This window comes from Zootoca vivipara, chromosome 2, assembly GCF_965207765.1.
Source record: "Zootoca vivipara chromosome 2, rZooViv2.hap1.1, whole genome shotgun sequence".
Lineage (NCBI taxonomy): Eukaryota > Metazoa > Chordata > Lepidosauria > Squamata > Lacertidae > Zootoca > Zootoca vivipara.
In genome coordinates this window covers 58512544-58656722 of record NC_142584.1, presented here as the reverse complement: position 1 = coordinate 58656722, position 144179 = coordinate 58512544, and the positions used below count along the sequence as shown (strand labels likewise).

Below are 144179 nucleotides of genomic sequence, written 5' to 3'. Positions count from 1 at the left end.
TCCAGATATTATGATGCTCTAATTTTATTAGGAAGTTTTGAAAACCGAATGAATATGGTAAAGAGGGAGTATCACATTTCCCCACTTTAGTGCCCCCAAGTGGAGTTCCAGACCCTACTTTGTATAGTGCCTTCTGTTCTCATTTATGAAATACAGCCTTATCATGCATGCACAGGGATTCCCTGCCGTGAGCTCAGCCATAAGGGGGAGCCTCTAGGCTTCTCATGGGGTGCAGATGTCAGACCCTGCCATGACCCATTCAGCATTTCCAAAAAAAAAGGTTTGCTAAGATCGCTTAACCCAAAGCATACCTCCATCTTTTGTCCCCACCCCCCAATTGTGGATATCCTATTAAATGATAAGAAAGGGGCCAGTTGCTCCTGTGTGGGTATCGTTTTTACCTTCTTTCCTGATACTAGCATCAGGAGGCGATGCAGATGACATATGCTCTGCTTCCTCTAGACATTTTGTTTTGCAGCCAAATAATATTTCTGTGGACAGTTTCCCAGCCCAAACAGCAGTCCTAGTTCATCTCGAAATCCAGGCTGCATCAAAAATATTATAGCCAGTGCACCCATGCGTGTGGATGGCTCACAAGAAAGAAACCCCTGCACTTGGTGGTGCACAATCATCAATGTTGGCATTTCCTCTGTCATCAATGTATCCAAGTGTCTCTTGATCACTTTCCAAAGAGCACTGTGACTTAGCTTTATGTAACATACAATGTGCTGCCAGATCTGGATGGGTCAACTAGTATATGCATTGCATGCATTCACCTCCCATTGCTTGACTTCCTTTATTGCGCAACCTGCATGCTCAACAAGGGGGTGGGGGGACAGCCTTATAGGGTTCCCTCCATGTGTAGGCACTGTATCCACATGAGGAAGGATCCTGCTCAATGTTAGATGCACTAACTATTTAGACATACCTTTAGCTCTCCAAACAGTTCTCACAGCAGGCTTAAAGCAGGTAACACTTTTTAAACGTTAAAAATGAATCTGCTGTAAAAGAAATGAGCCTCTCCCTAAGTCGTTTTCATCCCCTAGACCAGGCATCCCCAAACTGCGGCCCTCCAGATGTTTTGGCCTACAACTCCCATGATCCCTAGCTAACAGGACCAGTGGTCAGGGATGATGGGAATTGTAGTCCAAAACATCTGGAGGGCTGAAGTTTGGGGGTGCCTGCCCTAGATAGAGGTTTGTGGATACTCAACTGATGATACAGAAACAGTCTGAGTTGCTTAGCCTTGGGGTGTAGAATGTGAAACCGTGATGATGAAGAGGCAGAGCTTCCAACAAGAATATATCCTTCTTGCTGTCATCACTTTCTTGCCCATTGTTTCTGCTTTATTGCACACATAAGGTCATTTTGAGGAACTGTGTTTACATTTGCAAATTTGCATGGCACAAAACAGATTGCTTTCCTGTGTTGGTTGTATGACCATTGACCAATGCATTCCTTTTATCATGTACTCATAATGAATAAAATGTTTGGACCTAGTTAAAACCAGATCAACTCCTTGGTGGTGTAGTCTTTAGGACACCTGGTAAAAATTTACTGCCCACCCCCAATCCCTGACCCTGATGTGTGTGTGTCTCCTACAGTGAGGACTAAAGCAAAACACAAAACATCTTCCAGCTGGTGTGGTCTATTTTTTCTTTCTTTTATGTGTAAGGATTTCTGGAATGAAAACCACATCTGTGGTGATGTGTATTGTGAACGCTATGTTCCCCTGGCTCTGAATGGAAGATCTCTTCTTTCTTGTGCCTGAACACTGATAATTTTCATTCTTTTGCTGCTCTTCTTTGTGGGCAGTCTACTGTGGTTGAACTGCAAAATTCACCTACACTGATCTACAGTCCAAGCCTGTACTTAATAGTAGGATCCCCTGCGCTGCATAGTTCCAGTATAGTACTGAGCAAAATCCAATACTGGGGTCATTTTTAATCCAGTTTGTTTTTATGCCCTCTGTTCTGCTTAATGGCCATTATTTATTGTTTCCTCTCAATTGTTCTTTAAAGGATGTTGTGTTGCTTTATTATTATAGTAAGTAGGCTTGCTATTATTATTGTATACCAGCCTGGAATTGGGTGGACGAAGGGTAGTTGTTTAGACATTTTATGAATAAATGAATAAATATTCATTTAGTTCAGTATCCATCCAGTGTTATTGGAGGAGGATGTTGGGCACCAGGGAGCTGACTTAAATGGAATGCTGACAGCGCTGATTTAATGATGACTGGCAGATTTTTGACTTCTGGGGTGCAGGCGGGATGGTGGGACATAAATAGTGCTCAAACTTCTCTGTACATTCTGGTATGTAGCACTGGAGTGATTCTGGATCCACTATGGCTTCTAAAGCTTCTGAAAGCCTACATAGCAGTGTACACCATTCTGTTTCCCCTTCTGGCTGACCAGAATCTAGCAACCTTCATTTCTGTCTTCATATTCCAAGGCTAGTCTACTGTAATATGCTCCATTTGCCAACACAACCTTTGCTAACTGAGTGTTCTGTGCATGTAAAAATCAAGAGGTTAACTTATGGTCACGCATCCTTTCATTCTAGTTCCGTACCTTTGATCCATGCAAACAGCTATGGTGTAGTCATCCCGATAACCCTTATTTCTGCAAAACAAAGAAAGGACCTCCATTGGATGGAACCATGTGCGCTCCTGGAAAGGTAAGATATTGTAAGATAGCACCTTGCTGTATGAAGTGAAGGAGTAGGCACAAGAAGAAGGAAAGGAAATGGCAAAACACCATAATCTCTTCTGAGCTTCTGAGAGATTATGTTTGGGATCAAAAACATAGGCCCCCAACTGCACTATAAATTTAAGGTAATATCATATCACTTTAAGCAGGCATGTCTTCTTCCAAAGAATACTGGGAAGTGTAATGTTTTTGCTGAGATCCCTATTCCTCTCACCGAGTTACAGTTCTTAGAATAGTTCACCCATCAGTCTCTCATCCCAGGGAACTCTAGGAATTGTAGCAACAGGGGAATTGTAGCAACAGAAGTCTAATAACTCTAAGCACCCTAAATGAATGACACTTCCCAGGATACTTTGGAGGAAGGCAGCTCTTCGAAGTGGTATGATACTGCTTTAAATGTATAGTGTGGATGGGGTCCCAATGGGAAATGTAACACAGGTGGGAATCCTAGGAAAGGAGTGTGCTGTTTCACTCAGGTCCTACCAATGGGCTTCCCGTGGGCATCTGGTTGGCCACTGTGAGAGCAGACTGTTGGACAAGATTGCCCTTTGGCCCTTCCAGCAGGCTTTCCCTATGTTGTTATGTTCTTAAATAACTGGGAGCACTAGAGAGTGGTGGCATTTTATAATCCGTTTCAGGTTTAAATTCTGATCCAAGTTCAAGTCACATCTCAGGTTCAGTTCATGTTTATATCAAGTTCATTGTTAAAAGAAAACTTTAAAGATCCAGGTTGGGTATTTTTTTTAAAAAAGAAAAGCTGTGTAAAATCAAAAATCCTTGTTACTTATTAAAAGTAAAGGTAAAGCGACCCCTGACAGTTAAGTCCAGTCGCGAATGACTCTGGGGTTGCGGTGCTCATCTCGCTTCACTGGCCAAGGGAGCCGACGTTTGTCCACAGACAGGTTTTCTGGGTCATGTGACCAGCATGACTAAGCCGCTTCTGGCGAAACCAGAGCAGTGCATGGGAACACCGCTTACCTTCCCGCTGGAGTGGTACCTATTTATCTACTTGCACTTTTGGGCGTGCTTTCGAACTGCTAGGTTGGCAGGAACTGGAACCAAGCAACGGGAACTCACCCCATTGCGGGTATTCGAACTGCCTCGCATGCATAATAAAATGCCCATAGACGGGAGCGGACTTCTTTTTTAAACTCCCATTTTTGCTGAATTAGTAAAATTAAATAATCCTCACCCTTGCTGTTGGCTTGGATTTTTTTGGAGAAGTAACCACTGTAGAAGGCTGGCACAGAAGCTTCACTTTGCAGAGTTACGATGTCACCTAACTGACCAGGTTTTTTTGCTCCCCCCCCCACTCCATGCTTTCTAGCACGGAGGCAGAGACTGGAGCTTGCCAAACTGCTATTGCCAGTCGCAGGACTTCTCGAGACCCCAGGTTTCTCCCTGGGGCTTTCTTGGGGATGCGTGTCGCTCTTACGCTTCCCCTGACCCTCTGTGGAGCCGAATCTGACAGCACTCAGCTGGAGCTTTCAAATCCCTGTCCGTCCGCCACCTCGCGTCTACCCAGAGTATATGATTTATACAAAAGTAGTTTACTTCTTTTTGTTTTAACCATGTGCATAATTCTGAAGATAAACAATGAGCAGTTTGAGGAATTTGGGGATCACACAGGCACCAGAAGCATATACCAGAATTTTGTGAAGTGTCACAACAAGTTGTGGAAGAGCAATTTTGAAAAATTAGTGTAAAAGGAGGGGCCCAGGCCAGATTCCCCATGCTGCTACTAATACAGAGGACTGCATAGGTTTGGACACAAACACCCTGATGCTGGAGCCAACCTTGGCTCAGGTAGATGGCCCAAGCTGTGGTGCATTAGTGCCATGCAAGGGATGGGGGGCATGTTTCCATGCTGCTGTTTCTAGGTTTGAATTTACCCTCCAAAGCAGGCATCCCCAAGCTTGGTCCTCCAGATGTTTTGGGACTACAACTCCCATCATCCCTGGCTAATAGGACCAGTGGTGAGGGATGATGGGAATTGTATTCCCAAAACATCTGGAGCGCCGAGTTTGGGGATGCCTGCTCCAAAGCCTTTTCGTTCACTTTAGAGTAACTTTAGAGTATACCTCATCTGTTTTTCTTTCCATCTGAACACCTATTAATTAATGACTTTTGCATTCTCACTGTAAAATGAATCTATACATTTAAACAACCACTTTATCGAGCAAATTAATAAGAAGACGGTGCTTCTGACTTCTAAACCAAAGCTGCTTCTTTTTGCACCTTAAAACAATTAGCACTTATGCAGTTAGTCTAATAAAAAGTCTGATAGTTTACTATAACTCTTGATAAGAACAAATAAATGGAAGTAATGAGCCTAATAAGAACAAAAATAATAATGCAGTGATGAAAATTCACTCTCCCTGGGGATTTCTTCTTCTGTTGCAGTGTAGCACAAAATATGTGTGTTAACAACCACTGAATTATGGCTCCTATAAAATAAAATCTGAAGTTATATGCCTAAGCCAAATATCACAAAATGAAACATAACAAAACTATATTTGAATTGCTAGTGTAACAAGATGGCAGATTTGACCTTGCAGGGAGTCTCTGTTTTTCATTTGTATTATTCTCAACACGCCTGAATGTATACATATTTTATGATGTTATTATGCTGCTGCAGAGGAAGCGGGGGCGGGGGCGGGTAGCATCTTCATCATACCCGTTCCCATTACCTAAAAGTTGAGTTTGTGTGGGGAATCTTATCTTTCAGCTGTTAGATAATTGGAAAGGCGATAACTGTACTGCCTACTGCTAGATAAGCCATGGGTTGGAAACATAGTGATGTGTGAACTCTCATACCACCCACCTCTCCTTGTGTCGGATTGCCTTTCAAATAAATCAAGCTACTTCCCAAAAGATTAGACGAATGCTCAGTCTCATTTTCAAGCCAATTTTAATGGCCTTCCTTGAGTGACCCAACCTTCCCCTATATTCCTAGTTCCTTCTTCCCACAACCTCTAAATTCCCTTCCCGGTGGCAGCCAGCGAGAACATGCTACAGAGAGAAAGCTGCTACCTGGTGCTAGTAACCCTTGGGAAAACTACATTTCTTACATTGCCTTAGTTCATGATGGAGGAGATTGCATAGAGAGGGTGCCCCAGTTGAAAAGCCCCACCACCACCACCACCAGTTGTTTCAAAAGGAATCTCTATAGATTGCAGCATGACCCATCAGTCAGATGATCTTAGTGACCAGAAACTTCTTTTCTTATTGAAGGCTCCTTGGTCCATAGTGGATATGGACGGCCATTTACTTGCACATCTGCATCTGGTGGGAAATAAAATGCCCACTACCTCTTCAGTGGCTTCATACTGACTGTGGTAAATTTTAGGTTGGTAAATGGACATCTGCATCCACCTGCAGACTTGGTGCTCCGAGGAGGAGAGGAGAAAATGAATCCAGCATATTCTGCTCAGTTTTATATCTGCCCGTTGAACAATTCATTTATTTAATCATCTGTTTATTTAACAAAAACGACTTGCTTATTTATTAAGGAGTAAAAAAATTGTATCATTTTTACCACTAATCTTTCATTTTCACATATTTGCTGGTGGGTTTATGATTTCAGTGTCATGGTGCATCTGCAGCAGCAGAAGTGGGTGCTTTCATCTGCCCCAGCTGCAACAAAACATGTCTCTCCCACATCAGTCTCTACAGCCACAGCAGGCACTGTAACTCTCCAATAGTTTGACTTCACCCCCAAAGGCACACTCATCCATTGTCTCCCGAGACAGACGGATGCCAAAAACAACTAGAGACTTTCAAATATAATAAAACACCATGTAGCAATATTTCATCGCTGTTATGCCTAATGTGTCATTTTGGCAAGATTTTTTTTCTGGCTTCCTAAAAGTGATGATGGGTTCCGTATGTTAACTAGATTGCACTGTCTCTCTCTCTCTTGTGTAACAGGAAGAAATTGGAATTTCATGGCATTTTGTACCATCAAGAGATCTTTGTTTTCCTATGATTCCATCTCTCTCTGAAATATTTTTAAGTGGAAGCAGGCATAGAAAAGGCTCTTGCACTTCGTTAAAGTGTGAGACTTGTATGTCCACTATAAATATCTATTATTTTTAATGGGCTGTTCAATATTTCCATTGCACAAGAAGTTATGTAAGTCAGCTGGTAAAATGTTCTTAGCCAACATTGAAATAGGCAACAATTTCCCTAGGCTTTTTGAAAATGCATGTCAGGCAGTGCATATGTATGTTTGTGGTAGATTTCTTAACTAACAAGTTTTTAAAGGTGTTTTTCTCATCTAAGTGGTAATAAGCCAGTTTCTAGACAATGCCATTTCAGATTGCAGGTGGGAGCTTACATAATTTAAATACTCTTCCATACAAAATAATGTATGTCAAAAGCTAGCATGTCTGATAGAAGGGTAGGCTAGAACACTTCTTCCTGATCTGTAGTTTTCTATGTAAGGGACCTGCAGGCTGGCATGGTATAGTCCAGGTGTGGTACAACCCACCTCAGTGAGAACTAGTTAGCAAGATCTGAGTTGATTGCTGGCAAATCAGCATTTATAATCTTCTATGGGGTTCTTCAAACATTTTTAAAATGAAAGGATCACATTCAGGTGATTATGCCAATCCTTCTTTTCACAACAGTATTAGTTATAAGGCTTCCATTCTTACCTGTCTTGACTATTTTCAATTTGCAAAGAAATCATATTCCTTGATGTTCCTCTTTGTGAAAACAGATGACTGAACTCCTTAGTGACTTTCACTGTTTTTGTTTTAATTTTAGTTTGCAATCCTATGCAAACTTACTAAGAATAGGAAGTAAAATAAAAAAGTTCCTTCAGTAGCACCTTAAAGACCAACTAAGTTTTTATTTTGGTATGAGCTTTAAGAATAGGAAGTAAATGACAGACAATGATAAAAAAAGGAGGGTGGTGGTGGTGGTTGTTTTTCTGTTGAAGCTACTAGCCACAGTGGCTATGTTCTGTCACCACATTTGGAGAGAGGAGGCCTCTGAATAGCAGGTACTGGGAATCTCAAATGGGATGAGTGCTGTTGCACTCCAACGCCACTTGTGGACTTCTCATAGGTGTCAAGTTGGCTGTTGTGATGCTGGATGCTGTACTAGATGAGCCTTTGGCTCCCTTACACTCTTAAGCCAAGCAGGACAACCAAGCAGTGCCTGCATGGAACCCTCCTGAAATCCATATGTAAGCTGCTCTGCTCTCAGTAGGGTTCAAGGGTAATCAAGTAACGAATTAATTAATAGCAGATAGGTTTAGCGCATCATGGCTGCAAGACCCAACTATTATATCATTCTTAGTTTTGTTAGTACCAAGTTCCTGCCCCCCCCCTTTGGAAATCAAGTCACACACATTTCCACTTTCCTCTAGCTAAAAAAAAGTGTGTGTTCACGAAGGAAGTAAATAGCTCTCAACTCTCATTTTGTCAGAATATTTTGCTTGGAATAAAGTCAGGGAAACGAGAGAACAGAATTATAACCAATTAAAGATGTTGCTTCAGAGAGATCCATTTCATCCTATTTTAGTAAGATGCCGTTATCATGATTTCATACCACTATTCCCAGTGCCCATTATTAAAATGCAAGCCAATCTAAACATGGTTGGTGTGTCAGGAACATATCCTGGCTTTGCAACAGCTGAGGAATTAAGTGCCAGAAGTGGTTATGATGCTGGTTTTGTTTAGCTAGCTTGCAGAAGTGTTCCCTTATTAGTCTTAACTCTTCCAGGCCACTAATGCTGGTATGGAACAAAAAGATCCCCACCTAACTTTTCAGTGGGGAAATTGTCAGCAATCTAATGCCCTGAATAATTACATATTATACCGTAATTTTCTTAAGGACAAAGGAGAGTTCTTTGGCCTAGCCTGGACAATGAGATCTGAAGGTGTGTGTGGAGGGGGGTAGTTTTATGGAAAGATCAGGAGAAGAATCAAGTGCCTAACTCATTCTGCTATAGTTACAATGAACTTGGAAATGCAGTTGTGTGGATGATGCATTCTGTGGTCGCATTAGCATAACAGGCAGGATGTGTTTACATAGCAGAATGTAAGGAGATGAATGTGCATCCAGTGAAAATTTGATTGTTTGTGGTCCATGTCAGGTTGCTTCTGTTTGTGCTTATCCACTGCCTGATGCTGCCCTTTCACATTACAGGGATTACATGGTAGGAGCTACAGAACCATTAAATGATGTGATCTCTCTCCCCCCCCCTCCCCCAAGTGTTAGTGTTGTGTTTTTAAGGGAAAATCAATGGTGTGTTAGAGGAGGAACATTTAATTGATTTTCATTTAAAATTTGACACTAACCTTGTTAATGCTGAACATTTACTAAGGGGAGAACCAAGTGGGCCTTTTAATTTTAATTCACAGTTCTTCCAACAAAAGAACAGATTACAGGGCTGAGCTTAGTTTCTGTTCTTTTAAGTCCTATCCTATTGAGATGTACAAATGTGTTTTGACAGCTGCGTCAAGCTATAAATCCACTGGCGGTGTCCTTCCTAACCACAATGTTAAGACACATTTGCATCGGCTGAAGTCACTTAGTTTGCCCCTGGAAGCTTATAAAAGCAACCATGCAAGGAAACAGCAAGCTACTGTCCCCCCCTTACCAGCAGTTAAAGATCTTAACGTTTACATCCACTGACATGATCGCTCTGAAAAGCACATGAGAACACTTCTCTTGAACCTGTGTGGGAGGGGTTTGAATTGCATTTATGAACACCCTTGATGCCCATTGGGACTGGTATGGTGGAAGACAGAGAGGCCAAGAGTAGGCCAACAGAGCCAAGGACAGGCAGAGCCAAGTAATTCTAGTTTTGTACTTATCCTCTTCCTTGCTTGGTTCTCAAAGGCAGCACTGAGACTGAGGAGGAGGAAGGTGACAGCCATCGCCAGGTCCTGGACTGGTTGTACGTAAGAAGGCAAGCAAGTGGGTAAGGGTAGACTGCAGTTGGTGTGGCAGTGCCCACTTCTCCTTAATGGACCAGCCTCCATGGAAATGCTTTGAATTGACAGCCACATGCCTCAGACTTGGGACCATTTCACACATTAGGCCTGGGTTTACCACCATGTCTGCACTCGATAGGGAGCTGTAGCAGAGCGTATGGTAACGTATTTGTCACATTCATATGTTACACTTTTGGGTGTAGATTTAGGTATACACCTAAAGTGGAATGTATGAAGAGGAGAAAAACGTTGCCAGAAATCGCCTGCCTGAAGGGACATGGGAAGCAGCTCCTCCACATACTAGTTCTGGTTGTGATCCTACAATAGGACCTAAATACAACTAGCATTAACCCTGGGTCTAACTCAAGGAGCCAGTGAGCAGGATGACTCTGGAGAAGCTGATTCCATTTCCAAGAGCTCTCAAATATGGCGCTGTCGTCTCCAGAGCCCATTAGTTTCCTACCATCTCCTCCCTGTACCCAGTCACTTTGGAGATGGAGGAAGGCTGAGCCCTCCTTCCTGCTCTGAAATAATCTCAGGGTTTCCGAGAATAATTAATCTCAGGGACAGAGCACCTTTGGGGGCATCATCTGTGAAGCCAGTTCCCTCCTTCCAGGTGATTGTTTTTGAGGCAAAGTGGGGACTTGGCCTTTGTTCTTTCCCTTTGACGCAGCCATTTTGGGAAGGGATTAGGCTCAGAGAAAATGTATCCTGAACTAAATCCAGGTTCCCCTCCAACAACTGATTCATTGCAGAAGAGAGGACCAGGGCCCTGAAGCAAAGGAATAAAATTATTCTTCCCCACCCCTCCCCATTGCATTTCTTTGTGGGTTCCCACTAGGCCTTTTGGAGGTTTTTTTCATAATAGCTGGGGAATTAAATAAAAAGATACTGCAAAGGAAATTAGCCAAGGGGGGGAAAGTTCTCCAAAGTCAATCAGTCCAGTCCAGATGATTTCCCACTGAGAAAGCTGACCTCAGCTTCTCCCAGACAGGAGTCAGATGGATAAATATGTGCTGTGTTAGTCACCACAGAGACAGAGAATATTGGACTCTCCAAGAAAATTAATTTGCACTGGCTGCCACAGCCTTTTCTGTTTCTACAGCCTTCACTGGAAACCATTCTTTAGCAGATTAACAGATGCACTGTCCAGTCCTGTCAGTGCATAAGTATGTTGTGGAGGTACAGGGGTCACATTCACACCATAGATTTAAAGCACTATGAAGTAATGGCTGCCCCCCACAAAAGAATTATGGGAGCTGTAGTTTGTTAAGGGCACTAAGAGTTATTAAAGGGTAAAGGGACTCCTGACCATTTGGTCCAGTCGTGGACGACTCTGGGGTTGCAGTGCTCATCTCGCTTTACTGGACGAGGGAGCCGGCGTACAGCTTCTGGGTCATGTGGCCAGCATGACTAAGCCGCTTCTGGTGAAGCAGAGCAGTGCACGGAAACGCCGTTTACCTTCCCGCCGGAGCGGTACCTACTGGTATTTATCTACTTGCACTTTGACGTGCTTTCAAACTGCTAGGTTGGCAGGAGCTGGGACCGAACAATGGGAGTTCACCCCATTGCGGGGATTCGAACTGCCGACCTTCTGATTGGTTTAACCCACAGCGCCACCTGCACCCCCAAGTTATTGGTTATCAGGAGACCCTTAATCATCTCACAGAGCTACAGTTCCCAGAGTTGAGAGTTATTAGGAGACCTTTAATCCTCTCACAGAGCTACAGTTCCCAGAGTTCTCTGTGAAGAGGGCAACACTCAGCACCCTTAACAAAGTACAACTCCCAGAATTCTACCTGTACCACTGGTACTTCTTGCATTTCATTTCCCTCTGCTGAGAACTCTTTTCTTCACACCCGCTACCACAGCCCCTGTCGCAACATATGATACTGCAGGCAGCAGCGTCTGGTGCCCAATGGAACTGGAGGAGCAGAAGACAGGGTGACCCAACAGTAGGCAGAACCAAAGCCAATGATGGGTAGAGCCAGAACCAGTGACAAGCAGAGCTGCCCCCTAATTGGTTGTAAGTAAGAAGACAAACTGAAGTGGGCAGGGCATTCTCCACTGCCTGCAACTCAATAACAACACTTCACACATATGATGAACTAGACCCAAGTCCATGAAAGTTTACGCCATAATAAAATGTGGTAGTCTTTAAGGTGCCACAAGATTTTTCCATTTTTTAAAATAGTTTCTTACTGCAAAAAATCTGCAAAAAAACTGCAAAAGAAAAGGATGAACTATGAGACTAATAATAATAATAATAATAATAATAAGGTTCTTAGAATCATTGTGTCTGCTTACTGTGTCTCTTATAATGGTCAGCCACTAAGAACCAAATTTGTTTCTATCAGCATATGCCTTCCCCATGGTTCCCCTCCTCCTTCTAATTTCAAATCCTGGGTTACTCCTTTCATCGACTCCCATGACTTGATACTTCTGGAACTGGTTGATCATTGGAATTTCTCTCATTGCCACTGGCAATCTCTGTTCCGGATCACAAGAAAATCGAGGGAGTAAACAGTATGCATGAAACATTCCCACAAGATGTTTCTTCATCTTTCAAGTCTTGGGGGTGACCAAAAGAAGTTATCTCATTTCTGGAAATAACGTTGTGTGAATTGGCAATGGATCTTGTGTGAACATCTCCTGGGAGACCAAATATTAGTATTTTAAAAAACGATTCCAACGTGAGATGCAGCTTTCACTTAATTATATTTTGACCTGGAATATCTTACTGGAACACTGAAGGGCTACTCTGAACACCCTGTGCCTCCTTTATTTATTTTTTTAATCAATTACTGACCCCTCATGTCACAGACAGTTTTTTCATTGTCACAGTTCTACCAACTGTAGCCTTTCTCTCCCTTTACGGGTTAATATTTGGCAGCATTCCCACTATTTCTCTGTTACACTAGTCACCATTTTATGCTTAAGGGAGATTTTACTTTATAATCCTTTCTCCTTTGTTTTCGTTGGCAGTGGGTGTTTAGCCATATGCTTTGCATACAGTGCCTGCCAAATGCCTAGATCTGAAGGCTGGTTAAGCTGAATAACATTTGTTGTGGAGTTCATTACTAGGAAGAGCAAGTGAATGATTGCACTTGTTGCTCTGGCCATCTGTCTGTCATGTGCATGCCCAGCTCCCCATGCTGACAGGAACCATTAAGACCCATGAACTGGAATTGTATTTTTTTATTATTATTGGTAAATGCAATACTCACAAACACAAAACAAAACACAAAATGAACTTATTATACACACAACTCCTTAATTCCTACAGAAGAAAACAATTAAACATACATTGACCAAAAGAAGGTAAAGGTAAAGGGACTCCTGACCATTAGGTCCAGTTGTGACCGACTCTGGGGTTGCGTGCTCATCTCGCATTATTGGCTGAGGGAGCCGGCGTATAGCTTCCAGGTCATGTGGCCAGCATGACAAAGCCGCTTCTGGCGAACCAGATCAGTGCACGGAAACGCCGTTTACCTTCCCGCTGTAGCGGTTCCTATTTATCTACTTGCATTTTGACGTGCTTTCGAACTGCTAGGTTGGCAGGAGCTGGGACTGAGCAACGGGAGCTCACCCCGTCACGGGGATTTGAACCGCCGATCTTCTGATTGGCAAGCCCTAGGCTCTGTGGTTTAACCCACAGCACCACCCGCGTCCCCTTACCCAAAAAGAAGTATCAACTTAAATTACAAAAGAAACTAAACATAAAAAATATAAGTCTTGACTTCCTTCCACCCATGTGTGACTTCCTTTATTTCTTTTCCTCTTTTCGCTGTGTTATCAATATTATTTTTAACTGTCTCACATTTTATACCCGTTTCTTTTTAGTCTTTTACTCTATAAATTTCAGTCATTGCATATTTATACCAGAACAATGTTTTTTCATGTATTCCTTCAGGCAAGTCCACTCCTCTATCAGTTTTGAACTGGAATTGTAGATCAGCATAAGGCAACAGTATTGCATTGAAAATATTTCCAATTCTGTGGTGGGGTTTCTAGCTTAGAGTTTCTAGCTTCCTATAATTGGAAACACAACCATCTAAAACTGTGATCCTCTCTAGCCTTTTGCTGGGCCGTTGCATGCTCCCACTTGCAATATCTATTGATAAGTTCTTTCAAGTAAGAACTTTGAAGTAAATTAAACACTGTGTAAAATAACGTCCCCGTTTCATTTGTTTTGCATTGTACGGCATGAAAATTATGTGGGCAGACATTTCCTAGGCTTTTGCAAAGTTTAAGGCTTGGTAGCTGCATAGCTCAGTTGGTTCGAGTGTGGTGCTAACAACGGCAAGGTTGCAGGTTCAACCCCCCGGAAGGGACAGCTGCATATTCCTGCATTGCAGGGGTTTGGTGCAGATGATTCCCAGGGTTCCTTCCAACTACTAGGATAACTTCTATGATAACTTGCATTGATATCCAATGGGTGCCAGTCTGTGGGACCAGGAGGCAAACTAGGACACGGTATAAGAATGTGAGAATGATCATGCTCGCCCACCACTTTCCACAGGTGTTGGAAAGTAGGAGCCTTTTAAAAAATCTCCCTTAGTGATCCGTTTGTCAGTAACTGAAATCAGAATGATTTGGGTTAGCACTCCCCCCCCCCCCCCGTTTATTCCTCTTCATAGGATGAAATAGTAGACATTGTTTATAGATAACATTAGAATGAAGGGTTTTTTGTGCTCCATTTTTATTTTGAAGGACTGTTTTTAGATTAAACTTGCATTGTATTAAAAAAAAAACCTACCACAGCTTGTTTACAAATACGTCTCAGAGGTGTCATAATAATTATTAGCTATAATGTCCTGTGAATGCCCAAAGGGCTATGAAATATAAGAAATACTAAAGGTTCCACTGCAGGTTCCTGTAAACTGGGGGGGGGGCAGGGACCTTTTCTCTCTTGTTGTTGTGTACAATCTTTTTCTCACCACTGCAGTTATATTGTTCAGAAGAAATCATAGCTAAGCAACTTTGGAAGAGAAAGCCTAAATTTTACTTCTTGAAACATACATTGGCATGAATTAAATTAAAATCCAAATGAATTTTGGTGATATTATTGCTTCAGCTGGAACATAACAAGAGCCCTGCTGGGTCAGGCCAATGGCCCATTGAAGCCATGATCTTGTTCTCACAGTGGCCAGTCAGGTGCCTGTTGGAACTAAGTGAAGGGGACCTGAGGGCAATAGCACTTTCCCCACTTGTGGTTTCCCATGCCACTGACATTCAGGGGCATACTGAGCCTGACAACGGGGGTAGAAGAAGCTGACATAACATTGGTGTAAAGGATTCATCAGAAATCTAGTACCTGGTCTTGCTTTTCATCACATCAAATATAATGGGGCAGATTGATACTATTCCACTGATCTAGCCCATTGTGTGGATTGTAGGATGAACTCACCTGCCCCCCCTTTCTGGCATATCTGCCCCTCCTGCAGTGTCCCCCACACAGAGGAAGCAACATGGCCAGGCATGTGTGCCCAAACTTGCACCTCCTAGGCTGTATTGAAACTTGCAATCTCTCTGTGGATGTGAAAGGGCATCAGAGGAAGGACAGATAGGTCATGTATATTTGGGGAAAGCAGGTGTGTTCTCCATTCCATGGGCCAGTTTGGGCAAGAAGAATCATCCAATCTGCCCCAGTATTTTTCAGTTGAAACTGTTCACATGTATAGCTGAGTGGTGTTTTGCCCAGTGAGTTACATGCATGTGTGAGAAGCCTATCATTTCTTCTAGGCAGGTAGAGAATCGTTTATTCTAAAGCTGTGAATGGGGATATTGCATCATTTCCCAGTGTTCGCAATAGTATGTAGACCGAGGAGCTTTCAGTCTGTGTCCAAAAAAGTAAGACAACTTTACTATGCAGTGTGACTCATTGTGAAAATATGCATCCACGTATGCTTTTTCTCTTTTTAGCATTGTTTTAAAGGTCACTGTATCTGGTTGACTCCAGATATCTTGAAGCAAGATGGAAACTGGGGGGCATGGAGTAAATTTGGTTCCTGTTCTCGAACCTGTGGAACGGGAGTGAAATTCAGAACACGGCAATGTGACAACCCACAGTAAGTTGGACCTAAGCAAGCTGAAGACCAGGAGCAGGTGGCATGGGGTGGGGTTGGCTTCCTATGTTGTCGCTCTCCCAACAGCAATGCCTGTGGCCCTTGTCAGAATGGGCAGAGGTGAGGTGTGGGCTGTGCAGCCACACTGGGGAGTCAAGCGCAGCAAGTGGCAGCAATTTTGTTGTTGGGACCACGGCGGTGCAGAACTGCCCTACGATGCTTGCCACCTCTGCCAAAGACTAATAAACATTTGTGAGAGAGACACTGTTAAATTACTATCAGAAAAGCACAGAAATAATTGCTTGAGACTATGTTTCATCCTCAGGTGGGTGAAATAATGCAGACCATTGACTGTATACTGGTTTAGGAATTCACCATGGCCCTCATGCAGGGTTCTCCTGCTATACACACAGCCATAGCTTGCCTTTTTTTGGCTGTTGCTCAAAGAGGCAGTCTGTACCCACACATAAAATAGCTGGAATAGGATTACAAATTGTCAGGGACTGGGCAGAGGAGGAATGGTGGAGACCTGCCTGACCCTTCCAGAGAAGAAGACTTCAATTTAATTTTATTTACGGTCACAGGCCAGCTCAAGAGAAGAAGACAGTTCAGAATTATAACTGGTTTGAGGGAGGTCTCAGCTCAGAGGCAGATGAGGCGGAAAGCTGGGGAATAATGGGAGAGGAGGAGGAGGAAGAAGGACCAGGGGAGCGGAAGCTGACGGACTCAGTGTCTTTAGAAAGCATTCCAGACCCCCCCCCCTCCCAGAACATGGCAGGCCTTGAAAGTAGGAGAGCAAAGAGCTCAAAGGCAGAGGGCACTTTTCAGCGCCCGTAATGATGACTCATGAGGAAGTGGGAGAGACAGAGGGGATGGAGATTGACTTGGGGCAATGCCATTATTCTGAAAGGCTGCATTCCCAAGGCTCTCTATGTGAATATTGAATTGAATAAAAGCAGATGGTAAGGTCTGTTCCTGGCAACCTGCCATGGGGGTTGGTTCCTCTGCCGTCTGACACAAATGCAGTTTGTCGCCATTGCTGGTGTAAAAAGAAAAGTACAAACTCTGGTTATGTGCATGCAGGATTAGGTACTTGCTGGACTGAAGCCATTAAGTGAAAGCTTTTCCTGGTATTTGGTCACACTACCAAGGAGAGAGAAGAGAAGAGAAGAGATTAAGGGTGGCATTTACCTATCCAGCAGCAGCAGCAGCAGCACTGTGCAAGGACCTCTGCTTGCACAACAGGGCGTTTCCCACTCACATCCCTTGACATGACCCTTTGCTTGGGATGTGTGTGAGGAGAACCCCCAAAACAGCTTACAGGGGAGGGGAAGTCTTGCAATGCTTGTGCAGATGGAACAATTGGAAGAGGGTGATGCTGAATTCCACCCTAAGTATTTTTTTTACTGCCACTGAAATCTGTGGGACCAGGTATATATAGGTCCCATTAATTTCAACACTGTTGTGATTCAAGATCTCTACATGTAGCTTGCTTTTGTAGAGTTGTCTCTGTTAATTTCAGTGGAAGGAGCCAGTCTACTGCTGCAGTTGTTCTCTCAGGCTCCAAATATAAATTCATTAGTAATAAGATAATTTTATAAGTGTCGCTGACATACTTATTAATCTGGTTTTGCTCTTATTCCTAGCCCAGCTAATGGAGGTCGTACATGTTTTGGACCAAGCTATGAGTTCCAGCTTTGCAGCACTAACGACTGTCCTAAAGATAATGAAGATTTCAGAGAGGAGCAATGCAAACAGTGGGATCCTTATTTTGAATATCAGAACAAGAAGCACCATTGGCTTGCATATGAGCATAGTGATGGTTAGTATATCACTCCTCCTCCTCCTCCTCCTTTGTGTTATTGCTTTGTTAATGGCCTTGGTTCCAGTCTGCCATATTTGAAGTATATAGAAAATATTACCACCCATTGGTTATTCTGCCAAAAGTCTCAGCTTCATTTGGAGAGGGTGGGTACATCGTCAACTCCTGTGTTCATACATTAAAGGGACCCCTGACCATTAGGTCCAGTCGTGACCGACTCTGGGGTTGCGCGCTCATCTCGCATTATTGGCCGAGGGAGCCGGCGTATAGCTTCCAGGTCATGTGGCCAGCATGACAAAGCCGCTTCTGGCAAACCAGAGCAGCACATGGAAATGCCGTTTACCTTCCCGCTGTAGCGGTTCCTATTTATCTACTTGCATTTTGACGTGCTTTCGAACTGCTAGGTTGGCAGGAGCTAGGACCAAGCAACGGGAGCTCACCCCGTCACAGGGATTCGAACCGCCGACCTTCTGATCAGCAAGCCCTAGGCTCAGTGGTTTAACCACAGCGCCACCTGGGTCCCATACATTACTTGGCACCTACTTTGAATTTTGTATATAAAGTATGCATAAGCATACACTACTACAATGGCACGTCAGAAAAGTGGATATGAATTTGCTTTAGTGGGTTGCCAGATTGATCAGGTACCCTATAAACAGCCATATAGTACACATATTTATGATCTTGAGTGTGGTCCACTTCTGCTGAACTTAGTGGGAACTTAGATCCTTCTACATGGATCTAAATTCTACTGCTAGTGGGTTGATTGGAATCTTTGGAAATTTGCACATTTTTATTCAAAGATCATGATTTTAAGTGAATTGCCTTCTGCAGTCTGATTAGATAAGAACCATCAGTTGAAGAGATAAATCACAGGACTCTTTTCCCTTTGTAGCCAAAGAAAGGTGCCATCTCTACTGTGAGTCCAAGGAAACTAATGATGTTGTGTATATGAAAAGACTGGTGCATGATGGGACACGGTGCTCATATAAGGATTCTCATAGTATCTGTGTGCGAGGGGAGTGCCTGGTAAGTGGTGGCATCAATTCCTTTTTCCAGTTTATTATTTGCAAGAATGAGTATAATATTAACATTTCAATGGGACGCTTTTATCCATGACGGATCTACAAATAAGTAGTCGTCACTGAAGTTTACTAAAAATCAATCCTGCCATGGTTCATTGTTTTACTAGAGTCACTGAAAAGTTACCTGCCTAAGCAGGATGGAGTTGGGTTTGGACTTAGGCTGAGAACCGTTCAGCCATGCCTAGTACCTTTGCAAAGTGAATTCAATATCTAATTTGAGAAGGCTCTTGAGCATACAACTAAATTGGTTTCTGTTCAGGAAAACACAGTGATTGCAAGCCACAGTCAAAAGTGCATGAGAATGTCACAGACATGCAAGATTTTATTAGCTTCTCTATCCATCTGCTAGACCTCCATATGGCTTCTTAATCTCTCCTTAGCTATTGGGAAAGAAACACCAAAACATTCTGTTGTCTGTTGCCTGGAGGTCTTTGTACTGGGGCTCTTTGCCATAGTGCAGGGGTGGCCAACTCCCAAGAGACTGCGATCTACTTACAGAGTTAAAAACTGGCAGTGATCTACCCCCCTTTTTGGGGTTCAGGTCAAAGTTGTTGAGCTTTTTTGGGGAGGAGGAAGGCAGGGCAAAAAACTGAGCTTTTTTAGGGGAGCCAAAGTTGTTGAGCTTTTTGGGGGGGAGCCAGTGATCTATCATTGATCTTCCAAAGGCATCCAGTGATCTACCGGTAGATCACGATCTACCTGTTGGACGTGTCTGCCATAGTGTACGACTAGAGGCCCCATTCATTTCTGGAGTACCATTTCTTCATGTGGGGGGAGAGAAATGTGTACTGTGGTCTTCAGTGTTATTTTCTGAGCATGAATTGCCAAATATTTATGTGAATTGGATTAAATGCCTGCAATATGCTCAAATCCCGAATAGCAACATGAATTTGAAATCCTTTGATAATGAAATAATATCAGAGTTCAGTTAAGCAAGCAGTTAGAAACCAATTTATCAGGGTGAAATGTCATTATAAAAACTCATGCGGATATCAGTGTGCCCTTTTAGGAAGAGACAAATGTGCTGTTTATTATATCTTTGTCTGGTGAAAAGAAAACCCAGAGGAAAATGCAGGCTCTTACAAGCAGGAGTAATTGCTTTTCATTCTTTGCAGAAAGTTGGCTGTGACAAGGTGATTGGCTCATCAAAGCAAGAGGACAAGTGTGGCGTGTGTGGTGGAGACAACGCCCATTGCAAAGTGGTGAAAGGCACATTCTCCAGGGCACCAAAGAAGCAAGGTCAGTCCGTTTTCAGTATAGCGCTCCTGCCCCAGAGAAGCATGCAAGAAGATTTCAGAAGGACATAGTAACTTTGTTTTTAACATCTCTTTTCCGGTGCTGCAACAAAGCATTGTGTTTGAACAGCTTCTGGTGCAGAACAGCAGGGGTGCTTTCCTGGAAGTACTATGGCCTTTACCAATAGGGCCTATGGTGTGTGTGTGTGTGTGTGTGTGTGTGTGTGTGTGTGTGTGTGTGTGTACCCATTTGTGGACTTTAAAAGGCTCAATGGGTTGGGGGCTTATAGTTAAATCCTAGATATGTCTACTCAGTGGGCCTTACTTCCAGGTAAGTAGAGGCAGGGTTGTTCTTCCTTCTTGGTCTAAACACCTTCTATGGGGCCACATTTGTGCATGTCTGTATTCACCTTTCTAGGCTTTGATCTGCTTAGTTTTCAAGTCAGCCAATGGGCAATTTAAATATACTTTGTTTGTTTGTTTGTTTGTTTAAATGAATTTAAATGCATTTGTTTTACCTCAGATATATACATATGCTTTCATTTTTGAGGAAATTATCTACAAAAAGGCTTTTGATACTTTAGAGTACTAATCCGTGTCATAAAATCTCATAAAACACATAGTCAACAACAGGGGTGCCAGCTGGAGTGGAGCCTGAGGGACCTTGCCCCCCAAAGGATGGCTCAGCAATCTAGTCTTCTTTTCCTTTCTCTATAATATTAACAACCTGCACTGGTTTAATGTGTCCCTACAGGTTACATCAAGATGTTTGAAATCCCAGCAGGTGCGCGGCACTTGCTAATACAAGAATCGGATGCCTCCATTCATAATCTTGGTGAGTGTTACATTATCAGCATTGTTCTATCACCATCTTTTTCTGTACATTTGCTTTTACTGACAATGTGAAAGAGAAGAATTTCTCCTTATGAGAAAACTAATGTTATAACAATGATATTGCTGAATACCACCCCAATCTCCAAGCGGTTTGAGATTCCAGAGGTTCCAGGCAGTTACGCAGGGTTTGGTTTCCTTGGAATGAGGGGCAGTGGAGACTGTGGTGTCTTTAGGATATATGGTTTATTTACATTTTGTCACACACACCCTCAGTGATGACCCCCGGGGTGGCCCGCACCCCACCCCCTTCCTCCGCCCCTGCATGCAGTTTCCATATTCATTTGTTACAGGGAATGTGCTTCCTCGTCAATGGGCTCACTGGTTCTGCTTTTGCATGTGCCTTTATAGCATCCTGGTGCATTCCGTTTCAGATTCAGAGCCATCCATCGCAAGGATGCTCAATCAATCACAAAGCTTAAACAGTAATTGAAATCCTCTGCTTCCAATTCAGCGGATCAATAATAGACAATGTCTTGCAGAGTGTTATTAATTAGAAGTGGATTCACAACAAATAGCCTCGTAACTGCCATGAATCACCCCTCCCCCCCCCAAGTTTTACTTTAGTAAATGCTTCCCCTGCACTGATGTTCCGTAGAGCCTCATGGGACTCATAGCATTCTTTGTACAAACCTATTCCTTATGCTCGGCAAACTGTTTCTGATGAAGCACAGGCAATATATAAACCTTCGGCTTTTAAAGCCTGGTATCGACCCTGACAGCACTTTAGGAAACGATCGCAAGAGACATGAGGGTTGGTTCCCCCCCCCGCCCCCCAGAGCAACAGAGAAGGCAAGGCAACAAGTGTATGAAACTGCCGCATTTGGAATTATGATTTTGACAGTCAAAGTAGGAAGGAAGATGAAAGGAGACTTAATTATTTTTAGAGATTGGCCAGGAAATTTGGCTGTAGCAAGGTTCAGTAGTAAAGGCTGCAGCAACATTTGAAGTGCAGAAAAGAGATAGAATGAGACAGTAGACCCCTCAAGTTCAAAGGGGCCTCATCTAATCCAGTCACCTTCACAGAGGAATGATTTGCTGTACTTAACATCTCAGCCAGCTGATTCAGCCGAAGCGATTTCCTTAGGTAATTGATTCCATTTGCTAAGTTCTTTCTGAAGATTAATAAAACTCAGATACAGCATACGCAGTTTCAGCCTGCACACATATAACCCATTTGCAGTCTGCTAGCCGTGTAGAGCTTATAACCAGGAAGTCATTAACCTCTTGTTTTTGCCATCTACCTGGGGAAGCTAAAACAGGGAGCCGTCAAACACCTCTCAGGCCAGAAGTTACCTTCTTGCAACGTTAAGCCATTGATCCAAATTCAAGCACAGGGATATATCCTTAAATGGGGTGCATATGGAAAACTGCTCCCTTTTTTGAAGTCAGTAGGGAAGCCCACCCAGGCACAAACTGAGCATCTGAAAGCACATGGAGCTGTGCAACACAAACATTTACCTAGAACAGCATGTGTTGGCGTGTCTTGCTGATTCAGTTTCAGTTTCTCATCCAGTATAAGACCTTCTCAGTGATGGTGTTGGGTAGTCCTGTGCATTTGTTTGTTTGTTTCCTATGTGTGAAATTTTCAGATTGCAATCTTATATAGATTTACCACTATGGGGCTTAGTTCTGAGTAGACACATGTAAAATTGCACTGTAGAATTTTTTTTAACGAGGGATCAAAGGAAATATACATAGGACTAAGCTCCATTCAGGTGTGTAGCTGAAATAGTTACACACTCCACCTGAAAAGAAATGGAAGCACTGAGGAAGCAGTGGGTGTGGAAAGAGGTGTAGCAGAGGGATGATGGATCCACACACCCCAAAAGCAGTGAAACATCCAGGTGGAGAGGTTTGGAGCCCAATTTCTCTCAACTCATTTGATTATCCCCATGTTGTTGAAACCTGAATTTATAGAAGGGAAACATCAAGATTGGTGTTATTCAAGTATGCACTACACAAACTAAATGGGAATGCCAACAGCTACAAACACACACTGAACTCTGGTGTGGAAAAGCTCTGAGTGTAATAAATTGTTAGTCAGACTCAGAGTAGACCCACTGTAGTAGTAGTAATGATAACAATAACAATAATAATAATAATACAGTGGTGCCTCCTTAACGAATGCCCTGCTTAACGAAATTTCCACTTAACGAAAGGATTTTTCAAACGGAGGTTGCCTCGCTAGACAAATTCGTTTTATGAAAAATTCGTCTAGCGAATCGTGGTTTCCCATAGGAATGCATTGAAATTCAATTAATGCGTTCCTATGGGCAAAAAAATAAAAAAAATTCAATGCATTCCTATGGGATTCACTAGACGAATTTTTCGTTATAAGAAAAGACCCGTGGAACGAATTAAATTCGTCTAGCGAGGCACCACTGTAATAATAATAATAATAAATATGTTCTACTTTGAGAATGACTAACATGGTATATTTCTCAGTAAAGAGATGGTGCCCCTGAGCCGGTGCAGAGTGAATTTTCTAAACCACTTTCTAATTATAGAGGGACCCCCACAAACCAGCAAAGAACAGGTGGGTTTGTTTCCAAACACACTAAAGCCCCAATATGTGTGTGTATTATATAGTGAAAATCACTGCACATACTCTGTGGCATTCTTATCTTGTTACTTCATGAAGAAAACAAGATTCTAGGGCAGGGATCCAAAGGGACAGGGGCAGGAGACTTGTAATGCAACAGGCAGGGCAATGCTAACAGAAATTCATCTGCTTGATCTGGAAACATAATGCATGATTAGCTCTGTTTTTCATCTCAGAGCTGATGTAAGACACCATTGAAGCAGGTGAAAAAGACCAGGTAGCTGAAAAGATACTGGGGATGAAGAGGCAGGACGAGTATTTGTTTTGGTCTGTTAGAACAGAATTCACAATAGACGCCAGTTGTTCCTTGTGAATGTCTTTCTTCACAGCTCTGTTATCAGATAAGTCCAGCTGGTTCTCCAATTCCAGGTCTGCAATGCAAAATCAAATGAATGGCATAACATAGGCTCAGCCCCAAACAATTTATCAACTCTTAGATAAAACAGCTGGCTGCACTGAGGGCTTCCTTCCAAGGGAGAGGGCTGTGACAGGGTGTGAGAGTCAGCAGTGTCTGTTGCCTGATGACAGAGTCACTCCCTGTCGAGTCTGCAGTGCCAACATATTTTCCTTCAAATGTTGGGGAGGCGGCGTCTCCATCTCTGCACACCATACAGAACAGCAGCAGCAGCTCCTTGTGGTGAACTTTGCTGAGACTCAGATCCTTATAAGGAGAGGGCGAAGTAGGCTGTATGCCTGAGACCCTTCTAATTTCTGGATCCAGCAAGGATTTAATTCCTGGCTCTGGGGCCCCTTCCTCAACTCCTGGTAGTTAGAAAGATAAAGTCCAAATTTGAGAGTAGAGTTGTTGTTGTTGTTGTTTTATTAATTAATTTCTATACCGCCCTATACCCAAAGGTTTATGCGAGCTAGAAGCTGGCAGGTTGCAGGCTGGGCAGCTGGGAGACAGAGCTATGCCTGTTTTTTGTTGGAATCTAAGGCTGTGACTATGGGGTGATAATGCTCTGAACCCCTCCATCGTAGGCTCAGGTTGTCTATAGTATGTGTAAATAAGCCATATATCATAAAGACGCCACCTTCCAAAGGAAACACATACCCTGGGTAAGTGCCCAGAACCCTGGAATCTTGCACTGCTTGGAGTTTGGGGTGGAGTACAATCTCTACATTTTCCTTCTGGTCAGTCAAGATAGCACCACCTACAGATGAAACGGTGGACAGGGTTTGCCTTGCAGGCAACTTGGGTCCCTGGGTACCTAAAGGAAGGTTAGCTCCATATCAACCAACAGATGCTGAGATCACCTGACAGTGTTCTTCCTTGGATCCACCCATCATCCAAGATGAGGGGGGATGGTCATCAGAGAAAGGGCATTTTTGCTTGCGGAGTCCTCTCCCTAAAGAGGCCTGCTTGGCACCTGCTCTGTTGTCCTTTTGGCAAAGCGCCCCTGCCCCCCCCCTTTTAGGGAGTTTTTAGATCCTAGTCTGCTGTCTTATTAGGTGTTTTTGTTCTCTTTTGCTTTTATGGCAATTGTCCTTTACATTTTTACTTACATTTTTATATAAACCACATTGGGATCTTCTCTTTTTTTGTGAAAGGCAGTATATAAGTTCTATCTAATAAATAAAGCAAGCAGACAGACCTCTTCCTGAAGACTTCCAGTCTCAGAAAAAGAGGGAGGTTAGAGAAAGAGAGAGTGAACTGAAGTCTCTAGAAGATGTTATATTTGTCCTGTTATTTCTAGCCATCAAGAACCGAGAAACAGGGAAATTTATTTTGAACGAAGAGAACTACGTGCCAGACTCCAAAGTGTTTGTCAACATGGGCGTGGAATGGGAGTATCGGAACGATGAGGATAGGGAAATGGTGCAAACTATGGGCCCCTTACGTAATGGAATCACCGTTCTGGTAAGTAACTTGAAGATGAGAGTGTCTAGATTAGACTGAGTCATACGTACAGTATTTTATGGATTGCATCTGTTAGGACATCTGTTTTAAGAATCAAGGATATATTTAATGGTAACAACTTTATATATTGCTACATCTGTGTGTAGGGGTTTCAGATGTAGATGTCCCAAAAAAACAGACAAGCCATGGAACTATATTAAGACCTGGAAGGACAATACCTCCTCTTCTTTCTCTACTCCAAGAGGTTTGCCTTGTACCTACCTCATTGTCCTTTTAGTGCCAGGAAACAATCTTTTATTTCCCCAAGCTGTCTTTAATTTGGGTGTGTGGGTGGGTGTTGTTGTTATTGCATTTACTTTTAAATTGTTTAATTGTACCCGCAGTAAATAAACAAATTCTCTACAGCTGTGGTAGCCGATGTGGTGCCTTTTGGATGTTGTTGGGCTACAGCTTCCATCAGGCCAAGGCAGCAAGGCCAAAGGTATTTGGAGTTGTGATCCAACATCTGGAAGGCACCCCACTGGCTACCCTGGCTCTACAGTTTTGAGTGTCTCCCCACAAGGAACAGTAGTGGACAGTCTCTTGGTCCTAATCCTGCCCATCTTTGTAGTAAGCCCTACTTGCAAATTCTATGAGAAAGAGAGACATGAGTGTTGTCATTAAAAGTAGTATATATCATAAGAATACAGGACCCTGAAGGCCAATCCCACACCTGGACTGGGAGAAAAGTTGCCCTCTATCTCAAAAATGTGTTCTGAAGCTTAAATTTAAACAAGGGGGAAAAAACCTGCCCTACTTTTCATGCTTTTCATCTGTTTTCAAAATGCCTCTGTGATATTCCAAATGACCTTGCTGAAAATGTATGCCTTATTTGTCTGACCAGGCAATTCCTCATGGTAACGTCAAGATTACATTGACATACAAGTACATGATCCATGAAGACTCTTTGAATGTTGACAACAACAATGTTTTGGAAGATTCAGTAACATTTGAGTGGGCTTTGAAAAAGTGGTCACAGTGCTCAAAACCCTGTGGAGGAGGTAAATAAAGGGTGCTAAACTGATGAATATGCATAGCTTTCTGAGGGTTACTTAGGAGGCAGTCCTATGCACACTTACCTGGAAGAAAGTCCCACTGAACTCAATAGGACTGTTTTCCAGGTATACATGCATAGGATTGTACTATGTAATTATTTGTGTTCAGACATGCAGGTGTAAATCAACAGCAGAACATAGGAAAGGCCTTCACTGAAAAGCCCCATGTTTGAGGTGATACCTGTAATGAATTATCCACCCATTAGCGATTGAGTCACTAATGACAAATTTGTACATGTAAACTAAATCAAAGAGTAAATGTACCTGAACGTCCTCAGTTGTGACTTAATGGGTGGGTAAATGAATGAATAGCATGAAAATGCAGGTCTAGAAACATTCTCTAGACAGGCTATTTATTGCTGCTCATTATTCATAGTGTATTGCACATTTAGAAAGCAGATAGCAGGTTGAATGCATGAGGACAGCTCCATTCAGTAACTGAGAGAATATAAATGAATGAGTGCTGGCAACATGTTTTAATGTATAAGCATTTCAGAAGAGAATGTACATTGTAGCCCATAGAAGATTGAGCCATGGATAACTGCTAGTGGGTTCTGCTACCTGCTTCTGGAAGATGTATACATCTAAATCAGGGCCTGTTCATTCATTTCCTGGCTCTCAAAATTCTATCTGTTGTGCAATTTAGGACCTGCCTCAAGCTCTCTCATTCCACTCTTACCAGGGCTGCCCCATCTATTAGGAAAGGGGAAGCAGCTGCCTCAGGCAGCAGGATCCACAGGGGCAGCAGATCCGCCCTTCAAGCAATACATTGCCTTTTTTTGAGGTGCCAGCAGCAGCTGCAATGTGATCTTCACTCCCCTATTTTCCCCTTGGGGGTGGGGCAGCATTTTGTAATTCACCTCAGGTGCCAAAATGTATTGGGCCAGCCCTGACTCTACCCAACCGTAACGTTTTACCACATGCCAGGTAGAAGGTAGCAAGTACACTGGAAGATCCCACATCTTTGTAAGTGTGGGATCTCTGGCACAGTTCAGACACTTTGTCCCCCCCCACTCCCCCCAGGATTGTGCGTGGGAGCCCTAGAAGCTGCCGTTAGGCTTGGGGTTACATGAAAATGCTTGTTGTATGAACTGATGCAGGAAGTGAAACAGACCAATAGAGTACATAACATTGGTTTGTCCACAGGATTCCAGCCAGGTGATCTCTGAGGGTGGTAAATAAGCATCTGAATCAGGCCTCCCTGCAAAACAGAGAAACTCGCATTTTACCCCTCGCTTAATAGGTCTCATAGCAGGCTTCAGGGCATTCTGAGTTGTGTGGAATGCTGAAGATAACAGAAAGTCTCTTTCCTAAGGTCATCAGTTTACAAAATATGGTTGTCGGAGGAAGACTGACCACAAGATGGTTCATCGCAGTTACTGTGACTCCATCCAGAAACCAAAGCCCATTCGCAGAGTGTGTAATCTCCAGGAATGTTCCCAGCCAATGTAAGCATTTCTCTCTACTGGAATAACTCATCACTGTTGCATAATAATCAAGAAGTGCCTGAAACTAGCCTCAAATGACCTCTCCACTCCCTTCCTTTGTGGCTGCTTTAGGTTAGAACTGCTTTCTAGCCATGGTGTGTAGAATATTGCCCAAACAGAGTTATGCAATGATGTAATGTAATTCCCAGAATTTAGTTTGTTGCGGGGGGAAATTTCCAAAAATGAATGATTCCCCAATTCCAAAGTAGATTTTGATTTGGCGGCGGCGGCGGCAGCAGCAGGGGGTAATTTCTGTTTTATGGATTGCATACCCATTATGGGCTGTTATTGCAGAAAATGTCAAAGACTAGTCCTAATCGAAACACCAATAAAACTCGCAGCCTAGCTTTTAAAGATGTGGGTTTGTTGGGGAGTGGGTGGAAAGTAGGAAGTAGGAATTCTTGGCTTGCAGAAATAACTGTTTAAGCAATTAGGATATTTTCCAATTTCATGCTTTATTCTTATTACAGGGTTTGGTTTTTTGGGGGGAAAGATATCAATTTTTAATGGCTTGGATTAGGATGGATGATATACTGTTTGGCCCCATCCACCTAAAGAAATGCAATTTAAGGATGTATAAACAGTATTATGGATCATTATCACTTGTTGGATAGAGAACAATGAACATAATTCCATCACACTCTCAGATGCGCATCCAAGGGCACACCCAACTGTGAATGCAGTAATTCTGCACTTTGTTGCTTTAAATAGGGAGCAGATTCCAATGTGCTTTCATATTTGCATCCCCATTCATGTCTCACACAACTAATCATGTCATTATTGTGTTTACGCACAAATAGAGAGGGAGCCTGTTCATCCTTTAGCCGTTAGAAAACTGTATAATTATTTTGTGGGCATCACAACAAAGGAGGACACTGATCAAGAGCTTTATTTTTGTTATTGTTGCGGGATTTTGAAAGTGAGTAGCCAAATTAACAGGAAATGGATGGGCAAAGATAGCTCCAACCTGCATTCTGGCAATTCTGTCCCAAATCACTAGGCTGCAAGGAGTTGGAACCTTATTTTATTTCTCTGTTTAAGTTTCTAATGCATCCATAATGCACAGCTTGTAGCAAGTAACAACAGAATATAAATAAAATTAATTAATATTGTCACATGCTCTTTGGCTGGCCCTCAAATGCCAACTCAGACAAGGGAGTCTTTACAGTGCTTCTAAAAATGACTCTGACTTTGGTAAGTAAGCAAAGGACAGGAGTTCCTCTGTAGTGATAAAAAGCATTGATAAATATTTCTATGGGTGGTATTCAGTTAAATTTTTACTCAGAGTAGATCCATTGTGAGGAATTCAATGTAGTGATATAGCCACTGCTTTTTTTCTGGGGGAATGAATACCCCTAAACATTTTGTGAATCAAAGTTTGGCCACATTGAGGGGCAGTATTTCAATATGAGTAGGAAAATGAGAGATACCCCTAAACATTTTTTGAGGGAAAAAAGCACTGGTTACAACAGCAGTCACTTTGCCAACCCAAGCCTTTTAGCTTGCCAGGTGGAACAATCCCCCCTCTCCTCTGCTGGTGCACTGCTCTGTGTATGGTTCTCCCAACCCCTGCCCAAGCCAATTTTGGGGGGTGCATGGGGAGGAGTGTGGGGGAAAGCCCCCTTGCACTAGCAGGATTCTTTGGGTTGGCTTCTGCTAGTGGCGGCACTTGTTAGTTGAATGCGGACAATGAAATCAATGGACCTAACTAAGGTCAGTGGGTCTACTGTGAATAAAATGTGGCTGAATGTCCCCCTATATGTGCTTGTGCTATGGTCCAGAATTTTCAGGCGCTATAGATGTTCCTGGTTGAACTTAAAGAACATGAGTAGGCAGGCTAAGGCTTCAAAAACCCTTGCTGGGAGTAAGTCCCATGGAATGTGGTGGGACCTACTTCTGAGTCAACATACCTAATACTGTTCCCACGATGTAAATAATATCCAAGTCATTTTACATTTCAAAAAAATGACCTTCAGTTTTGCCCAGAAGGCAGCAGGAAGCCAGTGCAAGTTCTGGAACAATCTGTGCAACGTCCTCTGTCGTTTTGCACACCAGTGGGAGCTCACAAGCAGTCATCAAGGACAGGGCTATGTGGCCAGGGTCCTAGGAGAAAAGAGGTAGGAAAGGTAGTAGGAAAGAGGCCCCAAACCATGGACATTCATTTGAAGGTCTTTAAAGGAGCATGTGTACATTGGGGGTGGCACCTCCACTGCGACCCCAGACCCTCCCTACAACATGTTCATTGTACCTAAATTTAAGGTCTGAGAGAGCACCTTCTAGGCCAGGCATCCCCAAACTGCGGCCCTCCAGATGTTTTGGCCTACAACTCCCATGATCCCTAGGTAACAGGACCAGTGGTCAGGGATGATGGGAGTGTAGTCCAAAACATCTGGAGGGCCGAAGTTTGGGGATGCCTGTTCTAGGCATTCCCAGGGAGACAAAAGTGGCCATTAGCTAGTTTGGCCCTAAATGATCAGGAGGGGTGTGAGCACCATCTACAGTGGGTGCTCCTGTTCACCCAGACCCCAGTCTGTTTTTGAACTGTGTTTGCTCTTAGACTTTTTCGGGTACAGGAAACTGGGCTAGATGGAGCCTGAGCCTGACTCTCTAATGCACTTTGTTACATTTTCCACTATTTCCTTGGCAAAGCTTCGGGGTCAGAGGTTTGCAATGCTGGAGTTTTTATTGTTTGCATTTTTAGGACATAATTGCCATCCTCTGTGTCACCAAGGCTGGCTCTCAGCAACAGCGGGGTGATGAATGAAACTCCTTTTAACCCTACTGGGAGTTGCAAGCAGGCATCCCTGTCAGACTTAAAACTCCCTTTGCATCATGGTGTCTACTGAATTTTGAAAAATCCAGAAAGTACAGAGGTTAATATTCTATTCATTAGCATTGTACAGTAAAGATTTAGAAGGACTTTAGCGCTGCTCCTGAGAGAAACACATAAGATTGCTCTGAAAGCTTTATAATGGCAGGACAAACTGCATTACTGTGGCCCTCATTCTTTTTCATGCGGTTCCTTGGTTGATTGCTGAATTGCCAGCGTATCCAAAGCAGCAAATTCATCTCTAAGAATTATGCTGCTCCTATGCCAGCATCTACCAGCAACACTTGTTTTAGTGGTTTATTCCCCCTGCTGGTTTCCACATGAATTATTTAGAACATTACAAATAGCTGTTGTTACGGAGCCTAGAAGGAAATTCTTTTCCTGTAAATCCAGCGAAGCTGCCACAGACAAAAAAACAAACAAACATTTCTTGGAGAGGGATCTAGCACAATAATTCAGATCACTGTTAGGGTGCATAATGAGATCTCGTATCTTTTGTGCTTATGTAATAATATCTGTCGGTTTAATGGCTCAGTTTTTTTGTGGCCGTGTGAAGTTTCCATGATGAGCATTAGAATCCTTACGTTTAATTTTAATTTGGGGCAAAAGTTTAAAGATGTCAAACTAGGAAGAGGGAGGGCCATCAAAATGGTTTCTAACCTACAGGTTGTTTTTTTTTTTTTTTTTAAACCTACAAAGAGGATCAGTGAAGCTCCTAGCGTAGAATGTTTTGTTTCCTTCAACTGTCATAATTCAAGAATGGAACAAAATTAATAACTTGGAAAGATAATAATAAATTCAGTGACAGAAAACAATTAATTATTCAAATTAAAACAACAACATTACACAGATATAATGCCATGATTAAGCATTCTTAGAGACGTCCCACTAGGTTTTTCTTCCTTTTCAGCTTGAGCAGCTCCATGCCGTATCAATCATTCCATCATAGCATGCCTTCAGCTTGCCAGACAGAACAATGCAACCCCCGTGTAATCTCCCTGGAACCAAGCCAATTTAGGGGAGGGGGGAAGCTGTATTGTGCAAGTGGAAAGCCTTGCACACTGCTTCCACTGACAGAACTCACGGGTTGAATCCTGCCCCAGGTGGTTCACTTGCCTCCTAGACAAGAAAGCAGCTTCATTTGACCCTTCTGTTTCCTTGCCAGGAGTTTGAATTCCTTCCTGCTTAGAGGAAGACTGAGTGAAATCAATGGGGCTTATGTTGGTCATGACTAAATTGTCCCATTGATTTCAACTGGTCCACTCTAAGCATGACCAAGGCTCAACCCAACTCCATGTGCCCTACATCAGTTGTGAAAAACTCTCACCAGTAGGTGGGGAATTAGGGCCTATAGGTTTCCCAGCTGGTGTAATGCGATTTGCACATGTGCATCCTACCTGATTGCCACACCATGGATATGTGTACAAGATGTGATGAGAGAAGCTGCCCTGAAACCTTGACATAAAGAAATATCAATCATCAAATTATTATTGTGTGACTTAAACATGTGCAATATAAACTCACCAGCCCGGACTTCTTTTTTCATTGAACCAGATGGGTTACAGGAGATTGGGAACCTTGCAGCAAAAGTTGTGGGAAGACAGGATATCAGGTACGTTCTGTCCGCTGCATCCAACCGCTGCACGATAACACAAACCGCTCTGTCCATGCCAAATACTGCAACAGCGATCGCCCAGAGGGCAGGAGGGTTTGCAACCGGGAGCTTTGCCCTGCGCAGTGGCGGATAGGACCCTGGTCACAGGTAAGCAGGATTTTGTTCTGTTGTTCAAATTACATTTGGAAGTGCCTATATTAATAAGGGCGGTGTCAAATTCGCATTAGTGAATTGGTTGTGAGCCTTAGTGTTTCACATCATGGGGGCGGGGGGGAAACATCAAATGTCAAGATTGCACAAGATGCATGTTTGTTGGTTAACTTCCATAATTGTGCAGTAATATAACCATACTGTTAAAAATAAAGAATCTTTGCCTGTCCCTATACTATATTTGCACTCATCTGACATAATGCTGACAAACAGGTAGGGGGGTGGGGTGGGCAGAGTAAGCAGGCAGGCAGGTGGGCACCCCAGACAGGTCCTCCCATGTTCTTCCTGTTGCCACTGCCAGCTGACCCAGGTGGGTAGAAGAAAGCAGGACAGTGGTGCAGGCAGGCAATGCAGGTAAGCCGACAGGTGGAGCAAGCAAGAATGCTGGCAGCCCAGGCAAGCCTTGCTGCACTTCCTCTGTTGTTGCCAGCGCTTCTGCCACTGGTGGGGGAAGGGGGATAAGGGGGACTTCCCCCATCAGTGGCTGCCACACCAACACCAAAAGGAAGCCCACAAAGGCTTGGCTGTGGTGGGAGGATAAGGATGGGGACTAAGGTGGGAAATACTTTCTCCCCTTCTTTGCCCTCCCACCTGTGGGTAGTGGCAGGGTGGAAGGGTACCCACCCACCTGGGATGGCAGCAACAGGGAGCATGGGGATGTCGGGTGAGCTATGGCAGAAGGGTTTGAGAACAAGCTGTGAGATGGAGGAGGAAGGACAGGCAAGCTGTGAAATGATGGGGAGGGGTTTGAGGTGAGTAAAGAGAGGGAGAGGCACTAGCCAGTTTTAAAGGCAGCAGCCTCTAGTGCAGTTATAGGAATTGTGTTTGGCTGACACCCGGAATGTTAGGTAACTGGGTCACAGGTGAGGGGCAGAAACCTTTCGGGATATTCCTAGTACTACTTTGTACCATGTCAGGCTCCAGGGAGGCTTCATAGTCCCAAAATCCTGGGAGCGACTGTGCGGGCAAGAACTGGACCATGCGACCTGCCATCAAATCACAAGAATGCAAAACTGATCCCAGGACCAGAAGTCACTGCAAGAGAGCAGAGACTACAAACCCATCACTGAGACCAGGGGTGGTATTCAACCAAATTTTACTTAGAGTTGGGTCCATCAATTTCAGGGGATCTGCTCTGAGTAAAAAAAATTGAATACCACTCTGTGAGTGGAAGCACACGCCAGGAGCTAGAACAAACAGTCAAATGTTTGTCATCAGTTCAATGAATGAAGAATCTGAAGAGGAGAGGCATGTGAAGGCTAAGCTGTGAGGAGGATCACATCAAGTTATGGGGGTCAGGGAAGCAATCTGGAACAATGAACCACCCTGAGGGCAGTAGCCTACATAGCAGGGGATGCATGGACCAGCAATTCAGGATGCTAACTTACTGCAGAGTTCTGCATTTGCTGTACTCATTTGCTATTATTATTACAAACACTTCAGACAGGCAAACACCCCAAGTCAGAGCCCCTTGTGGGTTGCATTATGCACATAGAACACAAATACGCATGCAGCTTACCTCTTTATTTCAATGGACATAGTAGATCCACAGCAGAAAAGAAGCTCTCTGTGGTCATTGGAGCTCCTTTGCTCCAAAGAAATACAAGGCTGGCTTGTTGTAATCTAACATCTAACATTACCATATATAGCAGTTAGAGTCCACTTTGGTTTAGGGTTCTTGGTTGTACTGATGACGACAATGAACAGTGGTAAGTAACGATAAATAATCGTTTTCATATAAATCATGTTACCTGTGACAAATGCCAACTGCCGATAAATTAGCAAAAGCCAAGTTGACTCCTAGTTTCTGTTTTCTCTCCAGTGCTCTGTAACCTGTGGTAATGGTACCCAAGACAGACAAGTTCTGTGCAGGACAAGAGAAAACGTTATTGGCTTCTGTAAAGAAGACAAGCCAGAGACAAGAAGGTTATGCATTCTACCTTTGTGTCCCGGTGAGTGTTGATCTCCCTTTTCTGTTTATTTGGGGTGGATGCTTTGTGACAATTGTCCCAGTGATACAATTAAATTTTGTAATGATTTTTTAGAATACAGTAAGCCTGCAACTTACACACATTTAACTTCTGTGTGTTCAGCTTAGCAAAAGAAATAAAAAGGGGGCAGGTGTCCATTTTGGTTCTCTGATGACACTACCTTTCTACTGGTGTGGTACATATGTTTTCAAACAGGTCCAGGCTGCAACATTTTTAGGCATACATGTTGCAGACTGGACCTGTTTGAAAACGTGTACCACACCAGTAGAGAGGTAGAGTCATCAGAGAACCAAAATCGTATGTGTGACAAATCCTTGAAATGGTAGGAAGCCTGCATGAAAAAGCATGTGTGTGATACACAAATTTGTTCTGTTTTGTCTTGACTTTTCTGCAGACATTTCACCAATGTGATGAATTTGAGTAGAGGTGCCCCAACTTACATTCTTTAAAACTAATAATGTACTGCTGTAGCTTTTCAAAAGTTATTTTCTTTCTTAGAATAGTAGCTACTGATTCTGTTTAGTCAACCAAAATGGTGCATTAAGAAGCTTACAAATGTGCTAATATTTTTTTCCTTCACTTTCAGGAAATTCATCTGATACATCAAAGAAAACTTACATGATACAATGGCTGTCAAGACCGGACCCAGATTATCCCAGCCAGAAAATATCTTCAAGTAAAAGACCCATTTATAACTCTGCCTTTGCCCTTAAATGCATGCCACATCAAATGTGGACTTTGCCTTCTGCTCTATTCTTCTTCCTATATGGAAAATTTCCTTGAATCTGCCAAGTCTTACCTTGGGCTGAATCTTTTTTCCCCTACGCTGGGCCTTGGCGCACAGTGTCTTTCTTCTCTGGAGATTGAGTAGCACTTGCTGCAGTGGCGATCGTGAAGGTGTTGGATGTGTGAAGTTGGATCTCTTCGGTGTGTTGGAAGTCCTCTAAAAAGTGAGCTGGTATCAGTTTGCTTGTTGATTGGTGATGGTGAAAAAAGGCTCCTAACTGGCTCATGATTTCAGTTTGATGGTGAAACCGAGAACTTATTGTGAATGTGATCACATCACAATAATGACACCTTGTAGTGCTAAAAGTTCTCCTTTTGTCTAAAGGTCCTCTGTCTCACAACAAGTTAGCTTCAGTGTTTTTGCAGGGTAGTCAAATGAAAGTGCTCATTCCATCATGGTTCTTAATAGTCTCATTGCTTCTTAAATCATGCGTCACAATTTTTTTAATCCCTGGCTTTAACATTTTCATTTGTTTCCATGAAAGAAGTTTATTACTACAGGTAAATGAAACCCTTGATATTCCTGTCAAATGCTGCTACTGTACTATGCTTTTATTGAAGCTCTTCTACCTATATTTTTTTCTTTCCAAAACCAGCAAGGGAATCTTCACACAATTTTGCCAGAAAGTTCCTTATGTTATTATAATTAATATTTTTAAATACATATAATGCAAATAGAAAAACAATATGGCAAAACATGTGGTCTATGCTACAGGTTGTGGTGTGCAGTATTTTAATATCATGGAGACAATATGACATTGTCGTGCTGTGCAATGTCAAGAATTGTTCAGCAGTGAACTCTTTATACATCATTGCATCCATCAGTCTTTTTTCACCATTTGCATGTTTGACTTGACTGGTTCAGTTGTGTGTGTGTGTGTGTGCGTGTGCGCACGTGTATGTTTGTGATCTATAGATGTGTCAACTGGCAAACATAACAGCGTGAACAATGACAGAATTACCTCAATTTTTATTGCTTTGTTTCATTTTGCTTAGGGAGAAAGAAACTACATTTAGAAAAATGCCTTAAACTTTAACTGCATTGGCATTAACCACCAGTTCCAGCTTTAAATATACAAATAGTGCACTGGTACCATGAATTGATATTCATGTATGGTGTTTTTACTTGAATGCTAAAACACTGGACGGACATTTGCACAGTCGGTGTATGAGAAAGGAAAGGATCACTACCCACCTAAAAAAAAGGGGGGCCATTGCCCAACTTACCCTGTTTTAACTGGTAGATATTGCTTCGGCATGTGTTTGTGCTGAAGATCTATAACTCACTGTTCATAAAACCACTTATATAAACATCAAATAACAGGCGCATATCAGTACCTGGGGATCATGGCAACTTGCTTGCTACCTTTCTCCACCAAATCATATCCCTTAGGAAGGTGGTCCTGTGGATCTTCTAACAATGTAGCACTTCAAAATTGTCATTATCATGTGATCACATATTTAAATTTTGCTGTTACTATGATGATTGCCTGCAACCTGTTAGTAATTTTACATGGCAACTTAAATGGCAAAGACGCGTTATCTGGCACTAAATACTGTTATGTAAAATAATTGGTGTTTAACTGTTATCAACTTATTCATGACTGTTAGTTACCTTTAAATAGACAACTGTTGAGTGTTGTTTCAAGCTATGGATGGCTATAGAGAATGGTGCAATAAGGTATCTGGGCATTGTGCACTAGATCTATATGCACTTTGGTTTATCAGGGATATTTTATTAGTGTTTTGTATGTATTTAACATATTATTAAAGATGTGCCAATTCAGTTTGCTTTTCAATATTTTTTTATGAGGCCAGTTGAAATGTGTACCAAAGTGACTGTGCAAATGACTATTTTTTTCTTACTGCTCAGTTGAAGACATACTTCCAGTCTGTCATGCATACTGCAAAATAAAATAAGATGAAAGTTCAGCAGGTCTGGCAGTTTTGCTTTAGGAAAACAAAATAAACTTACTCTGACATATATGCAAGAGAAACATCCAAGAGTGCACCTTAAAGACTAAGGTTTATTGTGGCATAAACTTTTGAGTGTGCAACTGGGTTGCAGCAGACAGGCATTTATGCCCACCAAAAATATGTTTAAGACTCTGATTCTGTTGTTTTTGCTGCAACAGACTAACATGGCTATCCTTCTGTAGATTTCTTTATATAAAATGTAATTATGAATGGGAAGTATATTGACTGTATCGCAAAAGTCAATTATTTCATGTGACTCTGATCTGCATGTTTTGGGGGAATGTTTCACTGTTGTTGAAATAAGGCATTTTTCTAAAGATGCTTTAAGAGGTTCTTTGAACAGCCAACAAACTTAAGTTTGAAATACTTGCTATGATTTACTCATTTTATAAATTTGGTAATATTCTAATCCTATTTCTTAGAATGAGTTTATATATAAAGAATATATGTTTTTACAGAAGTCTAGGGAAGTTCCTTTTCTCCCTTATTAATTTAACCCAATGGGATTTGAGTTCATAATGAACTGCCTAGTTAACACAATATCACCTTTTTTATTGTTCTCTAGCCCTCAAAACAAAAGAACTGTTAGTTCATGTAGAAAGGGGCTAATGTAAAGTTGTCTTCATTAATCAATTCTAAATTTCCTAGACTGATATGTTTGCCAACTAAACACACTCATACCCTAATTTACTTAAGTAGAGGATGCGTGAAGAGACGCTGTGTATCCTTTCTAAAATCAGTGAATGTGTCTGCATTTGATCAGGTGATGCTTTATGTTGCAATGTGGTTGAGAGCCTGACACACATGCTGCTGCTATACCTGCCTGCAGTGCTTGTGACGTTGCGATGACATCATGGTTACTTGCACCCTTCTCCTTAGAACACTTGAAAATGTGCATTTGGAACCTCATGGGGGACCGATGCTGCTGGGAGGGTGGATTTCAAGGAGAGAAATAGAAGATGGGGTTAAGCCCTCCTCCACAAACACCACTCATTGCTTCTCTGCTCCTTGTTGCCCACATTGGAAGAAATAGCTCCTGCTCTAAAAGGGCCATTGAGCTTTACAAATGGATTTTTACCATTTGAGCCCTAGTTTTACCAGGGCAGGCCAAATACGTTCTGGTGCTTGAAGCACTCCTCCCACTAATTAAGAAAAGGTGAACTATCATCCTGGTGAACTCCATGGAGGCTTCATTGAAATGGACAAGAGCAATACAAGGTTCATTTCAGTGAGGCTTGCACTGGAAAGTTTCTCAGTGGATTGTAAATCATGACGGCACATCCGACAGTTCAAAATCTGCTTCCTCATGCATCTGCTTCACTCAGGCTTACCTTATGTTAAGGCGGCATGGGTGTCCTCCAGAAGTAAACACATAAAGGGATGAGTGACAGGAACATATTCTTGAGCAGTATTGTGCATGCCCCAGGGACCCTGGATTTGATCTCGCTGTCAATTCCTTGTCCGTACAAAGGTGTTTGGAAGAACCTGCCTCCTGTTCATCCTGTATATAAAGGTGCAGGAAACGTTGGTGTTAGACCAGTAGAACAGCAGCAAAATGGCACCATCTACAGCTGTGAGAGCGGTGTCTGCAGGTTCAGGAGAACCTCAAGGTTTGAAAAAGCACTGAAAAAACCTCAGGGGGGAACACCTAACAGGGAAACTGAGCATGGGGGTCAGAAACCCACGTGGGAAGGAGAATGGAATGGCGTGTGTTGAATAGGAAGCATTGTACATTACAACTGCAACATGTGCTGCCATGGGTAAAGTGCTTTCTTTCTTTCTTTCTTTCTTTCTTTCTTTCTTTCTTTCTTTCTTTCTTTCTTTCTTTCTTTCTTTCTTTCTTTCTGTATAGTATTTTTTCCCTGCTTTGAGAGTTCACATTGACCTTCAATTTTTCATCATTGGCCACCCATTCCGTATAACCCAATGCCACTGCTAAATTCTTTTAATCTGTATTTTAGAATTTCTGTTTTGTTGGAAGCCGCCCAGAGTGGCTGGGGGAACCCGGCCAGATGGGCGGGGTATAAATAATAAATTATTATTATTATTATTATTATTATTATTATTATTATTATTATTATTAATCCTAGGAGGCCATGAAGCAGAAATCCTTCTTTTTTGGGCAGCTTACCAAACCTGCTAGCTGGATGTCAATATACTAATGTAAAACAAATCCTTGCTGTAATCAAAACAACAACAGGGATGCAATTAAAAAAAAAAACAACGTCATCTGAGCTTCTAAAAAGTTACCTGAAGTTTCCATTGCAGCCCCTGGCTAAGGAAAATCAGAGCCTAGTGGCCAGCAATATAGATTGATTGACTGCCCCTGGAGTTCTTCAACTTAATGAACCAGGAGTCCGTTTCCAGTGGCACAAGCTAAAGCTGGTTGATCAGGGCCAGGGGTGTGATGTTATGGATACCATGTGAGAGAAGCTATTGGAAGTGCTTCAGCATTAGGGTGGGTCATAAAAAACTTTTTTTGGAAAATGTTTCCTCCCTTGATCTCATATTATTTGTTCAAAACCATTGGTTTTTCATGTAAATTATCAACATGTTTTATCTTAAATAAATAAATATTGCAGAAAATAATATTATGCAACTATTATTGCTCTACATAAAAACTAAAATATATGTTTATTAGTTCACAATTTAACATACTGAGAATAAATGAGTCAAATTCCCATGTTTTCATCACTCGTAGTGAGGCAAAATTTCAATCTGTAGGAGCAGGGTCTAAATATTAACCGATTTGTCCCAAATTTGAAATTTGACTATGTTTATACCATACGCCTGATATGAGATCAAGGGAGGAAACATTTTCAAAAAAAAGTTTTTTATGACCCACCCTATTCAGCATGGTGACAGCAACATGCAACCCCTCCAGTGTGTCAGAGATGTTCATGAATTTCCACACTCAATGCCAGCTGCGGATACAAGTGTAAGGAAATTCTCCATGTGATTAAGGTAATCCATCTGGTGAGCGGTCCCTCCCAGACACCATATGGATCCATTGCTACACAATTGCATCCCATTAAGCAGCCATAATGTGTGTGAGTCTGAGGCAAGAGCATCTTGAAACCACAACATTCAGGAATGTAAGTGGGTCCCCTTCTAATTTGTCATCACATATCATAAAGCTTGGAGCAGTGTGTAAAATTCTGATGTGAAATTTTAGATCACTGCAAGAAACGTGAGAATGCTTCAGTCAAGGCCCAGTATCAGGTCTTAGTAATATTGTATACATGAGCCTCTAAGTTCAAGTTTGCTTGATTCTGACTCTGGTTTTATAGTATACACATAATTCCTGTTTTTCTCTTCCAGAAGAACGTTGCCAAGGAGACAAGTCAATGTTTTGTCGCATGGAAGTTCTCTCTCGGTACTGTACAATTCCTGGTTACAATAAACTATGTTGCAAGTCTTGTAAAATGTACAGTAACAAAACAGGAAGTGTAAACTCAACAGAATCCAACCATAGCAAGGTTAATGATATCGAAGAGGCTACCTCTCCAACACTTACAACACCTGTTGACGTGCACATCTCACATACCACTTCAGGCCCACCCATTGTTCCCAAGATAACCCTCACCGGTTCCAATGCAACTGAAGATCGGCCAGAAGGCAACACACTGGATGTTCCGTATAAAATTCACGGACTGGAAAATGAAGTGCCACACCACAACATCATCTTGCGGAGGAGACCACCTTACGAACGGACAAGGAACCAAAGGATTCAAGAGCTGATGGCTGAAAAAAGGAAACAAGAAATGCTCAGGAAATTGCATTAAAATGGAAAGATAACACAAAGTTGTTTTCCTCTCTTATAGAGAGATGTTACCAACTCTGCAGCAAAGCCCATGTCATCATAGAGACTTAGATACAAATAGTGGTGCTATGGCAGAAATGCCAAATGCTATAGCCTGCAATAAAAAAGAAATTTAGGATTATTTAAGTTAATATAAATATTATAATGGCTAGGGTTACAAGGTGCCACAGATACTAGTGCAATATCCTCATAAGTTCCACTGCTACTTAGTGGTGGTGCCTCGCTAAGGTCAACAGGATTCTTTTGTGGGCTCTCTTGTGCCCTCAGTGTATGTTCTTGAGTCCAACAGAATGTTTCTGGGGTGCACTCTGTAGAATTAAGAAGAGATTCTAATAGCTTGATCCAAATCCCTCAGCAATGTTTAGAGGCCTATTGATAGAACCTCAGCTTCAGGGAAGCACATGTCTGTTTGTTTGTTTTTTTAAAAAAGGGGGGGGGGAATCAAGTCCTAAATATACTTATTTGGAAATAGGTTCTATTTATTTCAGTGGAACTTATGTCAAAGTCAGTGTGCTGGAATCTGGTGCGCCATTTTTGCCTGTCTTTCCATTGAATTAAATGGCGGTGCTACCATACTCAGACGGCAGCAAAAAAAAGGGGGGCTACCATGATATAAAGGACCTAACTCAGATCCTGTTTCAGGAATCAAGCATAAATCAAGCTTTCTGTTAACCACTTGAAAAACAAAGTAGGTCAGAAGTGATGCTACGTAATGTACAAAATCTGGTTGGGAAGGGAGGGTTCTTCAGAGGTTGCATAAGAAAGCAAAAACAACAACAGAATGATGATTACTACATGCAGCACAAGTCAGACCAAAGTAGCTTTTAACACTGTTGTCCTTGTAGAAGGAACATTTTGCATGCTAGTGTTGGGGGTTGCTCCAGTAAAAGGCATCATCACTGTATCTGCTTTTTCTCACACTTAAGGACCAATGCATTCTTAACATTAATCAATATACTAGCCCCAATCAACTTCAGCTAGAGGAGTAGCACACTAAACTTTAGCACCATGTTCTAAAATAATAGCATTCAGGAAAATAGGTTTTAAATTATTAATATATTCACTCACCGGATCGAGCTGCATTGCCCCCAGTCACCTCTGGTCTGAATGTCATCATCTTAAATTCCTGCAATGCAATTACTACAGAGTTTTAACGGTGTAGATCATTTCCCCCCAACTTTTACCAATACTCCGATTCATTTAAATGACTGGATTGCCCTTTGATTTCATTTGGTGCTTTTCGTGTGTGGAGAAAATGTAGCTTTTGCTTATTCCGTTTTTTGTTTTTGTTTTACAGTGCAATGTTATGTAACTGTGATGGTGAACAACTTGGGTTTTCAGCCATTCATTAGGACAACTGTACTGTAGCAGAAGCAAACGCATGTCATTATGCATATATATGTATACACAGTACTGAATCGCTTAGCAATGTATAGTTTGACAGCCCTTTGAGTACTGGTTTCATCCCACATAGCACTTTCAGGAAGCTTGCAGCATCATAGTCGGTTATCATCCATATTAATTCCTGACTAGGTATGGTCTTAAAGCTTGAGCCAGCTCTGAAAACAAAGTTTTCCCATCAATTTAACTTGATAGTGAAATAGATCACACTCCCAGGGATATCTGCTATTTTTACACATCTAGTGGCTGCTGGGGAAAATGGCTGAGCAAAGGGAAATATTGTGGGTGCTATTGCTAGTAGTTCAATGGCTGCATGGACTAATAAGCCTGTGTGTGTGTGTGTGTGTGTGTGTGTGTGTGTGTGTGTGTGTGTTAAAAAAATCTTCCTGCCCTGACTACCATGTTTATCTGAGCTTCTTAATGCTTACCAGTTAATGTGAGATTCTGGATGCTGTTGCTGTCTTCATAATCTAACTGAACAGCAGCTCATTAGTACAAGTTAAACCACAGATTTCAGAGGCAAATTATTAAGCAATCCAAAATTTTCATTGGCATACCTTGTAAGTGGCAAATAGATGGTGGTTGTTCAAAATCATCCATGTTAATTAATGAGTAGATTCTATTTCAACCAGATCTAATGAGACCAATATCTGGATATATTATAATTAGCCACATCACTCTTTTACGTTCACAGGGAATAAAATTTGGCATGCTATTATGATCATGGCATACAATATAGGATGGGTTTTATATTCAAGCAGCGCGAGTTCCCCTTTTAAAATGTATTGCTCCTGATCTCATTCTAGCCACATGCAACAACTCCTGGCATAATCCCAGCAGTGTTAGTCTGCTTCTACACAGATATCTTTATCGGGATCAGGATGGTTGTTCCATGAGTGAGAGTTCCAACGTACAGTACTATTGACATAGCAGAACATTCTGGAAACAGTAAACATCTCAAGACTACTACCAGGGCCGGCCCATTCATGAGGCAAAGTGAGGTGAATGCCTCAGGTGACAGGATTCACTGGGGCAGCAGAGCCTGATGTTCCTTAGCACCATTTTGGAGCCAAAATGTCCTGGGCTGGCCCTGGCTGGTCTTCCTCTGAAATTGTAGAACTCATCTGAAAGACATAGGTTTGCTTTTTTGCCAAACAGTCTGATTCCACTTTCTCTCGCTCTTTGTCCCCTTTCTTATTAATGTACTTCCATGAACACCTATGGTGGAAAATATTTCCCAAATGACAGCCTATTTAGTGGGAGAGGTCTTTCCAGTGTAAGGCCTGATATAATCTTAATCTTGGCTTAATTCAGAAGTTAGTTTCTCCGCCCTACCCCCTCAAAAAAAGGGGGCAATTGCATGTTCTGTTCTGTTCACTGTATATGTAGCATAATAATGTGGTCTGAAGAAATAATTCCCATGACAGCTAATTAATTTTATTGGAACTTGCTAATGATATTGGAAGCAATTAGGGGCATGTGTTAGTAATTAGGGACATAGAATTGCTCAGTTTTTCTGGAAAGGCAGCCACCCAGCAGAATGCTTTGTAGCACAATATTATGCCATCACTTCGTGGAAATGAGGACAATTTCATACATATTTTTTTTTGTTCCAAACAAATGGATAAAAGTGGCTTTTGGTCTGTTTAGGCCATTATCTAGAGGTGCATTTGAATAAGAGCTTCACATGGCCAGTGGGTCTTTCACCTCGTATCATACTAAACCCCCCCCCTTGATGTATTGTAAGCAGCTTTTAAAATGTTGGGGGCTTCAGTGAGGCAAAGAAATGGGGGAGGAAGCCCAGCAGGGCACACTTGAGCTCTCCCTTACAGACTGAAAATGGTACACTGTGCCTATAGCCTTCATTAATGTGGAAGTCAAGTGGCAATGGGAGATATGTATTAAAGTAGCTCCACTATCCTTGGTATTTCTCCCCTCAAAAATGGTTTCCCCGTAATCCTGCTATGATGGGGGAAAGGGCATCACTGCAGATCTTCTTGCTGTCCCATATTTATTTTATCACCTCAAGTTTTCCCATCCCATTGCTTCCACAAGACTCTTTGATACAGTGATAGGGCTTCTGTGCCTTTAAAACTCATATGGGTAGAAGTCTGAGAGGCACAGCTTACCTTATAACTGAAACTCGGTGCTGGGAAGAACTTCAGCTGCTAGATTCGTGCCTATTGTCCTGCTGTTCAGGGCATATGAGACCTACAAGAAAGAAAAAGAAACTGTTTACAAGTCCTACAGTGGTGCTGCCCAGTAACGTTGGAGCACATTGCCAGCTAAATAATGAGAGAAGTACTTATTGTTTAACTGTTAATGGAGAAGAATTTCTATATTTACAAAATTTAAAATGTGGGCTTATTTTTTTTTCTTTAGAACATATACAGATCTTTTCCTTCCTCGCTGCTTCCTCTCTTTCTGCTGCATCTGTAGTTTTGTATTAGAAGATAACTTTACCCTGACCAAGGCACACTTTGTGACAGTACTTTCTGCTACGGAATACTGTCACCTTTTAATTTCTTTTTGTATTTCCACCCTACAAAAAACAAACAAACCACAAAAGCACTGCCAAACAAAATCCCCTTTCTTTGTAGCTGTTTCCTAGTTGCTTTTTAGCGACAGAGGTGGCTGCCAGCATGTTGACAGAATAGGCTATTTACTTACTGCATGTCTAAGCATACATACTAGATATGGAAGTGGAATGCAAAAAGGGAAATCACAGGGGGAAATCAACTGTCTCATGCCTGACCCAGGCTGGATCTACACACATCAAAGAAGCGTTTCAGTTAAACATGTTGTAAACTTTGTATGAGAAATCAAGTTAGCAAAAGCAGGACTCCACGGTGCCATCTGGTGGCACAGGGTTATATCGCATATGCAACGCATATAAATCACTTTTTCTTTACCAATCTAGCTGAGTCCTAGACTATTATAGTACTTGATTTCTCTTGTGCTGGAATAACTGGGTTAATTTTTGTTTGACGAAGCTTTCATAAGTTGCTGACTCTATTGTGGAGCATGCAATGTCTTCTTTTCCATTGTATACCTAGCACTCTACACAGTAGCCTAATGCTACTTGTTCATTTTAAAGCATAGCTACGCCTCTGGTGCACCACAGTAGAGTGACACAGCTCTTCTATCTACTGCTGCCCTGAGTTTTTAGAAGAGGCTGGCAGGGTCCTTGGCACAATCCACAAATGAAAGATAGTAAAAGACCCTATTCTTAAATGTGATAGTTTTGGTCCTGAAAACACTTGGAAGGATGTAACATTCAATTGGAATTGGCAACTCCCACCCACCTTTTCTTCTTCTTCTTTAATAGCTGCTTGATCTGCAAACCTGAGCAGATGATTATGTTTCTTTTCAGGCTGTGAAAGGCTTCAGTGGCTGGTTCCTGCAGCTCAAGGTGTTGCAAAGGATATTTTTCTAGTTCATTGAAACCCTTAAGTTCAACTGCCTCAGTAAGCGTGTTTCATGTAAATTACTGCTGCCCCCCCCATTATTTTATTTTTTTACCCCTGTTAAAATCTGGCTGTGGCTGCATTGCCTTTAGCACCACACTGTTACTGTTTTAATCTATCCCCATATATCAAAGCCCTATGTTTTAATGTACAAGAGTTTTCAGAACTAAGTTATTCATCTGAATGCAGAATTTTCTCTCCTCAGTTAACACTGCCATTCAAAAGCTGTGCACCCACGGAGACCAAATTGGGGCCTTTAAACATGAGCATCCGACATGTGTTAGGCCCTTGACAATCCTGTGCCTACTGGCTCATTGTCCGAGGCCAGCTGTACAAATGGACCCACATCCAAGTGCAAGATTCAAAATGCATTTGGAATTGCAAGGAAAATGCTTCTTGTTGCCAGACATGGGTCCTGCTGGCGGTGGGTACAGGGAGTTGCCAGCACATGCCAGATTTTCAAGCCTTTTCCAACAAGTGCCCTATGTCATGTGAACTGACCCTTAGAATGCCTTGCTTGAAATATCTCCAAATGGTGCTTCACCCAGTACTCAAAGGGTTTTTGTGATTTACTTTTACTATGTAACGCATTTACTACTACTATATTTACTCACCTACAATGCACAGTATTACCTATGTTCGTATGGCACAGCCATTCACATACAATGCATATGCCTTATCGTCAGCTGCAACGAATAGCCATGAATTGTATATTAAAATGTATATACAAATCAGAACCTTTAATTTTATAATTTATTAAAGTCCAGATGTCTGGGTTCTTTTGCAAAGGAGTTTGACTTTTTAACTTTGATTAATCAATCCGTGCTCCTAGTGCCGTTCGGTAGGCAGGGGGCTTAACCTTTTTCAAACCGCAACACTATAAAGCCTGTTGTCTCTTCAGACTCCATTCCTCACCTCTGCACCCTCTATGCAGTGGTCCTCAACCTTGGGCCTCCAGATGTTTTGAGACTACAATTCCCATCATCCCTGACCACTGGTCCTGCTAGCTAGGGATCATGGGAGTTGTAGGCCAAAAACATCTGGAGGCCCAAGGTTGAGGACCACTGCTCTATGGCATGTCTTCAGTGTCCCACCACCATAGAATCATAGAATCGGAAGGGACACAAGGGTCATCTAGTCCAGGCATCCCCAAACTTGGCCCTCCAGATGTTTTGGGACTACAATTCCAATCATCCCTGACCACTGGTCCTGTTAGCTAGGGATGATGGAAGCTGTAGTCTCAAAACTTCTGGAGGCCCGAGTTTGGGGATGCCTGATTTAGTCCAACCCCCTGGCTCTGAGACTTCTTCCTCTGGGACTTCTCTATGGGGTTCCCCAGCTAGTGCCTTCCACCACTCCTCTTCATCCAGCCAGTCCCTGACAGATACTTCATTGTGGCAAGCAGTTATGAGGGTGAGCAGGAGAACTGGTGGGGGAATAGGACAGGTGGTGCAGAGCATTTAAATAACTGGCACATTATCTGGGGCAGGACTTGACAACTTTAAAAAAAACAAAAAAAACAAAAAAAACTGTGCATTGCTTTGCAATAAGATATGTGGAGGCCCTGTTTATTTGAAAGGATGCTATGCTAGTGGCACAACACTTCAAAGCAGCTTCCACTTCAGCACTCTGCTTGACAATAAGCTCTGAAACCTTGAAAGCCTGTCTGTCCTCTAACAAAATAAAATATGCAACCGTCTCCCATGAAAGCACAAGAGTCCAATGATATATGGTGAACATCAGGGGTGAGATGTGTCTCGTCCCCCAGAAGTCAGTAGACTACAACTCCCATCATCCCTGACTATTGGCCGTGCTAGCTGAGGATGACTTTCCTACCCAGTCCACCCTTCCTCCCACAGGAGGCCAAGGTGGCAAGCAACTGCTGGTCAGTGGGGGTTGGGTAGAACAGACAGGGACCCTTTGGCTCCACTTTATGGCAGGGGAGGGCTGAAAGATACGTGTCAGTGGATATTTTATCCACAGCCTAGGTATTGTCCAGCAGGAGGCTGCAGGATCTCTCTGCCCCCACCGTGCCCCAATTTCCTCAAGTGAGAGGGGGTCCACACTTTGACCTTGTGCTTCTGCTCATTTTAGGTCCTACTTCAGGAATCCCCAAACTTCGGCCCTCCAGATGTTTTGGACTACAATTCCTACCTTCCCCGACCACTGGTCCTGTTAGCTAGGGATCATGGGAGTTGTAGGCCAAAACATCTGGAGGGCCGCAGGTTGGGGGTGCCTGTCCTACTTGTTATAGTTAACAAAACTGCGACTCTTAAACCACTTACTGCCTCTTCAGTGTTCATCTGAAAGTTAGGGGGAGGGGGAGAATATCCATTACTTCCAGAGTTATCATCTAATTCAGTACAACAACAGCTCTATGCTCTCAGATCGGGAAGAGATTCAACTACGGTACCGTATATCATTTTCTCACTTCCACAGCACTTCGGTTGCCTGACATAAGCACTGTGCAGTGCACCTGGAAATAAAACCTTTCTTTCTCCCTGTCTCAGAGGCATTAGTTCAATCTTCCTTGAACACCTCCTCTGGTGACAATAAAAACAGAAGATCTGCCTTCTTCAACGCTTTGCCCCTTCAGTAAATCTACTTCCCTCATCAAAGTTCTTACCGGTACCTGAAATTGGTCTTGTGTCAAGTTGGCCTTCAGTCCATACATATGCAAAGCTCTTCCCCTCAGGAGAGTGCTCCAATTGGCTCCATGGGATGATGCTTACACTGCTACTTATGCTTTTGCTTATGGACAAGCTCTCAAAGGGGTCGAAATCGGACAAGCTCTCAAAGGGGTAGAAACCACTGCTTGAAGGCACCAGAGAAAGACAGAAGCAGGCAGGCAGTGTCTCCAGGCCAGTAGCAAGAAAAAGTCTCCTAAGGAAAAACTGGGCAGTGTAGAATGTAGTTGCCCACAGTCCATTTTTATACCCTGGCAGAAACCCAGCTGGTGTGACATGCATCTGTGTGGCACATCAGAAAAGAGATGTGGCTCTGGGGCATAAATAAAATGTGCTGCCTCCCTATGAGACCGATAGTTCATTGAAGAGTCTCGCACATGCAAATGGCCCTCGCTCAGACAAACCTGCATGAAGCTCATGATTAACTGTGACTTAGCACTAGCTGAAAAGGTTAATCTACTAAAGATGATCATAGCTGTCCTTTTGCAACAGCCAACTGACTCATTAGGCCTCATTTTGCTTAAGCCCATAACCTTCAGTTATGCCACACTTTTGCAGTTATGCCATCCTTGGCATTTAATTAGCATTATATCCATCTGACATAGATGGACTGCCTTATGAAAGTGCTTTTAATTCTATACGTTGTTAGCTAACATCTCCGCGTACCCAACTTGCATGCGTCAGCAACACATGGAAGCAAATGCTGAGGTAAAGGTAAAGGGACCCCTGACCATTAGGTCCAGTCGTGACCGACTCTGGGGTTGCAGCGCTCATCTCACGTTATTGACTGAGGGAGCTGGAGAACAGCTTCCAGGTCATGTGGCCAGCATGACAAAGCTGCTTCTGGCGAACCAGAGTAGCGCATGGAAACGCCGTTTACCTTCCCGCTGTAGCGGTACCTATTTATGTACTTGCACTTTGACGTGCTTTCAAACTGCTAGGTTGGCAGGAAAATGCTGAGGTACTTGCAGGCAATTCCTAGCTACAACCAGAAGTTAAGTTTCCTGCAGAATGCATTTTTTGCATTCTGTTGTCCTACCTTCTGGCAGTAGGAACATTATGAAAGAAAAATAGGTTCTATTTTTGACAGCAGAAACAAAGGAGGCATTAACATAAAACATTAGCGCCAAAGAGGACACATCCTGCCTTTTCTTCGTATTGTCATATTGTATCCTGCAGTCACCGCAAATTGTGAGTGTTTCATGGAGGGCATATCGGCAAACAATAAGCAAACTTTGTTCCTTCTGACCGCCTTGGCTCCATAAATTAAACCTACAGCTTCACCACTACTGTTTCACAAAAACTGCTGAGCTAGGGAAAGCTAGAAACCCCGTTTTTAAAGTATAAAGCTGTTTTGCTGTACTAAGCTTGTTCCTTGAGTTCCGCACCTGATCCTTTGAAGGGCAGAGTAGGTACCTGATGGCAACAAGTCAAAACTTCTTCTTATTCATTTTTAAGCTGACAGTAAAAGTAATCTGACAGTAAGAGATGGGTCCTATCTAGTTATGCAAAGGGACTCTGGACTAAGCCCATTAAAGAAGGTTGCCCAAGCTAAGGACCCGAGGCTGGTTGGCACATGATATAGTTGGCATGTGGCACTGCTGAAATAACATCACAACAGCTCCCATTCTGTGGGGGTACAGGTAACAGCATGTACATTCCCATTGCCTGTATGCCAAGTATACATTGTCTTGGCAGTGGCCAATCCAAAACATTGGGAATATCCTGTTATAAACTGCTGCTCCTACCTACGTCACACAGATATGGAGACCAGTCATACTATTAAGCCAGTTTTGGATACAATCACAGAGCAAATAAATGAAAATAAAATAAACTATCTGATATTATTCTATTTTGGATGTCCTGCTTCAGAAACAGCCAGATGCCTAAGAGAAGCCCAGAAACAGGATATGAGGGCAATCACCCTCTGATGCTGTTTGTTTTTCAGCGATTGGTATTCAGAAGCATCTCTGATCCTGGAGGTAGCGTGACTAACAGATGCTGATAGCCTTATCATGCATGCCGGAAGCACAACACAGACTGTTCCTATCTCTGCCCAGCTGTCCTGTTCTGTAACTTGACCAAGTGGAGGAAGAGGGCATGCCCTCAGATAGCCCACTGCATTGCCTGTGTACATGCACAGAAAATGGAGTGGAGAAGCAGCACTGCCTTGCACCCTGTGAGGACCCTTCCACAGGTTTTTTCCCCCCCAACCTGTGAGATTAAAGGTCTTGCCCCAAATGCCTTGGGCATCTGCTGGAAAAGAGTTTGGATTTGATATCCCACTTTATCACTACCCGAAGGAGTCTCAAAGCGGCTAACATTCTCCTTTCCCTTCCTCCCCCACAACAAACACTGTGAGGTGAGTGGGGCTGAGAGACTTCAGAGAAGTGTGACTAGCCCAAGGTCACCCAGCAGCTGCATGTGGAGGAGCGAAGACGCGAACCCGGTTCCCCAGATTATGAGTCTACGGCTCTTAACCACTACACCACACTGGTACACACCAGCACACCACACTACACACCAGCAGATAATCAGCCCATAGCATGTACATTAATATATTTATTCATATATAGTGTCTGTAACCGCTAGGTGCTGAATGAAAATTAAACATAACATAGGCCCCGCCCTTAAATTTATAATATTATAAAGGAACTATGGGCCGTGGCTCAGTGGGATAGTATCTGCTTTGCATGCTGACAGTTCCAGGTTCAATTCCTGGCACCTGAAGGTTCTACTTTGTCTGAAATCCAGTCCTGGAGAGTCGCAGCTACTCAGTGCAGACAATATTGCACAAGACGGACTGTTGGGCTAACAAGCAGCTCCCTATGTTCCTATGAGGGTCAATCAATAAAAAGGAAAAGGGGGTGAACGTGAATGAAACCTGAATGTAATCGGCTCATTCCACAACGACAAAGTTATTCAGCAACACAAAGCCACTAAATAATATTGATTACAAATCAGACAAGTCATTAAATACCAGTTGCCAAGCCGCGTGACTGCAGACAAGTGTGAGTGAGAGGAGCAGTAGCCACACAGAGCAGGCTCCTGGGGCATTCAGATTATTATTATTATCAGTGCTTTTTTTCTTTTAAAAAAATGTTTAGGGGCACTCCCATTTTCCTACTCATATTGAAATACTGTCCCTCAATGAGGCCAAACTTAGATTCACAAAATGTTTAGGGGTATGCGTACCCCTGTGTACCCCCAGAAAAAAAGCACTGATTATTATTATTTATTGAATTTATATACCACCCTATACCCAGAGGTCTCAGGCCGGTTCACAAGACGAAATCAAAATATAAAACCACAAAAAATACAATCAAAATATAAACAACAACCCAATAACACCCCCTAATGTATGGATCAGGCTACAAACCTGCCGGCAGCCAGGGAGGCAACTTAAACAGCCTAGATAGGCACATAGCTACAGTCTCAAACTCTAAGCCCTGTAGGCAAAGAACACGTCTCTCTACCCAGCTTGGTTCAAATGAAGGCTTGCAGTTCACCAGGTTATCCTTCTAGACTTTTCCACACAGAGAACTATAAACTGGACATACCAAAATCACTGGGGGGGAAACCAAAACACGCAGACGTTGATCTGTAAAAACAACGCCACCGTGGGCATCAGTTCTGCAGCATAAGAAAGAGCTTCAGATAATGGACACATTGTAGGCCATCAGCCACTAGATGTCGGCACATGAAAGCAAATGAGGGAATAGATGGAAAAGAATTGCTTTATTATTAGACTCCTGTGGCTTTTGAAGGGGGCTGGGTTTCTTGAGCACAAGGAGATAATATTGGCTTAACCCCCTTTTAAAAAAAAACTAAAGAGGAGCTACTGACTCTTAGCTTGAGTCCCACTCACTCCAACACATTTATAAAGGCTGGCACAGATAGCTGAGAGAGAGAAAAGCAGTAGGAGCAGCTTGCCCCTTTGTGCTACAGCCACACTAAGGGGTCTCTGTCTGCTTTTTTCTTTAACAGCAAGAGCTGTACGGGGTGAGGGTGTTAGATCTGGACTGCAGCACACAAGGATGGTGGGTTTAACCCTCTCCTGTGCACTTTAGTCCTGCCACACCTACACAACCTGGTATTGGCCCCAGGAGAGAAGTTTCTATTGATAGGAATAAGAGCTTGCCTCCTGTATCATGCACCAGATTTGGAGGTTACAGGTAGGTAGCCGTGTTGGTCTGCCGTAGTCGAAACAAACAAACAAAAATCCTTCCAGTAGCATCTTAGAGACCAACTAGGTTTGCCATTGGTATGAGCTTCCGTGTTCATGCACACTTCTTCATGCATGCACATGAAGGCTCATACCAATGACAAACTTAGTTGGTCTCTAAGGTGCTACTGGAAGGAATTTATTTTGTTCAGATTTGGAGGGTGAGACTAGTGGGACCACAAGGGAAGAACACTAAACTCAAGAAAAAGGAGGAAACAGAAACATTTAGATCATATGTGTGTGCATGCCTTGGACATTTTTATGGAAAGGTCTGCAAAAATAAAAGTTGTAGTTTCTGAAATGGCAAAGCAATACTGCAAGGGAGCTCGCTCCTATTTTTGACTCATGTTTACTAAAAGACGCATGATTTAAATAATCAACACATGGAAATTCAAAGTCAACCTGCAAGATTACCCCTGTTGCCTCAATCTCTCATTAATTCCCCCCCCCCCCACTAACAAGAGACCTCACAGTTCCAGCTAAACATGAGCTCTTGAAACAACATTTTCCATTGTGCTTCTTTAAAAAGAATGACCTTTCTGTTATTTTCCTCCAGGTTATCTATCTGGGCCCCTGGTGACTTTACAGGTGTGCTACTTCAGTAATTAGCAGAGAGCTCTGAATGAGTCCTGGATGATGGCTGGCAAAACCAGCCCTGTCTAGCTACATAATACCCACCCGCTCATTAACGCTTCCCAGCAATTGTCTTTGGTACATACCAGAGTATCTATCACTCATAAAGCACAACTGGCTAATTGGCTATGTAAATATAATTAGATAAGGCAAATGCTATCCACCAGCTCTGTCTCCTTTTAATATGTGGTGTAAATGTGAAGGCTGTCCATGATCTCATCAGTTGTTTGGTTTTTAAATATATGTTTAAAATATATATATCTCAGCAACTGCTTGGTTTGTTTAAACTTATGTATGCACAACAAAAATTGCATTAGCAATGTGATCTGATGACTCAGAAAGCCATTCAATGTGGCTTACTCCTAGCTAAGTGGGTACAGGATTGCTGTCCACAAAGATTTTTAGATAAACAGAAGGAACAGGCCAAGTTTTAAATTTTCATCGCTCCTCTCCTCCCACCACTAGGTGAAAGTTAAGTCTTTGCTAATTAGTTAAGTGATAGCCTCCTTTGAATACAGTACCTGTATCTCCCTGAATCGGAAATTTTACCATGGTCCATTCCATTCTCCTGTTCAGGACATACCTGGGAGATTCAAGGAGCAGATGGAAATGCTGTGCTAGCATCCTGGAACGACAGCTGCCTTCAGTAGATTAAGTGAAGATGTCGACCCAATGTGTGGCAGCCATGAAAAAGGCAGATTCTAGGGAGCCTTTGGAACAGAATTGAGAATGAAACTGCTAATTATTACAATGCGTTGAACAAATCTATGGCGAGGCTGCATTTGGAATATTGTGTACAGTTCTGGTCGCCTTACCTCAAAAAGGATATTGTTGAATGGCAAAAAAATTCAGAAAAGGGCAGTCAAAACAATCAAGGGCATGGCGGGACTCCCTGATGACGGAAGGTTGCAACGTTTGGGGTTTTTTTTTGGTTTGGAGAAAAGGTGAGTTAGAGGGGGCATGATAGAAGTCTATAAAATTATGCACGGCATGGAGAAAGTGGATAGAGAAAAGTTTTTTTCTCCCTCTCTCATGACACTAGTACTCATGGACATCCAACGAAGCTGAATATTGGAAGATTTAGGACAGATTAACCATACACTGGGGGCAGCAATGCTTTTGACGCCAGTTAATGGAAACCACAGGAGGCGAGAGTGCTCTCGTACTTGGGTCCTGCTTGCCATTTCCCCACAGGCATCTCGTTGGGCACTATCAGAACAGGATGCTGGACCAGATGGACCACTGGCCTGATACAACACACTACAGTCATAACTTGGATCTTGAACGTCTTGGCTCCCAAACAAATCGGCTCCCGAATGATCGAAACCCGGAAGTGAGTGTTCCGGTTTTCGAACGTTCTTTTGGAAGCCAAACGTCCAACAGGGCTTCCGCAGCTTCCGATTGGCTGCAGGAGCTTCCTGCAGCCAATCGGAAGCCACGCTTTGGTTTCTGAACATTATGGAAGTCAAATGGACTTCTGGAAAGGATTCCATTCAACTTCCAAGGTACAACTGTATTCTTTTTTTCTTATGTATTGTGTGGGTGGGGTGCCCACCATACTGCGGCCTGTTGGAACTGCCTACCAGAAGAGGCGTATCCCATTTGCCAAGCATAGGGTGTGTTGCTACTCCTTAAAGAGGCTGCTGCCACTAGCAGTTTGGCTTCCTCCCTCTGGTTCTGCTTCCAAACGCAATTCAATTAATTTAGCTAGGTGCCCCTAGGTGGCAGAACAGCAAGCATGGTGTTTTGATTTAAGGACTGAGCTAGTATAGGCACTGGAAGCTCATGTCACATGGACCCATCCTTCCTTGCCCCTTCATGGTTGTCTACCTTAGCTGCTGCTGCTTCTTTGGGTGGAGCAAGCATGAGAGTTAGAGAAGGGCTTCTCGCTTTCACTCTGCCCTATGCCCATCTCATGCTTCCGGCTTGACTTCTCTGCCTCTTCCCTTAGCAAGAGGGATTGGTGTGACCTGTGTAGGTGTATTCAACAGCTCTTGGTTTTGGAGGGCTCTGGATCCTTTCCCCTCCTATCTGCTTCCTGCAATACAACCTCAGAGCAATGGCCTCATGGCGAGTGGACAAGGAACACCCAGTTAAAATGTCTCTGAAAATGTCTTAGTAACAACCACACAGGGTTTCTCGACCTCCCACCCTCAGATTAAAGAATGCCACTTGAAGAAATTGCGCATTCTGAGCTTTCAGCCAAGCTTGGAATAACAGACCAGAGAAGCAGCACACACATTAACTCCCAACATTTTTTGAGTTGGGCGATAGTTCAGCATGCCCCAACCTGCATTTGTGTGGGATGCGAAGCTATCAGTGTCTTAGCAACGTTTCCATTAAATGCTCTGGCAGGATCATGTAATCTGGAGCAACTTTTTTTTGGGGGGGGGGCAGTCAGACCAGTGTGGCCTCTCAAGCTTATATATAGTTCACCTTAGAACATCCGCCTCCTCTTTGGGACACCGTTGTGCACATGCATCCATCCATCTAAAAGATTTATTGCATTACCTCCACCATGAAGTCCAAAAGCAGGTTACCACAATACTGCCTAACCATGCAATTAAAAACAAGTGAGACGGTTAATGCAATTGTAAAAAAGCAACAGGAAGAAGTAAATTCCCACCGAAAGCAGCAAGTCTAGGTGAAATGAAATAGAAACGCTGTATCCCACAATAAGTACTTTAACCTCAAAACACCATAGAAGTTGAAATGCCCCTGCTGGCTGACAGGGCTGTAGCTTTCAAGCCTCAAATTTTGGAGCTTCTGGCTGAGTATCTGGAATGTTGCACCCAACAAACTATTTCAACCACGCCTGATAAGAATCCAGGTCAGGTTTGGGAAATGCTTGGCTGGGGAGAAACTGTTTTCAAACTGGTGCAGGGGGTTATTGGACTTCAACCCAAGACAGCCAGGTGGCCCAGGATGGTGTGGGTGGGGTGGTGGGGGGGCATGGGGTGCAAAGCAGGGTTGGCTCAGGGAGGGTGGCATGAGAAGTTCAATAACATCTGGAGGGCAGAGGTTAATCTCTCCTAATCTACGCCTTCCTCCGTTAGATTCCACCCTTGAGCTCCAAAATGCTCTTGCACCTCAAGGTTATGTACACAGTGATTTTTCCTGGCTCCAGCATGCTCCAACCACTGGTATAGAAAGGTAGAGTACTAAAGGCCCACAAAAATATCTTGCCCACTTGGATATTGTTGTTCTTAATTGTTTTGCTGCTGCTGCTGCTGCTTTTAACATTGCTGTCAACCATTTTGGATCAACTTGTCCTTTTGTTATTGTTCATTGCTATTTGTTCATTGCCTAAATGGCTTCGGTCCAGTATACCTGAAGGAGCATCTCCACCTCCATCGCTCTGCCCGGACACTGAGGTCCAGCACCGAGGGCCTTCTGGCGGTTCCCTCGTTGCGAGAAGCCAAGTTGCAGGGAACTAGGCAGAGGGCCTTCTCGGTGGTGGCGCCTGCCCTGTGGAACGCCCTCCCAACAGATGTCAAAGAGGAAAACAACTACCAGACTTTTAGAAGACCTCTGAAGGCAGCCCTGTTCAGGGAGGCTTTTAATGTTTAATATATTATTGTGTTTTATTTTTCTGTTGGAAGCAGCACAGAGTGGCTGGGGAAACCCAGCCAGATGGGCGGGGTATAAATAATAAATTATTATTATTATTATTATTATTATTATTATTATTATTATTATTATTTCACAGAATCATAGAATCGTAAAGTTGGAAGGGATTCCTACCCCCATGGTTATACTCATTATCCTGCTTCATTAGCAAGGTGGGAAAGGCTAGAGATGTCAGAAAGAAAGGAGTAAAAGAAATATCAGTGGGATATCTTAAGTGCTTTTCAGCAACGCACAAGTTTTCTCTAGTCCATAGGATATGTTGGGCACTTTCAAGACTGTGTTCTTCTCCTGCACTGCTGGGCTCAGAGGAGCAAATACCCAGAAAGCTACAAGTTAAAGGGCAGCCCCATGGTTTCAGTCTGTTAACTAGTTATCTGTTTGTCTGAGCCAGCACTGCCCTGCCACCCTCTTCCCTCCACACCCCTACTGATTTATGACATTCCTTTAAAGGTATAAATACTGAAACATTCTTCAGCTTAAGGCACTATAAAAACAAGGGATTCTTCAAAGGTTCCATCTCTGATTTTGACAACCAACTGAAGAAACACCAGAAGAAAGACAGTGGCTTAAGAGGTAAATAAAAGGCTCTTTTATGCTATATTAAAGGAATGCTTTGGACACAGAATGAGTGCCTTTTGAAATATGCATGTGACACTAAAGACATTTAAAAATGCTTTTAGGTCATCAATAATTAAAAGCAGCGGAGCCATATAGAGAAAATGCTTCATTCTGCTTGATGTAATGCATTATTAACATACTTCTGTATGTGGATCAATAAAACCTATAACTAGAGCTGTCAAATCATCCTGTCTTCTTATAAAATAAATGTACACAAATTTGCATATTAACAAAACCTCTGTAAATTTGTCCTTTTAAGAATATTAGAGGAAATGCATTGTTCCTCTTAGATGTGAAAAAGGACCTCTTTAAATGTTTTTATTTTTTTGGAAAAAAGGATCTCTTTAAATGTTTTTAATTTAGTTTGGAAATCTTGAAAATGCAGTAAAACACCACAGCCAAAACAAGTTCAAAAAGGCACAAGCTGAAACCTCCTCTATATTATGGAAGGTCCATGTGAAAAGATGTTCAGTCATATATTAGAGTACAGTTCATAGCAGCTTAAGAAGGGCCCGACTGAACCAAGGCCCATCTGGTCCGGCATTCTGGAATTAATTCTGACTGAAATTATGTACATTGCAATGTATTATCTGAAAAGCATGAAGGGAATTTTTTCGTCTAAACAGACAGCATCTCTAAATGGGGGGGGGGCATTCTCTCTCTCTCTGTGTGTGTGTGTGTGTGTGTGTGTGTGTGTGTGAGAGAGAGAGAGAGAGAGAGAGAGAGAGAGAGAGAGAGAGAGAGAGAGAGAGATGACAGAGAGAGGCAGGCAGGCAGACACTGTTTTCTATTTTCTGTGGGGAACCTGACCCTCCATATATTGCTAGACTGCAATTCCTGGTCATTGGAGCTGGGATAGCTCAGTCAGTAGAGCACGAGACTCTTAATCTCAGGGTCATGGGTTCAATCCCCATGTTGGGCCAAAGATTCCTGTGTTGTCCTTCCAACTCTACAATTCTATGATTGGCCCTGCCACGGCTATCTACCTGCTGGCTAGGAGTTAGCTGGCTAGGAGTTAGCTAGCCAATATCTGGGGGTGGGGGTGGGGGTGGGCGTGGGCACAGGTTTCATATCCCTGCTTTGGAATACAGAGATGAATTTGGTCACCCCAGATTATTTGAAAGCAGAAAGAGAATTCCTGTTAACCATAGCCTCCACATGCATTTTTAAAATATATATATATATAAATTCCACTTCCCACACCAAAAGAAGAGCCAGCAGCTTGGAATTTGGTTCGCTCTGCTAACTGCTTCCTACGGATGCAAATGCACAACACATATAGATACTCCTTTTCCAGTGCCCTGGGCCTATTGAATAATTCAGAAAATAAAGCACAAGTTGGTGCTCTGCTATTTGCTATGGAGATCATCTCTGAACTGTTGTGCTCCCCGTCCCCGCCCCGCCCCGATTCCCTGCTTTCTACCCTTCCAGTAAGACAAGGCACTTATCATATTAGAATGCTTGGGAAACAGAGTGGCATCTACCAGTCTATATTTAGCAGCGGCAGCCAAAAAGCAGCTGAATCAGCTGACTGGAAGCTGCTACCCTGATGTGCAGCCTTGGTTTAGACAGCAACACACTCAGTGCTGGAAATCAAGGAGAACAGACAGCGCAGAAGAGAGACGCTGAGCCTGGAGATTTCGAAAGAGTCCAGCCGTAGCTGCCACAAACAGCAATCAGGTAAGAAAGGAGCAAGAGCGTCCTAACAGAAAATGTGGTCGGTCATAATAAATGTTGTGGTGAGAATTTAGAGCTCAAAGGAGGCAAGGCTGGGGGAATAAATATACAAGTATGGATTAGGCCACTGTTGCCAGCTTAGTGCTTGCCATTTTTGTGGCCAAGGAAGCAGGAAAAACCAGAGGAAGCCTGGAATAGCGGTGGAGGAAGGGAGCCGCATTGTGGACCTCTGTTCGTAATGACCGCGGGAGCAGTAATGCCAGGGAGATTGTTATTTGGTGTGTTTGCCAATCCTACTGATGTAAGCAAGGCTTACTACCAGTGTACTACTATGCTGTGCCAAGGACCTGAGGTGAAAAGGTCAGTTACATCGGGTTTTGATGCATCGTGGGGCTACAACATCAAGCCTAATTCTAGGACTTTCTCCCCTGTTCCCGCCTCATTTCCCCAACACCCACTCGGTGCAGTATCTTGCCTGATGAAGACTTCAAAAGAAATCAGCAGCTTAGTAATTTGTGACATTTTGGATAGTCCTAATAAAAGCACTGCACAACTGTGGGAGTTAATAAAGGGAAGAGAAACGCAGAGAGAGAGAGAGAGATTAAGATGCTACAATCGCTTTTAAAGCAAGCTTTCCCTGCCCCAGCCAGTAAATACTGAATTCTATTGCCTTTTTTTCTTATCAAGTTGCCACTGTTACATTTTGCATTTCTTCATCGACTCCTTGGGGCTGGTTCGCACCATCTTCGTGTCATCTGGCCACCTCCCTCTTTCTTCAACCTGGAGCCCTCCATGGTAGGCACCAGGTTGGCAAAGGTTGGCAAAGGAAACCTGACCACCGCAGCAGGTGAGGGAGAGGGCCGGAGGAAAGGGCCAAGGGGAGAATGAGCAGAAAGAGACAGGCCTCCATTTTCTCTTCATTCAACTAGAGATTTAAATGGCAAGAGTCCACTGCCTGGGGCAGTCCTCTAAGGACTACCAAAGTGAAAGCGCCTGGAAAGCTTAAAAGAAAGTAAGCTTTCCTTTTAAGCGACTAGGCATAGCAGTTTGAGAAGAGCAATGAAGCTCTCACACGGGGGTTTCCCGGGGAATACGGGAGAATTGGCAGCTATGGACAGGATGGTTTGAGCATACAACACCAAACCTGACCCGACTGCACTTGCTACCGAATAGTTCCTGGCTCCAATTGAAAGTGCCTGCTTTGACCTGTAAAACCTTAAATGGCTTAGGACCACAATGCATCAAGGACCAACTCTCCCCATATGAATGGACCCAGACCCTGCAATCATCCTCTTGAGATCCTCTCTGTGCGCCTCCTCCACAAGGTGTCCAGAGGGTGGCAACACAAGAAAGGGACTTTTCTGTGGTGGCTCCCCATTTGTGGAATGCTCCCTCCAAGGAGGCTTCATTCATATTGCTAGGTACCTCTTCAACCAGGCCTTGGGCTGATTAAACAATCTGTAGTATTTTAAATGTGTTGGGAGTATTGATGATGGCAGTGTTAATGTGTTTTATGTTGTAAACCACCCTGTGATCTTCAGGTGAAGGGTGGCATATAAATCTAATAAATAATAACAATAATTGCAGGCTTGGGGAAACTCAAAGTTTGGCAGAGGTACAAACTGCTTTAGAAAGAAAATACTAACCCAGGGAAATGGATCTAAAGGCAACTCAGTGAGGTCTGAGTACAGTCATACCTCGGTTTAAGTACGCATCGGTTTGAGTATTTTCAGTTTAAGTACTCTGTGGACCCGTCTGGAACGGATTAATCCACTTTCCATTACTTTCAATGGGAAAGTTCGCTTCAGGTTAAGTACGCTTCAGGTTAAGTACAGACTTCCGAAACCAATTGTGTTTGTAAACCGAGGTACCACTGTATGGCTGTTAGGTGGGACAGGGTAGGGAGCATGGTCTGAATAGAGATTGCTCACTTAAAAACGAGGGATTTCAACTCACGGGTGACGTGATTTAGTTTATTACTAATATTTGGTTAACAACATTTGTATATTGTTTTTCAACCATAATGGTTCTCTTGCTCTCTTTTAAAAATGTGGTGGGAGGTGCAGTGCGAGGGATATGATTTGTGTGTTTCCCTTTCTATGGGTGGAAAGGCCCACTACCATTGCTCCTTCACTGTGCAGAAGGAGATCTGGATCCACTGGAGTATGGATCCCCACCCTGCAGAGCCCATGGGGAGAGCATATTCTCAAATAAACACCACAGAAAGGGGAAGAGGAAAAAGAAAAACACCGCCAGCTTGTCCCAGTCCAGATCTTCTGAATTTAGTAATTCCTCCACCTCAAATTTTCCTCATCTGATGGAATCGCTTTGCCCTATCTGGTTCTTTATCAAATTGCTATCCTACTCTCCCTCACACCCATAGGAGCCGAGGGTGGCACCCAAACAAGTAACAAAACAGTGAAAAATAAAATGAAAACTTATTTAAAATATCAAGTATGTCTATTTAAAAATATAATATATATGAAACACTCCACAAGCATAAAACACTTATATATCAGGAAATTTATGTTCAGTCCAAGGGTTAAGCAGCATTTCCAAACTTGGGTCTCCTGCTGTTGTTGCGACTACAATTCCCACCATCCCTGACCACTGCTTCTGGTAGCTAGAGATGATGGGAGTTGGAGTCCAAAAACAGCCAGAGACCCAAGTTTGGAAAACTCTGGGTTAAATTATCAGGGCTGCCTACAACTAACCAGCCCTGCTAGGAGAAGCCCACGAAGACTTCCATGCAACAGGGCTTTCATCCCTCTCCTCTTTCCATGCTCCCTTTCAGTTGCCTCGTGGGGCTGAAGAGAACCCTCACAACAGTGCAGAGGGTGAGGAGAGGGGAGAGATTGTTCCATCAGGCAAGCAGAAGTGCTTGTACCAACAGAGTGATAACCTTAGAACTATACTGAACTCCTCCCATAGAGAACTTCAACATCTACCAATAAAATTTCTCCTGTCCCACTCTCATCCACAAACACCTATCATTTCATAGAAGATCCTTTCACCTAACATGCATGTTGCCAGCTACAACACACACACAGCAAAGGCAAACCCAACTTTCACAAACGTATCAGAACCTACAGCTTCTGCTTCAGCAGAAACTTTCCATTTATTGAGCTATGGTGCTTGCTTATAGAGTGTGGCCATGACAGCAACATCTTTGTAGTGTGTTCCCATTGGCTAATTATATCCTGCATATTCTTTACAGTAATGGCTCCCCGGATAAGACTGAACATAGCAAAGCCTCTTCCCACCATAAGTGAAGCCCTTGAGGATATTCTAGATGACATAACAAGCAACACAAAAGGTTTTGGAAATGCTTGCACGAGCCCAGATTCTTCTTCTGGTGAAGACTACCTTCAGTCTATCTGCCAGCTGGCAAGACCTACCTTCCCAGTCCTACCTGAGAGTCAGCGTAAAGTCCAAGACACAGAGAAACTGGGAATGCTGCATAATAGTCACAGAGTCTTCAGCTTGTCTGAGACACCAAAAATGGTCTCCGGGTTTAAAATAACTGACATTCTGCCTAATGTGAGGAGATTTGAAAGAAATAGCTCCATTCTAGATTGTATCAAAACCTACTCGAGCTTTAAAGTCGACCCGCTAGAAGAGTTGTACACGGAAGCTGAGAGGACTCATCGGTGGAGATGTCCCAATGGAAGTGAGAACACTGACCATTCACAACATAATTTCCAAGGCATTAGTGTATCTGAACCTCGAGAAAAAGCTATGGAGAAACCCAATGCTCTCGGCTTCCCCACACTTCCTTCCCCAAGACCAATGCAGAGAGAAAACAGCTGCCCAGAGCTTAAAGGTCAGAGAAACCAAGGCAAGATGCCAACTCTGGAAAGTCCCCCATATCAGAAAGAGATTGACCCTCTCATTGTTAATGGTAAATCGATCTGGCTGCGCCCACCCAGAGAAACTCCACCAGACACCAAGATTTTGAGATATTCACAAAGGGGGCAGCAGACTCTGAAGGCGGCAGCCTTCGCTCAAAGAGAGCAGCAGCCAAAGCCTTCCATTTATAATCAAAATGTGAAAGGAGAGGTGAGCAACCGAGTGGGATGTGGGGGATACTTCCATAAAAGAAACACAAGCTGTGACTGGATTTCAGAATACCAAAGTGCTTGGAAAGAAGCAAAGGTGAGAGCTTGCCTGTTGCCTGCCATTGCAGAATCATGAATGGCTACTTTATGCGAAGAAAATACGGAGTGTTTATATGCAGCCACTGTCTGCTGCAAAGTGCATTGTCCAGATGACCTGGAGAACATTCAGAGCTTCAGAGTATCAAGGGTGGAGGAGAAATGGCAGCGCCGAAAGGAGAATGCATTGCAGACTCGGTTATTTTAGCTATTCAGATATTGAGTTGTAATGATTATACATTGTATCTTTGGCTCTGTGAAAATAGATGGTCCCCCCTATCCTAATTAAGTTCCTCTCTTAAGTGTCCTCAGAGTTCATCTATACAGTTCTGTAGAAGCATTTCTTGATAACAGAATTTTATAATTCTGCATGTGCAGATCCTGCACAGAAATATTAGCTGTGCAAACCTTTTTTTTAAAAAAAAAATTAATATAGAAAATAGAGTGGAAATACATAGGCTTCATCTACCCACCCAAAGAGCAACTTCAGTCTTGCTGGATTTTTAGTACCATCGCTACCAATGCAAAATAGAAAACTAGTCCAGAAGGGCCTAGAAGCAAAGGCCTAAGTTAATAAGGGCAATCAGACCAAAAGGTCTGTTTAGTCCAGCATCCTGTTTCCCACAGTGATGCACCTGGGGAGCCCCCAAGCAAGGCACAAAGTCCATAGCTCAGTGGCTGGGCATCTGCCTTACATGCATTGAACCTTACAAGTCCCAGGTTAATCCCCAGCATCTCCAGGCAAAGTTGGAAGGACCCCTACCTGAAACCCTGGAGAGTGTCAGTAAGTGTAGACAACCCTGAATGGGATGCACCAATCACCTGGCTCAGTATAATACAGGCTCCACCCTGTTGGTGCCACACTATTCATACAACATGCTGCCTCTCAAAATGGAGGCTTGATATAGCCATCATGACTAATGGCCACTGACAAACCTTTATCCTCCATGAATTTGTCTAACCCCGCCTTAGAGCCATTTAACGACAATCGCATATTGTATCTTCAAGTCCCACAACTTAATTAATCTGCCATGTGAAAATGTTGTCTTCCTTGAGCATCAGGTTCCCAGGTAGATTATATACTCATACGTAGAAGTTGCAGTGGCAGCTACTCAACATTCCCTGTTGCCTGTTCCTCTTAGCCTTTGTCATTTCTCCCCCCCCCCCCCCCATCGTCCTTTTTGCGTGTTTAGACCTTTAAACCTCCCCCTTACATAAATTCAAACAAGACTCAAATTATGGTTTGGTTTTTTGCAGAATTTAGGCCACAACTTTATTGATTACAGCAAGTGAGTAATCAATAGGCTCTGGTTCGACTAGCTCCCTGCACCGTTGCAGGTAGCGCTGACCCAGGGCACTACCATAGGTCAGCCTAGGGTGAACACCTGGAATGGCGGAAAGCTGGGGACATGCTATGTCCACCACCCAGATGTCCCCCTGGACTCAGGCATGGGCACAACCCCTCACAGGGTTGACCAAACCATTGAGTCCCTAGATTACTTTAACGGCATGAGAGCGCTCCCCCATCCCTATCACCTGAACCAGAGCCTGTCCCAACAACAGATGATACACAACACACGGCGCACAAGCCCTAAATATAGGGAGAGGTGGGCGGGTGTTCCGATGCACTGACCAAGAGAGAAAGTTCAGGGTCACATGCATAGGCATATATAGGTCCCTTGATCCATTTTGGCTAGCTTCCCATTGGTCAGATTGAACCCAGCATCAAGGGACCTACCAATAGGGTGTTGTGGCTATCCATTCGTACCCACCCACAACACAAGGGTTTGGTTGCCAGGTCTCACCACAACACGTGCCCTCTTTGAGGGAGGACATGATTTATAGGGCTTAGGCCCCACCCCTCAGCTGCCACTTCCTTAGAGGAAGTCGGGTCCCAGCTGCTTCCTGAGCAATGGTCCAACAACCCTGTAGCCAGCTCCTTTTCACCTCTGCCAAGTTACACCTGCTAAGTTGTATAAAGAAATACTTTTGTTGTTCTGCAAACATAATAATGAAGCAACTTTTGGGGGGCTTTTGGTTACTCTAGAACAGGCACCCCCAAACGTGGCCCTCCAGATGATTTGGGACTACAATTCCCATCATCCCTGACCACTGGGGTCCTGTTAGCTAGGGGTGATGGGAGTTGTAGTCCCAAAACATCTGGAGGGCCTAGTTTGGGAATGCCTGCTCTAGAATAAGCAGTAAGGGAACACAGTACTTTCTTCACTGCATTGAAGCAGAAGTGCAAAGTTCCTGTTTCTCTTAGAAAGGAGGAGGAGGAGGAGGCCTGTCATTTGGTCCAAGGGAGAGAAACAAGCTGGTGCTTGACCCCTTTTGGTGTCTAGCTATAAGTGGCTCCCAGAACCTATTCCTCTTTTTTTACACGTACATGTAAAGTGATGTTTTAATGCGGCTTATGTCTATTGATATAAAATTCGTAAACAGAAGGCTGGTGACTCTGTTTCGCTCTATTTTAGAGGGACCAAGCAAAACTTGCCTGGAGGTTACTGCTCATTTTCTCTGGCATCAACTGAACAGGGAAATCAGGCTGCCAGTACCTATCTGGAATTCTCTTGCTACTTGTCTAGTGTTGTTATTTAGGTGGTTTTTTTTTAAAGAATCAAACCCATTTTGCATTTGCAAGCCAGCTGGCATTGTGGCATCCACCCCTCCCCCCGCCTCCCAAGCATGTTGCACTACTACTTTCTGCATCAACATTATTAGCAATTAATTTTATATTATGTCCGGTATCCAGCTATTACTGTACAAAGGGCTGCTTCTCATGCTATCACATTGGCAAGTATGGGATATGGAACAACAAACCAACACTACCAGAACAGGCTTATGAATATAAAGGACAATTTTACTAGAATAAGTGTATAAACTCATAAACCTACTAAACAATGAGCAAACTAAAGTGCAATGTACATAACCAAGCCAGGAGATACTCATAAACATAGAATGAACCAGTGTCTCTCTCATTGCTATACCAGTTATGTATGCGGTAAGTATGTCATTACACGGCTGGAACAAACAAACCATTCTTCAAATAGTTGTTCACTGGAAGCACAAAGCCATATGTGATGTGGGCCTTTGGTTACATCTAACTGGGATACATATTTCTTTCTGTCTCTTCCTAGTATGTACATGTAATGTGGACTCAGAACTAGCATGTGAAGTGTACGTAAGCCAAGAACTGTGTCTGGCTTTGATTTGTTGCTAACTTTGTAATGTTTGAAGTGGACCAAAGAGAAACCCTGCAGTTGCCATGTTGTGTAGTTGGCTGTTGTAAAGCGTGGCCCAAAGAGGCCATTTGTTTGGTGTGCTGTTCCGAGAAACATTGATTTTTAAACATTGTACATATGAGGGGTATCAACATTTACAAACCCATCCCTCCTTGTGTTGAAAGAGGTGATATGAACATTCATGTCATGTCAGCCTTGATTGATAAGGAAGCCTCTGTTCTGAATGGGATGAGTGGGAATCTCGTCTCCAGTATTAGTGCAAAATCATGCTGTCAGCCGGAGAAAAAGCCTCACTTCAGTCCAAGAACAAAGCTGTCAATATATTCAGTGGTATAGTCTGCAATCCTGGAGTCACTTACTGTAACTAGGAGTAAACCCAGTGGAAGAACTCAATAGCACTTACATTATAGGATTGCTGTGTTAGCTGCCCTCTTTATACTTATGGTACAATGGGCACTAAATCACTTCAGACTTCAGATGCGGGAAAATATTTTTAAGGCTCCCTTGTGTTTTTAATCTCTCTGCAAATAGAAACCCAGCACAGCAAGGAAATAGCTGGCAATTAAACTTTTCTCCCTGATGTGATAGGGTGGGGTGTTTTTTTGTTCAACTAGAGGGAGCATTTGAAAGTAGTATCCACTTGTGTGTGCCTATACACATTCACATACTTACAAATATCATGTAGGTTGATTCTCTTTCCAGCTTAGCTACTGGCAAACATCTTGATTTCAGTAAGCCCTGTAATTCCATGGCCCAGTTGCTAATGAGGCTACTCATGACAACTCATTCCTGTTTAAATGTGCAGTGAATCATACATGATTTGTATATTTTTGCCATGTGCCATCTACAGCGACCCAAGTAACATACCGGTATATAGATTTCTGTTATCGTCAAACTCCTAAGAGCATAGCACATTGCAAGCTAACTGTATTGTGCGTTTCAGGAGCTTAAAAGAGACATCTCATTAAATGTGCAATTTACTATATTGTCATTATTGAAATGCGCTTACCAAAAATGTTCTAACTAGAATCAGTGCTCATTCATGCTTTTGGTTCAATCAATAGCTGAAATGAAAAAGCACAGACATTTTCATGGTGTTTACTGCTAATCAAGCTTGTGCAGCCCTTGGGGGAACGAAAACTGATAACAAAATCAGTTACATGGTCCAAAAATGCAAATTGCTATAAGCATACGTGGGACGAAGCTCGTAAGTCACTCTCTGCAGTGTCCTATGTCTTTGTGGATTCTGTCGTGAGCAGAGGCAGCGTAAAAATAAAATTAATGTTATGCTCTAAAGCTTCAACCTACACAAAGCTAATTAGGAGTATGGAAATTGGTATGACGCACTTCCAAGTAAACATGCATTACTGGGAAGTAAGCTCCATCGCACTCCCTGAGGTTTCTAAGTAAACATGATTTTAGAGCTGGGATGTAAACCCTCCTGGAAGAAAAATGCTTTAGAAAACAAAACCATCAGGAAAAAGCAGTTAAGTGTATATGGGAGAAATTGACAGCTAGATCACTATGGTACTTTTTTTTTTAAAAAAAAGTACAGCTTGACTGATTTGACTATTCCCTTATATTTTTCTGCTTTATCATGATGTCAAAAACTGTGGGACAAATTGCCACCTTAATTTCCGCCCCACAGCTATGATTCTTGCACACTTACTTAGAAGTAGCTTTCTGTGGGGCAGTTTGTGTGTGCAGGAGTGCCACATCAAACACTTGTTACTGCACGTGTGCTAGTATGGGCATACCCACAAACAGAGGTTCCCAACATCTCACGCACACACTGCTTTACCATGCCATGAGTTCGCACATTCAGCAGCCAGAAACAGAGCACAGAGAAAGCATTTGTAAATCAGGGCAGGAATCTAAAAATCTTGCACAAGAAGGTCACAGCCAAAGTGATAATCTAAGATGGCCTTTAAGCTTCCTGGAATTGTCTGAAAACAAAGAAAAGCAGAGTCCTCTAGCCATCCAAGCTTTTAAACAGAGGTGCTTCTATAAGTATGCTTTACTCTTTTTTTAAGCACCTCTCTCTTCTCCCACTTAAAAAAAAAGGGGGGGGAAGCACCTCTCTCTTCTCCCACGAGGACCCAGGTGGCGCTGTGGTTAAACCACTGAGCCTAGGGCTTGCTGATCAGAAGGTCGGTGGTTCGAATCCCTGTGACGGGGTGAGCTCCCGTTACTTGGTCCCAGCTCCTGCCAACCTAGCAGTTCGAAAGCACGTCAAAATGCAAGTAGATAAATAGGAACCGCTACAGCGGGAAGGTGAACGGCGTTTCCATGTGCTGCTCTGGTTTGCCAGAAGCAGCTTTGTCATGCTGGCCACATGACCTGGAAGCTGTACGCCGGCTCCCTCGGCCAATAATGCGAGATGAGTGCGCAACCCCAGAGTCGGTCACGACTGGACCTAATGGTCAGGGGTCCCTTTATCTTTACTCTTCTCCCACATATCTTAATCTGATTCTGAATATCCCTTCAATGTCAAAAGTGATTTGCAAGTGAAATGAAATGCATGGCCAGCATCCCCGGCCTAGACCTTGCTGAAAGGTTTTTTTTGTATCTTTCAGATTGGATTTAAGACACTTAAGAGCAGGATTCAACTAACTGGTTCCACTAGTGCAGGCATGTCCGAAGTCCATTCTGGGGGCCTTATCCAGCCCGCCGGTCAGTTTAATCTGGCCCCTGTGGCAGTTTATTTCCTGGTGCAAAATCCTAAAAAAAGCTCAACAACTTTGGTTGGCCCCCACGGCCCTTCACTTCATCAGATCTGGCCCCCTTTGAAAGTTTGGACACCACTGCACTAGTGGAAGCTAGTGAAATGAGTTCCTGCATTGCTTATCGTGTGGCAGTGGCTTACAGCGTGATCTCCGAGATCTCGTGGAACTCTTCGTGAGATCTTGCTAGAAGTCACCACCGCATGCCCTGGTTGTGTGATGTTGAATTCCACTTGCAGTCTTTGCGTTTGATATTCTTTCCCCATCTACGGTAGTTCTCAAGTTTTTGCTCTGCAGAACACCCAAGCTCTTCAGTCTAGAAGTATATTGTTTGGAGATTACAGCCCTTATATGAATGGATTCCAATAGGCCAGCCTTGGTCAACCTGAACCTCAGTCTCTGGCAGCTTGGCCATGCCAACTGGGCCTGATGGAAGTTGTAGTCCCAAACATCTGGAAGGCACCAGATTGGCCATGACCTCTTCTGCATTGAAGTATATCCTCCCCCCAGTTTACCATCTATCAAAGGATTTGTGAAAAGTCAGTGCCTAGCTAGCAAATCTGCTGTGCTATATGTAGGATTTTGATCCTGATAATGATGTGTGCGCTTTGAGAATTTATGCAAATAAACATGTAAAAGCTCTCCTTGCTGTGGTGATTAAAATCACATTTCTCTTATTGTCACAAAGCACAGAATGAAAAAGGGAAATGGGGAAAGGCAATCTCATGGAACCAGCTGGACTCCCAAGACAGAGAAAATTGCTTCTACTGTTGTTACAACTAAATTCAAATCCAGTTTGTTCTCATAGAATCAATGTGTTGGAAGGAACCCTGAGGATCATCTAATCCAATCCAGCGCAAGAATAAGCAGCTGTCCCTTATCGGGATTGAACCTTCGGCCTTGACATTGTCAGCACCACACGCTAACCGAGCTATCCAGTTTCATTGTTATACATGAACTCCAGGGGTGTGTGTGTGTGTGTGTGAGAGGGGGGATATATATGGGTAGGGTAGAAATAAATTATTATTATTACAGTAATTATTATTATTATTCCGCCTCCCTCCCTCCCTCTCTCTCTCTCACACACAGTGTAGTTTCTGCTCTAAGTACAAAGGAAAGTTATTCATGCAACTACGTATATAAGAAGCTAGGCCAGTGCTTTCACATTCGAAAAAGATTGTGCCATCCTTGCAGCAGAGGTATACAAGACACTGAGGATTAGTATTCCATGTTTGAGAGCTGCATCACTATGTTCAGGAAAGCATTTTTGTTACTAATTTAAATCAGTGCTTTCTCACACCACCCTCCTCTTCATCAGTACAGGTTTCTTCACCCACAGATCTCCTTACATTCTCACATTTCAGACAGCCTTCTCTTCCCTTTCCTTACCTGACAAGTTGCTCTGCACCATTACCTCCACATTGCTCTTTCCCCACAATACCCACTACCGCTTGTGAATCTGTACTTTCACATACTTACACACGCTTCCTTCCTTTTTTTGGAGGGGGTGTCTGTTCTAGCTAAGCTTCTGTAACTCCACCATACAACCAATGAACTTCCTCACTAAGGCTCTCCCCAGCAATGTAGCACACCAAGGGAGAATAGGGGTGCCCCCCACAGCCCCTCTCCTTTCATGTCATTGTCGCCTCTTCCACAGCCCTCCATATCATGCACTGGGGCTGTACCATTTCAGCAAGGAGCCGTTTCTCTTTGCATAGGCTCCATGTGTCATTTAGAACCCTGATCTTTCAGGCTTTCTAACTTGTGCTGGGACCCTGCACAAGTATATAAAAAGCCCCCCCTGCTCCAGGGGCTTGGTCCCTAACAACAGGCAAAAAGCTGTGGGAATGGCGATGGTGACACAAGGGGCTTGCCACAATGTGGGATAGAATGCCTGGGTAATGCTAAAAGGTTAGCGCTAACCTGGTGCCCTCCTGAATTTGTGGGACTATAGTTTGCATTATCCATGTTGGCTGGGGCTGGTGGGAATTGGAGTGCCACAACTTTTGGAGGGCATAATTTTGGCTGCACCTTTTGGTCTGGGGAATGGGCACACAGGTGCAAAACTAGAAATGGATTAAGAATCTTAAGAGGTAAGGGTGCCTGAAGCAGTCAGTGAAAAGTATTATCAACAGTAAACATCCATATTACATGTAGGTCCTGCTATCTGCCCACTCTTTATGCAAAAATTCAGTTATCCGAACATAAAGAATTATATGCCCAAACCTTGCTATACATACCACATATTCAGGTATCTGAAAAGCTGGAGTTGGCCCACTCCCTTCTTCCTGCTTTGTTGGTCAGCAGCAGCCATCCTTGGGAAGAAATCATGCAGGGAGGGAAATTGGAAAAAACAGTTTTCTTTTTCTGCTAGTTGGCTACAACCATTTCAGGAAGAATCCATGGAGACAGAGAGATTAGACAAATCACTGATTAGAAATGTTCCCATGGGAATCAATGTACATTGTGGACTTCTTATGCACCTCCCTAACATGATTTCCAGGGAACACATTGTGCTTGTTAAGCAGGACCTCACCTCTTCTCCTTGCTCTGCACACTGTCAGCTGCATCCTTCCACAAAGATCTGAATGTTTGGGTGATCTCAGACATCAGCTGTGATTGATTCTAATAAATTTCTTTCCTAATTGCCAGCTAAGAGTGAAGCACAGCAGAAATGCAACACAGCTGCAAAATGTTAACAGAAGTGAGATTTCAGCAGGGTTGGGGAACCTGTAGTTCTTCAGCTGGTGTTGGGACTCCAGCTCCAATCAGCTCCAGCAAGCAGAAAAATGTGCAAGATACTCCATATAACCCTGAACCCTTCTGAGGGCCAGGCACATAAGGCAGGATAAAGAACCTGTAGCTTCTGAGATGTTCCTGGACCACAACTCCCAGCATCTCTAACCATTGGTCATGCTGGTGGGAGTTGATGGGTGTTGGTACCCAATGACATTTGGAGGTCCATAGATTCCCCACTCTTGGGACAAGAGACATGCAAACACCATTTTCTGCCACTGGACTATTTTCACTTCTTCATTCTTCTGTCCTAGAGCTTAGCTACCAGGAACCATTTCAGGTATTGTAGCTGACCTGCAGAAGCTGTTTGTAGTCATCTCTTGCAGAAGTTGGCTTGTCAACTAGCAAGGGTTTCCAGTCTAAGGAACCCTCTTTTGCCAATGCCAAACCTGGGAACTGAGGTTGGAAGTAAATTGTGATTCTGTTGCACCCAAAAGTGCCCATATCTTTGGGATGGCTCATGATACAGGAGTCCCGAGAGTGCTTCACCGCATGGCTAACACAACAACATACTTAGTGTGCAGTTGCCAAACCATTTTCAGAAGGTTCACATTGGCACACAGATGTTTCTTTTAGTAAAGTAATGTATGATAAAATGGGCAATAGATCTAGGGCACAATATTGAGTTTGACGATTGGACAAAATTATGGAAGGAAAACCTTAAATTTACAGCATGCACAACCCTAAAAGAGAATGTAATGAAAATGGTATACCATTGGTATATGACGCCAGTAAAACTGGCTAGAATGTATAGAAAGGAGGAGAAAGTTTTCTGGAAATGCAAGGCAGCAGAAGGCCATTTCTACCACATGTAGTGAACATGTGACAAAGTTAAAAGTTTTGGGGAACAAGTCTATAATGAATTTTAAAAATTATTTAAATATACGTTCCCAAAAATCCTGAGGCCTTCTTGTTAGGGCTGATGGGAAATGAAATTCGGAAAGTAGACCAAAGACTGTTCATGTACGCCACAGTGGCAGCGAGAGTACTATTAGCCCAGAGATGGAAAACGATGGAATTACCCACAATTGCAGAATGGCGAGTAAAGATGTTGGAATACCTAGAGTTGGCGAACCTGACTTGCAGAATCCAGGACCAGGAGGACACGAAATTCAAAGAAGAATGGAGTAAATTTTTGGACTATGCTAAAGAGAATTATAAGACTTTAAAGACTCTGGCGGGTATAAACTAGATCCTACAAGGTTGATGTATTATAGATACAATCTTTGTTAGAGAGTTAACATTTATTTCTGGGAAGTGATGAAATTCTAAAATGCACGAGTAAAGTGAATTATACTACGGTACCTACCTAAGGGGGGAGGGAAGTCTGAGCTCGACGGAGCTAGATACTGTATAAAGATGAAATTTATATGCTGATGTAAAGAGTTTTGTGAAAATCAATAAAAAAATATTTTTTAAAAAAGAGAGATGTTTCTTTTAAATTAACTTCTTTTGGGCGTTTTTTTTCTGTTAAATGTCTAAAGCAGGTATACAAAAAATATTTTGAAAAAGTCCATGTCACTTATACACTGAAGTAGTGATTGAAAAAAGAACAACCATTTTCACAGATTTAAACAACCTAGTCCTTTAAAGAAAGTTCCGCAAAAGAAAAGACTCAGCTGCTAAAGCAATAGGGATCCCAAGCCACTGAGAGATGGATGTGGGCAGGAAAAGTCTTAAGTAAAATATGAAGTTATGGCTTCATTTGAAACTGAAGAACCTGTCTGCAGGAAACACAAACACAAAATATCCAGATCCTAAACATACTCGGTACTTGATTTGCTTTATTTGGTACTGAGGAAATGTCAGGTCTTCCTCCCAAATGTTTCAACACTTGCCCTGCTCTTTCACAACAGGTACTATTGCACCCATAAAAAACTGGGGGTTCCTTTTCTACACACTAGTTTCTGGAAATGCATGCATGCACTTGTTGCTCCACCCACTTTTGCTTCTGGCCCCGCCCACCCCAATGGTGCAGCCCTTAGAAGGTTGCATATGAGGGAATGTGGCCTTCGGGTTGAAAAAAAGGTTTTCCACCTCTGCATTAGATTACGTCAGCAGCGCTGGTATTTGGTTCTGGATTGTGAAACCTAGTTTTGTAAAAGGATAAAGTGGTCGAGACTGCATTCTGACAATTATTGGAATGCTAGAATAGGTTTCACCGAGGTATGCATGCCAGTTACTTTCCAGTAGCTGCCTTTCCTTATTGTAACACATTCATTAAATAGTACACCTGACTGTTAGTGGCATACCTGTAGGTCCTACTATCAGGACGAGTGTTATCCAAAATGTTAATTTTATACCCAAACCTCACTACACGAATGGCTGACTCCGATATCTGAACAGATGGGAGTTTACCCGCTTCCTTGCTTGTGTTTTGCTGGCCGGTGGCAGTCATTTTGGGTGGAAACCATGAAGAGAAGGAGCAAGATCAGACAAATCACAGATTAGAAATGTTCTCATGGGAAATTATGGAAAACCATCAGCTTATGTGAAAGCTCGCCTAATGAACAATTCCCTGGGAACACATTGTGTTCTGATAGTGGAACCTGCACGTCCTGCCCATCGGCTTTACCCGGGATCCTGAGAAAGCTTTCAATTCTCTTCGAGACAGAAAAGGAAAGCCTAGAGGCCAAGAAACTGGACAGGCCTGCACAGATATCTCTGCTTCAGGACTGGACATGTGCTGCTTTCCATCTGAAGCCTTATTCTTTTTGTAGTTAGGACCGAGAATTAAACGCTTAATGTAACAGCAATCCCAGCGGTCCTGTCTGTTTTACAGGCGGAGGTGAAAAAGGTAAATTATTAGACTTCAAAAGAAATTTGAAACAGATATTGAATTTATTGGTCAGCTATGAGTAGGAAAATACATTGGTAAAGGAAAAAAAGACAACCCTGTATATAAATATAATACTAGCTAGTTAAAATTTGACCAAGAAGAAAGTTCCACTGAAGAGAACAGTAAAAGCCCTTGTTTACCATCAGACCATTTTCAATTTCCCATTTATCTTATTGAAGAGCTGCCTATAGACAAATGCAACATTCTTTGAGCTTAGTGCAGATGATGTGCTGGTTTTTGTTTTTGTTTTGTTACACATATGGTAAACAAGAGTTAGTCCAGTGCATTACACGTTATACAGAAGTACTGTGAATAAAGACTAGGGATTCTAATTTTTAGATACTACTTAAGCATACCAAGATACCTACATTTTAAAAAAGCTTAGACAACCAAAAAGTATAGCAGGAGTTAACATATACTAAAACACTGAGTCAGGCTGGATGGGGAAAAACAGAGTCACTACATAAGCAGTAGTAAATTTGACTTGAAAAATCTTGCAGTGCGATTAATTCTGCTGAAAATGTTAGTGCAATTATTTTGGCTTTGAGTTCTTTGCCCCATAGATAAAGTGGGAACTTGACATCTGAAACTACTTTTAGACATTTAAGTCACAGCAGAATTCAAATAACTTTATCAGAGTTTTCAGATGCAAGTTTGCATCCTGAATGGTTAACTTTACAATTGAGGCTTGAGCCCACAAATAAAAAAGGGACAGAATAATTACACACATTTCCTAGAGCTTTTTCTGTCACTGTCTTTAAAATAGAAAATCCCATATATTTTATATTTCCTGCTTAAATTCCACCATAATTGATTTTATCGCCTTAAGATCACTTTTATCCAGAAATGGGCAGGTTGTAGGTATTAGGTTTTTCAATATGTGACCATCCCTAGTCAGACATCTAGTTTGATTAAACTGGGGAATGGGGCAAGGGATCCTCAGGCCCTCCAATGCTCTACGTCCTTAAATAATAATAATAATAATGTGATTACATTAAGAAACACTGAACATTTGTTATGGCAACATCCAAAGCCACCTTAAATTAAGTGTTAGGATTATTGGAAATTAGCATTTTGTGAACACATATAGTTTATTGCATTCATTTATGAAATGTATGAATTTGTTTGATGCAGAAAACTGTATTAAAAGTATGACTATTCTGATATTGACTGCCAGACACATTAGGTGCAACTTCTTATTCTGCAGAGTATTTCTTCAGTGTGAGCGTCACTTTGGTACTGTGGGATCTGACCAAAGGCTCACTGAAGTCAAGGGGGATCAGGTTTCTTATTTTTCTGAGCTCTCATACTTCAATAATCTTATTATGCCAAACATGGAAAAGGAATTTCAAGTGCCCATAGATTGCAACATGTCCAGGCAAGAACAGAGTCCTTGAGTACATGAACGGGCTGTAACCTTTTAATGTGCTGCCATAAATTCATATAGATATATATTTAAGATTGAACAAAGAAATGTGAAAATGCATGTGTAAAGCTTAAACCTTTAGGATTTACCAAGTGCACTCAAGCTCCAGCTTAAAAGGAAAAATTAATCCCTTCTAAGGAATATAAAATGAATAAGTGCTTCCCTTCCATAAAGCTTTCTGGACATACAATTAAATAATCCAGATAATCAGGAAACAAAATAGGTTGCTGAGTATGAAAAGCTAAATTGGCTCCATTGCCACTGAAAATTGTCATGATGCACATTACCAACACATTGTTAAGGAAACATGAGTAAAACGCCTTTTATTCACACTTGTACAAAATAACCCCCAAACCCAAAAAACAAGAACAGAAAAAGCAACATTACTAATTGAATCTACTACATCAATTATTACCAGCATTCCGATGTACTGATTATAAACTGGACATGTTTGGTGTTTGCACAACTAAAAAAACATGTAACAAAAGAAAAATCAGGTCCTAGACAAGGATTCAAGATCTGGACTTTTCCTACTAAATTTTTTTCAAATGCTTGTTTGCTAAACATGAACTTGTTGCAATTTTATTGTATTCTTTAAAACAAAATGGTGGCGCACTTCTAAGTGCCTATAGTTTCTTCTTTATAAAATTTTCAATCATTATTGCCCTTTTTTATTCATTATATTCAGAATTTCTCAATTCAAGAAAGAGCTTTTGTTTCTCTGCCTGCAGTTGAAACAAAAGCAGTTTGACCAAGTTCTCTCTCTAAATAAGAAACAGACTTATTAATGAAGGTATGTTTGCTAAGGATTAGATAGAATTTCCCTTTTATGGACAGATTTTATATATATATATCTATTTATATATACCGTATATATACTTGGCTTTCAAACACTAATGGCACTATGAGGGCATACTACAACCTTGGTTTTGTTGACACTTTGTAGAATAGGACTTGGTCACTTTAATGCTCGATCTGAAATGTTGTCTAGGGAACCTGTACTGAAAATGCATCTCTAGTTACACTGCTTCATAGAACAGAAGACTGTATACTTTTAGCTTCAAGGAATGACGACCGAGGAATGACTGGGGAGGAATATGCTTAAACTGAAAGGGACTTCACATGATAGTATTACGTGGAGAGGGGAGAACAAACCAAACAAACAGCATTGTGCAAGGACACTGAAAGAAGCAGTGCATGGGGATCAGAAGCTTAGGATTTGTGTACCCACCATCTGAACGTGTTCAAAAAGTGATATTCAACGCTTTGCAAAGGAAAAAAAATAGATGCCACAGCTTATACAAAAGTATCTTCATAAAATTTTCACAAAATGTTAACATTATTTTAAAAAAAAATAAAAGAGGATGCACAGGTTCTCTCTGCATGCACAGGCAGTGCTAATTGAGAACAAAATGAAGCAGGCACAGTGGAGATAGGAAATGAGTGACTTAACACAGAAACTAAAAAGCTTTCACACAATATTCTGCCATTCCACTTCTGGCAGAAAAATGTTAGAATGTAGATATCGATAAGGGCTATCAATCCACAAAGCCTAATCAGTCACTGCTTAGCTTATCTGTTCCAAGAACGTTTGCGCTGTTGCTTTAAGTTAAAAGAAAGAAAGAAATGAATGTATGTATGTATGTTAACTAGCTTGAAGAAATTTGCTGTCATTTAACCAAATTTAGATTTAAAAGCAGTGTTCTCAATTTTAAAAAATGAAGTAGTACATAAGGGCTAAAAACCCTAACAGTGCAAATCATTAGCAGAGAAAGCCTGCTGCAACTTCTTTTACAAGCTGGCCTTTATAACACATGAAACAGATAAAAATTTAGCCTTAGTTTACAATACAATCATTTTCCAAATCTGGTTTTTTTTAAAGTACAAAATCTCATAAATCAGGTTTTCTGTTGTTCATATACAATCAATAAAGGCTAAATTCAAATTCTATATTTTACAAACAAACAAGTCTGAAAAAGAAGGGAGTGAAGTATGGAAGAATGGTCTTTTGATGTTTTACTACTGGCCTCAAAAAAGTAGTGCTACAGATATCTGTGCAAAGAGAATTTATTATAGTAATTCCCCATTTTCAAGGCATGAAATATTACATTGGATAGAACAGATTACTTGTAACAAATCTAAGAGAGGTGCCAACGCACCAGTCCCTGTCTAACAGTAAATAAAGCATGTTGGGCTCAGAATTGTGTGTCTGATAGCACCTGGCTTTTACTATTTCTTTATGAAATAATTAGATTTAAAATTAAGATCATTAAGAAAGATCCCTGTTGGCCATACCTCACTCCTCTATATTCAGATTTTACAATTTTACAAATTAGACTGAGGTTGCCCTCTAAAATGTACTTGACTACCTCCTGCTAGGCAGATGGATTCCATTTACCGGCGGCAGGAAAGGCAGCACCAGCTCCAGTTGTGCAAAAAGTGAGAAGTGGTCAGAAGGAATGAGCGGGTGTGGACAGCCACTTATATTGTTCTCTATTAGCCAATGGTGATCCAAAGGTCCCAGGATGCCAAGAATATTCAGCTGAGGTTTTGAGTAGAAGATGTAGTCAATAATACCCTTTTGAAAAGAGAGAAAATGGAGTGAATATTTTCAAAAATGGAAGACACACAACTGGAAGCAATTTCAACTGATATCAGGTATGGACTTCAGTAACCACATTACTCTAGTGCTGAAGCACCTACCCTGACTACGGTCACGGTCCCAAGGCAAATTCAGGTGCCTAAATGGTATGGATCCCAGACACACTGAGGACCACTTGTTCTCATATGATTCTACCCTACTTTTAAAAGACATCTGAAGGCAGCCCTCTTTAGGGAAGTTTTTAATGTTTAATGCTGTATTGTGTTTTTAAAATTCGATTGGGAGCCATCCAGAGTGGCTAGGGAAACCTAGCCAGATGGGCGGGGTATAAATAATAAATAACAGCCCAAACAAAAGTTCCAGAAAGATTGGGGAAAGTGTAGAGAATATTTTAAAAAGCAGTGCCCCCAAATAAATACCTGGTCTTGTTTCAATTAACTTGGAAAAATAGTAAAAATAATTCAAAAAAGAGACAGTTTAGAAGGAGAAAATAGAAAACCGTGTACAGGATGAAGGAAGTCGAGACAGAAGAATTTGGAATGAAAATATAGTATATACTAGCTGGCCCTGCACGCGTTGCTGTGCGTTAGTCTGTGAAATGGAGGGTAATAGCCCCCCTTCAGATCCCCCTGAGCCTCAGAGTCCCCCTGAGTCGAGGCGAGACTCTGTGGAGAGGGCAGGTTTCATCCCTGTGTCTCCCTCCCCCCGTTCTGACCCATTACGTATCCCTGCCCTCTATTGCCCCCCACCTCCACTTGGCCTGGTCTGGAAAGCGGCCTAGTCTGCAAAGCCGAGGGGAGATATTGTAAATGGGGTGGGGTGGGGGTGGCCACTGCAAATATCTGAGGACTTAAACTGGGGAGAGAAAGTGCATGGTTGTTTTTTTTTATAAAAAAAAAGACACAGAGGCTTACAATCAGTTGTTTCTCCTAAAATAAGACATACCCATAAAATAAGCCATAGCAGGATTTCTAAGCATTACACAACGACCACTAAATTATAAAGCGAAAACCCCTCGTTGTGCCCCCAAGTGTGTGTTAGGAGACATGATGAATGACTGCCTAATGCTGCCAGGCGTTTATTAATGCAGCCGCCGGGAGAGGCTTTGGGCTTGGGGTGGAATGGCTGTTTCGGTGGCTGTTGGACAGTTGCTCCCCCCAACCTACGTCAGCCCATGTCCTATTTGGGCTTCTCCTCCCCCCACCTCCCACCCAGGGCTCCATTCGGGATAGTATTTAAAGGGCTGTAGAGCTGAGGCCTAGTCTGTAAAATGGAGCCAAGGCCTCCTGTTTTACAGGATCTCGTGGCGGAGGCGGGGTTTGTGGGTTATCTTACCCCCCCAGGCCTAGTGGAGGCCTAGCAGCCTGGCAGGGCCTAGGGGTTTGATAATGGGCGACTTTCAGTTGCTTGGTTGATGATGTCATTTGATTTGTGGGTGTGGCTTAGATTTCACAGGAAGGGAGGGGGTGTACTGTGGGAGGAATTCCACTTGAGGGCGCTGTTTGACTTGGTGGAAAAGCGGGTCAAATCCTGCCAAGGTGTGTGATTTGAGGTTTTTCATGTCCCCTACAACCCTCGGGGAGTGGCCTGGATCGCTGTGTCAAAATTTCAGGACGATCGGTCAAGCGGTTACGGAGAACATAGCGGCCGTCAATTTCAAGATTTTTACATTTTTATATATATAGATTATGGGTGACAATTTTTTCTTTTATTTTTTTGTTTTCTTGTTTGGTTCTGTTTTACTGTCTTGTTTGTTTTGCTTTGGGGGTCAATGGTAGTGGTTTGTTCCGTTTTTGTTGTCAGTGTAATTGATTTATGTTCTAAATAAAATAATAAGAAGTATTTGCGGCGTGCTTGCTTTGCGCATGCGCAAACGGCGGTTTCGGGTTATGAACTTTTCGGGTTACGAACTGCAACCCGAGGTACCACTGTAATAAGATTTATGTTCTAAATAATAATAATAATGATAATAATAATAATTCACAGAGTTTGAAGAAATGCAATGTCCTGCTTCAGATTCCATCATGCTCAAAGCAAGTCCATCTCTACTGCTGCCCCAGAACTGTGAAATGCTCCTTTTCATGCTGTAGGTTTAGTATTACCCCTTCTAGTGTTCTGGGGGCAGCTTAAGATAGTCTTGTTGCAACATGAGCTCTTTTCGTGGTCATTTATGCTTTGCCTTCCCCTTGATTTCACGTTCTTGTTTCTTTGTTTTATTTAGATGCTAACGCGCTTATTGTAACATACTTTATGACAACTTGCCTTAGAAAGCTGTATGTAAATAAATGATTTTAAAAAATGTTTTATTTGTTTTGTCAACTGCTATAAAATCATTGAATGATAGGAGAGAAACTTTTGAGATAATTCTTAAACAGTTAGTCATCATAAGGTGTTCACATGCTATGCTACTGAGATTCACATATATTTCTTGTTAATATCTCTGAAGAGGCAATATTACCCCTAGGAATTATTGTGTAAAGTTAGGCAACTTTTTGGTCACGACCTTCCCATGGCCATGGGCCTCTTAAGCACAAGCAATGGCTACTGCTGTTGAGCTGTTTCCTGTGATTGGGAGAGCATCCTTTTCAATTATCAGCCTGCTTTATTCTCTTCAAATGTGCTTCCAAAACCTGACAATTAATTTGTCACTAACCCTTCCAATTTTGTTTTAATAGTTCATCTAACTTCTTGCACACCTATGCTGAATAAGCAATAAAACAGTAATAGTGCAATGGGAATTTATTTCAACTCTCACCTTGAAATCAAATGTGTAATTCGTATAAGGCATTAGTCCATTCTCATAGGCACTCTTCAACTTGAAACCATGAGTAATCCTTCCATTGGTGGTTCCATTTTTCCCATTACAATTGAAGTTAGTGAGACTTTCATTGTATCTCAGTTCCTTAAAATCTTTATGGTTTGTTTCCACTCCACCGGTACTCAAATATTCAACCACACCTATGGCGAAGGAAATATTTTTTTATAAAAAACACACCGAACAAGCGGTCCCTCTTAAATAGTATTACATTCATGATGGATGATCCATCTCAATAGCCCAAGCAGAATGTACAATCCACCCCCACCCCCACCCCATTACACACACAATCTCTCTCTCGGCTGGAATTTAGGGACCATAAAATTTGATTAAGGGTGAAGTGTTAGACTAGATGTCTCTGATTTAGTGGTGGTAAACTTCCAACTCACAGGGGTCCTAATTTGTCCTGTGAAGCTGTTTCCCCAAAATCATGCTCACCTGCCATTATACGTGGACAAATAAAGACATGGCTGCAATGGAACAATTGAGAGCTTGAAGTGGGCATGCAACTGTTTCTCGGCAAGCAGACTCTCTCTCTCAGCACACACAGGGAACTTTACCAGGGAGTCTGAGCTGGGGAGCCCTTCATGAGGAACTCACTAGTGCAGCCAAGAGGGCTTTCAGTGTCTTATCAGCTGGTGAGCTCTGAGAGCCGCCCCTCAAGTTCATTTCTGCACAGCCTTCGAAAGGGCTCTGGGAGCCCCTTTCACTATCAAGTTTTATTCAACTTCCAGCAGTTTCAGTAAAATGCAGTGTTACAACACTTCAGCAAGTGGAATATGATTGCACTTACCTGAATCTGGCAGAGAATTCAGATCTGCACACAATACAAGTGGAATTGTTGCGTGTTCCCCCGAAATACCAGGCTTGAGACTCCGAGAGGCTTTGTCAATTATGTTCTTTACCTCAGAAAGGAACATCATGGTCTGAACCAGCTTTACATCAGAATACTCTGGGTCCCAGTGCATGTGTGCATTTGCTACAAGGACCAGCTGTTTATCCATTCCTGGGTGTGGCTTGCCTGCTAAAATGGAAAATAAAAAACCCTTCAGAAAACAGCAGTGATACTGCATAGATTGCATTGGTGAAAAGGGCTTTAAAAATACTGCTAAAGAGATATATAAAACTAATCGGCAGTAATTAAGTGGGACTTTACAAATACAGGATTCCTTATCTCAACCAGCCATTTTATGAGTTTAAAACAAAAAAGGGCTCTGTGCTCCCTCTGCTGGCTTTATTGCATTATCGACATGATAACGAACAGCCACTGTGATGGACTGCAAATAAGTTGTAAGCTACTATATATACAATTTTCTAGCAAACATAATATGCATTTTAACTGCAGTATTTGTCAGTCATTGCCCTTTCCCCATACAGCAATAAAGACAAATACCATGCAAAAGAATTCTGCAATCTAGACAGATACTGTTTGCAGTGACAAAGGGTATTAGTATCTACTTAACTGAAAATACAGGCTACATTAATCACCTGCAAATACAGTTTGTCATCCATACTAAGCTAAGCAGCATCTTTACCGCAGATGTGTGCAAATACTAGGGCAGTCAAAGGAACAAATCATGGCCAATAGGGAAGCACAGACACAGAGTTGAGAAAATAGTGATGACATAGAAATCTTTTTCTAGCCTCAAGAATCTTCCCATCTTCCCATTCCACTTTGATCCCATTTCACTTCCCTTTTAAACTAAAACATTTTTTAAAAAAGTTTTTGTTTTTTTACAGTAAATTTTAAAAGTTGTATTGACAGGTAGATGCATGAAAAACCATTCTCCAGTTTGGGGCAGCATGACTACTCCATACACCTTAAACAGTATGCAAAAAATTAAGTTGGTGGTGGTGGGCAAAAACAAATTTTGTGGTTAAGCAACTGTCTTCATCTCCTTGGAAGGTTTTTCATTTCACACTAAGTTCTGAAAGTTAGAAGTAGAGACTTCTCCTATCCAGAACTGGTCGATAAACCTGTTCTCAACTCTTTTCTAAAGCAGAAAAGGGTTTGTGTGTACATGAGGAAGATAGCTGCAGAGTCCAGTCGAAAACTGGATTTGCATTTACTGTACTTACATGACATTTCTATTAACTCCTTTCGTAGCTCTAGCAACACAGCAACTCCAATGTTGTCTTTTGTCATTACTCTGTTCAGCATTGCTTCTGATCCTTCTGAGTTTGCCATAGCCAGCTGATTAAATTCAACAGTATGCTTCTGAACCAAGGTGAACCTGAAAGCAATAAAATCAATTTAAAGCAAGATCTGCACAGAACACCGTATTTTTCATTTTATCACAATATGATTCACATATATTCTATTTGCACAGCTGTCAGAAATTAGTTAAATAGACTTCTCAATGTGAATATAATGGCTGTGAAAACTTACCACAACTGTGGCCATCATAAATGCTTGAACACATACAAGCAGACATGCAGACATTTTCTTAAATAAAAATAACCATCACTATTCACCATTCCACCAAAAGCTGTGAACTATTATGAGAATTCATAGAAGGCCACTACTTTATTCATATTTAATGAGTGAACAATTTTACTACTCAAGTTACCTAGTCCTAAACAGCCAAAGTATTGATAGGCTCCCCAAATTACTGAAATAATCTTTTTGGAACAAGAATTTATAGTATAATGACATGAAAGACATTGAAACAAAGCTATAGGACTGCCTCTGGTTTCATAGAGGATTAAAAACTGATGTTGCTGTGCAACCTCATTCACTGTAGCCAGAGAACAAGATAAATTTTTTATCTTACTTTTCTGTCTTGAAAAATATTGCACAACCATCAACATGTTTCCTCTCGTGTTCTGACATTGTCCTAGCTCTGGATTTCGGACTGAAGAATCCGTTGTATCCACGCTCTTTCAATTCTGCTAGGAAAAAACTGTAGTACTGCTCAGTTTCAACCTCCTAAAATGTAAGACAGCGCAAGAATTAGGTGAGCTATCAAATGCATCACAATGCAACTTTTAAAAAGAAAATGAATTCAAGTCTCCAACAAAGATCAAGTCTCTTTTGGATACCCCTTTAAAGCAGGCCTCTGAAGAACTAGTGTTACATTTTATTTTACTGATATGTATGTATACATATGCCTTTCTGTAGAACAGCTTATGTGGGACTCTGACTTGTCTGCCAACCATATACAATACAATAGGAACAAAGCAGCAGCAGGAATCCATCATCAGTGTACCTCCCTTCAGGATAGAAAGCCTAACACAGGAATAGCTAACATTTTTGACCAGAGGGCTTTGAGGCTCACATGCCATCAATGGGTGTAACCAGTGCTACACATGCACCATACATACACCACAAATACACACACCTTCCTGTTTCCTGAGCCTCTAAGAGCTTCTAACAATACTGTTGCACCCAAGGGAGAAGCGGTGCTTTTCAAAGATAAAAACATGCACCTGATTTCGAAAAACAGTTGCAGATTACTAAAAACAGCATTGTGAGCCAGGTTCAACCTATAGCATAGCTAACAGTCTGGGATGACCTGATGCTAGAAGATTGTTCAAGCTAGTTGACATACTGTCAAAACACCTAGGAAACAGATCACTGGTGGGTCATGTAAGCTGCTCTGAGCTTTCTAAGGAAGAATGGGATACCTCCATCTGGAGATTGGGGACACAAGGAGCTGCAGTGGGAAGGAGGAGTCTGTGAAACTCAACTACCCCCTTCTGCCGGCAGAAGTGTCACAATTCAAACTCCACTCAGCGGATGCTCCAAGTCAATATAAGAAGCAGTCAGTCATCAGACATCAGTCATTTTACATTACTGTGAAATGGATTAAGCCACAATGCTAGTCCAGAATAAAATGTGCCATTTTAGCATGCTTGCCAAGCATGTAGCTCAGGATGAATGAAATAGTAAGAATAGTCATAGAAACACTGTCAGCTGATCTGGCAGTTTCCCCTCCCCTCCATCTAAATAGTGACTGATGGTAACAGTCTAAAATTCAAAGGGCACCACATATCAGAGGACACAATGGAGTAAGCAATTAAATTAAATATAAAAGTAGAACAGTGGGGCGTTTATAGGGTATAAAAAGGACCCAATGCAGAAGACTGTTGAGAATAGTAATAGTACAAAGTCACAAAAATATTTGTTTGAAAAATCCCAATTAAACTTTATCCCTGCCAAGCTATTAAATCTGGAGCTCACAGAAAATCAGATGCCATGGTCATTGAACTCCTTTCCACAAAATCATCATCTTGAGTCATACATTAAGTGAACCCCAGCCATTGTATTAAAGAATTCAGAGTACATTAACAACTGCAAAAACTATCTTGCAGTTACTTAATACTAGTAGCAATACTGAGTTTTTCTGTGACCAAAATGGGCAGCTTTAAGAACTCAGTGAGCAAAAATATAAGGCTTCCACATGCAACTATCTTCAACAGCTGGAGAACCTGCAATTAGTAGAAAGCCCTCCACAAACTTGGATGCAGCAACCAACAGCTTGGAGAGAACACTACAAATATATTAAACACCAAAATTCTCTGCTATGCACAAAATTCTCTGTTACACTCTGCTACACACAATAAAAATGGTGTGTAGCAGAGTCCTTCAGAAAAGGTCATCAGAATAATGCAAACAGAAGATACACACTAGACTAGTTCAGAGAAAGAAGTATGTCCGCAACACTAGGAAAAACAACCAGGCCAGAATGCAATAAACTGCTTATTTTAAGCAACAATGGAAGGGAGGAAAAGACAATGGAAGGAGGGGAACACACAGAAGGGAGGAAAGGGGGAAATACCTGGACAGAGTTGTGACCCATTTTAACAGCAATTTACATATTTTATATATATTTTTGATCGACTGCTGCCCACCTCAAGCTCTTAAAGACAGTACAGGCTATGATCTTTAATAAACAGAACAGAATTTCCCTGGCTTGGTGAAATGTCTATTGGCCAGCAGGGTTGACCCTAATTCCTGTTTTCTGCTTCAAGGCCCATGTAATCCCTGGCAGAAAAGCTCTGCAACCCTTTTCACTGCATCTGCTAGTTTGGCACATCATCTGCAGCCACATAACCCAGCCTCCTAACAGATGGGAGGGCAAATGAATCTCGACACAGGGATGATAAATCAGGAAGAGACTCTCACTGGGCTGGGGAGTAAAGGCAACAACAAATATTTAAGCTTCATAGGCATCCTTTACTAGTCCCCTATTCATTTTACTGTATTATTGGAATTTCATCCAAATAGTTCTCAGAGCATGCTTAAGAGCATATTGTATGGTTCTTGTAATGATTCACATCTTATATGTAGAAAGAAAATTGCTTAAGTTAAAAACATTTAAAAATGGATGCATACATAAACAAAAAAGAACAAAGTCATTTCTCACCTGAAGACTAATGATGTCTGCATTACAGCTTAAGATTTCCTGCATAATAGCCTTTTTTCTGTATTCCCAGTTCAATGCCCATGATGGGCAGTAGCCATATAGCTGCCGAGTAGCATATTTATCACAGAGGACATTGTAACACATGACAGAAAACAGGGCTGCAGTATAAGAGAGTTTTACTTAGACAGAGAAATTGTCTGATTTAAACATACATTTTTCACTTTCCCTTTAAATAAGTTGATCAGCTTTAGGCTTTGCTTACTTTAACTCCAAGATAAATTTGAGCAGCTGACCTATAATAATGCAGTATTATTTAGATTTTCTCTCTCCAGAAACTAGGTTGGTAGTTCCACCATTCACCAAATAGCCAGACAATACAATATAATGTACTGGTTCAATCTGTGTTGGAATAAGCACAAAACCTCCCCTACAAGGTCAATAGCTGTTACCGTAGCCAGCATAAAGCCAGCTTATATAAATAACTTTTTCCAAGATGAGGGTAACCCTTAAACTACTTAGGAGCTCTTATTGAATTTCAGGTCTAAATCAATTGAAGCTTTGTTTCGTAACTAAGCTACAATACTATGCACAGGACATAAGCCCCACTAAACTCAGCACTTAACTGGTGAGTAAACATGATACATAGGATTGGGTTGCCATTATGACGAAATGGATCTACACAGTTTGAGGCCATACTTAATTCTGATTTTAACATCCACTCACGTTCTTTAATAATTTACTTCTATAGATGCCACCAATGGCTGTGCCATCGTTTGGACAGCATTCGGTTTTGGTGATGGTGTTTTTATTCAGAAAGCTTTACAGATTTCCAAACAGTACAGTGGATATACATATGGGAAAATGCCTTTTTAAAAAAAGTGTATTTCTGCCATGTTAATAATGTAGTATATAGAAAATTTTCAAAAGAATGAGAAACACAAGATGTTTCAATTTCTAAATATATATGACTTCCCTTTTAAAAATGTCTATACTACTTGCTATAAAAAATAAAGCAAAATGGAACGAAGATGCACAGGCAAGGTAATACAAAATTTCACTGATTGGAAAGAAAGCAGATTTATTCAGTTCTACCTGTTGGTCTTGTTCGATCTGGTTCTTGCAACATAATCCAAGATCTGGGAGGTGGCTGTTCTGTTGAAACTATTTGCAGAAGACAAAATAATAATAAGGATGTAATGATATTTATTTTACATGCCACAAATAGGTGTTCTAGGAAGTCACTACTTACTTCTTTTTGCAGTACCTGCCAGGTTATCAAGCAAATAATTCAGTAGCCTTCTTGTTCCATCTGGTTCTTGATAGAGATTCAGTATATCCTGTGTAAGTGGGTTTCCTGTAGAAGTGTTTGGGGAAGAGGGTGAGAAAATGAGACCTCAAGAACATTGAGAGTTTTTTATTTCAAGTGTCTAGTTCAGGAAACTGTTTTTTGCTGAAAATCTCAGACTCTCACTCTATAGAAATATCACCAAACTGGAGTGGTGGGGGAGGAGGGGGGAGAGAAGAAAGAAGCAGATACATACATACACTATATAATATGGACTCTAAGGTTGTACAGGCAAGAAGAAACAGTAAAATTAGCTCAACTTCTTATAAAGGTGGGAAATGATCTTCAAAACAAATGCAGTTTAGAGAAATTTGTAAAAATCATGATTTCAAAGTGCCTGAATCTTAGTATGCCATTTCCAGTTTAGGTAGCAATTTTATTTCTTAAAATATCAGCTGGTTGAGGAATGAGATCAACTGAAAATTGCAAGCAATGGGCAAGGGGGAAATAGTTAAAATTCATACCTTTCAAACCCAATGTCTGTAACTGAAAGAGTTTTCCCAGCTCAAATGGTAGGACTCGTAACAGGTTGTTATTTAAATGGAGTTCCCTAAGTCACATGAAGACAAAAGTAGTAAGATATATACAGTTAATTGTTTTAAATGAAAATTGTCTCACTACAAAAGAGAAACTGCGCTAACGTAGCACATTTCAAAAGCAATGGAAAACTGAACAGCAAAGATTATTGATCTTGCAGTAGTTAAAGACAATGATAAATTAAAGCAAACTGACTAACACATCTTCTAAACGTAAACTTGTTAAACCATTAATGAAGTAAAACCATGGAGAAAGTACTTCTACAGTCAAAATTACTAAACAAAATAATGTAAGGTAGTTACTATAAGAAATAGGCTAACTATAAGAAAGCTACTGGGGCTCTTTACCACTCCCCCCCCCACCTTAATTCATTGCTCAGTTCACTGAAATCACAATTTCCTGAGCTTCTTTTCATCACAAGCAGTTAGAAAGTTGAGCTATTTTATAGTTTTAGCCTTCTGATATACTATTGAGGTTTTTGTTTTTTTAAAAAGAAAACCTGCTAGGTAAGAGAAGATTGTTTACCAGGCAGTCAGCAACCCACCTCTTGAAGAAGAGATAAAAGTGAAATCGGGTAGCTTTGCTCAATAAGAACATCTATAAAAGGACTCCAACTCGTATTTTATTAGTCATAGTCACACTCCTACGACCATTTGAAAACTCGGCTATTAGGTAGGACCGGAGGCTTCTGCCAACTGCAGAGACGTTCTACCTTCTTTTTAAAATTGCTTAGTTAAGCACAAAAGGGAGCACAAAAGGGAGTGTACTATGGATGAATGTTCCCTCATGCCTCCAAGAAATATATCCAACCCTCGGCCTTTTGAAGCACACAGGTATCCTATACCCTAGTGTGGTACCCTTCAGATGTTGTTGAGCTCCTAAGCAGCAAGAATAATGACCAGGGCTGATGGGAGCTAGAGTCCAACAGCATCTAGAGGACACCTTTGCCCTTGTGCCATCCTCTCAGGGACTGGATTAGGAGCCTAGATCAACTAGGCACTTTCAACTACCTTGGCCCCTGAACTAATAACTGAGGGTCTGCTTGGTCCTCTGTAGAAACACACCCTGAAGCGCTCCTCCACTGAGCAAAATTTCCCCACCCCCACAATAATTTTTATCCCCCCCCCAATGTGAAGAAGGCATAGGAACAGGAGATGAGACACAAGGTGGGAGAGAGGAGGGTGAGGTGGAACAAGACTTTTCTTCCTTCTTTGATCCTCTCTTCTCCTCACCATTCATTCAGCATTTCATGCAGTGGAAACGTTTAGCAGACTGCCAGACATCTCCTTGCAGCAAAATGAAAAATACACTGGCACAAGGCAATCCAACACACTCCCTGGGGCCTTTTTTGGTGGCCCTCAGCAATATGGATGCTCCCTGCTGCAGTCCTCTCGCACCTGCCTTCCCAAAGCTGGGTAAGAAAGATGCTGGGCTTTAGGAAGGAGGCATGAAGACTCTGACAGGGTCCTAGAGTCCTCCATCCTCCTTCCCAAAGCCTAGTTTGTGCTTTTCCAGCTTTCGGAAGGTGATGGGAGGGCTCTAGGACCCTGTCAGAGCCTTACACCTCCTTCCCCAAGCCCAGCACCTTTGTTGGCCAGTTTGGGGAAGGCAGCGCAAGGGCTGGGCTGGGCTGGTGGTCAAATTTTGCCCCCCCCTTCCCACCTCCCATATTACAAGGCAGTGTGTGGCCCATGGGTTCTGTGTCAAAGTACCCTTGCAGACCACTTAGTATGAAAAGTTGGACTGTCCTGCACTGGCAACTTTTTCCAATACCAGATGCATGCAAGAATGATATGATAACACGTAACGGAATAGTTTCAGAAAGCTGTTAGGAGCAACTTTGAGAAAGTATCACAATAATGACACACAAATTAAAATAGTAGGCTTTATGAAATTTATGTGACTGTACTTATTATGACCACTATGATACCACTCCTTTATGTATTGCATTGAATACCAAAGTGGATGCTGCTTTTATCCTTGTTTAGAAATGTTTTAACCTTGCCATGGGGATTACCAATAAGCCAGCAGGGAAAAGAACCATTAAAGTAAGTGGATTTATCATTTTTTTCAGGGGAGCACATTACACACAAGATTACAGGATTTCATGAAGAGACAACTCTGGATGGCAAATTTGGTATTTAGGAAATGTAACACTTCAAATAAGCAACAAAAATATGAACAGCTGTTTATTTCCATAAAGTACAAATATTTTTAGAAAAACTTTGGAGTTTTAAACCAGTCATCCAGGTTCAAATTGACTCCTTATCTGAGCAGCCATAAAGCAAGCTAAGAGCCTAAAATTGAACTTTAACCTCTTTCTGAATAGCTGGGCAATATACTCCTGAAATTGGAGCATGTTCAGAAGCGAACATGAATATATTTCAACCTTCCCCAAACACCAGTAGGCAGAAAGATTGCAATACAAATTGGAAATAAATCAGCCAAGAAGCAGCTAATGTGGGATAGCTTTCTGCTTAATACTACTACTACTACTACTAATAATAATAATAATAATAAACTGCAATATAAAACAATACAGAAACCTGAAGTGACATCATACTGGCCTCACAGATGCATTTTGTTTACCTGAGTGACACCATGTTTCCGAGCTCTGCTGGTAAACTGCGGATTTTATTAGATGACAGGTCCAAATATACCAGATTGTGAAGCTTGGCAATGTCTGAAGGAATACGGGATAAGGAGTTGTCACTGAGATGCAAAGCTGTTAAGTGGGTCAGTGACCACAAGGATGAACTTAGGCTTCTTACTTTTCCTGAAAGACAAGAGGGAAACATTTTCTGTCTCGTCTCACATTTGTGCAAGTACTTCTGCAAATGAATCAAAACAGTTTCTGCAACTATCTACTTCCCCTTCTTGTGTTAGGTACTTTTCAATTCAACCACCAAAACACCAACTAATTTGCCTTTTATTTTAAAATGTATTTCAACGGATACATTTGAAATATATGCCCAAAAATTTAACTCCTCACAGTTTTTGTTTAGTTTTGTGATGCACTATGGAAATGGGAATTCAAGGCTTTTGTGCTTCAAAAGTGATCAAATGCTTCTTCATAATAAAGTAGAAATCAGAGGTAGGGGAAGCAAGATCAACAGGTTCCCAAACACCCCTCCCCCAAGATCACCTGAAAATCGTTGAGGGTCTTGATGGACCACTTAATGATTTTTCTGCCTGTTGTAACAACTGTAATGTGTTATATTATATACTCTATGATATTTAATTGTATTTACAGATTTGCTGCAGACCATTTGAGTGAAGCTTGTGCATCACCACCATTTTGGAACCCCTGATCTAGACAGTAGCTACTAATTCATCAGCAAAATAGAAAGATATTTATTTTGAAATGCTAAGAAATCTCCCAACTGAATCAGATTTTTTAAAGAAAATTCCAAGGTTCCAGAATCTTTTTTTTAAAGGATCAGGCATCACATTTTGGTAGAACAACCTCTGTACTGAGTTCCATAAATATCACTCAACTAATTGATACCAGAATAAAATACCTGCATGCATGGACAACTTGCTGCCTTTGAGATTTATAGATCTTTACACGAGTACCTACAGAATACTCAACTAATAGGCTAATGGCCATAGCATAGTACATCAGCATGCATCATTTATTACGTTTCTAATCAGAAACTAAAGATCAGGGGTAAATGGCTGATTCTCAACATCAAAAAGGTTGCAAAGCAGTTTTTAAGCTGATTTCTGAGGGGAAGACAACAGGAGCTGGTGAACATCTGGCTCAGGATGATTCACCTTTTAGGAACTCTCAGGTGGCTAAACTAGGGGATATGGAGAGCTTAGAAAATATCAGGACAAAAATAACAGTGATTTTTAGAGACAAAAAGGAATTGTAGGAAAAACTGCATACAAAAAGGAGATTTGAAAATGTATCTATATATAGCCTTTTATATTCTAATGCTAGAGGCTTTTAAGCTAAGGCGGGGGAGAAAAACCTGGGTGTATAGTACTAAAACAGAATGTAGCTGTTGCAACATTAAGAGAACCTAGTAGGAAGATGAGAATCATTGGGATATAGGTATCCTTTTATATACAGAAAGAACAGGGAAGGCCATGTTGGGGTAGTGTTAATTAGAATGTCAAAAAGCAGAATAGATCATGTCACATTATGTAAATATGAATTTGATTGCAGCCCTGATGCAGGGAGCATGTCCCTCCCCTGACCAAAAGTGATGGAGAATGAAATCAGATAAAGGAGAAAGTGTAATAACCAATGGCTACAATTACCCTAACGTGGACTACATTCAAAATTGCAACACATAACATGTCTAGATGTAATAGATGGCTGTCCTTTGAATTGACTAGGAGGGAAGAGACCTTGGACTTGAATGGAAAGAGGTACAGTATCCACAATTGGCTGAGAGATGGGAGTTTTGTTGAATCAATTGGAAAACACTGAACACAGTGCTATCAAATTCAACATATATATTAATGGTAAGTTGCCTGTAAAGAGTGTGTGAAGGTTTTTTTAAATCTACAAGTAAAATAAAAAGAGAATAAGAGATTTACCAGTTAAAACCTTGGTCTGGATGGCATATACCTGAAAGCTCTTAAAGAACTTAAGTATGCAAAATTCTGACCTTATGAGAGGCTGGAATTGGGAAGACAAAAAACATACCACAATTTGAAAAAGGGAATCAGGAAATAACAGACTATTCAGCCTAGTATTGGGTAAACTGATACGAAGCATTACCATATCCACAACCATTAAAATGAAGGTTGCTCAAGAGAATGTGGTTTCTGCAAAGTGAAGTTCTCAGTCATCAAGGTTTGAGATTTATTTTTTTGCTTGTCAGCAAGCATGTAGACTGGAAAGATTCAGAAGACATTGTGAGCAGGATCCAGATTGGAAGAAAACTCAAAACAGAAGAGAGAAAGAATTCTTCATCTATTTAACTTACAGCATTCATTTCCACAAGTATTTCAGCAATTTACAATGCAATCCTCTGCATGTCTATTCAGAAGTAAGTGTCATCAAGTTCAATAAAACTTACTTCTAGGTAAGTGTCTACTGGACTGCAGTTTTGGATGTTTTTAAAAGCTAGGCTTTCACACTGTGTTTGACAAAGGGTGACAAATTTAATTAAGATACCGAAAGTTTAAAAATTAACATGCTTTAAATTTTAAACCACATTGCTGTGCTGGAACATTTAATAAAACTAAGTAAAATACTTTTTTTATATAAAAAAAGACTATTTGCCATGCTACTCTCGTGCATCCAATATCTCTCCACTTACCACTTATTTCCAACTCCGCCCAGTGTGACTTTTTTCCATTGGCTGCTTCCTCTGAGGACATAATTGTGTACATCCTCCGTGGGTCAGGTGGCTCGTACTTCTCTTTGGGCATTCCTGTCAGAAATAACAGAAAAACACGTGGTTCCAGGAAACATCGCCAAAACAAAATTCTTAAAGAAGCACCTCCGTATAGACTAGAATACTAGAATAATGCCAATTATTGATGAAGGCAATAATTACTATTACAGTGGTACCTCAGTTTAAGAACAGCCCTGTTTATGAACTATTCGGTTTACAAACTCCGCAAAACCAGAAGTAGTGTCCAAGTTGCGAACCTCGGTCTAAGAACGGAAGCTGAATGGTGGAAGGGCACCGGCGGGGGGGAGGCCTCATTAGGGAAATCAGTTTAAGAACTGATTTGGTTTAAGAACAGATTTCCGGAACGGATTAAGTTCGTAAACCGAGGTACCACTGTACTTCCTAACAAGAAAAAGCGGCAACCTCACTCCTATGCTAATGTCATATCATCCACACATTTGATGGCTTGTAAAAACTCAAGTCACTTTAAGTGTGCATTTAAAAAATGAAATTGGCTTGGTATGAATAACTCCAAAACCTCCAGACCCATATCAATCAAGAACACATACAGAATGGCTACATTCTGATTAATTGTCTGGCATTTCCACACTTTGTTTTAGGTATGAGCACTAGAGAGCAGGGGAGGGAGGATGGACCTGAGGTTCTGGGTAAAATGTTCCACACACACCAACCTCACTATCTGGCCCTCAAGACTCTTTCCCTGGTGCCTGCTCCGTGCCGTCCTGGCTTGCTTCTGCCTGAATGTCCCTTTAAACTATGATAATGCCTCTTCCATGCCTGTATGGAAGATGGCAGATGGAGATGTGCTTGTGTGTAGCAATGCCTGAACTTTGCATGGCTGGACTACTGTTCCAAGACTAGAGTTACACCTGTTGCGCTACCCAGTTTTGTCACATCCATTTTGCCCCTGTCCCCAAGCACTACTAGCATAAGGCTAAGCATGAAGGAATGAGGCACTCAGGCTGAAAAGATTCCCCACTGCTGCATGTGCCCAAGTTTCACTGCTACTTATTCCCAATCCTCCAAACCATGGTTTGAGCATTCCCTGAATATGAACTCTACGTTGCTACGTTCCGCACAATGTCTAATCTGCCAGTGACATTTAATACATGCTAATTGGAAGTACTTTCCTGAATCATTAAAAAGAAAAAAACAGAGTTTGGATTATTCTGATCCACCCATTCTGATCCATGTTATTGCCACTGCTTGCCATTTTATCAGCTAACCCCATGTGCACTACGTTTTCTGATAAACAGGATTCCCTAATGCTTGATTATTTCTGTTGTTCTGCAAGTGGAAGATGGGAGTTAATTTGAGGTGTAAACTCCTTTGTGCAGAGGAATAGCACATATGGTCAATCTCAGCAAAGCACTCCCAGCTTGACTTAAGAAGGGGAAATGTCTGCCATACCCTTTCCTCAGGTCACACACACAAACATTCCTGGCCTTGAGTACAAAAGAACAAGTCTCAATGGCCCCTATGAAGCATGAACAATTGTAATACAAAGTAGGAATTGAGATCTATTAGAGGAAAGTTTTATAACAAATATAAAAATATTTTAAAAAGTACAGTGTAAACATCAACATTCATTGCCTCCAATGAAATCTGCATGATTATCTTCAGTTTGGAAGCAAAATGGAGACTCCATCCTCCTCACACACACTATACAGTCGAACCTCTGTTTATGTAACCCTCTGGTTATGTAAACTTTGGGATGCAGAAGTATTTTACCGGGTTTCACTGTGCGTGCATGCACAGAAGCGGTCCTCAGGTTGCGGAAACCTTGGGATCTGATCGGACCTCCGGAACAGATTCCGTCTGCAACCGGAGGTACCACTGTATACCATTATAGCATTCAGGTTTAAGGCTGACAGCCAGTCTGGATCCTGAGATGCACTCCATAGCTTAAGGGGTGTTAATAAAAATGGTGTCCTAAGCAGTGTGACAAGGTTTCTGTTTCACAACAGAAGCACTCCTCTCAAGCACTGCAATATTTTAAAAACTCAATAGCCTCTAAAATAACAATTTAGCTGGCTACCATTTATTTATGATATTGCGTATATAGATTTATATTCATTCCATTAACTCACTCTGCATCACAGTGTTAAGAGTTCTACATGTAAAAACTGCCCAGCTCAATTTCCTTGCTTGGGGAACTTTTCACTGGCATTCATACTCTTTTCTCCCTCTACTCACGGAAATATCAAAATTAAGGTACACTGATTAGAAACCTGTGTGTTAGTACCACACAGTCCAAACTGTAGTATTTTGGCATTCAACGGGTAAGATTCGGGACATGGAATTCACTTCATAATGAAGGCCAGCCCAGGGCCAGAGAAGGCAAGATACAGGAGATGGAATGTGGACCTCTTAAAACACTATTGCCCTTTCATACATTTCAATTGGGCCTAGACTGAAAAACTTCCCTCTCATCATAGTAGCTAGGAATATGCATGCAATTTGCATTCCAAAGTAAAACCTTTGCCAATCTGATGCCCTCCAGATGCCTTGGACCACACTGGAAAGTTTCAGAGATACAGAAGAAAACAAACCTGTTCCTGCTATCACTTGTGAGCCACTGCATTATCAGTAGCTCTAGCCATACAACCATTGGGGCTTGATGACAGACACAGCATTTGCATGAGTGTGCACAAACTGAAAGAGATATAACCATCTCTGCAGGCATCTTACACTGTGCTGCATTTGGCCAATTTTCCTACAAAGAAGCAGGCTTTTGTGCAATTTGTGCAGACACCATTCCAGTTAAATCAATCAGAAATCCATGCATGGATACACGTTATCTGGGTGAGGGTCACATATTTTAAGATTAATTTTATAAATACAGTGCCAAAATACCACACAACACTGGCATTACTAGAAAGCTCCCTAAAAGTGAAGCAAGAATTGTTTTTTAACAAAACTTACTGATGCAAGCAGTTTAAAAAGGAGATGAAAAGAGAATATAGACCATTCTGATTGATTTAACTGGAATGGAGTCCGACAGGCTGTAATCCATTGCTTCATTGAGTTGTAAGCATGTGCACTTGTGCTAAGACTGGAACCAATTTGGTACATAGCAAAATCTTAACACACAACCATTTTTTAAAGATTTTACTGTTCAATTTACATGTTTACTGCTAGAATACACTACTAAGAGTTAAAGATTAAGCAATGTAATAGTCAGTGCAATGTAAGAAAATTTCTTTGTGCCTTATTTCAAGTTTAGGCACCTCTTTTGGTAGTTCCCACAGTTCTCTCACTCTGTCCCATTCCAATAGGGGTTGGAACAGCATCACCCAGTTCAGATGCAGGTTTTGCCTAATACAAGCAAAATTATATTAGTAGGGCAAGTGACATAACTGTTGTATGCCCCTCCCTTGGGAGCTGAATAATACTGAAAATCTATGAATGTACAATGAAGCTCTTTTTTCCATTTCTTCAGCCCCAGGAGCTAGGGAAAACCAAAGAGAAAGGAGTGCATTTCAGACTTTTGGCTTTTAAAGTCCCCACTAGCTACTAAAACAGAAGTAGTGACAGCCATTTTACACAGCCTATAAACCAATGTTCTGTGACAGGAAAGTGTGTTGAACTAGATGCTTGCTATCCTGTGGGAGCAGGCAAGGCAACAGAGAAAAAATTCCCTTGTTCTTTGTACACCAAACATTATAAGTCTGTATGCATACTGCAAGTATGATTTAAAAGGACTAAAGTACTTCAACCAATTCTCCTTAAAAGCATGATTAAGACAATAGGGACATAGCATATAAACAAGTTGTGTTTATAAAAAATGCAATACTTGTCATTTTTGTAGATTGGAAATTTACAGGCCCTATAGAGGACTGGTCTATTAATTGGGCAGGTAGCCAGAATTTATCTATTAATTAGATAGGTAGCCAAGAAAGCTCATTTCCTGGCTAAAAGCAATCCCTTTTCTCCATTTATTTCATTTCTTAACCTATTGGGTGGCTATAGACAATCATTTACAAAATGTAAGGAACGTTCAGAGAAAGTTGGCAACCAGTAAACTTTACATCATCACCGGGCCCCCTTTCTTACAAAGCGTGCAGTAAGCTTCACTTTATCATGACTATATGTCATGGATGGCCAATTCCTGTTATAGCTGCATACTCAAAGCAAGCCTCTAGTAAACAACTTCTGCAATCTGCTGATCTTTAAAACTTTAGGTTCTTAATGAAGAGAATTTTTAATCTTCAGAGATCTCTCAAACACAATAAAAATGTGTTTATTTACCTGCCTTATTTACCTGTCTGCATTTGCATAGCAATAGTTTTAATCTCTGCATTACAAAAAACAATTGCTATTTGTCTGTTCTGGACCTGACAGGTTGTTTTAGAAGTTTTTGCTGCTATCATACTCCGCCCCTCATAGTTTTTTTTCATGAAAGGAAAAAAAAAACAGAAAATGCAAGTTCTGACTGTGTAAATAAATTTTACTGCTAAAAAAAAGAAAGTCTGATCTTTCAAGGAGTCCTGTCGCACCATAAGGACTAAACTTTTTTGTAGCTAGCTGACTGCAGCCCTATGCATGGTTTCCTGGAAGTAAGCTTCACTGAACTTATTGGTGCTTACTTTTGACTGCATAGGTTTAAAACTTCCTAAACAAAGCGAACTTTAAGAAAAGGTCTTTAGTAATATGAATGCACCCATTAGGGTTTAGTTATAAATGCAAACAGTATTTCAAATAAGTGCTACTGTTTAAATTACTAAGATGAAGTAGAAATCCCAATCAAAAAAAAATTTTTTTAAAGCCTCGTTACCACCTCATTCATTTGCCAGAGCAAAAAGGAACTGTCTGTCACCCTGGCACTCCAGATGATGATGCCATCACTCCTTCTCTAACCCCATCTCCCCCCCCCCCCCGCCCCTGTTCTGATGCCCTGTTCCCCCCTCCAATAAATCACTGTTTGTGTGAACCAAGAGTCTAGAATTCAACCCTGCCAGACCATGTTTCTGAAGCAAAATCCTTTCAACTCTAGGAATAAATATGCTTGTAAAGAACTCACAGTATTTTTAAAACGATCTTTTGGATAAAAATATTGAATCAGCAGAAGTCACATTTTAGATTACAGAGTTCAAAATTCCACACTGTAGCCACAGACTACCATCTAATCTAACCAAAACAAGCATATTGATAAAACCAGCCTTGCAAAGGCAAGTTCATTCAAAACAGCTCAGCAAACCTCCAACTATCACCAGGTTTGAAAAATAGGTGTCAACTGGTTGGGACAGACATCCCTAATGCTTAATATCCATTAGGTTTTCATGGATGTGATTCCCAGGTGCTCCTACAATGTACCCATGTACCCCTCTTATCTGTCTGTTTCTATGAACTATAAGAGTCAAAAGCTCCCTGCAAAAACAAAATCTCACATGACACCAATACTGGAAAACCTATCAATTCAAATACTTAGTCCAGAATTAATGCTATTAAGTATGTTTTGCATAATTGCCATATTTTAACTTATACTGGAACTGAATAAGAAAGAAGAGCATCTGGATACAGTATATGCATATTCATCATTCTTGTTAATTTGCAAAAAAACCTAGCATCTCAATAGCTATTGTACACTTACTAAGTACATCAAACAAGCAAGAGTTTCTCCCTTGAAGTCTAATTCCCTATCAGTTGACTATTTAAGGCTGCTAAATTTACACAATATTTACCGGTATGAATGTGGCAGGAAAATAAGGAAATTTCACGCTGCTCTGGATTTTGTACTCCCTGCCATCAGATTTGCAGTACTCCCAGTCAAATCCACATTGGAAGCCACATATGGCTGACCACTAGGAGAGCTGCAAAACAGATTAAGAAAAAGAAGAGGAAATCCAGTTAGGCTAACGGTCCTATTTTTGGTAAAAGGAATTGTAGCAAATAAGCTAAAAACTGGAAGACTTAAAAGCTTATTTGCATTGTTTTAATTTATCAAGACAGAAAATCTGTAACACCTGCTATTGACACCCCCTAAGGAACTTGACAGTACTTTAACATTTTGGTGAAGCAAGTTAGGCTTGGTGTTGTTGATTTTTAAAGAGATGCAAGGAGACACTCAAATACCTGAAAGTCAAGGTCACTGCCTCCCACATTTTCAAACTGTGAGAGATGAAGCTCTATGCTGAGCTAGTGTCAAAAGAAGCAAAACACACTATGGCTGGTGCAAAGTTCTTCATTTTTTGTCTCATTTTCAGTTATTTCATCAGATACAAAGTAGAGTTAAATGTAATGAACCCTACAATCCAACTGCTTAACACACACTGACATTGCATCTCCAAGGAGAAGGATGCATTAGTGATAAAAGATTACCACAGCACGGGCATACCGTGTTTCCCCTTTTTTAATACGTAGTCATAAAGTAAGCCATGGGAGGGTTTTTCTAGAAGCAAGATAAGTAAGACGTACCCCGAAAGCCACCATTGTTCCTGTCACCTCCTCAGCCCCTCCTGTGTGCTCAGGGAGCCAGCGAACCAGCGACAGGCGTGGGGGAAAAACGCGCCTCTCAGCTGATTTCTCCACCGCCTGCTGAGCGCACAGGGAGAGGGGTGGGGGGGGGAAGCCTCTTCCTGCCCCTCTGGAGCAGGCCTGTCTTTCCTATTGGGGCTACTGGTGCTTTCCTTTTCGACCCTGGGAGGCAGCGAATACATCCAACGGTCAGGGCGCTTTGGGGCGCCCATCTCTCCCCGTCTGTACCTTTTCTCCTCCTTCTGGGCCAGCATGCACCCTATTTTGCTCGCTCCCTGCCTCTCCCGTGACAATAGGCAGCGGCAGTGGCGGCAGCCACAGCCGGCTGCAAGGCAGAGAAGCTAAGCCCAGCGGAGCCGAGGTGCTGCTGAGCGGCTGCGGGCTCCCTTTGGTCGGCCTTCCTTGTGTGCGCCTGGCCGCGATGCGCCTCCCTCCTCCTCCTCCTCCGGCGTAGCAACGGCAGCGGGAGGCTCCTCCTCCTCCGGCAGCGGCAGTGGCGGCTCCCGCTTGGGTATGCACCCCTCCAGCCAGCAGCCGGCCAGGCGGCTCCCACGAGGGCTGCAGCGGTGGCTGGTGGTGCGGCAGCGGGGAAGGCCGCCTAGCCAAGCAAGTGAGCTATGTGCCCTCTCCACCCGCCTCCCTTTTTCCACCTCCACCACCTCCTCCGCCAGCCAGCCAGCCTCGCCGCCGCTTTTGGAAGCCTGCCTCCGTCCTCCTCCTGCTGCTGCTGCCCGGCTGGGCTCCAGCTGTCACTGCCCAGCCGCCTCTGCGGCCCCCAGGGGCTAGCAGCAGCCTCGCCTCCTCCTCGCCCGACAGCAACAGCAGCAGCAACAGCAGTGGGAGGACGAGGATGACACTGCTGGGTCCCGCTGCCTTGAACCGAGTGGCGCTGCTGCGCGCTTTGTTGGGGCTGCAGCAACCGCTGGTTCCAGGCGCCTGCCTCCTATTGCAGCGGCCAGCGTTGCTCCTGCTGGCTCGGTACTCTCCTTCCGCGTGGAAGGATTGCTTTTTAAAAAAAAAAAACCAAGATTGCTTAATAAAAAATAGATTGCTTAATTAAAAAACCAAGACACCCCCCCAAAATAAGCCATAGGCTTATTTTCTTGAGTAAAATAAATATAAGACGGTGTCTTAAAATGTGGGAAACACGGTAGGTCTTAGCAGTGGATACAGCACAAATAATGTGGTTCTTAGAAATGTGAAAAAGGCAACAGGATTAATGAGCGGGATGCAGGCAAGTGGGATAGGAAAGGGAGAAGACAGATCTGAAACAATGGTAAAATAAGTAAGAAAGAGTGGGTGACTTCAGTAAGAAATGTAAAGCTCCTTTTCTGTCATTTTCAGCTTGACAACTTGCTAGGACACTGAAAAGGAAGGGGACAGGGATTTTGGGGTGGAAGACTACCGTAATTTACAGTCACAAGCATAAATTTGAAGCTGAAGCTAAGACAAAACACATACCAGTAACCACTGTGTGCACAGTAAGAGAGGTAACAGGACAAAGTCTGGATTTTTATGTATCAGTCATGACATATCACTGCTATCACATCTGCAGCATATTCCCATACCTTCTTATTCATCCAAACATAAAATATTCTGTTCAAATCTTTCAGACTGCTCTCCTTTGAAATCATTAATTGAAACCCATCCTTCTTAAAAATGAAGAAACTGAACAATATTCCAAAAGAAGAATCTTCACTTTACAGCTGAATACTGCTCTAGTCATACTGAAACAAACTTAGGTAAAGGTACTGTAAAGGTAAAGGGGCCCCTGACCAGTCGTGTCTGACTCTGGGGTTGCGACGCTCATCTCGCTCTATAGGCCTAGGGAGCCGGCGTTTGTCCGCAGACAGCTTCCGGGTCATGTGGCCAGCATGACAAAGCTGCTTCTGGCAAACCAGAGCAGCGCACGGAAACGCAATTTACCTTCCCACTGGAGCAGTCCCTATTTATCTACCTGCACTTTGATGTGCTTTCAAACTGCTAGGTGGGCAGGAGCTGGGACCGAGCAATGGGAGCTCACCCCGTTGCAGGGATTCGAACTGCCGACCTTCTGATCAGCAAGCCCTAGACTCTGTGGTTTAACCCACAGCGCCACCTGGGTCCCCATGAAACAAACTTAGCATCTGCAAAAACAGTGTTTCCTTCCTTTTAGGCTATTATCATCATCCTGGGATTGCCCATAACCTCAAAGGCCTTTTCCTCCTTAACTGTTTTTAGTGGGTGACCTTCTGTGTAATAATACTGGAAAATAAGCATGTAACTAGCTACTCACGCTGGCACTGTATATTCCCTCCCTTGTCTGAAAATTGTAATGCATAAGCAGAAATGCACTCTTTTCTAAGCAGGACATTATGGGAAGGTTATCTGAGGGAAATTCCCAGAGTATGACATTGCTTTTTTAAATATGAGTATTCACTCAAAATGCATAGGGAATGAATCCTAAACCTGCATTTCCTATGAACTCAAAACAATCTTAACTTTGAAAGACAAAACTATAGCAAGCTATAAGCAGTGTTCAATGAATACTACTCAGCACAGTGTAAACATTTCGAACATGAGCCTCATGGGTAAACTACTATGTTACTCATCCAAATTACAAGTAAGCAAAGAGACATTAACCCCCACCCCATACTGTGAAAGGTGTCATTGCACAGAGTAAGATACGGATTTTAATTCAATGGTGCACACGTTTATTACAGGCATGCACAATACGGGTTGTGTTCAGTCTCTCTATCACAGTAGGGCACTACAACATACTGTTCAATCTTCCAAGCACAATTTATCTAAAAGTAGTTTAAGCCCCAAACAGGTGTGGGGGGTGTATTACTTCTAGTATTTAGTATACACAGTAGATCTAGACAAGGAGGAATATGCATGAACATTTGTATGTACTCTATACAAAAAATCAAGAACTAAGCATCATTTAGCTTAATAATCTAAACATCTAGATGTTTTTCACTGTAATTACGCTACCACAAGCCCCTGGACCTAATTTTACTTCCTCTTTAGCTTTGGTTTCTTATATATTTGGAAGTGTCAATTTACAACACACTTTTATGACTGTATCCTGTAACAGCCTCTTCACATGAGGAATGTAACTTTAATTTTCAAAGTCCATGTTCGCATATCAAACATGTCATAATAAAGACATTGCAGTTTTTCTGCATATATTATGACAATACAATATAGATTACCTAAATAATGTGCTATTTATCTGGGGAATATAGAAACTGTGCAAGTTGGGTGAACAGCTGACAGCCCAACACACTTCCCTATTAACCCTTTTCTCACTGCTCACGTCACTATTTACCTGCAAATGGCAGCCACCACAGTGCTGTGCTGTTTTCCTACCTTGTGGAAATGCAGCCAAGTATAATGGCTGCTTTTGCATGCTCTTGTCCCCTCAGAGCACATGTAAGCTCAGACTTACAGCTTCTATAGTGCTGGAACCCTACAAGGACCACTATGCACATTTTAGGTCAAAGATTAGGGGGTGGGGGATTTCAACAACTTTAAGAGCTGACCACTATAGCAGGAAAACCACTTTGCACAGAAGGAAATCCCCCCTCACTAATACCAACAGACTGTTAATCTCCACAGTCTGCTGCAGGAGATTGCAGTAAAATAGGAGAGGGTTCCCATCCTGCACACTACCTTCCAGCCCTTCATGATGGTATAGCCTGGACAAATCCAAGATGCATACAAAGCCTTTCAGTTACCAGTATTAGCTTTGTGTGGTCATGATTTGTTCTGGTTCGGCCGAGTCAAATCTTAGGCTCTCTCCTTTTTTGAGGTTCAGAGACATTCACATAACTTAGGATCTTTTATCTTCTGCCTTGTCAACTGTTGGTTTGATGCCATGAATTATACAGAACTTTGCACTTAGCCATTTACTAAGGAGCAAATAATTCCTATGCTGCATAAACAAAGAAGAGCTCAATTTTCACCTTGTCACAGATAAACACTTGCATGACCTTACACTATATTGATCCTGCATCCCTTACTCTAACAAACAGGGAAAATACTCAGTGAAAGAATCACAGAACTCCACTATCTATTTCAGTTCTTTAGCTCAAATACTTGAATGCAACTGTATTGATTAGTACAGAGATCATATCCTTCTGACATGGTTCTTGTTTAAAACCTCACATTTTAGGGGAAGCTTACAGGAATCTGATTTTCAATGCACAGCACAATGTGCCCAATAATTATGAAACAGCACATGTTCTTACAAAACTAACATGCTACTTCTTAAACAGAGGTTATGTTTAGACAGGTCAGTGTTTCTCTTACTATCAGTTAATTCTTAGAGACACCATCAGTTCTCAGATACTCCACCAGTGGCCCTTTTTTGGGAATAAAACATAGACATGATGTATCAAGGCTATACTTCACAAATTTATTTCTAAGCTACAGACTTTAGGGGATAATTAATGCTGCTTAGCGATCAGGTTAAACTATATGTTGTCAGTGCCAACAGGTATGTCTAACACACAGGCTACTCAGCTTTAAGGGTAAAGGTTAAGGGACCCCTGACCATTAGGTCCAGTCGTGACAGCCTCTGGGGTTGCGGCGCTCATCTCGCTCTATTCGGTGTACAGCTTCCAGGTCATGTGGCCAGCATGACAAAGCTGCTTCTGGCGAACCAGAGCAGTACACAGAAATGCCGTTTACCTTCCCACTGTAGCGCTACCTATTTATCTACTTGCACTTTGAGGTGCTTTCGAACTGCTAAGTTGGCAGGAGCTGGGACCGAGCAACGGAGCTCTCCCCATCGCGGGGATTTGAACCGTCAACCTTCTGATTGGCAAGCCCTAGGCACTGTGGTTTAACCCACAGCACCACCTGCTTTAAGAGTAACTACATGTAAAAACTACATAAGAAAGGAGTTTGTATGTTAAGTGAAATTTTATGGACTAATTAAAATGTGAGAAATATTAAAAAGACCTTACTACTACACTACTAATGAGCATTTGATTTCTCTTGGCACCACACCTCAGTCTGAAGTAGGTAACAGGGTTCCATGAAGCATTTAAGGTAGATTAGAACAGGGGTAGGCAACCTAAGGCCCGGGGGCCGGATGCGGCCCAATCACCTTCTAAATCCGGCCCTCGGACAGTCCGGGAATCAGCATGTTTTTACGTGAGTAGAATGTGTCCTGTCATTTAAAATGCAACTTTGCGTTATTTGTGGGGCATAGGAATTCGTTCATATATTTCCCCAAAATATAGTCCGGCCCAACACATGGTCTGAGGGACGGTGGACCACAGCTGAAAAAGATTGCTGACCCCTGGATTAGACTGTTGCCACAAGTGAAATCTGAGTTTACCTTGAACTTAAAATAATGACATTTTTAAATGTTAACACACATACACACATCTCAAATGCTTCAGTGTTAACTAGTTTCATAGCCTTGTAAGATAAATTGCAAGTTACCAAATATGGTAGACCTAGTATAGCCTTGTTTTTAACCCATTGCCCAGTTGTCATATGTGATAAGGAATTTAACACAGGTGAGTGAATGAACTGCCCAAAAGGGAGACAACCTATTTGCTCCCCCCACTTCCCCCATTCCATGCAGCGGCTCATTGCATTTCTATAGTGGGTGGGGAGGAGAGTAAGCCCCCTCCTTCCTGTCTAGGACATGAAGCGCTTCATCCTTCCTCTGGCAGACCACTGCATTTCAATATTTGGTGTGTAGGAGGTGAAGCTTCCTCCCCTGCATCCAGCACAGAAACCAAGAAAGCTGGTGGTGGAAGGAAGAAGTACTGCTTCCTGCTGCACGTCTGCAAGAAAGACACATAAACAATCAAATCTCCCACACCTTTATCGTAGAAACACAGCACACTGGTGGTAAAGGGACAGAGTAATCCCCAGCATGCCTCAGTTCTATACTGTACTGGATGCATGGGAAGTGAAGCACAATGCTGCATGTCCTACATGGTATCACAGTGGGCTAGCAGATGGATTCTGAGCATCCAAAGGGTGGTTTTTGTGTTTTATGTACATGCTGGTGGCAAAGTGACAGGGCAATCTGTGACAATGCCACAAGCCTACTAAGCATCTATGCATGGGAGACGTGGCCCCTTCCTGCATGTTTGGCATAGAAACCATGCAGGATAGCTGTAGAGGAGGTAGTGCACTATTAGAGGGACTGGCAAAGAAGGGAAGGAGTGCTCCATTTGTGTTCCATTGTTCCTTGAACAAGTTTTTAAAAGTGCAGGCTTATAATTTTTGGTAGCTAATCCATATACACTTTTGCCTCCTTAGCCAAATACCAATGTTCAAATGCTATACATGGAAGAATCTTCACTCTCCAGCCCCATCCATGCCTAACATTTACAGTACACAGTTGATGCAACTTTTGCCTACAAGCAGATTTCAATGCAGAAAGAACCTATCAGTGTAATATGTACACTGTTAAAATAAGATGTACAGATCACACAAATTTTCTTTCATCCAAACGTTCATAGAAGCATGCTGATGTGATCCCAGTGCTACATTATATGTACAATTTGAATGTGCATAGGGTTATACAGAAATTAAGGTGCAAGTTATTTAACTAATCTGCATCTAAATTCCATACCAAAATAGCCAGATTTAATGTACCATACCCAGGATTTTGGTGGACCATTTTTCTATCAAAAGAATGCAACTTCTTTCTTAAAATAAAGCTGTCATACACTGGGTGGGTTTTTAAAACAAATTTGAGAAATGCAAGGGCTAGCATTACAACATACTTACTAAAAATACACCTTATTAATCCACACAAGCCAATATGTACATCTAAAGATATACATTACCAAAAATAATTACCTGCCCATGCAGTAGTGTAGTTTTATTTATTTTTATATTTAAGTTCTTCCTTAATTACTGAAACACAAATAGCCTGAACTTGTCAAGACTACACTTAGGATTTCATTACAAAATGACACTGAGCAATCTCCCTTAGAAAGAAAAATGAACTGATCCAAGTGCTTCAAGTGAAAAGTGAGTACTGTAATGCATTAATCCATATGTGAATGGTTCCATTTCAACAATATTGTGAATAACCCCCAGAGAAGATTTCATTCCTAGCAGTCCACTCCAGAGTCCAGATGAACCAGCAGGAAGAACACAGGGTGGATCATTCTGTAAAATTACCCCAGTGGAAATGTTGACAAATCCCCAATTACGAGACCTGCTCTAGGATGAAAAGAAATGCAAGAGACAATACAATTACCAGTCAACACTTGCCAATCTTCACATTCATACCAAATAATTACCATAAATATTCCTTAATCCTTTTGAATTTTAAGTCTCTGTTACCAATATGGTAAAATTCAGATAAGAAAATAACCCTGAGTCATACCAGACATTGTGGAAATCCCCACACAATTCAAAAATCTCTGCAGGAAACCCCAACATAATCATATAAATGCTAGATCTTTATTATTTTAGAATATGAGAATAATGGAATTCCCATTATCTATCTTTAAGTTATAGTGAAAAATTGTGAGGTTTTCCTAAAAATCCTTGTCTTGTACTACAGATAATTAAAAGGCTTAACGCAAAACAAAAACTCACCTTAAATAAATTTTAAAACCTTCCAGATTGTTCAACCAGTAAAAGATGAAGGTTTGCCAAAACAGGTGCTATTTTTAATTATCACTTTATTTTTTACTTTTGGGTTATGCCCCTTCACCAATACAAAAGTAAAACTCAACATAAAAATCTACTACTAAAAACACAAAACTCACAAGCAACCTGTACATAAAAACATATTTCCTACCATATATTTTGGATCAAATTCACAATTGTATTCTACCCCTTAGAACAGGCATCCCCAAACTTCGGCCCTCCAGATGTTTTGGACTACAATTCCCATCTTCCCCAACCACTGGACCTGTTAGCTAGGGATCATGGGAGTTGTAGGCCAAAACATCTGGAGGGCCACAGTTTGGGGATGCCTGCCTTAGAATCTCACCCTTATAAGGAACAGCCTGCTGAAGTTTTGCTTTCTTAGCAGCCTAAAACAGAGCTTCATTAGACACCCCACTGACACAAAAACATATAGAACAAACTTGCTGTTGTAGGCAACCCCTGTTGCATTCAAATCCTGTTTACCTCTACAGTGGTACCTCGGTTTACGAACTTAATCCTTTCCAGAAGTCCATTCTTAAACCGAATCCTTTCTTAAACCAAGGCGTGCTTTCACTGAGGCCTCCCACCACTGGTGCCCTTCCACTGTTCAGCTTCCGTCTGTAAACAGAGGTAAAGTTTGCAAACCGGAACACTACTTCTGGCTTTGCGGAGTTCATAAACAGGACTGTTTGTAAACCGAGGTACTGTACCACTGTATATGTGTGTGTGTTCTACAGAATGAGGCCCAGCCAACCTACCTGCGTATAAACACTATTCCTGCCCCCAGCTCATTACATTGGACAGCACAGCTGTCAATCATTCGTGCTAAAGCTCTTTCCTTTCTATTTCAGACACAGGCTGTCTATTGTGGCCTTATTGCAAGCTAGGCCTTTCAGCTACAAGCAAGCTTAAATTTATCCTGAAGTGCAGGTTTTGTTCCCAAGAACCAGGCCTATTTATCCACGGCAAATATGGATCTATAGTTTTTAAATTTATACCTGCCTGTTCTATGTAAATTAATTTTAAGAGGTTATGGAGGTGTGGAGAAGAAAAACAGCTGTGCAATGCAAGCTTTCCATTCTTCGTGCTTATTTTCAGAAGTGTTTACACTTTCAGTTTTTATTAAACTAGCTTTCCCCCCACTACACCTGTACTTTTATCTTAGTTGCTTTTAAATGCAAAATAAATAAAAAAATAAAAAATAGCAGTTTGATGCATTTGTATGGATAGAGCCATGCCAACCCCCCACAAATCCGAATCCTAACACACTTTATTAGACAAATGAGCCCTTCCCCCCTACCCCCACACTACTCCCACCGCCCCACAGCTCTTGTCAACAGGCATTGAGCACGTCACTTCCTCCAGAACCTTCCCACAGCTTCCAGGAAGGCTCAGCCACCCCTTCCAAGTGCAAAACACCAACCCCCGTCTCTACTTTCCCAGACCAAAAACTTTTTTTTCCTCGGGAGAACTCCTCCTCCCTGCCAGCCCCAACAGGGCTCCTTTTGTTTCCTGAAGAGCAATAATGCCCTCCAAATCAATTGTGCCAGCTCCAAAGCACCACCACACACGCCAGTAATTTTTGTTTTGTTTTGTTTCAAAACACCACCTTCACCGCAATAGGCCGCTCGCCTCACCGCCTCGTACACAGTTTTATTTACTACCCCAGCGCCCCCTGAACGCCTCCCCAGCACAACACGCTCGCTTCAAAAGCCCTCGCCCAACAACCACCACCCACCCGCCCCGTCCTCGTCCAGAGATGCATTTCACGCACTCCGGAGGCGCAGGGCCTGGAGACCCCGCTTCGTATCTCGCGACATATTTACATCGCCCGTCTCCCTCCGCGCCCCTTCCCCGAAGAGGAGCCGCGTTCCCCTTCCCCTCCCCGGCTGGATTATTATAAAAATAGTAACACCGACAACCTATCCCCAACAACTCACAGGATCCGAACACAACCCCCGCTCCCCCTCTCTGGTCAGCAGCCCCCCCCCGTTAACCTTGTCAACACGACACCCCCCCCCGACAAACCGACTCACAAACATCTCCTCGAACCCCCCACCCACCCCGGAAAGTCAGCCATCTCTCTCCCCGTCCCACTGGACCTCAAATGCGCCGCCGCCGCTCTCCGCGCCTCCCACCAAAATAATCCCTCGGTTCCCCCCCCCCGCGCCCCCATAATGATTACCCGGGGCAGTTCTAACCGCCCCCATCCCGTCAGAAACCTGCTTTCCTCAGGCCGCGGCCGCGGCTGCCGTCACCCCCGCCCCATAGATTCATTCGACGGGGTAGGGGGGGCGGTTGAGGAAGAGCCGCCTCGACCCCCGCTCCCTCTTCCTCGCCGCCGCCTTTTCCGTCGCCGCGGCCGCCGCCCCCGTACCTGTAGCTGCAGCATCCCCGTCTCTGCGCTGCCTCTGCCTGGCTCTTTGTTTCCTGCCGCGGGCCGGACGGGAGAACGGGCTCCCCCCGCCTTCTCCTCCTCCTCTTCCTCCTCCGCCTCCTTCTCACACTCATTGAAAGCAAACAAGCATCATGGCGGCGGCGGCGGCAGCAGCGGCAGCGCTTAGGCCCGGCCCACATCGCCTCGGCTCACAGGCTCCGGGCGCCGAGGCCGCCCCCTCCTCCCGCCGCCAGGACGCGCGATTGGGTGGCGGGCGCTGGGCGGGCGGTGCTCCGCTGGCCCGGCCGAGGAGCGAGCGCAGGCGGAGAGGGGGCGCCGGGGCGCCGCTGCGCCTTCCCGGGGAGCAAGAGGCGGGCGCCCAGTCCACGCGCGGAGGGCCAGTCCCTGCTGCCCCGTAGGAGGCAGCTCCACTGGACCCACTTACCTCTGAGGAAACGGACACGGGGAGCCGGGCGGTTGGAGGAGGGCTAGGCCTCGACCCTGCGGCGGGGCAGAGTTAGGCGCGCCTCAGGCCGGCATCCGTCGGGGTTTCGCCCGCCCGGCTTGTGCCTGGGACCCGGCTGCAAGAAGTGCACACTCTCGGAAGGAAGTCGCTGGGACTTGCCTCGGAGTAGGAGCGGCCTGCATAAACCCTCCATGGGAGGGAGCGTTGCTGAAGTTGGTTGGGGGGGGTTGCTCCGGAGGAGGCTCGGTGCTCGGTAGTGGGAAGGGGTGCCCGGTAGTTGGAAGGGGTCGAAGTGGAGTGAATGGCCGGAGGATTGAAGGGCAAAAGCGAAGGGGCTCGGGATGTCTGCCACCTTCTGGGCAAGGATTAACAGCGCCGTCTTAATTTTGCATGCGAGCGATTGGTGCATTAACGACATGCAGCCAGTATCGGTTTGATTATGATTATCCTGCCACTGCGGACCCATCTGTTGAATTCCTCCTCCAAAGGCGCGCAGGTCAGCCCTCCGTGGTGAGAAGGAGAAAGACGGTAACTGCTGTTTGGAATTCCAGGGCGGCAGCCAAAAGCTGATGCCATCATAAATTTGTTGGACTCAACGGTGCTACCCGATTCTTTTGTTCTGGTTGTGTTGACGTGGTAAAAAGTTGACTGCTTGTAATGTCACAAACCCAAAATTGAGGCCTTTACTTCACATTGGTTAATAAATACTAACTTCTTCCCCCTGGTTCTCAGTTCTTATATTGAAAGGGTGGTCTTTACCTCTGAAAATTACCATTCAAAAGGGCTGTTGAGAAGATACTCTCCCTGTTTAAAATGTCTCACATGGCAATCCTAACCAAGCCTTAAATTTAGGAAACACATTGCTGGTGTGGGGGCTGAGAGTGCTAGTTTCACCCTTGGTCATTGTTCTGCTCTCCCTCCACAACTTGGAAGGTGATTTTCTGAAGCTGGGAGTCTCCTGTACAGTGGTACCTCGGGTTGCGGACCCAATCCATTCCGGGGTGCCGTTCTCACCCTGAAAAGTCCGCAACCCAAGCGGCGTTTTTGTGCATGCACAAAAGCTCAATAGAGCGCTTCTGCGCATGCGCGCGGGGCGAAACTCAGAAAGTAAGCACTTCCGGGTCCACCGCGTCCGCAACATTAAAAAGTGCAACCCACAGTGGATGCAACACGAGGTATTACAGTACTCTATGTTTAATTTTTTTCAGGGTGAAAGCATGATGGCTATGTACTATCTTTGTTTGACCTCACAGTGTTAACAAATTCTTCACTAGGCTCCAGATGCATAGATGAAGGGCTGCTAACAAAAGTGAACAAGACAGAAACAAAGAAAAAGCCTAGGTGAGATACCACACTCATGGTAAATAAATGTGCAAAAAAAACCCCACATTCAATTGCTTTAAAAGTGGTGTAAGAAATTTATGATACAGGCGAAAATGAATTTTTTCATACCCCATTTTTGAGAAGTTGCTGGAATGGACTGCAGTTATCTTAGGTGATTTGATAGTTTCACTTTCTCATCTTTTCAATAGGGATAAATTGCACCTCTGACAATGGGCTTTGGTGTAAACTGGAGAGGGAAATTGAGGGAGTGGATTGGTTTGGGTAAGGTTGTAGAAAACAGGAATTTGGTACAGATTATTTGTTGAAGATCTGAAAGAAGGAATTAATCAAGTTGAGTGGTAGGGGTATCTGGAAGGTGAGTGCAAGGATTGAAGGTCTTTGCATGGTTTGAGGAGTGGCACTAATGGGGAAAATATCGGTACTATTTGGTTAAGATACAGGATAGGGATTTTGAAGTATGAGAACTCTTGGAGAGTGTGAGGTCATATACAGTATAGAGTTATCAGAGGACAAGCTCTGAACAATATTGGGAGCAGATGGGGTTCCCCAATGCAGAGTGAGCAACCCCAGAAACTTGTAACATATTCTTCACACCATCCAGATTAGGATATTTTAAAGTTACTTGACAGGTGAAATATAAAAATTAACATTATAATACAGAAGAGAGAAGTTTGATGTTAATAATCATTGCATGTTCAGTTATTCATTTAGCTGAGTTATTTTAAAGCCAAACATATGAAATCAACTATTAACAATTTAATTGTTGTAAATGTTCAGGGATTAGTCTTAAAAGACATGAACATTATTCAAAGCAGAACAGCTATAGAAGAAGAAATGGAAATATTTTGAAAAGGAAGTTCGGATTTTACTGTAGACTGGAATACCATTTGGGATGTGGGTCATGCTAGCTTAGAGCATGTTATTTCATAAGCTAGTTATTGGGATCTATCCCAAATGGTATTCAGTCCCCAGTAAAAAAGAGAATTTTAAAAAGTATTTCCAAGCAGCTCACTTTTGTTTACATATGGGACTCAGCCGTTTTAGCAAAACCTTTTTGAACTCCTTGATGCATAAAACAAATACATTATTATCAGAGCTTTATACTTTACATTTTCCAAGGAAATAGTTGCACATAGAGGGCTCAGCATGAAACTGCAATCCCACAAATAGGTTTATTTAACATCTTACAGGTTATACATTTTATTCAGTTTTGAAAGTGGGTTTACTTCAACAAAGCATTCCCTAGCTGGAGCCCTGTGCATTAAGAAGCAGCACAAAGGCATATTGGGGATGGTGTGAGTTGCAGATAGTGTAATGCAAGCATGCCAAGTATACCGTTGCTCATTCATACACTTGCATTTGTTTTGCTGCATATAGCTGTCATCAATACCCTAAGAAGGCATTTTGAGCAGATGGTTAGTGACAGGATTAGCTTTCTCGTCTGGATGTTTAATGGGATCTAAGAATGTAATGTGAGGTTTTCATTTAGTATGTCTTACCCAGCAACTGTACTGTGTTAAGTTTGATCATGTTCCTCAATATTATGCATCCACTCCCCCTGCCCCCCCTGTATTACTCTAAATGTTAACCTGGAAGAATGAAAATTTTACCAAAAAGTCTACCTAGCCTTAGAACAGGCATGTCAAACCTGCGGCCCTCCAGATGTTTTGGACCACAATTCCCATCTTCCCCAACCACTGGTCCTGCTAGCTAGGGATCATGGGAGTTGTAGGCCAAAACATCTGGAGGGCCGCAGGTTTGACATGCCTGCCTTAGAATGTCACTCCCGTCACAACAATACGCTTCAAAACTTTAGGTTTTTGTTTTTTTTTAAATGCAGTTCTAAGTACACTTACAACGGAGTAATTCCTGTTTAATTTGGTAAGATACACTTCCAGGTAAACATGCTTAGACTTGTCCTGCATGAAATATTGCTTGTCAGAAAAGAAAACAGGAACAGGGTGGTGGTGACAGCGTGAAGAAATTAGTTGCCCTATTTGTGTCCCTTTCAACTTCCGGTATGCGGTACTGTAGAAGGGCTGTTCTGTCACCCAGAACAGGAGCACTTGTCTTATACTTTCTAATGGTAAACTCTGTTGGTCAGCAAGCATCTGTTCATAAGCAAAACAGGGTATTATAAAAATAAAAATAAAAAGTAGTGGTGCTACATACCTGAGGGTCTCCTTCAGTACACAGAAATATTAGCAAAGAAGGTATGAGATTAAACCCCCCAAGTTAGCCTGAGAAGGACAGCTTCCAGGATTTATGGACTGTTGAAGGCAACAGCATACAGTATAGGAAAATATTCTAAGTCAACTCACCCCATTATCTATAAATGGAGATTCTGGGTTCTTCTATTTATTTCATAAAATGTGTACACTGCCTAATTGTAACCTGCTCTAATGTGTGTGTGTTTTTAATATGTGAATAATATGTGTGTGTGTTTTTTAATATGTGAATAAAACATTTAAATTATCAATAAAAAAGCTCTGTAAATCATACAAAATAGAAAATAAACAGTAAACTTAAAGAGACAACTTCTCTCCTGAGATGCGAGTGATTCTATGGATGACTTTCAGAAATCCAGAATTTTAGCATAGCTGTGATGGGCCAGAAGCATGAGCTGCCAGAAACATGCAGAGAAGATACAATGTGTGTTATTTTGTGTGGAAAACAAAACAAAACAAAAAACTACTTTTTAAATACAACTTAGGTGTAAGCATGTTCATGGAGCACAAAGCTTCTTCCTGCATTTGAATGCTGGATTTAGATTGGGAGGAAGTCTAAGAAAATATAATTTAAGTAGATTGACCTTTCCAAGTCTAACCTGAGGTACAGTACATTTTATCAGGAAGATTTTTGGCTGAAAATCTAAATCAACCTCAGCCCCACATCTAACCTACACTGTTAACAGAATAGACTATAGGAATGTTGTAAGTTTATCCCTGTCTCAGCCACAGGCCCCTGAACCTACAATATGCTCTAGAACAGGGGTATCCAACCGGTTGACCACGATCAACAGGTCGATCCCCAGATGACCATGGTTGATTGCGGGATCCTTTCCACTCGCATTGTTTAGAATCATGTCTCTGCCCCCTCTGTCTTTCCCTGCGTCTCGTTTAATGGGTGTTCCTTTGTTGTCTGCTGTAGTGCTGCATTCACCTGTTAGCAACTGTGTTTTTGGTGAGCAATTTATTGCAATTCTTCACACTTAACTGTTAAAAAATGAGTTTTTTGAAGCCCCCCCAAAAAAAGCTCAACAACTTTGATTATCTACCCTAAAAAAAGAAAGCTCAACAACTCTGAGCTGCCCCCCCTAACTAAAAAAAGCTCGGCAACTCTGAACACCCTCCCCCCCCAAAATTGGTAGATCACTGCCCGTTTTATTCCCCTAGAAGTAAATCACAGTCTCTTGTGAGTTGGTCGTCCCTCCTCTAGAATATTGCTTAATCGGGAGCTCTTGCCTCTTTGGATAAACAACCCCTAGTTTAACTATTAGTTAAGCAGAATATAGTTAGTTTCATCAGTGATTAACTGAATGAAAATGATACTAATATTCTGCAGTGACTGACTAAGCCTTGTAGCCTGATTCTCAAACGTGTTTTAGCTGGCTTTCATCACACCTAAATCAGTGATGTCCTGTGGGTGAGTGTGTTTTAAAGAACTGAGCAAGTACTGCAGGCTGCTACAATGGGGCTGGCACAGAAATGATGCCTTATGATTCTGGCTCAGGAGACACTTGGATGTGGTGCTGGGCAGAATCAAAGAAAGGCTTGATGTCATGGCATCATCTGAGCCACAGTTTTGTCCTGCTTACTCTATTCTGTTCTGCTATAGGTGTGTTTCTGCCTATTGGCTCGCTGATAAAGTTAATAGCCCTTTTCAGGGACTCAACCTTAAAATATCTTCCATTAACTGAACATGTATTGCTGGATTTTTATAGCTGTTTAAACTGGCAGCTTTAATGTAGCCATGCAGAACTGTAAAAACATTTCAAGCACTCTCTCTGAGACAACGTGGTTTTACTAAAGGCTACAGAGTAATGACTGTAAAAGTAAAAGGAGTCGAGTATCTCTTGTTCCAGAAGGAAAAGGCAAAAGCCAGTTCTATAAAATCAGAGTTTTATCATAAATTCAGCAATCCTTGTTGTAGTAGGGATTGATCCTTTTTGCATCCCCACTGTGGCTGGGCTAAGGTTTTCTGTAGTAGGTCTTATCGCTTAATGCATCAAGCAGCACCACTTTACAAGTGATTATATCAGCTGCCTATTTGGGCAGCATTGCAAATCTTTCAGCCAGCTACTGTAGTTGTGCCTTTAATGTGCAAGCATTAGCACAATGATTGGGAATGTTTTCTGGGTGGCGGCACATGCTACCATGATAGACAGCTTTGGGGGGCTGCATTCCAGAGCCACACACAGTCACACATCCTTAACACACACACAAAACTATTAGCCATGGAAACAAAGGCATATGTTTAAGTCTTAGTAACTCCACTTGAATTTTACATTCCATTTTACCTATAAACTATTTTTTTAAAAAAAAAATAAAGTTCATTAAAAACAACAGCAGCACTCCTACACCCTTTATTGGCCTGACTATTCAAAAGGTAAAAAGAGCTCAGTAATCCTAGCAGAGGAATGCAGATAACATCAATGCACAGCTGAACTGCAGGCCCTGCCTGACAGCTATTCAAAGCCTCAAACTTCAAAATACAATTCCCTCCCAAAAATGATATGCACGCAGATGCAAAATGCAGGGGCTCTTTTTTGTTGTTGCACATTTGGAAGGAACAGATGTCTGTCTCCCTTCTGAGACATTTCCCCCTCTACTTTAATCTTGGAGCAGATCCTTGCAGAGAAAGGAGCTGCAGTTGCACAATTTGCACAGCATCAAAGCCTTTTCCCCACCCAGCTGCTCACTGCAGAACAGCTGATAGGTAGGAGGGGATCCCGAGGGCTTCATGAAATGGCCAGGGGCTCCCCACCCCAGTCTCAGCAGGTGACTGCTTGCAGGTGATTTTGTTTGCTTGTTGTGGTCTGGCCAGTTGGCAATCAGTGCTGAGTGCTGGCTATCTTATCAATAACCCATTCTTATTTCATGGCCATAATGGGCAACTCAACTTGAGGTTTATTTTAGAACAGTAAGAAACAACTCTTGGTCACTTCTGACAATTGAGAGTGTACTCCAAGTGGAGAGGGGCTTAAAAGTGATAAGAAGGGGGACGGTTCACAGATCTGCTTGTTCTGTTATGCTAAATGGTCAGAATAATTTGGAAATGACTTGGCAGCTTAGTTCAGGTAACCAAGTAAGATGATCTATGTTTTCTCCTGTTGACAGTAAGCAGATATACACTAATTAAAGGACCAGTATCAGAGAAGCCTCTTTAAAATAAAGTGGGGGGGGGGAGAGAGGCAGGAATATTTGCTGACTGAACTAAATGAAACTTACTGTATGCATATTTAAGATCCTGCAAGTATTGCAGGACTGTTGTGAGGCACCTAGTGCTATATTTAGTGTCATGCGGAAATCCCATTTTAGTTCCACTTCCAGCTAATTTCAGAAAATCTTCGGTTTTGGTCTCATAAGAAATCTATTTACTCCTAAATCTTTAGCAATCCACAGCTAATCCACATGTCTGAATCTTCACTATACCCAGCAGATTAGTCTGGGATGGTTGCATCAGGCCCATGAAGGGGGAGCATCCAGGTCCCCTTGCCCCAGGCCTTGGAGGGCTAAGCTGGCTGAGGGCCCCACTAGGACTTCCGCTGCCTTGCCAAGAACAAGACCAGGGGTAAGCAACCTCAGGCCCCGTGGGCCGGATGCGGCCCAATCGCCTTCTCAAGCCGGCCCGTGGACAGTCGAGGAATCGGCGTGTTTTTACATGAGTAGACTGTGTCCTTATATTTAAAATGCATCTCTGGGTTATTTGTGGGGCCTGCCTGGTGTTTTTACATGAGTAGAATGTGTGCTTTTATTTAAAATGCAACTTTGGGTTATTTGTGGGGCATAAGAATTCATTCATTTTTTCTCCCAAAATATAGTCCGGCCCACCACATGGTCTGAGGGACGGTGGACCGGCCCATGGTTGAAAAAGGTTGCTGACCCCTGAACAAGACTCTGGTCCAGAGGCTCACAAACTGCATGGCCCAGGGTTGCATGGACAGTTCTTCTAGACCAGGGACGTCCAACTCCCAAGAGACTGCAATCTACTCACAGAATAAAAAACTGGCAGTGATCTACCCCTTTTGGGAGGATTTCAGGTCAAAGTTGTTAAGCTTTTTTTAGAGGGGAATATCCCATTTTTGGGGGGTTCAGGTCAAACTTGTTGAGCTTTTTTAAGGGAGGGGAATTGTTTCCGCTAAGGAAATAATCTACCTCACAGTGAAAACTCTGTCTAATGCCACCGAAAAGGAAAAGGAGCCCGTGGTCGACCAAAGTCAACCAGAACCTCCCGGAATCAACCTGTTGGACATCCCTGTTCTATGCAAATAATTTAGAAATAACTTTATACTGCCTGCGTTTCCTTGCTGCTGTATGCAAAAGCACATGAATCTGACCTTTGAATAGTTTATAAGTAAACCAAATGTGTGGTCTTTTTCTATGCAAAGGGAAGTAGGAACTATGCAAGCAACTTAGAAAGGGGTATTTTAAATGTCTAACAGCCTATATTTCTACGCTTTATCATCTGCTCATTTTGTAGTTTTATATATGTTGGGGTACTTGCCCCAAATCTGGGTTAGCACTGAAAGCTAATCAGATTCCTTTAAAATAAAAAAATTCCTTCAGTAGCACCTTAAAGACCAACTAAGTTTTTATTTTGGTATGAGCTTTCGTGTGCATGCACACGAAAGCTCATACCAAAATAAAAACTTAGTTGGTCTTTAAGGTGCTACTGAAGGAATTTTTTTATTTTACTTCGATCCAGACCAACACGGCTACCTACCTGTAACCAGATTCCTTTAAAATCTGCTTTAAATATCTTTCACATCGTGCTAAAGTTCTCTCAACCCAAACCCAGATGTGAGTCTCTCATGTCAAAATTGGTGTGGCCAAAATTTCAGAGTAGGCATGACCCAAGTGTAAAAGTGGATGTGGCCAATTTATGTTGGGTAGGGGTTGAGAATGTAGCATATTGCTTGCATTTTTAAAGGGCTCTGTAAGTGTTCCCACATACTAACATAGAAGATGCACTGGATTTTGAAAAGGATGCAGTTCTGGGAATAAAGATCCCTAAATTTACAATTTGAGTACTGTGATTTCCCTGCAATACGTGCTAGCTTGAGGAAATATATTTGGGGTTGCATGTAACACTATGCAATTAACAGTGCACCGGGAAACGGCATTTGGAAAGTCCAGCTATCCTGACAGTTAAGTGCTAAAGCCCTCCATGAGCTAAAAGCATATTTAAAATAGTTTCTGAAAACTCTTGCTAATATTGGCTTGGCCGTGTTATTTGATGTGTCATAGGGTGTGTTGGATGTTTTGCTCAATGTTACTCACATAATGTTAGCTGAATCCAAAGTGATTGTGAAATGTTTTGGCTTCCCCATTTCACGTCATAGGAGAAAGATTATGATCAGCGTGGCTGTTAAAGATGGTTCAGCGGAAGGCCTGGTCTTGGAAATGGCTAGAAAATATGGATCCGCATGTGACAGTCAATGCTAACAAGCCAATTCCAAATATGGTTACTCCAAAGTAAGTGCTGCTGGGCTCAGTGCATCTCCTTTGTGTGGCTAGAACTGAAGCCATTTTGCTAGCTGTGTTAAGATTTGGTTAGCAGCCAGGTCTAGCTGAGGGATGGGGAACCTTTGTCTTCCTACGGTAGATGTTGTCAGGCTTTAGCTCTCTTCATCCTTGACCACCGGCCATGCTGGCTGCAACTAAAGGGATCTGGAGTCCAAAAACATTTGCTGCAACAAAGGTTGCCCATTCCTGTGCTAGCTGATAGGCTGAAACCGGAAGCATGGCAACTCTGTTTCTAAGGATCCCCAAGAGTTGCAGGCAGGATTCACCTAATAAACACCGTTAGCAGAAAGCCCTGCACAAGGATTTCCACTTGTGCAATGGGGCTTGGCCTCCTCTCCTCCCCTGTACCCCCCACACACACCTGAAATGGACTGAGAGGGGTGTATCAGGAGAACCCGTAGAACAGTGCACCGAATGAGGAGTGGGGAGGGGATATTTCCAAACTGAAATGCTTGCATGGACAGAAGGTTCATCATAGTGTGACGCTGAATTCCATCCTGCGTCTCTGAATTTGTGTGGGTTCCTCCTTGTCTCTTAATGAGCACAAAAAGCTATTTATTTTATTTCTTATGTTGTATTTTATTGAATTACAAGATAAGAAATAAAAGAAGCAACACAGTGTGACTATTTAATGCCATGGGTGCGCCATCTCCTGTCTCCAACTACAAATCCACAGATGCCACAGACCACCTGAATGAAGCTTGCAGACCACAGTTTGAGGACCCCCTGAAGTATTAAAGTACTGTATTGTTAAGTGCCCCCTAGTTCTTCAACTGGTTGGTTTGGATCAGCAACTACGTTGCAACCTGAGCCTAGAGAGTGTGGCAGAAGCACTACCACCATACAGACATATGGTAATAAAAACTGAGAAGGTGGATCCTGGGTCTAAAAAGGTTGAAGACTACTGTCCTAGGCTTTAGAGAGCTTTGTCAGTTTGATATCTGGAATGAATGAATGTAATTAATTAAATACTGCTATTCACAAAGCAAAGACACTGGTTTCCTTGAACAAATTACTATGTCTTCTTAGGGCTGCATGCCTTCCCTCAAAACAGGGCTGCAAACCTGTATGGATCACTGAAGAGAAGGGGCGGGGAGGCTTTTTTATTTTTATGAAAAAAGCTTCACCACAAAGTATTTAATTGCAATGGCAACTGTTCACCACTAGAGGCTACTGTGTGTTCCTTTTAACAAAACAAAATGCTTCAAGTTTTTTGGGCATTGTGGTTTGTTGCTATTTGTTAGGACACAGAGAAACCTTAATATATTTTTTCACACAGATGGGAGCTTTGAATTTAAGCCTTCAAACTATATGTGGATTTAACAACGTAAATGGAAAAACCAACTAAATCATTTCGGCATCATTGCTGGGGGAAGCCCACCAAGAGCAATGATACCTTAGCTCAGTGATCTCTTCCAAAGATTATTCATATACATTGTTGAGAACTTGTCTTTTGAACTTGGAACATGTCCCAGTTTTTGTCTTCTTCCACTTGCGATGGTGTGCGAAGGTGTAGAATTATGTGACACAGGGTGGGTGGAAGGCTGTGCTAAGACATTAAAAGTTTTATAGGACTTAAGTGTAAGTGCAAGTGTTCATTCTGCAAGGCCTTTTGTTTTGTGAGAGGTGCGCAAACAAATGAGTTTCAGTTTATCCAGCTGGTGATGTCTTAAAATACCTTTTAGTTGGTTTCAAGTAGATTAGAATCAGAGGACTTCTAAGGGATAGTCTGCAGCTCCATGAGAAAGCACAGGAAGTCTCAGGTTCAAAGATCTCTTACTGGGAAATACTTTTGCCATTTTTACCCTGCAGAGCTATTACTAATCATTGTAGGCCACAAGGGAGCAGACTTCAAGGTCTCAGGATCTACCTTTTTTTTTACCAGAACCCAGTGATCCATCAACTAGAGCCAGCTACAAAATACATACAGTTGTACCTTGGATCCCAAATGCCTTGGCACCCAAACATTTTGGCTCCCGAATGCCGCAAACCTGGAAGTTAGTGTCCCGGTTTGCGAATGTTTTTGGGAAGTCGAACGTCCGACGGGGCTTTCGTGGCTTCTGATTGGCTACAGGAGCTTCCTGCAGCCAATCAGAAGCTGCGCTTTGGTTTCTGAATGTTTAGGAAGTCGAACGGACTTCTGAAATGGATTCTGTTCGACTTCCAAGGTACAACTGTACACTTAGAATTAAAGACTTCTGAGCTCAGACATTTGTTCTGGCTACCAAAACTGAATTTAGTTCATAGTCTTGCAGGGGGTCATTAGTCATTAGTTTCTGCCCCACCCTTCAACCTGAGTATTTATGGGGCAAAATAAAGTGCCTGGGGACTTCTGCTTCAGTGTATCTGAAGAAGTGTGCATGCACACGAAAGCTCATACCAAAATAAAAACTTAGTTGGTCTTTAAGGTGCTGCTGGAAGGAATTTTTTATTTTGTTTTGACTACGTCAGACCAACACGGCTACCTACCTGTAACTAGATTTATGGGGCAGTTCACAATATTCCAAGAAAGCACTTCATAAAATTTATCTCAGTAAACTGTCCAGCCCTAAGATAAAAACGTAAGGCCAGTTTACAGCAACCCAGCAAGGAGAAGCGCTTTTTTCCTATATCAGCCTCAATATAGTTTCAATGTAACATCGGGGGGGGGGTGTAATGTAGGGGACAATCACATTTCCAAGGAGTAGGGAATTCTGCATCTGGGATGCCAAAGCAGAGAAGGCCTTGCCCCATTTTGGTGCATAGCAAACTGCAGATACTGATGGAACCACGAGCAAGGCTTCAAGGTGCAGGTTGGCAGATAATGGAAAAAGGAGTTCATTCAAATACTTGGGTTCCAAGCTGTGTAGACAATTGTCAGCCGCTTAAAATGGGCCCAGTAGTAAACAGGCACCCAGTTCACCTCTTTGTGGACGGGTGCAATGTGGTACCATTTTTCAGAGCTAGTCAATAGCTTGGTAGCTGCATCATGCACTAGCTGCAACTTTTGGACCATCTTCAAGGACTGCTCCACATAGAACACATTGCAGTAGTCTAAACCCGAGGTTACTAGAGGCTGTATCATTGCAGCTAGGCTATGCCGACCCAGAAGAGTCTCTGACTAGCAAACCAGCTGGAACTGGATGTAAGCACTCCTTGCTACAGAGACTACCTGGGCCTCATACAACACTGATGGGCCCGTAGAACCCCAAGACTATGACATTTCTCCAGGAAGGCAGACATGGCTTAAGCATTAGTGGTAAGCTAAAATCCATTCTGGAGTTATTCCACTGTATAGAGAACAGTAGTTTCAGCTTAAAGCCAGTCCAGTCCTTATAGATGATGAAGGTCATGGGTCAAAAGTGGATGGCTTTTGTGACTCGCTGATGTAACCTTAGAAAGATTTAAGCAGCAATTTGCGTAATGCAGAACGATATCTTCCTGAAGAAGACTGTTTTAGTTTCACATTTCCATAGCAACCTAGGCCATAATAAAACAAGCAGATGTTAGGGAGGGTTTCAAAGTTAAAAGTTCCAAAATAATAATAATAATTGCATCAATCAGACAAGCTAATCGTATTGGCAAGACAAATACATATTTGGAGAGGCTTAAGATGCTCAAAGGATATGAGAATTTGAGCATTTCTGGGAGCTAGTCATTTGGTTTGGCATACTTTTTTCATTCTACTTATTTTAATTTCACCTTGTTCTCTCTTTTTCATTTTTCCATATCCTTTTACTCTCATATCCATTGTGCAATCCATAAACTACCTAACCTGGAATAGCTGGATCTAAAGCTAACTATCAAGGCTGTTTTATCTACTCTCTGTTCACAGGCAATACGCCTCTGAATGCCAGTCGCTGGGAATCATAAGTCAGGAAAGGGCTGTTGCACTCAATTCCTGTTTACGGGCTTCCCATAGGATCTGGTTGGCTGCTGTGAGAACAGAATGTTTGACCTCACAGAACTATGACCTGATCAAACAAGGATCAGCTTATGTTCTTAAACAGTTTGACTGCATTCCCCTTGGTCCAGCAGTTTTCTGTGATTGGGTGCACATGGAGGTGCCAACCATCATTCCAATGGCGGAGGCAGGTCCCCACCCACAAAGGACTGCCCAGGATTAATGAGTAGTCAAGAAGGCTATTTCCATACTCCAACTGACAGAGGGAGGAGCTGCTAGTACCTAACATCATGGGAAGGAGACAAATTGTGCCACTGTGAACCATTGTGCCATACAGCCCTTCACCCAAAAATCACAGGGCGGATTACAAGTTTTATAAAATTATATGTTTATTAAATTTATTGCTGGCACTAAAAAGGTCCTCGAGCAATTTACAACCAAAGTAAAAAAAAGATGCAATAATAAACACCATTAACATGGATTTAACAATATAATATGTCGCGCTGGAGCACAAGAAAGCAAAAACGACTTTGGTGCTGAAACAATGACAAGGCTGGTGTTAGGCAAGCCTCTGTGGAGAAAGCATTCCTGTTGCTGCCACCCTCTGGACTTCTCTTGAAGGTGACATGTAGAGAAGAGCCGCAGGTGATCTCAGGTTCAGGCAAGTTAGTGTGGGAAAGGCTGTCTTAGTCTTGTTAATGGACCGCATGGAGGGTGGCGCCGGGAGGACTCCATCTCAACCTGCCTTGTCCATCCTTATCCCTCCTTGGGTTTAAGTGTGTGTGGTGGTCATAATTTACATGTATTGTTGTGACAGGATATTCAGAGTCCACATGCCAACAAGTCTTCAGTCTATATGCCCCATATGGGTTCCAAATGTCTACAGAATTATCATGGGGGATAATTCTTTCCCGCATCCAACATTCAGCTTCATTGGATGTCCACAAGTTCTAGTGTTATCTTATCATGCTGAGCTATCTGCTCTGTTTATTTTATGAGATACCCCATAAACTGACATTGTTTTCAAGGCTTTAATCCTTGGATTAAATGCTGCCCACCAGACAGAAATTGGTCTGTGCTTTGTATCTAGGGAAACATTTGACTCACACACTCCAACGTTCAGGAATGGAAGGAAGCAGAAGGGGCAGGGCAACCATGTTCCCCCTCTTGCCCTGCCAGCCCTCTTCTGTGTCACTTGGTTTGTGCTTATGCCAACTTTTCTCAAAAGGTCGGGCGGGCCCTTGTGCATCATTAAAAAACAGGAACTGCATTGCTCATAGCAGGACAAAGGGGAGGTCATATTTGCATGCAACAAGTCCATATGGGGAGATGCACATTTATAAATAATTACAGTGGTACCTTGGGTTAAGAACCTAATTTGTTCTGGAGGTCTGTTCTTAACCTGAAACTGTTCTTAACCTGAGGTACCACTTTAGCTAATGGCTCCCACCACCGCCACACGATTTCTGTTCTCATCCTGAAGCAAAGTTCTTCACCTGAAGTACTATTTCTGGGTTAGCTGAGTCTGTAACCTGAAGCGTCTGTAACCTGAAGTGTTTGTAACCCGAGGTACCACTGTACTATAATTTAAATAGAAATACAGTACATCGCACCACCTTGGGGAAGCCTATGGATAGAAAGAGATAAACCCTGGATAAGTGGGTGAGAACTTGAAGGCCCAAATGCAACACTTGGAATTGTACTGCTTAGTATTAAGGGGATTATATTACAACAGTTCTGATAGTGTTTCTATTCCTATTACAGAAGGGCCCTTTTTGTAGTGGCACCCCAGTTATTAAACAGGCTTCCTAGAAAGGTTCGTCTGGCATGATCTTTATGGCTTGTTCACTGATCATTCTATTCACCCAGGTCTTTTAAATAACTTTATGTTTTTAGACTCTGGGCATTCATTTTTAGCTGTGTTTCAATTTTGTAGTTTTTTATCGCTGCTTTTTTTTTTTGTACTGTATGTTAATTGTGTTTGTGTGTTTGCCCTGTGAGCCACCCAAAGAACTCTTGTTAGTGGCTGTTTAAATGCAGAAAATAAATGTATAAAACAACCTATTCCAACGTTCTCTTATTGTCTTGCAATGAAAATGGAATATAATATTGTAACTCTCTTTGTTTAAAAAAATGCAAAATATGTTTTTGCTTTTTAAAAAAATGCAACTTAGTGAGACTTACTTCTGAGTAACCAATTCATAGCTATGGCCTATGAGTGTGTTCATTATTAATACATTGGTTTTAATATCATGTATCTCCATAGTAGCCTGGCCTTTGACACTATTAGATTATTTTTAACTGATTTCCATATTCTGTGTTGTAAATCACCCTGGGACTTTATGGTGTTTGAAAAATGAAAATAAGAACAACTTTTATTACTGTATATCCCTACCATGCCACTTGAAGCTATTGCCACTGTAGAGCTGGAATTCTGTGCTAAGGTTTCTTATGTTATTGATTAAGGTTTATGAAAAATCTAATTATCTTGTCTAAAGAACAATTCTAAGTCGAAAGGCAAATAGTGAGCTAAAGGCAAATATTTCACCATTTGAGGATTCCATATTGTTCTGCTTTATAAGAATGCAAAGGGACATTTTGTGCTCAGTTGGGAAAGGAATTGTGAGCAAAGAAGTCAAGAGATATTGGATGCCAAAGAGGGGCTGAATTTTACATTTTGATTTGAATTAAATATACTGTACAGGACCCAGGTGGCGCTGTGGGCTAAACCACTGAGCCTAGGGCTTGCTGATCAGAAGGTCGGCGGTTCGAATCCCCGCGACGGGGTGAGCTCCTGTTGCTTGGTCCCAGCTCCTGCCAACCTAGCAGTTCGAAAGCACATCAAAATGCAAGTAGATAAATAGGTACCGCTACAGCGGGAAGGTAAATAAATGACTTTTCTGTGTGCTGCTCTGCTTCACCAGAAGCGGCTTTGTCATGCTGGCCACAGGACCTGGAAGCTGTACGCCGGCTCCCTCGGCCAATAATGCGAGATGAGCGCGCAACCCCAGAGTCGGTCACGACTGAACCTAATGGTCAGGGGTCCCTTTACCTTTACCTTTTATACTGTACAGTTCTTGGCCTCCAGGTCTCTAGTTTGATCTTTGGGGTGCATCAGCCTCATGCACTAGGTTTTCCCTGTCTCAATTTCACCCTGGAACAAGAAGAATCCCAGTTAGAGTGGGGGTAACCTCAAGTGGAGCAAACCGCAGAACATGGGTAGCCCTTCAGATGTTGTAGAGTACAATCTCCATCAATCTCAGCCAGCAGGGCTAGTGGTCAGGGGTGGTGGGAGTTGTAGCCCATGACATCTGGAAGGCGGCATCACATTGGCAACCCCTGCCTTGGATGAAGAAGAAACCTCCCAGCCACGAAGGTAGCAGCAACCCAAAAGTCATCCCTGGAGAAGGGGAGCACAAGACAGCTAGTGCTACAGCTCCAAAATATTCATTCAGCCAGAGAAGCAGAAGAGGCCATGGGATTTCTGGGATTTCTCTTGGCCACAGGCAGCCTGGTGTTGGAGAGCAGAAGGAGAATGTGTGAGAACCAGCCGCCTTCTGCTGAGGGCTACTGGTTGGGGAAATCACCAAGGAGGGACATATCTCGGTATTTCAGTGGTATGGGCTTTGTAAAATGAGTATAAAGAAGAACTCTAAAAGAACATGTAGAGATGACAAGGTTCCAAACAGAATGAATATGGGACGCAATTAATAGTGGAACGAAAATTGGATTCTGAGTATATAGCGACAGTGGAAACGCAATTTTGATTTCAAAATGTATTCTAAGATCCATTGCCAAGCATGTGTCCTTAGTCACATTATGAGAAGCAATGGGTGTTTCTTCTTTCAAAAAGGAACAAATTCTCTCATTATAAATTGCTGGCTGTCAGAAAGAAGCATCTGGCTCATATTACTGAGTTTGCGTTCACTGTTGACTTCCCAGAGGTACCTCTTGCCGTATGAACCATTCACTGCCTGGTCTAAATAACATAAAGCATCAAGGGCCAGGCCCCACATTGGCCCAACATGCCATTTTTATAAGCTATAGAATTTTGAGGGTTATGATGACAGAACCTTATTTTTGCTGCTCACCTTAAATATAGGAGCACTCTTCGTTATATATTGCAAGTTTGTGCCCCCCTTCCTTTAAGGTTCTCAAATTCTCCCTTTACCCCATTTTCCCTCTTAAAATCCTTGTGGGGGAGCTTATGCCAACAGATATTGATTCGCCCAAGGCCACCCAGTGAACATTGTGGCTGAGTGAGGCTTTGAACCTAAGCCTGTCCTCTCTTGGTCCGACAACTTACTCACTAAGCCACACTACATGTAAATCTCTTTTAGAAACACCGGCTTTCTGAAATAAACTGTAAAATAAGTAGGGAGCACAATCCACAGCTAGTGCGTTGTTCATTGAGAGCAATCCATGGCAATTGTAAGATAAGTGGCTAAAAGATTGTGGGATTTCCAGCGCAGTTACCGTAGTGACTTTAAAGAAATCTTTGCCGGCTTTTATCCCCAGAGCCTCACAAACAAGAACATAGCATCAGAACATAAGAAAAGCCTGCTGGATTAGGCCAATGGCCCATCTAGGCCAGCATCCTGGCCAAACAGATGCCTGTGATTAACTCACAAGCAGGATCCGAGCGCTCTCCTTTCCTGAGGTTTCCAGCAACCGGTATTCAGATATATAAATTCCTCCAAATGTGGAGGCAGAGCTTAACCACCATAGCTCATAGCCATTGAAAGCCTTATCCCCTGTGAAAGCCAGGCAAGTTGGTGGCCATCATTGCCTCCTGTGGAAGTGAGTTCCATAGTTTAACTGTGCACTGTGTAAAGTAGTACAGCAGTACTTTCTTATATCCACCCTGGATCTTCCAACATTCAGCTCCAGTGGATGTTCCTGTGTTATAAGAGAGGGAGAAAAACTTTTCTCAATCAATTTCCTCCATGTCATGCATAGCTTTATAAACTTATATCATGCCACCTCTTACTCACATTTTCCCAAGTGTTGCAATCCCCAAGTGCTTCAACCTTTCATCATAGGGGAGCTCTTCCATCCCCTTGATCATGGGTAGGCAAACGAAAGCCTCAATCGCCTTCTAAATCCGGCCTGTGGACGGTCCGGAAATCAGCATGTTTTTACATGAGTAGAATGTGTCTTTTTATTTAAAATGCATCTCTGAGTTATTTGTGGGGCCTGCCTGGTGTTTTTACATGAGCAGAATGTGTGCTTTTATTTAAAATGCATCTCCGGGTTATTTGTGGGGCATAGGAATTCATTCATATATTTTTTCCAAAATATAGTCCGGCCCCCCAACAAGGTCTGAGGGACAGTGGACCGGCCCCCTGCTGAAAAGGTTTGCTGACCCCTGCCCTTGATAATTTAGATTGCCCTTTTCTGAATCTTTTCCAACTCTACAATATCCTCTACAAGCAAAGCATATCCAAGATGCTGAATTTTTGTAGAGATAAATAACCCTGAAACAAGGTCCTCCTCATAACACAAAATAACCCACAAAGGCATCTGCTGACAGATAACGTTCAGAGGAACAGAATCAGAAAAAGTTGTCTATTGAAAAAGCCTTGCCTAAATATTTTTCCATGGCAGTTTTCCTGATATTTCAGCAGCTTGCAAGAGGAGTGCTTCTGCTTAAAACACATCGTAGTTCCACGGGGGTCTCTATCCTAATGCTGACCATTCATGGAAAGGGGTGGGGTGGCCTTGGCAGAGTGGGGGGAAAAAGGCATCTGAAAAAATAAAAAAAAATAAAAAAACAAGATCCTCACAGTTCAGTAATTATTTATATGTCCTTAATGTTGTTAGCTGTACCAGACACCAGAGTAGCAGGCCAAACAGATGAGTATGATTTCTCCTCCCCTCAAACTGGATTGGTTAAAAAGCCATTTCATTCACAGATGGAATTTATCTGCGGAGACTGAGATGGCGACTTTGTCTGCGTAAATTGTGTGCTCTTTGGGGACTTAAATCTGCAGGCCACTGGAGTTCATTTGAATCTGCTATGTTTAATCCTAGTGGGCTATGGATCAAACTCTAAATGGAGGAGTTTTTCTATCATGATGTGAAGTAAGTTTCAGTGTCCTTGGCACAGACCCTACTGCCTTGTATGTTTCTTGGCTTAGTTTAAGCAGACAAGTGTGTATGAAACATGAGTAAGAGCTACTGACAGCTCTCGCTAGAGAATTATCCTCCCTTGCCTTCACCCCACCCAATGTCTCCTTTCAGCACATGCATGTAACTCAGTTCCTTTTCTATGGAGTCTTTCGCAACTTTGTAATAAAAGCAGAACCTTCCCAGTTTGATTCTTTTTGTCATCCCTCTCATATGATAATATTATTTACACATAAAGCAGAAAGGAAAGGAAAACCATTTATTAGATTTATCTGCCATGCTTCTTATGCTTTGTCCCTAATGGAATTTAATGCATAGGATTCTCAAGCGGTGTGCTATGAAAATGGCTTCTTAACTTTTGCTCCAGTGAGCTAGTGGTAGTAAGCTGAAAGTGACCAGCAGCCCTGGGAAGATTTATTTAAATCAAAGCACAGAAATGAGGAAGTTATACAAACCCAGCAGTAACTGAAATATAAGATTAAAAAGGATGTACAAATCAATTTATAAATGAAAACAATATTACACTGGTAGATAAAAATAATTGGCGCTGTGGTCTAAACCACAGAGCCTAGGGCTTGCCAATCAGAAGGTTGGCAGTTCGAATCCCCGCAATGGGGTGAGCTCTCGTTGCTCAGTCCCTGCTCCTGCCAACCTAGCAGTTCGAAAGCATGTCAAAGTGCAAGTAGATAAATAGGTACCGCTCCAGCGGGAAGGTAAACGGCGTTTCCGTGTGCTGCTCTGGTTTGCCAGAAGCGGCTTAGTCATGCTGGCCACATGACCTGGAAGCTGTCTGCGGACAAACGCCAGCTCCCTCGGCCTATAGAGTGAGATGAGTGCCACAACTCCAGAGTCGTCTGCGACTGGACCTAACGGTCTGGGGTACCTTTACCTTTACCAATACTAATAAAGCATGTATGTTACTAAGCTCCAAATTGAATCTTCTGAAAACTTTCACCACTTCAAACGAGTTAAATCTGCTAATTTCACAGACTTCTAGCTGTGTGACCTAAAGACAGTGGTGGAGGGAGCGGATTGCTCTACTAATCCAAGCAAGGACCCAAGGAACAGGCTTCCATGGATTTATGGGGAAAGTTGGGAAAGATAAATATAGGATCCAGTTTATAGGATCCAGAGTGGTCCAAATGGGAAATAGGTTCAGGTAAAAGAAGAGGGGAGTGGAAATTAAAATTGGAATCATGAATCCTAAACCTCACAAGGGAATAAACAAAATGTAAAATTGACATAATACTGTTTTAGGGGAAAGAAAATCCTGTAAAAACTGCGTTTGTTCAAAACTGTTCATGAGCCAAACATCCAGACCACAAAAGGCTCTGTGCAAATGGAGAAGAGTGAAAACTGAAGGAGGGACATGTTCAAAGCAAGAAATTCATTCTCTCAAAGAAAAGGCAATAATGTTTCAAAGGCCTCAAGGAGGTTATTGGTTTGGTTTTGGCTTTGGATTTTATTATGTATTCTGTGTTCTCATTTTGTATTTTTATGCCAGATGATCTTTGGAGGAAGGGCAGTATACAAATTTTAATAATAATAATAATAATAATAATAATAATAATAATAATAATAATATTTTTTACGTTTTTCTTTTTGTTTTTGTTTACTCATCTGCTCTAGCAAGTGCTTGCCTTTTATCATCCATTTTGTCCATCAATTCCAGGGACAGTAAACTGCCAAGATTCTGTGCCTGATCCAGCCCATGGCACCTTTGGATCAAGCCTGCGGTCTGAGTTACCACCTTCTTTCCCCAACTCCAATCCCTCACCAACCTTAAAAATCTCTCCATTCTGGTGCTTCTGCTGCTGACTGGAGCTCGGTCCTCCCCCTGCCCCTTCCTGCCTTGATTACCGGGTGCCTATTCCAACACTTATGCTTGGTTTTTGCTCTCTGCTCCACCCCGAACCATCTCTGTTTCACTGATGTCTCCACAGTTTCTATGTATACATTGGAACCTCAGATTCTCTGGACTCCTGAGATCTGCATTGCACCTAACCTCCCTTTGGTGCCAGAAGCCATACACAGATTCTAGCCTGGAGACAATAACTTTGTGCAAAACTTAGAATGGAACAAAATTTAGCACTCGGTAGTCCTGGATTTGAAAGCAGCTCCTGCAACACTTCCCATTAAATCTTTTTTTGCACAAAACAAGTGTACTCTGCCATGCACTATGAGCCACAATTGTTCGTGCTTGTGGTTGATTCTTCCTTTGAAGCAATGCCTGAAGAATGCAGACTGAAGAGGGGAAGAAGGGTGTGTGTGTTAGCGTCTTTCCCATGTGGTTTCGTTTCTGTGCTTCACACCTACTGAGCTTTGTTTGGTTCCTCACTCATAGACCCTTTAAAATGGAACATGCAGCCAACATGGCAGAGATGCATTCAAGCAGTATAAGCTACAAACCACGACTACTAAGGCGGGGTGGAATGTGTGTGATGTGAGGCCTCCTGGTTTCCAAAACAAGTGCTTTGCTGCCAGCCATTCATAATACGCCAGCTAAGCTGCTAAGAGTGCTTACCTAAAGTGGCGGTGGAGTTACGAGCACACTTGATGACACAGCCTTTAGTCAACCATTTGAACCAGCCATGCCTATTTACTCATGTAGCATAATGTCTTGGTCTAGTCTTTTATATCACCACATCCAAAATCAAATATACACCGCAATATTTTCAGTTGCACAGCCACCTGCTTACGTCCTGACTGTTATCGGCTCCTTGCTGCAGATGTATTAGATGCACAACAGCTTTTTAAAAGAAACTTTGAATCCCAGATGACTTAAGCCAGGCATCCCCAAACTGCGGCCCTCCAGATGTTTTGGCCTACAACTCCCATGATCCTACCTAAGAGGACCAGTGGTCAGGGATGATGGAAATTGTAGTCCAAAACATCTGGAGGGCCGAAGTTTGGGGGTGCCTGACTTAAGCCAACTACTACTACTACCAGGAAGAAAACTGGAGCCAGAAGTTAACATAAGACAAGACCTGGTAACTTTCATACACCCCAATGCAATCAGATAGCCCTGGCTTTACACTCCATAATGTGTTGGGTTTTGTGTCCATCTTTGATAGTTTTTGATTACCATATATACTCGAGTATAAGCCTACTTTTCCAGCACCAAAATGTGCTGAAAAAGCCACCCTCGGCTTATACTCAAGTGAGGCGGGCGGCAGTAGAGAAAGGCACAGGACCGGGGGTTTGGAGAAGCGCTGTGCTGCGACTTTCCGAACCTCTGTCCTATGCCTGCTTTGTGCAAGGCGGCAGGGAGGGAGAAGCGGCGAGGAAGGGATCTTTCCTCGCCGCTTCTCCCCTCACCCTGCCACCGACAGCTGGGAAAGGCATAGGATGGTATTTATTTTTTATTTTTGAAATTTACCAGTAGCTGCTGCATTTCCCACCCTCGGCTTATACTCGAGTCAATAAGCTTTCCCAGTTTTTTTTTTTTGAGGTAAAATTAGGTGCCTCGGCTTATATTCGGGTCGGCTTATGCTTGATTATGTACGATATTTCCTTTGAGCTATTTAAATGGGGCAGCAGACCCCCTAGGCTTACATCTTGATCTTCTTCATAGATCCAGCGAAGTAAAATGGGTTTAGTAATGTCCTTGTTCAAACATAGTCTGTGACCGTTTGTAATGGTCTGTGATTATGGTCAGGCATTTCTTTCTGAGCAATTTCAAAGTGTGTGAGACAGAGAGAAAGAGAGAGAAGGGGAGGGATTCAGGAAGTTCAGCATCTGGAAGCAATTGGCCTCTTATTATGCAGTCATTCTATACTGATGTGGAATCTGAAGACAAAAACGGGGGGGGGGGATCAGAGTGTGCTACCAGTATTTTGGTTACAGGTAGGTAGCCGTGTTGGTCTGGATCGAAGTAAAATAAAAAAATTCCTTCAGTAGCACCTTAAAGACCAACTAAGTTTTTATTTTGGTATGAGTATCTGAAGAAGTGTGCATGCACACGAAAGCTCATACCAAAATAAAAACTTAGTTGGTCTTTAAGGTGCTACTGAAGGAATTTTTTTATTTTACTACCAGTATTTTGTTTATTATTATTCCTCTTTCAAAGCTTCTCTGCAAAAAGAACCTTACAGCCTCAACTCACATCCTTCAGCAGAAAATGTCAACTGACCACTGGCTATGTGGGCCTTTAAAAACAGATTTGAGAAAATTCAAATGAAGTTGTTCTAGGGCACATAGACTAACCTCTTGCTCAATACAGGATCTGCAAGGCAGGATGCGGATACAGCATCTGTATCTGAACACCTCCAGAAAAGAAGAGCCCACCACTTTCCAAGATAGTTGGACAGCTCTTACCAATCAGAAAGCTCTTTTAATATAAAGCTGAACTCTGTTCTTCTGCATTTCCCCCTGTTGGTTCTAGTTCTGCCTTTGGAGGTAAGTCTGCTACTCCATCTTACGCATAGTCCTTCAGAGGAGGGGCAAGAGGAGGGAAAGAAGGTGGTTAACCTTTCCCTGACACTAATATTCCTTCTTACAAGGGCCTGCTCAAGGTCAAAAAGATATGAGCACAAGCCATTAATGATATTGTTTGTTTGTTGACCTCATCTGGTGTAAGCACCCGGAGAAAGGCTTCCAAAGATGATCTTAAAGTAGGAAAAGGCATTCCTTTAAATAAAGTCCCCCAGACAAAACAGACAAAAAATGAGTGTTTCAACTGCACTCTTTTGTTCACAATTTTTAGTCACCCGAAGTATAATTTGGGGCATTATGTGGATCTTCAAAAACCTGGACTGCTTGCACTTCTGATGAAATATCTAAGGTTGGGGGGCTGCCCTTTATATGATACGCTGGATTCCTGTATACCAGCACATTGAGCTCTGCAACCCCTGCTTCAGATGTTGCAATATCTTGGCTCCCAGATTGTTCCTTGTTTGTCTTTCTTTCTGAGCACCATACATTTATGAGTGCCCAAGATAATGGCCATGAACAAGAAAATTTGCATAGTCTCAAATGCTTAGATGGCATGGAATCAAAATAAGAGCCCCCAGTCCTTTCCCACTTGCTTCTGTTTTCAGTTAACCTCTTCACAGTGTACACAATTTTTTTAAATTCTATTGATATTGATGCTGCATTTTATGTTGCGTTTTATGCTGTTTTTAAGTCACATTTTAATCAATGTTTTATATTTGCTATTATCTGCCCTGAGCCTGGTTTTTAAATTGGGAAGGGTGGGGTATTAATAATAATAATAATAATAATAATAATAATAATAATAATAATAATTAGACAGGAAAGGCCTTGGTAGAAGGCTTTTGCTGGCAGGTGGAATAAGGGGGTGCTCCTCTACTGGGTCTCCTTGGTCTCTCAGTGGTTTTTGAAACCATTCCTTCTGGGCTGCCTTGCTGGACAGGGGCTGGGAGCGAGGCGCTGTAGCTCCAAGCATTCCTGAAGCACAGGTCCCAGAAAGTATTACTCTACTAGGAGCCTGCTGACATGCCCCTTGGCTTTTTGGCATGGGTTGTTCCACAGTTTCATCTTGTATCCTATGGCCATTTGCAGCTACACAAAACTGTTGGGTGAGGTTGTCCAGAGATTTGGGTGGAGATATCATCAGAAATGCTGATGATTTCATGATAGCCATGTCTTTCCATCTGATGCCAAGGAGCAGGCAATGGAAGTTCTGAACCAGTGTCTGAGGCCAGTGATGTACTGGATGTAAGTGACCAAACTGGAGCTTGATCCAGACATGACAGAGGTACTGTGGGCTGGTGGGGGGGAGGGGTTCCTTTGATTTGGGACTCGGAGTGAAACCCCATCTGGCTTGTAGCATAGGGATGCTTTCAGATCCATAACTGAAAAAGTAGCAGTAATGGCGCAATCTCATCAAGTAAGTTAAGAAGAAATGACCAGTTGGACTCCTATAGCAACATACATACATTAAAAGCGAGCTGGGTATTGCTAATATAGGATCACACTGCATGCTTCTATATAATGTGAATATTCTGAAATGTAAAATAGAGATTATGTATTTGAAATTTAAACATTTTTTTCTTGACATATGTATTGTCTATTAATATCGTGTCTCATATCTGATCTTGATATATAATTAATGTTTGACTGTACACTGAATATTGTGATAATGGAAGCTTATAAATAAAAATTAAATTTAAGAAAATGAAAATGAAAATAACAGTAACCAAAATTAAAATCAGACAAAAAAAATATGCACTTGGTCCAGCTGTTTTTACTTTGCTCCCTCTACTTTCATCCTTTACCACACCTCTCACTTTTAGAGTCCTTTTCCATCCCCCATTCAGTCTCCTTCCCAATCTTTGATATTCCAAGCTGAAGACACTTCATTTTAAAATGTAAACTGGGGAGTAAAGGTGTTTCAGAAATTTACATTTTTAATAAAGTCATCAACTCGTGATATGCTATATCTACGACAACTAGATTTGATATATCCAAGGGTTAATGTGGTGTGACTAAAAGCAATTTAAATGGAAGCAATTTGTTTCCACGAGCTGATATAGCTTTCAGCTGAAAATGGGTGTATCTTAGTGTAAGATTTTCACCCTTGATACATGAACATGTTTGCTAGCTTTAGGCACAGGGAAAAATCGGAATAATTCAGGTCTCATGAAAGATGAGAGCAATGTGTGACTTCTAACTCATACAAACAGAGGTGGGGGTTCTGCTAATTTTAAAAATAGTAATAATGAAGAATGATACAGCTCTAAAAAAGAGATGATTAACTAAATGTTACCACTGTCCTTCACACATCACATTATTTCATGCTGTCTCATCAGGGAAAGTGTCTTGGGGAAAATCACTTTCCTTTCTATGATTATATCACGTGGGAGTGGCTTTGCACTACTTTCATTCTGTCTACCTTTTCTATCTTAAGGATTGTTAATGGGAAGGTAGGGACAACCTTCTGGATTGTGAGAACTTTATGAGTATCTCCAACAACTCTGAGCTTTGCATTCTTTCTTTCTTTTCATACATGCTACTTTTCAACCAGGAAAAGTTTAGTCTAAGAAGAAAAGGGGTTTATTTTAGAGACCCAGATATAACCACACTTTATGCAAGATTACTAAAACAATTGTGAATATGGCTACAGTCACCACAGAGAAGAACCTTCCTCCAGCAGTGCCTGAGTCTTCCTCTTTGAGTAGCACAGATCCTGCATTCAAAGTAGAATAATGGATTTGGAAGGTTCCTCAATGGTCATCTGATCCAACCCCCTCTTTAGGCAGGAAATCTGTGGCTACAGCATCCCTGACAGGTGCCCACCCAATCTTTCCCTCTCTGATGGAAGAGATGGAAAGAAGATAAAGAGATGGAAAGAAGATAAAGTCCTGACCAGAGAGGAATGGCAGATTAAGTTGATGGATTATACCGAAATGGCAAACATGACCAGAAGAATCAGAAATCAGGAAGATTTTTTTTTAATAAGGAATGGGGAAAATTTACAATTTATCTTAAAATCATTGTAAACAGTTGAAATCATTAGTAGGATTGGAATAAAACTTGTAGTTTAATGGCGAATTTTGGATAAAAAGGAGATGTGAAAGATTTGGATTATTATAAAAGATGCAGGAGCCAATAAGGGGAGGAATCCAGGAGATTCTATGGAATCTTGTTTTTATGACGTATGTTGGATATGTGATTGTAAAGCTTTAAATTGAAAAACCAAATAAATAAATTTACAAAAAAAGATGCCCAGCCAATCTTCACTTAGAAACTCCTAACGAAGGACAACCCAGCACCTTCTGAGACAGTCTCCATTGTAATAGTTACAGGTAGGTAGCCGTGTTGGTCTGACGTAGTCGAAACAAAAAAATAAAAATCCTTCCAGTAGCACCTTAGAGACCAACTAAGTTTGTCATAGGTATGAGCTTTGAGCTCTGAAGAAGTGTGCATGCACACGAAAGCTCATACCTATTTTGTCTCTAAGGTGCTACTGGAAGGAATTTTTTTGTTTCCATTGTAATAATAATTAATAATTATTTATTTATTTATACCCTGCCCATCTGGCTAGGTTTCCCCAGCCACTCTGGGTGGCTTACAGCATATGTTGAAACATAATAAAACATCAAACAACAAAAACTTCATGATACAGGGCTGCCTTTAGATGTTTCAAAGTTCTCTCTTGTGTCAAACACCTTGTACCAAAGTTGTGTATGTGCTTGGGTCATGGAACTGAGATCTTCTGCAGTATATTTTAAGTCTTCTCCTTACCCTAGCATCCAACTGGTGTCAAATAAATTGGAACAGAATGGAAGGATTGTTACCAGGTAGCTAGCTGCTTTTGCACCAGCAGATTATCTTAGCAATGCATTTTAGTTTAACTGTTGGAATTTGGTTGTTGTTGTTTTTTTAATTGTTAAACCATATGGTTGAAACCAAACAAAATAGTAACTTACTTTTACTTAAAGTGAGACACTATTGGAGGTTCTTAATCAGATTTTAGTATTTGTCTGGATCTCTTTGTTGAAATGCTGGAGAATATTGAGCAACGTCAAACCACATGGGAACTTGCCACATCATCCTTCGATGAGCAAGTGTGGCTTTTGTGTGTGCGTGTGGCTGTGACTCTGTTCCGGTCTATCAAATCTGCTGAGTCTTAATTTGCAACTTTTGCAGCTCCAGTGCAAAGGGCACTATGGGCAGCTATAGGCACAGTATTTTTCCATTCCATGAAGAGGCTGTAGCTCAGCAGCAGAGCACATGCTTTCCATGCAAGAGGTCTTAAGATCCATCTCCAGGTAGGGATAGAGAGGAAATCCTGTCTATAACCCTGGAGAGCATAGCTGCCAAGTTATCCCTTTTTTAAAGGGATTTTCCATTATGCTGAATAGGCTTCCTTGCGAGAAAAGGGAAAACTTGGCAGCTATGCTGGAGAGCTACTGCCAGTCAACATGGAGAATAAAGATAAAGAGGGATCCGTGGCCTAAGGCAGCTTCCTATGTTCCTATGGCCGCTAATTTAAATAAATGAATTTAGTCATTTGTGTAAAAGTATACTGAGTAAGCCAGGCATGGCCAAACTTGGCCCTCCAGATGTTTTGGGACTACAATTCCCATCATCCCTGACCATTGGTCCTGTTACCTAGGGATGATGGGAGTTGTAGTCCCAAAACATCTGGAGGGCCAAGTTTGGCCATGCCTGGAATAAGCAAACTTCTGCTTGAGGTCCCTGTTATGTCACACGTCTGCTTTGGAGACGTTAGCTAAGCTGATATTCACTCTCCTTCCAGTATTTTTTTCACCCCCTGAAAGCAGCTGTGCATACATTAGTACTAATCTAAAAGCAGTCTCATTTCCCAACCAATTTGAATTGTTTAATTTCTTAACCCAAAGAGTTCCTCACTCGGCCTGGCCCTCGTCTGCGTACTGAAGAACACCTCACCAGGGAACATTAAGACCTTCTACAACTCTTGCCTGTAATTAAAACCACACTGCAGCAGAGTCCTCGAGGCTGGGGAGGGGGTGTACATTGGCACAAGAAACCAGGATGACCTCAGCAAGTCATGTTAAAGGGGAAATTGCAGTGCTGTCTTTCTTGAACGCAGGCCAAAGGCTCAGAAACCCCGTTCAGTTAAAAAAGAATAAGAAAAGATTCTCTTCTTGCTTCTTTGCCTAGGAGAAGCAGTCAGGGAACAAGCAAAACAGGGGGGGGGAACCACCCCTCATTGTCCTCAGGTTGTAAGGGTGTGTTTTGTGTTGTGCTTTTGCGGTAGGAAGGGAATATTATGAGGATGTGTGGCAATGAGGCTGGAAACCCAGCTTCCCTAAGTCCTGAGCTTACTAACTACTAGCATCTCTGTGGGACTTGCTTTCCAAGTAAACATGCCTTTGGATTGGCCCAAAAAGGCTTGGAGCCTGCAACCTGACAGGAAACTCATCCGAGTGCTTGCGTCAGACTTTGGGACTTGTAACAACAGTGTTGCTGAAAGGAATGGAATTAGGTTTGTAGGGAGAAGGGGGAAATAGGAGGGGGGGGACAGCAGTAATTATGGGTCTGCAAACATTCAATTTGCCCTTGACGTGGGAAGAGCTGCTCTTTTTGCTGCCATGTACAAGAACTATGAAAAATGTTAACCAAGACAAAGCTGAACGACTAAAGATGAAGTGAGAGCCATATTCTGTGGGAGTAAAAATTGCTGCAAGGACTTTAAAATGAATTAGCCGTTCCGATAACTTTTTCTTTGTTAGTGGTTCACTGGGCAGTTAGAATGCAGGCGGGACATTTCTGGTTGTCTGATGCCCAATTACGCTATTTTTATTCATTTCACAAAATATATGTACTGCTTGACAGTAAGAAAACCTCAAAGCACTTTACTAAAAGAATAAAACAATACAATTATGAGGGGGGGAAACAGTTAAAAGCAACTATTCGTTTTTACGCTAGTGGTGGAAAGAAACGGGGACTCCTCTTCAACTAGATTTTGCCAAGGGAAAGTTTACATGCTCAAGTATCACAATATTTCTTCCTGGCTACTCATGGTTGCACACAGTTCCTATTAAATGCAGCGCCACATGGCAAAATCAAATCAAGGTCCAACCACATCAAAGGCAAACTTTTGACCTTTCCATTTCACACGACTGAATGCTTGTGCTTTATGATCCAGTGGCTCAGTCACAAAGTAGACCTTCAAGCATACTGGGCTTTCCGTCCTGTGGCACCAAGCAAGTGGATGTTATGTGAAATGCATTCAGCATTTAGCTGCCATTCCCTCTAATAGCAAACTTGGTTGGTAAAGTGCCTAGCTGCTTGGAATAATAATGATGGTGGTGATGATAGCATCTGTCTGTCTTGAGAGACAATTGAGTGTGCCTCCAGGGGTGAAGCCAAACCATTGTGTTAGCAGCACTGAAGCGACCTCCCCAGGGTGCAAGCCTGGGCAGTGTGTATGGAGGTCCTGGGCTGCCCAGACAAGACCCCTCTCTCTGCCTTACTGATGTTGTGCAAAGGAAAGCAGAGCAATACGTCTGGCACCAGCTTGGCTGCAGGAGTTGCTGGAAGGAGGCATACAAGGCGCTATCCAACCATCTTAGAGACTCCACGCTGGATTTTTGTAGGGTTCATTCCTTAGCTTTTTCTTCTCCTGAAAATATGCTACAAGGCAGTGGAAGTTTAGGATCAGAGTTTCCTTCTCCTAGATGGGCTACCTTCCCAGGTTGATGAGCCCCATCTGCCCCTCACTTCCCCCATACACCACATGCAGAAACCACCTTCTTGACTGTGGGACCTACTATTGGCCTTGTCTGCTCAATCCTCCAGAGCCTGTCTTCTCATGCAAGGGTAGTCCTTAACTCACCAAAGGTTTGAGACCCATTGGCTACCTCACTTGGTTTAGCCAGCCAATTGAAGCCATTCCCAGAGTGTGGCTGCAGTCCCATGCTGACAGCTTCTAGGAGCCACAGGTGAGAGCTGAGTGCAGGGTGGGGACCAAACCTGGACAAACCACCCCAGAAGAAGCATGACATGTCCCCCACCAGAGGTACTCCTCCTCCCCTAACACCCCATACAACCCAATAATAATTAAGGCAGTGGTTTCTGCATACAGAGAAAGTAAATTCTATGCAGAAATAAATGAAGGAACATACAGTTTAAACCCTAAAGTGGTCTGACAGAGACCTTCTACACTATCAGCATGGTGATGGCATTGAGCCCATAGAGCAGGGTGGTCTCATCGGCCCTAGCCAGCATGGCCAATGGTCAGGGATGATGAGAGCTGTAGGCCAACATCTGGAGGGCTGCACATTTCGTTGTTGAGTAGGAGGAAAAATTGCCCCCCCCTGGAGCTATCCAACTTTCCTGTTCCTTCCCAGTTCTTTGTTCCTTCTGCATTCCTCTTCTGTTAAAGTGGGGAAGAAGTGAAGCAATCTCTTCATCCTGGTGAAAGAACTAGCAGAAGATAAGCACTGTTTATTTCAAGGAACAGTATAACAGTAAAAGTTAGTATTACTAAATAAGGAAGAGTTCATGTTCCACAGCCTACGGTCAGCATGCGGCCCCTGACAGATTACTCTGAGAGAATGTGGCACTTGAAACTCACACCCCGAAAAAGGTTCTTTCTGAATCTTGACCTCCAGCAAGAACCAGAACCACAGTCCTCCCAATCCCCATTCTAGCAAGACAACCAAGAAGACTACTATGGTCAATACTATCAAAGGCTGCTGTGAGGTACAGCAGAATCGACCAGGGCACCCTCCCCTGCCCACTTCCCAGATCAAGACCATCAGTTAAGCTAGAGCAATCAGGGTCATTTCTGTCTAAAAACTGTGGCAGAACTCAGCCACTGCTGCAGTTGCCATAGAGCAGGCATGGGGAACCCATGGCCTTCCAGATGATGCTAGACTCCAGTTCTCATAATCCCCGAATACTGACTGTGCCTTCTGAGGTTGATGGAGTCCATATGGAGGACCACAGCTTAGCCTCCACTGCTAAGTTATTGGGTGCAACTCAGAAACTCCTGAGGGTGGGAGGAGAAATTGTGGCCTTGCCGCAGCACCATCAACTCCCTCCCATTCTGTATACAAATTGGTTTGGTCCACTATTGAAAGGTGCCTCCGGTTTATTGCTAAAGCCTCCATTCCTTCCCAATTCCAGACCTCAGCATTTCTGAATCACTTGCAGAAGGAAAGCTTCACTTCAAGAGATGCTGGTTTATGTTTGTGGGGTTTTGTTTCAAATGAGAGCTCTGGCATGGTTGCTTTTCCTATTGTGAAATCTGACTCATCTTTCTGAATCCATGGATTTTTTTTTATTGCCCCTGATTGCATATAACATAAGATTGTACATTCCATAGAAATAGTAAACAACTGAGGTAACCACACAGCTACTAGCAATTAAGAGCCACTGCAAAGTGGTCACTCAAATGCTTAAAAAAATACTGAAGGATTTCCTAACCCAAATAAATTATGGCTAGCTACATTATTCAGCACATACCAATGTCTCTCACAATATACGGTAGATTGTATCTTCTTGGCTTCTTTGAGAATAAAATATTTAATCACCATCCTTAAATCAATTACCTGTGAATAAGCCCCTTTGAACTCAGTGGGACTTACTTCTTAGCAGACTAAGTGTGTTACCAGGGACTTCATCTTTTTACTAATGCATCATGGAGATGAACTGCCATGCCACAGCAGTAACACAGGAAATAGGTTTATTTATTCAGTTATTTGTAAATTCATAATCTGCTCTTTCTTGAAATATAACAAGGCAGTTTACAACATATAAAATATTGTAAGATCTGTCTATAAAGCATAATTCAAAACATCAATAGAAAGTATGAATTGGTTTAAAGAAAAATGCATATTGTGAAGGCCTGTCTGAACAGCACAGTTTCCAGAAGTCGTCTGAAAGCAAGGATGATTCCTGCCAAACTTCTACAGGTAGGAAGATCCACAGGGCAGGGCCTGCCACACTAAAGACTCAGTCCCTAGTGGAGGGCAACTGGACTTCAGGCGAGTGAGGAACTACCAGAAGTGCCCCATTGGATTATCTCAGTGACTGAGGAAAAGTATAAAGGATTGGGTGGTC

At 42.3% G+C, this 144179-nt stretch overlaps 3 protein-coding genes and 2 long non-coding RNA genes across 22 annotated transcripts in view; 3 read left to right on the top strand and 2 right to left on the bottom strand.

Moving 5' to 3' along the window:
* ADAMTS2 (ADAM metallopeptidase with thrombospondin type 1 motif 2) overlaps positions 1 to 41460 on the top strand; it is a 211678-nt gene extending 170218 nt beyond the window's left edge. The window contains exons 10-22 of one of the 2 annotated variants that reach the window (XM_035105612.3): positions 2566 to 2679; positions 15587 to 15732; positions 17376 to 17551; positions 18447 to 18580; positions 19752 to 19875; positions 20626 to 20706; positions 25065 to 25228; positions 26112 to 26268; positions 27638 to 27770; positions 32194 to 32401; positions 34287 to 34416; positions 35042 to 35131; positions 40540 to 41460. In XM_035105612.3, coding sequence (XP_034961503.3) covers positions 2566 to 2679; positions 15587 to 15732; positions 17376 to 17551; positions 18447 to 18580; positions 19752 to 19875; positions 20626 to 20706; positions 25065 to 25228; positions 26112 to 26268; positions 27638 to 27770; positions 32194 to 32401; positions 34287 to 34416; positions 35042 to 35131; positions 40540 to 41003 — 2121 coding nt within the window. In that variant the 3' untranslated portion in view covers positions 41004 to 41460. The remainder of the gene's footprint in view (positions 1 to 2565; positions 2680 to 15586; positions 15733 to 17375; positions 17552 to 18446; positions 18581 to 19751; positions 19876 to 20625; positions 20707 to 25064; positions 25229 to 26111; positions 26269 to 27637; positions 27771 to 32193; positions 32402 to 34286; positions 34417 to 35041; positions 35132 to 40539) is intronic. The other variant, XM_088661986.1, reaches the window with a different exon arrangement.
* On the bottom strand, positions 35283 to 38655 carry LOC148686881 (uncharacterized). The gene is made up of 2 exons (XR_015948184.1): positions 38550 to 38655; positions 35283 to 35398 (listed from the first exon to the last, which is right to left on the bottom strand). It is a non-coding gene; the product is annotated as an uncharacterized LOC148686881 (long non-coding RNA).
* Positions 41461 to 57536: 16076 nt separating the features above from the next.
* LOC118080399 (uncharacterized) lies at positions 57537 to 65231 on the top strand. 2 transcript variants are annotated; one of them, XM_035105611.3, is made up of 3 exons: positions 57537 to 57657; positions 59134 to 59382; positions 62597 to 65231. In XM_035105611.3, exon 3 carries the CDS (start codon positions 62599 to 62601, stop codon positions 63571 to 63573), a length of 975 nt encoding a protein of 324 aa, XP_034961502.3. In that variant the 5' UTR covers positions 57537 to 57657; positions 59134 to 59382; positions 62597 to 62598; the 3' UTR covers positions 63574 to 65231. The 2 variants fall into 2 exon arrangements, with proteins under 2 accessions (XP_034961502.3, XP_088518111.1); XM_088661985.1 differs by lacking the exon at positions 59134 to 59382 and having other exon boundaries at positions 57565 to 57657; positions 62597 to 64760.
* A 9884-nt stretch (positions 65232 to 75115) lies between these two features.
* On the bottom strand, positions 75116 to 111668 carry CNOT6 (CCR4-NOT transcription complex subunit 6). Of its 9 annotated transcripts, none has more exons than XM_088661980.1 (13): positions 111534 to 111651; positions 100293 to 100421; positions 94510 to 94623; positions 91820 to 92006; positions 89158 to 89243; positions 88598 to 88702; positions 88441 to 88509; positions 87349 to 87506; positions 84754 to 84908; positions 84059 to 84213; positions 82773 to 83003; positions 81920 to 82122; positions 75116 to 79140 (listed from the first exon to the last, which is right to left on the bottom strand). In XM_088661980.1, exons 3-13 carry the CDS (start codon positions 94619 to 94621, stop codon positions 78928 to 78930), a joined length of 1674 nt encoding a protein of 557 aa, XP_088518106.1. In that variant the 5' UTR covers positions 94622 to 94623; positions 100293 to 100421; positions 111534 to 111651; the 3' UTR covers positions 75116 to 78927. The 9 variants fall into 9 exon arrangements, with proteins under 9 accessions (XP_088518106.1, XP_034961497.1, XP_034961501.1 ...); XM_035105606.3 differs by lacking the exon at positions 111534 to 111651 and adding an exon at positions 111089 to 111294; XM_035105610.3 differs by lacking the exon at positions 111534 to 111651 and adding an exon at positions 111089 to 111230 and having other exon boundaries at positions 82773 to 83000.
* A 79-nt stretch (positions 111669 to 111747) lies between these two features.
* LOC118080397 (uncharacterized) lies at positions 111748 to 126593 on the top strand. Of its 8 annotated transcripts, none has more exons than XR_015948172.1 (6): positions 111748 to 112729; positions 112829 to 112895; positions 118557 to 118691; positions 118942 to 119160; positions 120463 to 120595; positions 121241 to 121636. It is a non-coding gene; the product is annotated as an uncharacterized LOC118080397 (long non-coding RNA). The 8 variants fall into 8 exon arrangements; XR_015948171.1 differs by lacking the exon at positions 121241 to 121636 and adding an exon at positions 124461 to 126593 and having other exon boundaries at positions 111846 to 112729; XR_015948174.1 differs by lacking the exons at positions 118557 to 118691; positions 121241 to 121636 and adding an exon at positions 124461 to 126593 and having other exon boundaries at positions 111846 to 112729.
* The last annotated feature ends 17586 nt before the right edge of the window (positions 126594 to 144179 follow it).

What these genes read in the sequence shown, in the direction of transcription:
- LOC118080399 (XM_035105611.3), top strand. Translation starts at nt 62,599, where the DNA reads ATGGCTCCCCGGATAAGACTGAACATAGCAAAGCCTCTTCCCACCATA.
- CNOT6 (XM_088661978.1), bottom strand. Translation starts at nt 110,988, where the DNA reads ATGAATCTATGGGGCGGGGGTGACGGCAGCCGCGGCCGCGGCCTGAGG. An exon ending in GGAGTTAATAGAAATGTCAT is followed by an intron (nt 83,004 to 84,058) that starts GTAAGTACAGTA and finishes TTTCCATTTTAG; the next exon opens with CAGGCAAGCCACACCCAGGA. An exon ending in ATTACACATTTGATTTCAAG is followed by an intron (nt 79,141 to 81,919) that starts GTGAGAGTTGAA and finishes TCTTTTCAAAAG; the next exon opens with GGTATTATTGACTACATCTT.